Source organism: Pipistrellus kuhlii, unplaced genomic scaffold (genome assembly GCF_014108245.1).
Source record: "Pipistrellus kuhlii isolate mPipKuh1 unplaced genomic scaffold, mPipKuh1.p scaffold_m20_p_5, whole genome shotgun sequence".
Classification (NCBI taxonomy): domain Eukaryota; kingdom Metazoa; phylum Chordata; class Mammalia; order Chiroptera; family Vespertilionidae; genus Pipistrellus; species Pipistrellus kuhlii.
In genome coordinates this window covers 37289261-37433439 of record NW_023425551.1, presented here as the reverse complement: position 1 = coordinate 37433439, position 144179 = coordinate 37289261, and the positions used below count along the sequence as shown (strand labels likewise).

Genomic DNA, 144179 nt, shown 5'->3' with positions numbered 1-144179 from the left:
ACAGTGAGCAATAAATTTCTGCTGTTTAGAAGCCACCTGTAATAGGGTACTAGTACCCTGGTGCATGGATTCATGCACATTGAAAGGAAATTAATTAGAATATTTTAATATCGCTATTCACCCTTTCTCTATAATAGAAGTGTCAACCAAATTCACAATCAACAATGACAAAATCAAAACACACGCATGTGTTTGGCACCAGCAAGTGGTTTACATGTACTGAAAGTTAACTTAGCTTTTTTTATATATAGAATAAACTTGCTTAGTTAGACCTGTTTCTGATTTAGCTAAACTTTTTCCAGCCCAGTGAAGCACCCCAACTCCTCTTTCAGATAATTGTCAGCAACACAGCAGTAAATATCAACACAAAGTAGATTATTATTGTAAATCATGCAGGGAAAACAAAGGGTAAAATTAACTGCAACAGTGTTTGACTATATTCTGTGCAGTGAGAAAACCTCGAGTCATTTTCAAGTTTCACCATTTCTTACTTCTTTCAGTCAGATCAATTTTCTAAACATTTTAAATCACTGTTTTCCAGCTAATGAAAAGAAAACAGGATTCTACCACGTCTCCTTTCTACCTATTCCAAGATTTCTGTGAAGATCAAATGAGATGAGGCATGGGAAAACACTTCACAAACATTTGGTTAAAGTGTAAAATGTTTGCACCTGGCTATAAAGCAACTCATGTTCCTGAGCTGAAGAAACTGCAAGGAGGCTAGTCACTAGGGAGAGGAAGCCAGGCGTTGCTACGTGACATCATTACAGTGCCCACAGCCACTATTTCCGGGCTGGGCTGGGCTGTGGGCCGAATTTTGCACCATGGGGTCTTGGCACCATTGGCTGCAATTTGGTGAGCTGTCACTCCAGAGGCATGGCGGGGCCTGTGTCCCACTTAGGAAAAGCCCAGTGTTGGTTTGTCAGCACCAGGTCTATGGCGCCGTATACTTTTAAATGGCCAGTGCCCATCATGATAGCTCCTGCATTGAATGTCTGCCCCCTGGTGGTCAGTGTGCATCATAGCTACCTATCGTATGAACACAGCCATATATATATATATTTATTAGCCCAATAGTAGATAAAATTTTTGTAAAATAACTACGGTATTGTTAATGCAAGGGAGAAGGACCTAGAAAACATATATCAAGTTGGAGATTAGGTGATTTCCCTCTTTTACATTATAAATTTGTGTATTTTTAATTGAAATAATACTTATAAAAGGCCCTTCTGAAGAATGGGTGCTAAATAAACATCATTACATGTTAACTGTAAACAAATACATAAACTTTTATATTGTTTTAACTTTTTTCACCAACATATGTTACTTTGAGAGTCAGGTAAGTGAAAGTTTTTTTTTTTAAATTAGAGATTATCTCATTCAATTCCTTAATCATATCATTGAAGAAACTAGAGCCCAGAGAATTACACAATGGATAATTTTCATCTTCCGCATTTATCTGTTTGTCTGTCCTCCAACTTTTCCTTTGAGTAGCTTCCTTTCTCTATCTGGTAAACGTGCAGATACAGAAATGCACACATGATCCTGGCTGCCCATCAGGATACACAAACCCAGGACATAGGGCTTGGTCCAGGGGTAGATTTGTGATGCAAACAATTAGAATTATTGTCAGAAATTGGTCTGGATATAGAGCAAGAGGACTTTATGTCTATGACACCAGGTTGTTATTTATGAGGACTACCTAAGTTCAATGAACCTAAATAAACAAGATCTGAGAAAGGAGACAGCGTTCTAATGACAGCAACGGGTCCACCAGATCTAGTTGTGCCTGTGGCCTGGTCCATCCTCTTGGAATTCTTGTTTTAGCTAAATATTGTAACTTGATTTTTAAATTTTATATTTATTTATTTATGTATTTATTTACTTATTTACTTATTTATTTATTTATTTATTATTCAGAAAACAGCTATCAGAAGTAGCCATCAACATCACAGAGCTCAGAAGTTAACTCCCCAGGGTATCAGCTCTGCTCCATTCAGATGGCTGCCCCAGCACACTGACCCTCATCACAGCTGCCCAGGGGTCCAGCTGAGCATGTGTATAAACTTTCTGGAAACAGCTCTACAGTATGTACCGGGACAAGGATAGAATGTGTTGATGAGTGGCGTTTTTTATAATTATCCTTTTCATTGTGAATTAGTACATTCCCGTTCTGATTTTAATGTTCATACTCTCTAAGTCACTGTCTTCACTTAGGAAGCACATCCTGATGAAATTAATCTAAATTATGAACAAAGCTTTATGGGAGAAAGGGGTTCACATAAAATAGAAAAAAGTGAGTCGGCCGAAGTATGACCGTGGTGACAAAAAGTAAGAAGTAGCCATAGATCAAAATGTCAAACAATAATTTTGAAAAGCTGTTGTATGTTTATGATTTTTAAAGACAGGAAAAAATGCTTATAATTAAGCAGAAAGATAGGGTTTATTTTACCTATTCCATTTTATTATGTCTAATATATCTTAGAAATGTTCCACTAAAAATCATCTCTAATTTGGGAAGGAAACTGACACAAGATAGCCAAGAGTTGGATTTGTGAGCAAGAATTACAGTGGCAGATCATTATTATTATTTAGTTGAAATAATATCTGTACATACAATATACACTGCTGAGCACATTTCCAGTCATCTCAAATATCCCTCACATCCTAGCTACTGGCGTCCCTGTGAATTTGCTCACACAAAATCTTCCAACAAGCAGCCCTAGAATGATGCCCTTGAGGCAAACAGCTGAGCGAGATGACAAGAATGTACGGTAAGTTGAATTACGGGCAGCTACCCCACAGGCAATTTTGCTTCCTCCAGACCAGTTACCTGAAGTCAGGTACACTATCATCCCTATACAACTAACTGAAGGTATTTCCTCTTTAAAATGAATATTCAGTGTTTCCCCTAAAACTCACTCTTAAGGAAAAAGGAATATTTTTGTCCTACCTTTGCTTTCTGCATTGGTAACTAACGAACATCCCTCCACCTTACTATGTTTCTCTGTCGGGAATGACATGTGCCACTAGGCAAGCTTACTTTTAATTGTGTTCTTTTTTTTTTTTTTAACAGATTAAAGATGTTATTAATAGAGTAAATATTTAGGAAGCATTGTTTATTTGGCCAACTGTAGAAAATATCTGAGAACTTACTTAGAAACAGTTTGGTGTTGTGGGAAAAGGGTGAGTGTTAGAGTAATGGAGGCCAGGATACAAATCCTGGCTGAACCCTTTTGATATAGTTAGCCTGCCCAAGCCTCAATTTCCTCATAAAATAATGCTCAAATACCACTTGGCCAGGCAGTGATGAATTTAAGCTGTGCACAGAGCCCAGCACATTGCAGAGGGTAATAAATTGTTAATGACTGAAGGTCTCGAGAGACTTAGCAGAGCGTCCATTGGTGCTTCCAAAATTTTAAAGCACATCTGGAAGCATCTTGGAATCCTGAGAAAATGCAGATTCTGATTCAGTAAGTCTGGAATGGGGCCTAAGAGTCCCAACAAACTTGCAGTTGATACCAATATTGCTGGTACACTGACCAGCCTTGGAGTAGCAAGGCTTTCCAGCTCTGGTTCTCAAACCTGAGTGCACCTTGCCAAGGAACTTTACAAAATCCTGGTGACCAGATCTCACCCTGAGATGCTCATTTTGTTGATCTGGGGGTGTGGTCTGAGCAGTGGGGTTTTTTTTTTAATTACCTTAGGTAATTCTGAGGTGCACCCATTTGAAAGCTATTTTATATAATACTAGAGGCCCAGTGCACAGATTCATGCACTGGTAGGGTCCCTCAGCCTGGCCTGTGGGGATTGGACCAAAACTCGCCAACATCCCCTGAGGGATCCCAGATTGCAAGAGAGTGGTTCTCAGGTGATGTACCCTGGAATTGGGCTCCCAGGTGCAACACCAGAGAACTGCAACTGCCAATTTGGCAGCTTCTGCATTGAGTGTCTGCCTCCTGGTGGTCAGTGCGCATCATAGCTACCAGTTGGATGGTCAAACAGTTGGCTGGTTGGCCAATGAGTTAGGCTTATATATATATATATAGATGTGCTTAGTAAGCAGGACCTATTATAATATAAATTTGATGAGGGTCCAGATGATTATGATCATGCTTGAGTAACCTATAACAGACTGTAATACTATTCCATAATAAGTAATATATACCATGTTGTAATAAAGAGCAGAGGGATCCATATAATTTAGCAGGTAGGTCTTAACAATTTTCAAAAAAAAGCAGAAAATGAACCAACCAAAGTCTATGCAGACGTAGAATTTTCTGAACTTTAAATTTAATACTTTGAATGAATTATATGCAATACTTTTTAAAAAGTCCTTTTTTGTTGAAGGGTATCTGTACTCCAGTGCGAGGTGCGCCGAGCAAGGTTTCCGTCCTATCTTGTTAAATAAAATGTTTGGGTTTCTTTTAACTGTGTTCTCATTTCCAACAAAGATGGAAGCATAAGACATATGATACAATAGGGAAAATGTTGAGGCAGCGTTTTCAAACGATCATCCAAATGTGAAGGGACATGCAGTTCAGAAGAAACAGAGTAAGATGATATTGCAAGGAGACAAGAGAGCAGGTGACGCAATCCGATGTGACGCTGACACACCAGATCAAAGACTCTGGCGGGAGAGAAACATTTCATTTGGGAATCCAGTGGATTGTTATAGAGTTGAGAGGAGGAGGACTGTGGAGATAATAGGCCTGGCTTTCAGCCACCACATTTAAGGACTTTGCCCAGAGGAACTATTCAAGTGCTCGCTCAGAACACACTGTCTGGACGCTTAAATGAAAGTGTCCGGGATTCCAGTGGCATCCTCTTGTCTTTAAATGTCACCACCCGAATGCTGGGACTTCCGACCTCCCAGAGAGCAGCTCCCAGAGTCCAACAATCTTCCTCAGATGGACCAACCCCCAGTCCTGCGATGTTCATGCATTCTACCAGTTCACTGAGTTGAGCACTTAATTTGCAGTTAGCACTTGCTTTTGTAATAACTTTCTATAATATACTTGCCACTACTTTTTTTATTATTTAAATTCTTTATTGTTGAAAGTATTACATATGTCTCCTTTTTCCCCCATTGACCTCTCGCCTCCTGTCCCACCCCCCATACATACCACTAATTTTTAAGTAAAAAAAAAATTTTCTTTTACCATATTTTCAGATTATTCAATGCCTTTTAAATCAAATAATATTTTATGTTTTTTTAATTATTTCACTCTTTTCTACCATTTTACTGTTTTGCAGAACAATTGTTCTACTTCAAAGGAAATCATGTTAAACAATTATTTGCAAAGCAGAACAATAATCACCTATTGAGTTCTGAAGAGGGGGTATAAAAGGCTTTCTCTCTTGTCCGGTCACTCTCAGAGGTTGCCTATGTTGGCAAGACATTTTTTCTCTGCCACCATGACTTCTCCATTCATAAGTGTCTTAAAAATGTGAGGTTTTTTTTACAGCATGGTGCGAAAGTTCTCAGAAGAATACAACATTGAAATTTACCAAGACAAAAGCAGGAGTGGAATTACTATGAACTTAACTATACAACTTGGAAGGACTTTGAATATATTTGGAACAATAGAATCATGTTTGCACTGAGCAGATCCTGAGTCTCATAAACACTGTCCAAGGAATACCATGAAGTTAATAACTGAATTTAAAATGTTAAACTAATGGTGATCAGAGTCATAAAAGAAAAAATGAAAAAATTGAATTGAATATTCTCTTGCATGCAGGCAAATAAGAAATCTCAATAAAGTACAACTAGGTAGAGCAGCTAGAAGGACCTAACATCAGGAAAGAATGACCTGTGCCTGGATTCACTCTGTGGAGTTGAGTGATAGACATGGTTATAAGTGCTGGAAGGAAACACAACCTCCCAGGTGCAAAATGGTCTCTAAGGGTACAGTCACAGGAGACAATGCCTGGCACATATAGGTACTCAGTAACTCCTGGAAGGAAAGATGAATGGGTAGGTGGATGGGTGGATGGATGAATGGACAGACAGATAGACGGATGGACAGATGGATGTGTGAGTGGATGGATAGGTGAGTGGAGGGTGGATGAACAGCCATTTAGAGTCAGGATCTAAAAAGAGATAGCATGTTACTTCTAAAGGCAGCAAATCAGGGGACATGAGGACAGATGAGAAATTCAGCAGCCATTTGCATCAGAGATACCTATCAGTAGGTGGCAGGTATTCAGGGACAGAGAACATGGGAAATGTAAGTAGAGTAGAGCCTCCATCTGTGAGACACCAAAATAAAAGGAAGATGGTTGAAACAAGAATTTATAACAGGAAAATAGCACAAAAACTAAACTCACCAATGAGAAAACAATTGAGTCTTGAGAACTAGACAGAAGCTCAATTTTTCAGACTTACGACACGGAGTGAGATGGCTCAGGATTGGCACACAACTTCAACTGTCAGAACTGGGACATGAGGTCAAGACTGTTCTAGCACCAAAGGCCACTTGATGCTGCAGTTTGTAACTCCTTAAGCCCCTCCTACCTGGAAATGGGACTAGTCCTTGAGCCCAGGACAGAGCTAAGACTACAGCTGTGCAGGAAGGCTCAGCCCTGGGAAAGGAGACAACAATGGCTGGAAATGGGATAACTTGGGAAGCAAACAGGACCCTAATGACTCTGGTAAAGAGAGAAGACTTGGGATTCCAGAAAAAAACGCAAACATCAAATCCCATCAACCATTCCAACAGTAGTGAAAACACCTCCTCTATGCAGAACAATAGCTCCATGGTTAAGAAGCTTGAATCTCATGTGGCCCCACTTTGATGTGACCCAATTACACGAGGAACCTCATGGTACTAATAAGCTAGTAACACAAGGCCACCAGCCATCAGCATCCCCTTACATAATTCCCATGCAAAAAGTCCCATCCCAGTCTTCCATCAGGAAAGGGAATCCCTGTGATTTAGAACAAACTGCTGACAAGAATGTCAAGATTGAGCCTAGCCTGTTTGGCTTAATGGATAGCGTGTCGGCCTGAGGACTGAAGGGTCCCAGGTTTGATTCTGGCCAAGGGCACATGCCTGGGTTGTAGGCTTGATTCTCATTAGGGGGCATGCAAGAACCAGCTGATCAATGATTCTCTCTCATCATTGATGTTTCTATCTCTCTATCGCTCTCCTGTCCTCTCTGAAATCAATAAGAATATTTTTTTAAATAGATTGGCAAGGATGATGTAAAAAATATGCAAGGGTTTTCTTTTCCAAAATCAAAGCATAGACCATTCACTTGATTAGCAGAGCTTGTGCCATCCATTGAAAGGCATGGGCAGTGGTCCATCAGACTCACAGGAGTAAGGCTTCCCTTTCCAGCTCAGACCCATGTTGGCCTCAGCGGCTGAGTCTGTCTCTAACCAGAAAGACAAAGCAGGAGAGCCGAAGCCCTGACTCGGTGCCCCAGCATGTGAGCAGTTTGCTTCTGCTGCTCATCAGCCTGCTGGTTCCGAGGCGCCTGCCCCACATCAGTATTCTGAAGGGGCCTCCGCTGCCTGGCATTGAGGTTGAGCAGTTGTTTTGGTTTCAGTCCATTCAGTATTTTTAGCCCCCAGCATTGCCTCCAGCCACTTGCACTTGCTTAAGAGGATCATTTGCTACTGATGTTTGCTGGAAGCATCAGCAAGATGAGATGGTGCTGCCTTTGCTTAGCAAATAACCCCCGTTTCAAAGAACAGAGGCAGCTGCCTTGCAAACCCAGAGCCTCCATGGAGGATTCCGGAAGAAAGACTTGCCTCTCCAGAACCAGGGTCCGTGGTGCCCCATCCCACAGAGCTGTGAAGCCCCATCCTGAAAGGAGGCGCTTCTCCCAAAGGCTGACTCACTGTCCTGGGAAAAACACCTCTCTGAATTCTGATCCTTCATAGCACAGCAGCCCCTGGCCTGTCTTTAAAGAATAGAGCTGCTTCCCCCACACCAGGAAGGTTCCTGTACCTTCCACACCAGCGCACCCATGGTGCGGGCATGATGCCTGAAAGAGTACGTCCCAGAGAGCTTGTCTTCCGCCACACCCTCTACATTTTTCAAATAAGAATTTATCTGGACAGCTCTAGTCTCTTTCAATAAAAAATAAAAAAAAATAAAAAAAAATAAAACACCACCCATGTGTGTGAGGGCCGCACATGTGTCAAACACAAGGTCCGCGGGCCAAATCCGTCCCGCCAGGCCTTGCAATGTGGCCCGCACCGCGCTGTCATCACTGCACTCCGCTGCGTTTCCATCACAATGACAGTTTATGACTGTTCAGTAAACCATTCGGCCCGCGATTTAGGCTGGATTTTAGATTTTGGCCCCTTCTCTGATTGAGTTCGACACCCCTAGCCCAGAGGATCGAAACCGAGCACCCTTTTTCCATTCACCTGCACTTTCTGAGTCTGCACAGTCCTTTTCCTAATGTGAAGCTCTAATGTAGCCTTCTTTTTCTGTTCCTTCTCCTTCTTTCCCTCATATCCTTCCCATATACCCAAATGGGAAAAGCAGGGCTGGGGCTAGGAAAAAGAGGCTAAAGAGATGGGTGAGGCTGGAAGGAGAGACCAATCTGATGAACTCTCTGCCGCTATGAGAGCTAGCTGTGTCGGCAGGTCCTTCTATTGTCGTCCTGGCTGAACTTAGTAGGTGGTCTCTCCTCTGTAAGCTGTGGTTTCTCCGCTGGGAAACGGAAATGGTGCTGCCCATCTCGCAGGGCTGTGGAAGGAGTTAAACGATGCGATGTCCTCACAGAGCCCAAGCAGACAATAAACGCCATCAGTTATCGCTGTTTAGGCCCGACAAGTCAGGCACAGCATCCTGTACAGTACCCCACCGCTACCTTCTCTGTAACCGGCTGCCACACACAGTATCACACACAGCTCAGTGTCCTAAGACCAGGCAGACACAGCATCACCCCAACCTGGCGGCCTTTACCTGAGGCCCCTGGGGAGCAGGTAAACTGTTTCTATCAAGGCTGGTGAGGACCTACTAAGCTTTACCATGGGAGAAGACGAGCCTTTCAGCTAGCATGGAAATGAAACAAACATCCTTTTCGGGGTTCAAAACAACCAAGGACCTCTCCTTCCCATCTCATAACACCGCCCGGTTTTTGCAATTATGGGCGGGCTTCCAGGCGATGCTATAATTCTAAGGACAGACTGCATCAATATTTCTGATCCACCTAAAACCATGTAAGTGCCCAAGAAAATCCCTGCCCTTGTAAGATTTACAGACCAATTTTCTAAACCAAAGTGGTTTGCATAGGCTCTGGATAAGAATCTGAAATCATGTTTCCTTATCTACACTGGGCCACTTTAAAAGAAGGAGAAGATACAATATTAGCTTTCCAGGGAGTGGTTTGCAGCAATACAAGACCCAGGAAAACAATTATCTGGAAAATTAGTATTACAAATCAACAGTTCCTACACAAATAAAGACACGACACTGTTTCATAGAGTGTGGGAGTGTTCACCTGAAATAAGCGTTATGATACAAAAAGCATCAATGGAACTTGAGTGGTATCATTTATTTGGAACCTGACTGCAATTTCCCAGGTTAGGTCAGAAGGGATATGATAAAAGGAGATATTGTCTATCTGAACAGTGTCTGGGGTTGGCTGGGAGTCATAAATCTACAGAGGTGTTAACCTCCCATTACGGTCTGTATACAGTTCTCACCATGGAAGCAATGGTGGTCCTGGGTCCATCTATCTCAGATGAGATGGAGACATGGGCCTCCATACAGCTACATTGGTTTCTTGGGTATAATCTCCCCCTTAGTCAGCCAGGATCGAGTGCCCCTAGGATTAATAGGATTTTATTGGGATCAGAAGTAATTTCTCACTATGTAGGATGGTCACCATATTGAACAGAGAAAATAAAAGTCTTGCCATGTAAGAAAAAATGAGAATAAGTGAGAAATAGTCTTTAGATAATTTTTTCCAAGTATTTCTCAGTTTCATTGACCATCCAAAGTCTTCAAACATCACCTTGATCTTTGAATGAAAATTGGGCTATCATAGCACCTGTCCATAATCTCGAAGCAGTTTCAAAATTAACAAATTCCCTCTCCCATCCCCACCTTCCCCACTCCCCCCTCCCCACCCAAAGAATGAATCTCTGAGACCATTTTACAAGTCATGCTAGAAAAATAGAATTCCAATGCATGGGGAGAAGGGAAGTGTTGAACGGACAATATTTTAGAAAACATCTGAATTCATCTTGCCAAATTGCACCAAATAAACAGGCTAACTTGGGATATTTCCTTCCCACACAACTGCCTTCTGGAAGGGCATTACCTCACCACCCTCCGTAGACCTGCTAGAGAAATGTTGGTAGGGCCACTCAGAGAAAAGTGACTTATTTAATATTTGCATCACCTAAAAGCCTCACCTGTTTTTCTTCATCCTGAAAATTTGTCTTTTTGCTCCTTTTCATTTGATCTTCCTTGGACAGGCAGCATCAGCAACGCCTGGGGACTTGTTAGAATTGCAGACTTTCAGAGCCCACCCTACATTTCTAAATAGGAATCTGCATTTTATCGGGACCTCTATGTCATTTCCTTGCACATAAAGTTTGAGAAGCCTGTGCTACCTTATCCCCTCCATATGTCTAAACCTACTAGGCTCTATTGAGTCCTTCCTCTTTTTGTTACTATTCCTAAAGTTTTTCTTTGTGATCCTGATTCTGATTTTAGTCTCAATCTTTCCTCTGGTTCTATTCTGCATAGGTGTCAATGGGTGTTTGCAATGAAAAGGGTTGGATCTCCCAGAATCAAAAAGCCCCAGTAACTTTTTCCTGATCACCCAATGTGCTCACATCTCGGGTCATAAAATTCCACTCACTTCCCAAAGCTGAAGGAAAAGCAACACACTGCAGACTGATTTACTCTGCAACCATTGGCCATTAGGTCTCCGAGAGCAGCTGGGAGAGGCAGAGGAAAGGCCTGATTTGAGCCGATGGTTGGGAGATGATGGGTGATAAAACCAGCCAAGTGCAGCCAGTCAGCATCCCACCACCCACATAGCTCAACATAAAGCAGCGCAAAAAGAGAAAGCTCTACAAGAGGCCTGCCATGTCCCAGCATCTACTCCACATAAGACACATGGAGAATCAGTGGGGATAACTTAGCAGAATTATTGGCTGTAAAATACTCAGCACACAGTGTATGGTTGGCAATGCCCTGGGAAAAGTCACATATAAAAACCTACATCAAGATATAATCAACTAAAATTGGAGGAGTAATTAAAGCAATTAGAGTGTATTTATATGAAACTTAATGCTGCCATTAAAAATTATGTTTAGGAAGAATATTGATGGCACAGTAACTGCTCATAATGGCTCCTAGCTGAGTGATCTCGGACACATTACTTAAGCTTTCTTTGCTTCTGTTTCCTCGTCTGTAAGTGTAAATGACACCACTGTACTTTATTCATTTTAAGATGTATGGTTTCTTACATTTTAACATCTGGAGTGGGGATAGGGAAAAAAATCACAATTAGTTGGTAGTGATTTTTTTTCTTTATTTCTTAACATATGTAAAATGATGATGCATCGTAGAATCCATAGCCTCTTAGACTTGATGAAAACATAGCACCCACTGCATTAGATGGTTGTGAAGATAAAGAGTTCATATCGGTGAAAATTAAAACTACCCACAAAGGGAAAGCACTCAACAAATGTTAGTGATAACTGCTATCAAGTGGGAGCACCTTCTGCACAGAGGCACAGAGGTGCTCAGTGTGCCGGGAATGGTCAACTATCAGATGCTGGAGTGGGCGAGCAGCACTGACAGGTGATCCCACCCAAAGCCAGTGCACTCCTCTCTTCATTTTGGTGCTTGGACTTCACATCATGCATCCCTTCTCCTCCTCAACAGCAGGGACCCTCAGCTCTGGCTGCCCAGAGGAATCACCTGGAGGGCTTTCTAAAATGTCAATGCCCAGGACAGCACCATATCCCCAAACACACACACACACACACACACACACACACACACACACACATATTGCTTTAGCTGGCCTGGGGAAAAGCCCCTGGTGTGGGGTTTTGTAAAGCTCCCTATGTGATTCTGATGTGCACCCATGTTGGAAAACTACTGCAAGGTCTTTGAGACTAAAGGCCTTTTTGGAAGAAAACCAATGTAACAGCACAGTCCAGGTCCTAGAGTTAGCCAAGCCTGGTTTTCTCTTCCTGTTCCTCTCCCTTGACGGAGTGAAAAAATTACTTAACTTCTCCCAGCCTCGATTTCTTCATCTGCAAATTGGGAATCGTAGCTAATTCAAAGGGTCATTTACAGGACTCAGGAAATGAGCTGAGCATACACACTTAATTAATAAATTATTGTTATTAGTGCCATCTGATGGTCATTTGAGCATCTGCTTGCTAGTGGAGGTGTTTAATAAACATTTGATGATTTGAGTTGGAAGCCATAAAAATCCCCTCCCACAAGAGAAAGGGGCACAGAAAGGTGATCAGATGACCCCACATTAGGGCCAGCCTCACCGTGGAGCCGAGGCCTATGTGCGCCTCAATCCGTGGGAACACAGGAGTCATCCATTGCCTTCCTCACCAGCGAGAGAAAGTCTCTGCCCTGGAGGCACCCCAACCATGGTCAGTCTTCCGGGTCCGAAAATTGGCAACTGCACAGCATTTGCTGATTTGGTTAGAGGTGCAACCTGAAGAATCTTTCTGAACAGGGGAAGTTGAAACAAATATATATTTTCTTGAATTTTTATTTTTATAAAAGTAAAATGCAGGGCTGGGATGTTCCTCTCCTCAGAAACAAATCCTGACCCTGAAAGGAGAGAAGGCCTAATCCCTGCAGGCCTCCTCATCCCACAAGCCTGGGCCTCGGAGCCACCAGCCAAGACTTGCCACACTCCAGCGATAAGCAGTGCTAACAAGGATACCTGGGAATTGTGCACCAGAAAGCTGCACAGGGGAATGAAACCCAGATCCCATTCCTCCCATCCGCATCAAGTGTTTATTTCTTGCCTAAATAGAAGCTCTGTGGAAGAGAAACAAAGCTAGACTTGGAAGTCATTTGCTGCCCTCTTGTGGTGACTTGGTATCTTTCCCCACCAGATTCCAAGACAAGATGCTTTTAAGTGTGGGAAGTGGAGGGGTGTATACAAGGTGTCCAAAGCCCAGCTCACCTCAGCAAAGAACCTGGAAAATGTACACCTCTGCTTGCTCCTGACCATCCCATGTGTGTCCAGAAATTCACCTAGTTCTGCCGGGGGCTTGGTGTAGTCAAAGGAAGTCTGGGTAAGTCCTCAGCCTTGTAAGAAAAGGATGGAGAGAAAAAACAACAAAAAACAACAAATCCAGATTTGTTCCATTGGAAAGTTATAAGCACTATGACTTGTCATAGTGCTTATAACTTTCCAATGGAACAAATCTGAATTTGAACTGTTGGCTAACCCTGGGCCAGCCAAGGGTGGTGGGGGTGGGAAGCGCTAGTAAGATGGGTATTCAGGACTCCTCCTTGGGGTTATATCTTCTCTAGAGGAGCTAAACCCCTCATGAAATCCTGAACTAGATCAACTGGGAAAACAAGACAGACTTTAGGGGGCAGGGGAGTGGGGGTGAATCCACATGGAGTAGCAGATGCTTAGCCCCCAACCAGCAGCCCAAGTCTCACCCCCCCTCTCCCCCTGGCCAAACAAGATAGCCCTTTGCTAGCTAAAAGGACTACTTTTGTTTTTAGCAATGTTGGAAGATATCTTTCCTAGCTTGGAACATATCCAAGCTGTGTGTTGAAGTCAGTTTCTCTGGAGACCACCCTGTGCTAATGAAAGATTTACGATTTCCCTGTTAGCTGCCACATCATTTGCAACTTAGCTAGTGAAAGATAAATGAGCCAGGGTGGGGTTTTTTAATGATTGCATTCTTAATATATAGACAAAATTTCAGAAATCTTACAGAAACGCAGCAGAATAACCTAAGGAAAGAGGGGAGCCTTACTAAAACAGTGTCTTATTTGTGATCCTTTTGTTGTCATATCATAATACAAAAGCTGCTAATACTATTGCTAAAGTAGAGGTTTTAAAGCAGCATTCATTCTGATCCCATGAGTATCCATGCTAGGAAAGCCTGTGTGATGAGCACCCTCCACCCCCAGGATTACTGTTGTTTTATTTCTAAGGCTGGTCCATGCAGAAATTAATCAATAAATTTTTTTTCTTACTTGACTGATGGTCCTAGTATTGCAGAGATACTGCTCCATATTAATGATTCTTCCACTTGAGGAATCGTTAAACATACATCTAATTGCATCACTTACCTACCTAGAATCTCTTGTGGCCCCACGTATTCTAAAACTAAACTAGCCAATATTGAGAGAAACCAAGATGGCGGCATAGGTAAACACCTAACTGCAGCCTCACACAACAATTTCAATAAAATACAACTAAAATACAAAATGGACATTACCCAGAACTACAGGAAAGTCAACTGACTGGAAATTCTACACCAAGAAGTAAAGAGAAAACCAGAAGGAAAATCAGAGGAGCTGTAAAAGCCTAAGGTACAGAGACATGTTGTGCACACAAAGAGGATGGAGCCGGAGAGGAGGGGGAGGCTGAGTGCCTGGCTGGCGTTCCCTAGAGGGATGGAGATAAAAGCTCCGGACTGTGCTGAACCCCAGATCTGACAGCACTGAACCCCAGTTCTAGGCCAGACCTTGGGGACCCAGGCTCATACAGAGGGAGCCTGGGCTGTTAGGCGAAATCTCAGGGGAGCGGCAAAAGGCAGAGCCCCCGGAGGCACGCACATTACGCACAGAGGACGGACCGTTGACTCTGCTGCTAGATTGCCCTAGGGGGAAGGAGACAAAAGCTCCGGACTGTGCTGAGCCCCAGTTTCGACTGCACTGAACCTCAGTTCTAGGCCAGACCCTGGAGACCCAGGCTCATCCAGAGGGAGCCTGGGCTGTAAGGCAGAAACCCAGGGGAGAGGCGAAAGGAAGTCCTGGAGGCGGGCATATTGTGCACAGAGAACGGACAGTTGACTGTGCCACTGGATTGCCCTAGTGGGAAGGAGACAAAAGCTCCGGACTGTGCTGAGCCCCACTTCCAACCCCACTTCCAACTGAACTGAACCCCAGTTCTGGGCTCATTAGGGGAGAGCCTAGACTGTTTTGTAGCAGGCAAAACTTGAGGCCACCTTTCTCTCAGAGGTGCTTGCAGCGAGTACCAAAGGACACTGAGGAACACTGAGACTCAAGAGCCTCATAGGGTGGAGCTGATGGAAGCCAAGGCTGTAGGCTCCACCCTGAAACTCCACCCTATCCAAGCTGAACACAGAGACTTTTAAGGCTACCAATTCAGGGAAGCAGCGAAAATGCTGAGACAAGAAAACAGATCACAAACGAAAGAAATGGAGGACAAAAAGCGACTGGATATAGAGTTCAAAACCATGCTTATAAGGTTTTTCAAGGATTTCCTAGAAAAGGCTGATAAAACAAATGAGACCTATGAGGATGTAAAAAGGGATCAACTAGAAATAATAAGGGATCAACAAGAAATAAAGAATACATTGTCTGAAATAAAAAATATTATACAGAGTCCTAAAAGAATGGAAGATCACAAGAATCAAGTCAAAGATTTGGAACATAAAGAGCCAGAAGACACTCCTCCACAGAAGCAAGAAGACAAGAGAATCCAGAAAGTTGAAGATAATGTAAGAAACCTCTGGGACAATTTCAAGCGAACCAACATCAAAATTATGGGAGTCCCAGAAGATGAGAGAGAGCAAGATACTGAAAACATACTGAAAGAAATAGTGACAGAAAACTTCCCCCACCTGGTGAAAGAATTAGACTTACAAGTCCAGGAAGCGCACAGAACCCCAAACTAAAGGAATCCAAAGAGGGCCACACCAAGACACACCATAATTAAAATTCCAAGAGCAAAAGATAAAGAAAGAATATTAAAAGCAGCAAGAGAAAAGCAGATAGTTACCTATAAAAGAGTACCCATATGATTGTCAGCTGATTTCTCAACAAAAACCATGCAGGCCAGATGGGAATGGCAAGAAATATTCAAGGTGATGAATAGCAAGAACCTACAGCCAAAAATAATCTACCCAACAAAGCTATCACTCAGAATCGAAGGCCAGATAAAGAGCTTCACAAATAAAAAAAAGCTAAAGGAGTAAATCACTGCCAAACCAGAATTATATGAATTGCTGAAGGGGATTCTTTCGGAAGAGAAAGAAAATAAAGATAAAAAGTATGAACAACAAACAAGTAACTATCAATAAGTGAATCTAAAAACCAAGGAAATTAAAAAAAATCAGATGAACAAAATTAACTGGTGAATATAATAGAATCAGAGGTATGGAAGGGGAGTGAACTTATGATTTTCAGGGAAAAGGGCAATGGGGGGTGAGGGAAGAGACTGAACATAAACTGTGCACCTATGGATGAGGACAATGGGGGATGGGGAAAGGCCAGAGGGGGGGTGGGAACCTGGTGGAGGGGAGCAGTGAAGGGGTGGGGGGGAATGAGGAACATTTGTAATAATCTGAACAATAAAGATTTATTTTAAAAAAACAATAAAGCTAAACTAGCCAATATGGTCGCCACCAGCCATGTGTGTCTATTTAAAACTTACATTTTAATTCATTAAAATGAAAGTCCCTCCATTGTACTAGCCATGTTTCAAGTGTTCAGTAGCCAAATGGCACATTCACCATGGTTTCTCCAGCTTCTACGATAATGACTCGCACTTAGTAAACACATAAGTATTTGGTGACTAGTTAATGAGCAAATGAGGTCAGCCAAATTGTGGCAGAATCACTCCTACAATATAACTACGTCCTGCAGTGTCCTTAAACATCCCCCTAGTCCTGTGGCTACCCTTCAGCACTGTGTGGCTGAGACAATCCTGATCTTTCTTGCTCTCTTTGTGTAGCAATGAGGCTGCATTCTCACATGTTCCAGTAAACACACTCTCTTCGTTTGGCATCCTTTTTACACTTCACTATTCCCTTAGTCACTGAGGCTCACTAGCTTCTTCTTCGCTAGGAAGCCCAGGGCACAGGATCGTGGTGACTCTGTGTTTTATGTAACAAAACTTTGCATCACTGACTACATGACCCAGAGCAAAGTGATACATCTTGAGTGGGAAATTAGAACCAGGGGTCTCAGAGGCATCAGAGTTGAATTAATTAGATTTTTTCACCAAAAATTTTAAAAGCTGAGTGGCCTTCTCTGGGTTTATTTTTAAGGAGAGGAACATCACAGCCCTGCACTTAGTACATATATATATATAAATAGTTAGTTAGTTAGTTAGTTAGTTAGTTAGTTAGTTAGTTAGTTTTGAGTTCCCTTGTTCTGAAAGATCCTTCAACTTGTGCATCTGACCCTAAGACTGGGAGAAACAATCTCTGAAAACATCATGAACAGCTCCCATAGAATTGCCGTCCTGAGGTTTGCCTGTCCTGTTCTTTCTTTAGCTATGTGAGACACAAAAGTTCTTCCAATTAATTCCTATTGCTTGCAATCAAACAAATTGATATAAGCTGAGGTGTCCTCCATTCCACTCTATACCACGTGTCTCGTCCCCTAACATTCTACCTGGCAGAGATCACTGGAACAATGTGGGCCCTGAGTCACAGCCAAAATAAAGGTACACGTTGGTTTAAGTTGGCTGCTGACCAGCAGAAGCTGTCGGTGCATAAAGCCCAGGACCATGGGTGAATGTTACCACCTGGAAGAGCTAGATTGCTGGGGAGAAAATGCTCCAAAACCAAAATGATCAAATACTAATGGAACAGTGAGATTTAGACCTAAATAAATGTTATAATCATCTACATAATCAGATAAGAGCTGGGAATATCTGGATTCTTGGCTGTTCCATTGGGAAATGCATGAGGGTTTCAGCTGCATCTAATCTCAGGATAAACTAACATTATATGAGCACAAGGGGATGAGCACTAAAAAACTGACCAAGTTTCCAGATCATGATAGGTAATCATGACACTGCAGTCTGCGTGCATTAAATATTATGTGAAATGTTGTGGCTAAATCCATTGTCATCCTATAAGAATGGCTAGAGATCATGGAGAAGTGTCTAAGTGGTGAGAAAAGTGTAAACCATGTGACATGGAGAACCATGAGCAGAACTGGGGATGACTGGTATAGGGAACAAGAGGTTTAAGAGAGTCCAGTTGCCTTGTCACGAGTGTAAAATCAAGCACGTGAAAGAATGCCTTTCTTATAACTCCAGTGGAGAGAAGCAGGAACAGAGGCTGACAGTTACAGGGAGCAGGAGTCCATCTAAAGATGAGCTTCCTATAAGATTCTCCAATATAATAATGCACCTCACCAAGAAGTGGGCGATCCTCCCTGGGAGTGTTCTCCAACAGGCTAAATACTTTTGGATGTTTTAGAAAATGCTCTGTACTGGATGGGTGGCACCTCCATTCCTTTGAATACTTGGCTATGAGGTGTCTTGGGTGGACCCTATTCATCGCTGCCTGGTGCCTTGAGTGGGTAAGTTAATTTCCTTCAGTCTCACCTGTGAAAAGATGAGACTAAATGAGATGGTCTCCTGGTCTCGCACTGTAAGACTGTAACTTCCAGCAGAGCGGGAATATGACTCACTAAGAGTAGGGAAGACGATGGAGAGGAGAAAGGACTTCGAGTTAGAGAAAGAGGAAGTAAAAGTTTCCATGAGGAAATAAAAACCATAAACTGAGTCATGTAACAGGAGAGAAAAGAGGGAATCAAAAAAGAGGAAAGAGAATGGGAAAGTTGTTCCTTCCCACCCCTCAACCCCCACCGCTCTTCCTCCATCTATTTAATAGCTTCTTCTGCACCTTTTTTTATAGTTTAGCTATTCTGAGAGATTTTAACTGACATTGATGTAAAGCATTTGGCTAATAACATCGTTTTAACTCTCGAATCGATTTTATATCTAAAGGTGTCTTCACCCCCCGCCCTCCCAAACAAGGACTTCTCTGGAACCCACTGCGTTTTCCTTTTATAATCATCACATATTAAAGGTTTCCTGGAGCCTCCAAATTTTCTATTTATGCAGGTTTTCCCATTCCGGATGCTAAAGGGACTTCCTGGCCATTAGGTGAGAATGAGCTACAACAGTGTTGCAGCAGGCTCAGCAAACAGCTCTGACTTTCAGGTGTCGTTACATGCAAGTTAAACTAAATGGATGAATTTTTAACAGGAATAATGTAGTTCATATTGACATTATTCACAGCTTTCCCAAGAAGACAGGTATTAATCAGACAACACTCGTGTAGGTCTCAGTATATAAATATTTGGGCGTCTGGCTAAACAGTGCCCTAACCTTTAAAAGGCATATAGACCTTATGCTTTAAATAGGATCATTAGTATAAAGGGCAATTTAGGACAAATAAAAGGAAGAATTTGTTTACACAAGAGTATGGATGCATACAAAACCCATTATTTCAAGAGTTTGAATAGCATGCAAATAACAATAAATCCCCAAGAAGGATTTATTCTTTATTATTATTAGATAAGGCAGTAATAGCAAAGTCTGTGAATGCTTTCTCATACATATGTCTCCCCCCGCTCTATTTTCACTGTCCCCACCTGGGACAACACACGTTTATCCAAGCCTCAGAGAAAATTTTAAAAATATAGGAACTCAGGTGTTGTTTCTGAAAGTTTATCATCTAGAAAGTAAGACAGGACATGAACAGGAAAGCATATAAGCACATGCGTGGTGTTAAGAAACAGATGAGTAATGATTGCTTCAGAAATGAAGAAATGGGACCATTTCTCAGAGCAGGGAGACTTCCTGGAGAAGAATGAATTTGCTGTGGCCATAATGCACGGGATGGGCACATAAGCCAACAGGATGGAACCCCACAAACCAAGACATGAAAGTGACCAGGACATGACACAGTGCTGAGGAAGTCAGCTGTCTGGGGAGGGCACAGTTCTGCGAGGAAGCTCTACCAAGGATAGCAGAACAACGAGATGTTAAGGAACCAAATTTGAAAGCCCTTGACAAAGAGTTGAGACTATTCTGTAGAAGGTGAGGAGCCATCAGAGATATTTGAGCAAGTTCTAACAAGAAACAATAAGGACCCAAATTGAAATCAACAATGTGAATAGCAAAAGTAAATCAGGAGGGCAGCGTCAGGATTGAACATAATTCAGAAATTCTTATTACAATTGACTGCATGGAGTAATAATAGAACTGCAGCTGTTTTGAGGGGCTAAGGAGATATCCAACTTCTCTCTCGTTACGAGTAAGCAGATAAACAATGAGGCTTACCTAAAACTTCATCCAACACTAGGAAAAAACTGCTCCACCGAGTAATTTTTAAGGAGCAGTTATATAAAAGTAACAAATTTCTAATTGTACTCGACATTGTAGTGTCTGCTATTAAGGTACTAAGAATCCTATATAATAAAACCCTAATATGCAAGTTGACCAGACAGTAGAATGACCAGTTGCTATGACGCACACTGACCACCAGGGAGCAGACACTCAATGCAGGACCTGCCCCCTGGTGGTCAGTGTGTGCTCCCACAGGGGGAGCCCTGCTCAGCCAGAAGCCAGGCTCATGGCTGGCGGGCCCAGACTGGGCTAAGGGACCCCCACTCCCTCCTCCAGTGCACCAATGTATATATGTGACAAAATAGGAGAGAGGGCTAAAAACAATAACATATTACTATGGACTCAAACTCCTAATGTCAGGAAAGAGTTGAAGCAGGCAGTAGAAAAGGTGAAAGAAGAAGACTTATCTCCTAGCTGTCAAATTTTCCTCCTCTTTTTGTGTGCAGAGGTCACACTAACTCAGTACTGAAGAAATGCATCACTAACATCTCTTTGCTTCCTGTATGATGTGAAACTGATACTACAAGGAATAAACTTCCAAGACCCCAAAATAAAGTTACCCACAATGTTTTAAAGCACATAGTTTCATTAATAAGTTAAATATCCTGCAACACATAGAAACAATATAAGACGAAGAATAGGTAAATGTACCTAACATGAGAGGCTCAAACAAAAGAACTTATTGGGCAACATAAGAGCACAGGGTGGGAAAAACACAGTGCCAACGATTAGCAGGATTTGGGATTCAGATCCATGGGATATGTGCGTCAAAGAAACAAGAGCTATCTGAGCTACAGGGCTAAAATTCCATCAAGGGATCTGAGGACAGCATGAACCACGTGAGCCTCCAGAAATTACTACCCCATCCTTCAGCCACCTGTGGTTTGCTCCTTTGCATAGCCTATCCTGTCAAACTTTGGATATTTCTTTGCAATTTGACTTACATTTTACCTGAGAATCTGCCCATTCCTGTAACCAATCTTTATTGACCATTTACTACATGGACATGCCGTGATGTGGGGAGAAGTGGACAGAACAGTCCTGGCCTCCAGCTGCTGCAGGCTTTATCCCCTTAAAGTTGTCCAACACCAGAAAGCAGACATCCCACATGTGCCAGCTAGAATAAACACCCATCAAAAACAACAACAAAATACCATAGCCGGTTTAACTCAGTGGATAGAGCATTGGCCTGAGGACCAAAGGGCCCCGGGTTCGATTCCAGTCAAGGGCCTCCCTGGCCTGGGCTCTAGTTGGAGCTTGTGCAGGAGGCAACCAATCGATGTGTTTCTCTCACATTGGTGTATTTCTCTGTCTTTCCCTCTCTATTCCACTCTCCCTAAAAATCAATGGAAAAAAAATATTCTCGGGTGAGGACTAACAAAACAAAACAAAACAAACAAACAAACAAAAAAACACCTAAAACAAATATCTAATGGAGATACAACCAGGGGCTTTGTTGGGGGCATGCGGTTCCCATAGTGCCCCATCCTTGTTGTACTGACTATACAGTTTCCAGGGCTCCACTCACAGGGAAAAGCAACTGCACAGTGACTTGGAGAAGTTGCTTTTAAGGAGAAAAGGGGCCCTAACAGGTTTGGCTCAGTGGATAGAGCGCCGGCCTGCGGACTGAGGGTCCCAGGTTCGATTCCAGTCAAAAGCATATACCTTGGTTGCCGGCACATCCCCAGTAGCGGGTGTGCAGGAGGCAGCTGATCGATGTTTCTAACTCTCTATCCCTCTCCCTTCCTTTCTGTAAAAAATCAATAAAACATATATTTTTTTAAAAGGAGAAAAGGGTTGGCTTAGCTGATGCTAAGACATGAGGTAATACACCCAATCGACCCACACCTGCCTCCAAGCAGCTGATATAATGCCTCCCAGCAAAACCTTGCCCCTCCCTACCATAGATGCACTCCATGTCCACCTTAACCCTTTTATAACACGTCCTTGTGTTCTTTATCCCTTGAAAGGAGTACAGCCGGTGGTATACAGTAGAGAAAAGCTAGACTCTTAAACTCAGATCTCTGCATTTAAACCACAGCTCCTCGGTTCACTGAGCAGGGATCCCGGCAAGTGACTTCATCACCCTTTGCCTCAATTTCCCCATCTGTAAACTGAGAATGAGGATGAGGATGATGGTGATGAAGGTGGTGGTGGTGGTGGTGGTAAAGATGATGGTGACGATGACAGTACTAATCTCACAGGTCGTGATGAGGAATAAATGAGTTAATAAGTGCAGGTTGCTTAGAACAGTAGTTAATATGTAGATGTTAGAGATTACTGGTTAGATTGGTCAATAAACTCCTCTCTTCAGCACAATGAGAATCAACAAAGCAGGAGGTGGGTCTACAGGGAAGCAGTTTCAGCCTCAGGGCAAGAAGGAAGGACATCTGAGCTGGGAGGGATCTTAAAGATCAGCCTGCAAGGACTGCCGGTTTGCATATGGGGCTACAAGGCGCATGGCGCAGGCCTCACTGCCTCTAACAGCATCGTAGAGGCGAGAGATATACAAAAGCAAGGTACTCCTGAATTCTGTTCTCTCTCCAGCTTACTTCCTCAGTGGTGCCCTCGGGGCCCATGGCTTCACAAGTTCCAGTCCTGCATCTCCTACTGGGTCCTCAAATTCAGTGTAACCCCCTCCTCATTTCCTACCTCTGGCAGGCATAGGGCCATGTCCCCATCTCCCAGGGTTACCTTCTTCATCTCTCTCCCAGCCTCCTTGTGCTCCCACATCCAGGAGTCCCAGTGTTATCGTGTGCTCAATGGCTGCTCTTTCCCTCTCCCCATTCCCACCACCCCACTCCACCCCACCCCATGCCACCCTCACCCCCACCTCACCACCCAGCTTCCCCCTGAGACACTGAGGTCAGGTCTAGCGGCCGGGCTGCACCTCTCCTCTGACCAGCCCTGCATCCAGATTGCCGCCAGATGAGCCTCACTTACTCCCTCTTTCCTCCTGCTAGTCCGCTGCTCAAAAGCCCTCCTCACCCCAAAGGAATGACTTCCCAACGGTGTGTCAGGGCCTCCGCCTCCTTCTTCCCCCTGCCATGCTTATGCCGCAGCACAGCTGGACTGTTGGACATCCCTGAGCCGTCCTTAAATTTTCTGCTCTTTTTTTGTCGAATGCACGGCTAAAGTGGAGGCAGGCCTGCGAGGGTACAGACGGAAGCAGCTGGCTTCACGCAAGAAACACATGGGCCCAAGAAGGTTGGGACGGGCTGGGACTGCTCCCTTCCACGCGCAGCCCTTCCCCTACTCTCCTCCCTTTCAAGATGCCTGCAATGTGTTGTAACCGGGGCTTACCTGGCGGCATGGTGAGCACAGTGACCCAGGGTGCTGGCCCCGCCAGGTGGGCGAATCTCCAGCCCTAATGGCCCTCAACTGGAGAGGACCCTCAGTGCTCCCACAGGAGCAGTCACCGAACTGGACCGGGTGCCTACCTCTTAGGTGTGCAGAGCAACAGCACAGGAACTGTCTCTTCGTTCCCAGAGTCCCCGCTCCTGCAGAGGCTGGGCTGCTCCCTCTGGGCGGGTTTACAAGAAAGGCCTGTGCCGAGGAATAGCAGCCCAGCTGGTAAGGGTTCCATGGGTGCCCACAGCGCACCATGCCAGGCAGCCCCGGCAAGCAAGGAGATCCCCTGTTCTGCCGCTCCTTCAAGGACAGAAGGACAACAGCGTGGAAAATGAGGGCCTGGGGTACTCAGGACAACCGGCAGCAAATATTTCTCTTAACACCCCATGCCACCCCATGGTCAAGGTACAAATGGCCCCCTTCCCAGTGCCGCGCCTCCTTCCTACTCCCCCCTCCCCCAACCCCCAACCCCGAGACCTGGGAGAACAATGCTTCCTGAGGGCCAGAGGTGTGGCTGGAGAGTCTGGAGCCACTTCAGCTGAAGGAGACATCGCTTTGTCCCGGAGCACTTCCAGTCAGGACCTGTGTTAATAAGCTGGACTGAATGGTTTGGATTTATTAGGTCAAGAGAGAAAGGGGGTGTAAAAGGGATAAAAAACAAACAAACTTGTATCTCATTTTATACTTAATAGATATATTCCTATGGTTTGGGCAGCTGGTGATTCTGGATGTTACCTTATCGTAATTTGCTCTAAATGGTAAGAAGCTAATATTTGAATAATAGCTTGTCCAATTTGTAGCTAGGATTTCAAACATCCAGAATGCCTCAATCCCGACAGGCCCTATGCCCAGCTACCTTTGCAGAACACGCATATATGTATGATACCCTTAGTAATGAAATTCGTATTTCCCAAACCTCTCTGTAACTCTCTAAACCCGAGATATTACTTGAGCATATTTTAGCCACGTTACTCTAATTGACCTCCCCAAGCCTCTCTCCTCATCTATAAAATGGGAATCGTAATTACTTGATTGAAGAGATGAGAAAACTAAGTGAGATAATATTTTTTAGAAAGGGAATTTGGTCTACTATTGGGCCTAGCTACCAAGGGGAAGTCTTAATAACGTGGCCTGAACTCTCCTTCTCCTTCCCTCTGCCAGTACATATCTCTCCTCAGAGATCTCTGAGGGCAGCACGCTGGGCAGGGAGCAAGGGCAGGAGAGGGTAGGACAGCTTATTCAAAGTGCTTTTCCACTTTAAAAATATGCACTTGAAATTCTCTCAGAAAGCTATATGCCAAAAAAATTCATCACCTCTGTTCTACTTATACAAGAGTCTCACAACTAAAATATTCTCCCAATCATCTAAGAGACCATCATTTAACAGTATGTTTGATGCAGAAGTTTTATAGTTTCTTCCTGGGTGTAAAGTTTAAACATTCCAATTTGCAAAGAAGAAGTGAATTGGAATAAAAACACTCACAGAAAACTATTTCATATCCATTAGTTATCATCTACACATCAAACACATACAACATGAAGACCAAATATACAGCATTTCCACATCTATATACAGTAATCAAGGGAGTGCACAGTACAAATCTATCTTACAATCAAGTGTACAAGTTTAGGTATGGCTTTATAAATACTAACAGTAACTGTGCTAAAGGGACTCACAGGTCCAGAAGCAGACCCTGGGATGCCGCCTCCACGTGAGGCCTTCCTTCAGCAGATGCTAGTCATTGTGTTTGTGAAACAGATGGAGCAGGTCAATGGTTCTGGGCAGCATCCACCCACCCGCCCACAAGCCACTGAAATGTGGCTCCAGTACACCTGCAGTGGTCTTTCCGCCTCAGAGATCAGAAAATAAATCTGTCCATCTCCTACACATTCGAATACATGAGATTATAAGCAAATAGAAAACAGACATTATCAATGAGCTGATTGTGACCAGAGATTATCCAAATGTTTTTCACATTGGCGCTCAAATTCTCAGACAATACATCCTGCATTTGCATTACTTGTTTTTCCCCACTTCTTTCTTCTCTTGTTTTGCTTAAATCAGTGGATTGTGAAATCTTTCAGGAATTTTCAAGACATTCTAGAACAAGTGATCCCCAAAAACAGAATTAAAATGAAATCTTGTAAAGGCAACATCTAATTTTTCTGGCTTCTCTTCCCTGACCACAAATGCCTGTGTTAAGTAAAAATAATAAATGCCTTAACTGAAAGCATGCATCCACGTTTATTTTACATCCACTCTGCCACAAATGTTACATGCACACTCTTTATTCAGTTGCAGCCTTCCAGGTGCTACCTACATGCTTATCCTGCCTCTTTCTCTAAACTCTATGGCCGAGCACAGGAGAATATTCTTTGTAAATTTCTGTGTTTGCCATGGCTTTCAGTGTACACAATATGTCAGTACAGCAGTATGGGCAGCGTGTGTGCTTATGAGTAACTATGTGGAGGGACATGCTCAGGGAGTTTTACTGATGAGGTGAATGAGCACAAGGATTCAGAGACCACTGGCTGCCTAGGGATGACTTGGAGTATCTCCAAACATTTTGGAGGATTCTTATATAAAAATCTACATGGCTTTGTACGTTTTATATTTATAAAATGGCAACTATGCCACAAACATTTTTGAAGACTAGAAGGAAGTTCCACAGGAGCGAACCCTCTGGGGCAGACCACTCAGCTGCTCCTTTGGTTTCTGGGAGTTGTTTCAGGTGGAATGATCTGAATATAACAAGACAAAGATCAGGTTGCTTCAGTGCTCTTTGCACCAGCCACCTGTATATCCATAGGCCCTCCTTCCTAAAGATTGCATTTGTTTTTTTATTTAAAGCCTGCGCTTTAGTAAGATGTCTCCATCTGGAAAACTTCAGTGTGCCTGACACACCTCTAACCCAGCCATACCACCTGGTTGCATGAAGCCCCAGGATCTGTCATTTTCTTTGTCTCCTTCTACGCAGTGAATTTTGAATACAACCAAAGGAAAGACTGGAATCCTCACCTTCCCAACCAACACTATCAAGAAGCCATCACCTTCTTCATCAACATTTGAGCTGTCAGACACCCTGTGTGATGCTGATCACTGGGAAAAACATATGTTTACAATAAGCATAATCCCATGAGACTGATTACGTGAAGTAAAATCACTTTGACAAGAGTCATACAAACATGTCACCCATGAAGCAGAAATCCCTCAAAATTTTGAGCACTGTCTTTAGTTTTATTGCTGCAAAATAATTTCAGATATAACTTGTTAAAGACAAAAATCAACCATTTGGATATGGTGTATATTTTAATAAGCCAGATGTGAGATCTTGTTGAGGGACAGTGCAAGTATGAGAGAGTTCTTCCAATTCTGAATAAGTATGAGAGGGGAAAAGTCGATAGATTGGGTTTTTGTTTTTGTTTTTTAAGAGGAGGGAGGTAGTACTAATAAATATCCAAAGCATTTCTCTTCTCTAGCCCTCCAGTGGGCAATTATATTATGTTCCCCTTTGCTATCTGTTTAGTCAATGCTCATTAACATGGCAATTCAGGAGCTGTTTTCAAAGCCATGGGGTAATTTTTTAAAATACTAAAAAAAAAAAGGGGGGGGGGGGGTGTTAAGTAAGTAAAAGTTACTCAATTGCAAAGCCACAGAGAAAAAAAAAATGCTTGCCAATGGAGGGGGGGGGGGGTGAATCAGTCACAGTAACACTACTTTTCATAAATTAACTATTATCATAAATATATATTGCCCTACAATTATTAACTTGTTTCAAAAATATTTAAAGCTATAATTAGGGACAGCAGCAGTTTTTAAATATTCAAAAAGGACAGCAAGTTCATTGCTGAAATATTTAATCGTGTGCAGAACACCAAAGCACTGTATCCATCTTTCGCTCTGGAAAACTTGTTTCCTCACTGGAATGACAGGGAGGGTTGGTACTGGCTAGACCACATCCATGTTATTTGTTTTATTGTTGCAATGATCTCCTCTATTTGTGTACAAATTTACAATCTGAGGCAACAGTCAATCCTTTTGAAATTTGAGCGCCTTAATTTGTCATGGTCCAGCCAATAGCAGTTTCAGAGAGCATTGGTTTGGGGACAAGTTCTCTGCTTTGGCAAGAGCCAGGCTGATTGAAGTGGTCACAGTCAACCCCAAATCAGCTTTCCTTCCAGCTGCTTTTCCGTATTCTTTGTGACCACCTCTAAGGGGCATGGCCCATATGTGGCTGGCTCCTAAATTTCTGGTGAAGAATTCAAATGTCAAAAATCCTGGCACTGGCAGGAGTTCTGCAGGCAAGGGGCACCTCCTGCTCCTCTCACCAAGGACCCTTTTGAACTTTGAGTTTCACCCAGACCACTGGAAGCAACGGATTAAAAGTCAAACACTCCACAATCCCACACAATTGGCCCCTAGACCCGTTAAGCTGAGTGGCCAGAGCTCAGCATTTAGACTCAGATGTATTTGCCATTGAATGTATTACCATCAGTTCTTATTTAACTTAAACAGCACTGCATGTAAAGGAGGACAAGCTGGGTCATAGTCAGAAGCAAATAAATAACTTCACCCTGTAAAAAAGCAGAAAAAGAAGGAAGGAGGAAGAAGGAAAAAGAAAGAAGAAAAAGGAAGAGAAAAGAGAGGAGAGAGGAGAAGAGGGAGGAACCTAAGTCACCATCCTTTTATTGAAAATACACTCAACAATTGTCATATGAATGGATGAATGAATGAATGAATGAATGAACAAATGAATACAGGAAAGCCTGCGTGTGTAGACCTTTTTCCTATGAGGAAAAAATCCAGCCGCTTCCCTCCACCTCAGCCCCTGCCAGTCAGCCTGCCCATGCAGAAATGGTGGGTTTCAGGGTTCAAATGAAGCTCGCCTGGCCCTGAACTGATTTTGATAAGTAGATCTTTTAGATGATTAAAAGATACATGACAATGGTGACAACAAAATCCTGTCACTTTCAAAATGCCTAATCTGTCAAAACAAAGATATTCTCTCAATTAATGTAAGCCAACTCTTCCTCCTTCCTGCCTTACCACTCAGAACATAATCAATGGGAATAATAATAGAGATTACTTTTTTATTTTTTATTAATCCTCACCTGAGAATCCCCCCCCCCACTCCCCCAATGATATTTGAGAGTGGAACGGAGGGGTAGAGGAGAGAAACATTGATGCAAGAGAGACACATCAATTAGTTGCCTCCTGCATGCACCCTGACCAGGACCAAGGATCAAACCCACAATCCAGGTACGTGGCCTTGACCAGAGATCAAACCTCGACCCCTCAGTGAATGGGCCAACACTACCCACTGAGCACATGGGCCAGGGTGAGATTACTTTTGCTTGCATATCCCATTCCTATTTTTCTCCTCTCGGGATGTGTTTAAGGCAAGAAAGAACAAACACTAACAAGTTTTAAAAACTCTTTAGAAGAAAGCTTCTTCAGCTGGGGTCATTGAACCCCTTAAGAAATCCACAGATAATTTAAAAAGGTTTCTGGCCCTGACTGTTTTGTCTCAGTGGATAGAGTGTCAGCCTGCGGACTGAAGGGTCCAGGGTTTGATTCTGGTCAAGGGTATGTACCTTGGTTGTGGGCACATCCCCAGTGGGGGGTGTGCAGAAGGCAGCTGATTGATGTTTCTCTCTCACTGATGTTTCTGGTTCTCTATCCCTCTCCCTTCCTCTCTGTAAAAAAAATCAATAAAACATATATTTAAAAATAAATAAATAAAAATGTTTCTGAATCTCCTAAACTTATTATATAAATTACATATATTTACACATGTGTATTTTGGGTGGGAAAGGGTATAGGACTTTCATTAGGTTAGCGATGGAGTCCCTGACACAAACATTCACTTGAAAGTACTACCTCCTAGAGGGGCCCCTTTCTGAGCATACCTTCCCCCTGCAGCCTTCCGGGGAGGAAATGATGAATGTCCTGTTTCTAGATTGTGAGCTGAGATGCCTTTCTTGCAGAACCAAAAAAGCTGGGCCTTGACAAGTGGGTATGGGTTGGGCCAGTGGAGAGGAAGGGCAGGCATTTCATGGCTTATAGGAAGGAGCCCCAGGAGACAAAGTGAATAAAGACCAAGCCAGTTTGGCTCAGTGGATAGAGAGTCAACCTGCGGGCCAAAGGGTCCCTGGTTTGATTCAGGTCAAGGGCACATACCTTGGTTGCAGGCTCCTCCCCGCCCCTAGCCTTAGGCAGGGTGTGTGCAGGAGGCAGCCAATCCATGAGTTTCTCTTACATCAATGTTTCTCTCCCTTTTCCTCTCTCATCCACTCTCTCTAAAAGATCAATGGAAAAATATCCTCTGGTGAGGATTAACAACAACAAAAAAAGAGGTGAGCAGACCAAGCCCTAAGGAGTGACCCTCATACGGAAGCAGTATGGCACCCCACAAGGGCCAGAGCTTTTTACAAAGACTGAGCTAGTGGTGATAGGAGCACTGGAGCAGGGAAGTGGCCCAGCACGTGCAAGAGGCTACTGCAGAGGTCTAGCCGGAAGAGAATGCCCTGACATGAAGGTGCCATGACCGTCCTGTTCACTACTCTAAATCCAGTGTGCATCCCAGGGTCAGGACAGGGCAGGTGTTCAGTGGATAGTGAGCATATGGGTGTGGATGCTTTAAAAGATGTGTAACAAAGAATGAGGAGTACTGGTGACTTGGGTTCCATCTTGGTATCATTCAGAGCCTAGCGGTGCCTTGCACAGAGTGGATACTGAAGAAAGGTCTCCTGAATTGGCCTGGACCAGACTGAACAGACAGACCTGGGGAACAAGGGTGGGGGAGGAGTTCCGGCCCTCTCCAAGAGGCTGGGATGAGCTAGTTCTAGGGACATCTAGGAGAGACCTCTCAGAGAGGGTTATTTAAAAGAAAATCAAGTCAAAGTGGTTAATGCCAAGAACCATCAAAGGCAAGGTGAAAGACCTGTTTCTGGTCCTGCCCTGCAAGTAAGTATTTGTGACACTGAGCCAATAATGCCCTCAGGGCTCTCTTGGAAGGGGCTTTCTAGAGATAGTCCATGCCTAGCTATACATTTCTGTGACCCAACACTCACTCTCAAATAATCCAAGCAAGACAAAGAGGCTAATCCTCAACACTTCCTTTCTTGAACTCTAGCACATCCTATTACCCTGGTACCCATAGGAGGGGTTCACTGAGAACTAGACAGCTGCTGTGATTCACGACCCAGTTGCTCTAAGTCTGTGATCAGTCTTCTGGGTAGCCCGTGGCCTTGGTAATGTCACCATTCACAATTCATTATGTTACAACAAAATGTTAAACTCTAACAATATAGTTCAATTCTGCAATAAATTTATATTGTCCTTGTATCTACTCTGATTCGTACAAAACATACTACTGATGCTCATTAATCCTGATGAGTCGGAACAGGGAGGGTGGATAGACAGAATTTATGTTCACAATGAGAGGTGACACAGGACTGGTGGCCTCTGGGTCTTCTGTCCAACCAACACCACGTTAGCATAAAAGAGCCACTTCCTTAAGTTACCATCCAGTAAAAAGAAACACAGAAGTTTGCCAGATGACCAAAATGTCCCCTAATTTTTTATGTTAATTTTTGTAATAAATAGCACCTGTTCATCAAATTGGAAACACTTCAAATCTGGATAGTTTAAGAATGAACCACATAAAATTAAAGCCCTCCCAATAAAAACTAAGTCATTCCCCACCACAGTGATTTTGTCTTGGTTATTTCGTTGCCATAACATATACTGAGGGTAATGGGGGAGAGGGGGTTGGGGGGAGACCTTCTAGGATTCCAAATCAAATTACACCCACAAAATTGTTGATGCCCTAGTCATGAGCTGTCACGGCAGCACTCAAGCCTCCCAGTACAATGTCCATTCAAGCTCCTATGGGAGTTACCTGGATAGACTAACTGTGACATAACTTCACTCTGAATGTTGGCTCTCCATGTACTTGCCCTCCAAGTACAACACAATAAAGAACATATGTGCATCTACAGACTCGTAACTTAATCATTCTTGGAGTGAAGGTACATCCAACAATGCTATACAGAAAGGACAAATTATAGACAAATTTTCAAACACAAGTCTTTCCAGCTGAGGATGGAGAAAGGGCGACAGTCTTGGTGGAGCCAGGCCCACAGTCCACCTGTTCATCACATTCACATTTCCATAGCTTCCCTTGTCACACAGAACTTCCTCCAGCTGGCTTGAAGACATACTTGCTAGAGAAAAGAGAGGCAAACAGTCCTCCCAAATGATTCTGGAGACCGGAAAAAAAAAACACCAAACATAGGCTTATCCATTCTTATCTTCACCACATTCTAATTAGGCATCAGTCCTCTCAAAAATGAATCATTTTGATAAGATATGAACAACAAAGTTATCTGTAGACTAAGAATTTCTAACAGGCCGAAACCGGTTTGGCTCAGTGGTAGAGAGTCGGTCTGCGGACTGAAAGGTCCCAGGTTCGATTCCGGCCAAGGGCATGTACATTGGTTGCAGGCACATTCCCGGTAGGGGGTATGCAAGAGGCAGCTGGTCGATGTTTCTCTCTCATCAACGATGTTTCTAGCTCTCTATCTTTCTCCCTTCCTCTCTGTAAAAAAAAATAAAATAAAAAATAAAAAATCAATAAAAAATATTTTTTTAAAAAAGAATTTCTAACAGGTATTTCAACATTTCTTTCTTGTTCCATATCCCCTAAACCAAGCATGTCAAACTCAAAGGCCAACACGGGCCAAATAAATGAGGCCTGAGGGCTGAGACTGACATGCTTGCCCTACATAGTTGCTTAAATGGTAAACAGCTTCAAAACCTCGCCCTCTTTACCTCTCTGTGCATCCTCGGTATTTGAAGATTGTTTTTGCAAAAGCTATATTCAGAGAGTCCTTTTGAAGTAAAGTACATGAACTTCTCAGTTGAAATTGCTGTCTTTCAAGAAGTGCCTCTTCCACCCCATAATGAATAGTCCTTACCTCACCAGTTGGTTGTGATCAGAAGCCAAGCAGTTTAGTTTCCAGCTGCAAATCTTAACACTGACTCTATTCGCCCAAATCCATGGCTGCCGCCCCAGGATCTTCACCCCAGATATCACTGGAAATGTCTTAAGTCAACATAGACTGTGTCTTCCAAGATGGAGGGCCTCCATAAATACAGAATTCATGGGCTCTCTGGGGAGGGCGGGAGTAGGGGAGGGAATGAATGGAAGATCGCTAAGAAACATTAAAATTTGTCCTCAGCATTGCGTTCCTGTCACTGGACAACCACCAAGAACACCAGAAAGGGTGCATTAACAAAACTGCACAGAGTCTACACTGCACAAAGTGCTTGGACGCTTGTAACATGATCCTCTTTCTCCTTCCCCTTTTCAATACCTCTTGCAAGGTTTGTTTTCAAACAGACATCACAAGTTGGCTAGCTTCCGCTTACAAAAATCAATCAAATACGTTCCCCTTCTCCTCCATTAAGCCCATCGTATTCCTGAACTTTACCCCCGCCAAATCGATCAAACTCCTAATATTCAGGAATCAGCCAAGGGCACATCCCAGGGTGCGTTCAGGCAATGGAAGGAAGATGTTTCTGCAGGCAGACAGAATTAAAGACCACCTGTAGCTGTGGATGATTTGTAAAAATGTGTCCAAGTTTCTCCTTCAACAAAAAATTTCAATTTAAGCAACGTCACCAAGAGGCACGATGACAGGGGCCTGGCTGTGTCTTGGTGTGTGTGATCGGATCGGCTTTTTTGTAGGGACTGCAGTGGCTACTGCCTGGGTGGGGAATTCCTTTGCCCTCAAATCTTCAAATGTATGAAGAGCACAATAAAGAATAAAGTGTTGTGTTTATGCCACACCTCTTCCAAGAGGTTTAGAGAGCCACATGGAACCCCACGAGTCCTCACAACACCCCCGTGAGGTAGGTAGGTGGAGCGTATTGTTATCCCCACTTTACAGGTGGGGGGAAAGAGGCACACAAGAATGAGAGATTTGCCCCAAATCACACAGCTGGTCACTGGCAGGGCTTAGGATACAACGTATACTGATTAGCACCTGGCACAGTGCTTCGCACATAGTAGGTGTTCGCTGAATATCTGCGGATTTTATTTGACTTATACCTCAACACACAATATACACACATAGAATACCGCCACAGAACATTCATCTCCTACAGCTTTCTTCTGACGACATCTCTCATTCCTTCAAGCCCTGGTGGGATGGAGGATGTTCAAGAATTCATCTCACAACGAGGCCCTCAGGTTGGAGAGGATCGACCCACACTATCGGAAGGAAACCTGCCCTTGCACACCCGGTCCACCTCACAATATTAGTTTTCTAATGAAAACAAAAATGGATTTCAGGAGCCATGCTGACATTTTGTTTGCCTGTTAGTTTGCGAGGGAGCCATCTGAGCGGCTCTGTGTCCTGTGTGTACAAAAGAGAACTAGGCTGCCCTCGGCCTGTTGCTTGTGAGAAGGGTGCCAGGCACAGAGACCTCCTCCCAGCCCCGGTGGATCTCTCCCTGGGCACCCAGCCCGATCCAGGCAGCGGCGGCGGCAGCTCCAGCAGAACGGCCCGTGAAGCTGTGTCACTTGCAAGGTTCGTGCTCTATGTAGTCATCCATGTCCACGTCGGAATCAAAGAGCGAGTGTCCGGTGAAATCCGTGTCTGGGGTTCTGGAAAAACTGTTCTCTGCGCCCTCGTCCTCGAAGGTTTCTGTCCTTGAGTAAAGGCTGAAATCCAGCAGAGGCGTGTGGGTCTTGCTGCCCTCGCTGCTCTCCTCCGACTCGTAGATGGTGTTGTCGTCGTCGTGGTGCCACTCAGGCCAGAACTTCCTCCGGATCCTCTCGCAGTACATGGCCAGGTTGATGAGCTCACCTGCAGGGCGGCAAGGACAGCCGGGGTTAGCTCTCAGGGCCAGCAATCTGCCTGCGCTGGGCTTTCTGGGGAATGTGGGAGAATAGGGTGGGGTAGACATTAAAAATGTTTTCAAGCCCGGCCTGCATGGCTCAGTGGTTGAATGTTGACCTGTAGACCAGGAGATCACAGTTCAATCACAGATCAATTGCCAGTCTGAGCCCAAACTCTGGGTTTGGGGCTCAGATCCCCAGTAGGGGGCATGCAGGAAGCAGACGATCAAATGATTCTTTCTTATCAGTGATGTTTCCGTCTCCCTTTCCCCCCTCTTCCTCTTCCTCCCCCTCCTCTTTCTTCTCTCCCTCCCTCTTCCTCTCTCTCTCTAAAATCAATCAAATATACTTTAAAAAAATTTTCTCACAGAGGAACTGTCAAAATGTTTAGACTTTCTACACATAATAAGAAAGGTGAGTGGGGAAAGGTAAATTCAGCGAGGGGCTAGATGAAATTTAGGAGTGAGTTTAATGGTGATGAGAAATTGGGGATGGGTAGTTTATCTGAAATAGCAGCTAAACTACCATCATTTGGCTTTGTGAGGCATTTTATTATTTTATGTTTGCTTCCACTGGTTCATATGTAAATTAATTTATGGTCCATGAAAATATACCAACTGTCAATTGGATTAAACCAGCCAGAAGTAATCATTCATTCTATAAATATTTGTAGAGTTATTAAGGGCTGAGCACCATGCCAAGTGCCAAGTGGTTAACAAATGTTATGTTAGGAGGGAAACTTTGCTCTACATAACCATCAAATGGATAACTCAGAATTGTCCCTATGGATTTTTTTTTTCTTTCATTTTTTAAATTACATTTCACAGCTGCACCCACGATTGGGTTCTCATTCAGTGACTGGACTACTTCTTCTCCACGTGAATCAAAGGAACATGGTTAAACTGCTAAAATCATCCAGAGATTTGTCTGAAACACAAGATAATATTTGGCTTTCCTTTTCTAATTTCAAGTGAGGAAGGAAGAGGGTGAGTTTTTGCCTTCAATCCACCAGATGGCAACATTGCTTATAAACATGTAATTTGTCACTGACTTAAAGAACTTCATTGCCCTAAAAATATTCTTAGGATGTTTAGTTTTTAAAAGTTATATAATAAAGCCCAGCCAGCATGGCTCAGTGGTTGAGCGTTGACCTATGATCCCAGGAGGTCACGGTTCAATTCCTGGTCAGGGTACATGCCAGAATTGTGGGCTCAATCCCCAGTGGGGTGTGCAGGAAGCACCTGATCAATGATTCCCTTTCATTACTGTTTTTATCTAGCTCTCCCTCAATTTACACTAATAAAAGAGAAACATGCAAATTACCATCACTCCACTACACCCAACAGCCACTCAGAGTGAGTATGCATATTGACCTGAAAAGATGGCGGCAGTCCCGCCCCCCAGATACTCCAGGCCTGTGGGAGTCGGAGAAGTTGGGCGCCAGCGCCTGAGGCTGGCTTCAGCCAGAGAAACAAAGAATCCGCCCGACCCATGGTCCCAGGCCGCAGCCAGCTGGAGAAGTTGCCCACACTGCATCCCAGGGAAGACAGAGAAGCCGCCTGCCTGAGGTCCAGTGCCAGCATCTACGGCTGGCTACAGCCAGGTAGATGGAGCAGCCGCCCACCCTGCAGTCTGGGCACCAGTACCTGCAGCTGGCTGTGGCCCAGAAGATGGAGAAGCTGCCCACCCTGCAGTCCCAGGCACCAGCACTTGCGGCTGTAGCCCAGGTGAAGCCACCTACCCACCATCCCCTGTGGCTGCAGCTGGGCTAGGCACCTATGGCTGACCAGAGGGAGGGAAGCCCAAATCCTGGGTGCTTGTGGTCAGCTGGAGGAGGGAATCCTGGGTCCCGGATGCAGGGCCAAGGCAGAGGTGGTTAAGGCCAATCAAGCCAGCAGGGGAGCAGTTAGGGACAATCAGGCTGGCAGGTAGAAGCAGTTAAGGGCAATCAGGCAGACAGGTGAGCGGTTAGGAGCCAGCAGTTCTGGGTTGTGAGAGGGATGTCTGACAGGGTGCAGGCCAACCAAAGGACTTGTATGCATGCAAATGAGCATAACCAATAGACACAGACCAGGGGGTTGGGGGAGAGGGCTTGTGCAAGGGGGTGGGGGCAGCTGAGGAGAGGTCAATGGTGGGTGGGGGAGGAGACTTATGTAATACATTTGACAATAAAGAATTTAAATTTAAAATATATATATTTAAAAGTTATATAAATATTAACTTATTGTGTAGGTGGGTAATCCATATTTCATTGCAGAAAAATAGACAATATAAACAAAAATATAAAAGAATTATCAATAATCCCATTTTCATAATATTTTCATTTACATTCTTCCAGAATTATATATAGTATTTATATATATTTACATTTGCTGTATAACATTTACTACATATTTTGTTACCTAGCCTACTTTTTTCCTCTTAACAAAGTACAATTAAAATCTCTCAATTTCACACTATCACCACCTTGATAATTGCATAGTATTTCATTATACAGATGTACCATAGTTTCACTTTGCTATTACCAATCTCCAATCACAGGTCAATTAGGTTGTTTCTGTATAAATAGTCTATTAATTATAGTCTATAACAACTCTATTTTATTTTCTATCAAAAAATAGCATATTCCCATTTTGGAAAATTAAAACTCTGTATTGAGAAACTATAAATCATAAAAAGGAAAACACAAAAGATATATAATCTTATCAATCCAAAATAACCACAATTAACATTTTGGTGTCATTTCTCTCAGTATTTTTCCTATGTACTTATTGGCATTATTACTATGACTTAACTGTTACTTTCTGTTAGTATTAATCCAAACATTTTCCAATGTCATTAAAAATTTTCCAAAAAATTATATATATATATATATCTCGATTTCAGAGAAGAAGGTAAAGGAAGAAAGAAACATCAATGATGAGAGAGAATCATCTATCAGCTGCCTCCTGCATGCCTCACACTGGGGATCGAGCCTGAAACCTGGGTATGAGCCCTGACCGGGAATTAAACAGTGATCTCTTGGTTCATAGGTCAATGTTCAACCACTGAGCTGTGGCACCAACTGGGCAAAATTTTTCAAACCTTGATTGCTGTTCTGCTTAAATAAACACATATCCCCTACAAAACACAATACATCAAATCTCCCTGCTTCATGAAGCCTATAAACCAACTAGAGGCTCGATGCAAGAAATCTGTGCATGGGTAGGGCTCCCTGACCCCACTGGCATCCACTCTGGCTAACTGGGGCCTGTGGGCTGGGAGCAGCTCCTGCACTGAGCATCTGCCCCCTGGTGGTCAGTGCACATCATAGTGACCAGTCATTCCACCTCTTGTTCCACCGTTTGGTTGATTTGCATATTAGGCTTTTATTATATAGGATGTTCTTGTATTGGTTCCAGGGTACCATTTTCAGTCCTATCAGATCATAATAGCTCAATTCACACTATATGAGTCCCTTCAGATTGCTCCCTACTCAAAGAATGTTATGCACACACTAAGGAGCTAGAAGCAGAAAAGCCAATCTCACTGTCCCCTTTGAAAAGACATACAAAACCTTCACCTGTTTTCTCCCTCAAAGAAGCAGTCCTGAGACACACCTCACCAGGTACTGCTGCCAGTCACAGGTAACCAAGGTTTGGATAAAGATGGGGAAGTATCAGCAAGGAGGTGGTGGGGAGACATCACAAATGACTTACAGTCACTTCACAGCAGGCCCTGGGGACAGTCCTGTGTGCCTTAATCAAGAGCATTCCCTAGGAGCTGAGAGAAAGTCATAATCTGGTCACAAGAGCCACAGGATCTACACCATCCATGAGCATGTCCACTTCTTTGTGGCTATTCTTTCTACAGCCTGCTTCTTTACCTTCCTTCCCGAGACCTGCCCCTTCATGACTACAACATTAATAGCACTTCACAGTGCAATAATAAAAGTTATTAAGAATAGAAAATACAGCTGAAACCGGTTTGGCTCAGTGGATAGAGCATCAGCCTGCGCGGACTGAAGGGTCCCAGGTTCGATTCCGGTCAAGGGCATGTACCTTGGTTGCGGGCACCACCCCAGTAGGGGGCGTGCAAGAGGCAGCTGATCGATGACTCTCATCGATGTTTCTAACTCTCTATCTCTCTCCTTTCCTCTCTGCAAAAAATCAATAAAATATATATATTTTAAAGAATAGAAAATAAATATATAGTCCTTACTGTGTATCAGACACTGTTTGATGTGCTTTTTTCATTTGTTGAAGTCGTATTGACTCTCTTAGTCCTTGCAAAAAATGCTGTGTGAGGTAGGAAGCATTATTATCCCTATCTGTAATGGGAAAACTGCAACAGAGAGGTTAATTAACTTGACTAAGGTCAAGTTCTAGGTAGTGGCAGAGCCAGGATTCAAACTCAAGCATTCCCCAGGTTCTGAGCCCTTCACTCTGACTCTACTCTGCCCTTCTACTGGGGAGCTGACAGCCTGGCCTGGAAATTAACACCTTTGCACCATCTGTCACAGAATATTTTTCTGTAATTCTTTCTGAGGTCTCAAAGAATTACAAGATGCTGCCTTCAAAATGACTTGTCAAGAAGGAAGCGATTATTCTATCATGAAGTTAAGAAAGGGTTTATTTGATAAGCAAGGACTGGGAGCTCACACACCCATCCTGATAAAAAGAGTGAAAATCTGTAATTAAGTTCTACCTTTATCTCTCTTTGCCAATCCTTCCTGTGCCCAGATTTTCCATCAGTGGACCCACTCAACATGCCTACCAGCCAAAAGAATAGAAAAACTTGGCAGTATAAAAAGGTTGTGTATAGTGTGTGTGGAAGGAAAGGAAGAAAGGAGGGAAGGAGGGAGGAAGGGAGGGAGGGATGAAAATGTAAACTTTGTGAGACAATAGGAAAAGTACATTTTCAAAGTGTATGCAACAATCAAATAACAATTTCATCCACTGGTAAAAATTAAAGTCTGAACATCAATGTAGAGATCAGGCATTGTACTACAAGGCTGATGGAAGTCTAAACTGCCAAAACCTTTTTTGGAATGTAATCTGATGCTAATCTGTTGAAATTTTAAATGAACATAGCAGACCATCTTTAGTACTCTATTCTACTAAAACAAGAGCATCAGTATGTAATGCTACACGTATTTGGATATTGAATACAGAATTGTGTCAATAAAAAAAGAAAGATGAAAAGAGTTTGAGTGTCCATCAATAGGAATTGATTGATAAAGTATAGTGTATAAATTCTATGGAATAATGTACAAATGTTAAAGAGACATGATAGTGTATTAAATTAAAAAATCAAGTTATAAAGTAATATGTGCAATGTAATTTCATTGTTTTAAAATAGTAAAAAGCAAATCAAAACAAATATATACATGTATATAAGTTTGTAGATTAAAAAGGAAGAAAGGAAGAAAGAAAGAAAGGAAAGGAAGGAAGGAAGAAAGGAAGGAAGTAAGGAAGACACAGAGGATTGACTCCAAATCCTTAATGCTGGTTATCCTGGGGCAGGGGGAGGGGAGGGCGGTATTGGATATGAATGAGGGAAAGTCAAAAATCTTTGGAAATATACCTGTATTTTTTTCAATGTATTATGACAATCATGCATTACATTTTTAATTTAAAAATGAATAAAATAAATTCAGTAAACTACTAATGAGTGATCAGCGATACTCTCAAACACCAAGACAGGACATTCAGCAGAAAGCCAAATGGCCCCCTAACCAGAGCACACTCCCAGACAGGCAAAAAAGCTCTTCTCTGGGGGTTTCTCAAACAGAACTGTCCCCACCATTCTTTGAAAAAAGCGACTCCTTTTATTTTCCCGTGTCACTCCGATGTCTCTAATATTCAGAAACATTCTGTACAATCTGACACTGAAGAGACTGGCAACAGCATCCCGAGCCCAGGCCTCGGTTTCCCCGGGCTGCCAATCCTGCATGGCAGGAGGGCGAGTGAGGAGAAACCTGCCTGCATCTCCTAGCACCACCGGCCCAGCCCCTGGTCACTCACTAGCAAACAGCTGGAAAGCGTGAGCCAGTGCCCACACACACTCAGCTGGTCTCCAGATATCTGCTCAGCATTGCCCGGGGCCACACCTGTGCAAGGTGCTGGCTGTGCTCTGGGTTGCTCCCATTAGCATTCTGTCACACAGGCAGGAAGGGCACTGAGATATCCTCCCAGAAAAGCCCTTAGCAAACTCGGATGCCCCAATGAGGACGCTCCCAAATGAGGATAGCCCCTTGCCTCATCTCCTTGAAGCGAAAGGACACTGATTCATATATTTCAAAATCCAAAAAAGTCCACACATGTCCTCTGAGCCAGACCTTTGTTGGGACCTGAATGCCCCCACCTTTCCTGAACACTTCCTGATGGAGCACAGCGAGAGTGTGGACTCCTTTGTTTCTCAAGCATATCCATAATTTTTCCTACCTTTTAACCTGCCAGGGAATAAACAAAAAAATAATGTCCACGTGCAATAAATAACTGTTGGCAAAAGACTTGCTGATCAAGGCTTTTCTTAGAACTCAGAGTTGTATTTCTTACAGATTCAGAAAACCGGTGTTAGGTTGTGTGGTTTGGATATGGCTCTGCAGGGCGAGCAGAGGCATCGCAGAACCCATTCTCTTCTGTGGCTCCCCTTCCACTTTCCTGGGCGGCTCTCCAGTCTCTGTGTCTATTTAAACAGGGCCCAAGCCCACACGCAATTCCCTAGTAAGTATACTCTGATCAATATATCAAATGTGACTCCTCATTAAGAGGGTTGCTGATAATAAAACTGAGAATTCTTGCCGAAACTGGTTTGGCTCAGTGGATAGAGCATCGGCCTACGGACTCAAGGATCCCAGCATGTACCTTGGTTGTGGGCACATCCCCAGTAGGGGGTGTGCAGGAGGCAGCTGACTGATGTTTCTCTCTCATCGATGTTTCTAACTCTCTATCCCTCTCCCTTCCTCTCTGAAAAATCAATAAAATATATTTAAAAATAAATAAAACTGAGAATTCTTTTTTGACTATAAAAATGGCAAAAATTTAAAAATAAACTATATGCAACTCTAATTGAGGAACAAAATTTGAAGTGTTTTCAAACATTTGTGAGAATATAAACTCCTAAGGTCTTTCTAGAAAGCAATTTAGCCATATAGACCAAGAGCTTATACCCTTTGAAACAGTAATTCCCCAACTTAAAATGTAAGGAAATGGGCAGTGTAAGCAGGAGTATATATTTATATATTATTCACTATAAAATATTAGTAAAAATTATTTGAAATAAGCCACAAGTCAAAAAAAAAAGATTAATCATATACATTACAATGTAATCATAGGATAGGGTATTATACAACTACTAAATATATTGTTTTAAAGAATATGTAATAGCAACTTACATAGATAATTTAAAAACTGCAGGTTATAATTGTATCTTATGATCTCAATTGTAATTATGATCTCAATTTTTAAAACTATGGACATACATGTACTTGATGTAAGATGAGGACATATACCACAGCGTTATTAGCAGTTCTCTGTGAGTGATAGAGTCACAAGTCGTTTTTTATCTTTTTAACTTTCCTATCTTGTCTAAATTGTCTCCAGTAAAAAAAAAAAATAATATAATATTTCATATCTTTATATCTAAAGAGATCTAGCTATAAACAAATACATAAATATTTTAAGAATTGCTGAATATTCATAGTCTGTCCCTTTACTCACTTAAATTAAAAAACATTTCTCATTAATCTAGATGGTTCCAGAAGTAGCTTCTATAACTAGATATTGTCAATAATATCTAGAACCAAAAAGCTAACATGTATGCACTCTCACACATGGGTGTTTCAAAGCTAAGGCAGAACACTGTCTGACCCAAACCATTCACACTCCTGAGTGTGAGCCAGTTCTACATTATCCAGGCTCGACTGCTTCTACATCTCCCTTCTCTCGTTACTTCTTGGGAAAGTCTCCATCACGGAAGGAAAAAAAAAAGGCAGAGAAAGAAATTGAGACCAAATCAGCAGTGTGCCTGCATGTTAGTAGCTTGGGTCCAAAAGTTTTGAAGGGACCTAAATCTAATGACTAAAATGGGATTTGGAAACAAATTCTCTGCACTTGAATAATTCATGCTACACCCATCCCTGGGGAAAGCTGAAAGCTACTAACTTGTTTTAAGAATCGAAGTGCATCCAGAAGTCCCTTGCAGATGATGGTGTAAGGTTCCCCCAAATGTGTGTGTCACAGGGTAGGTGTCAAAATCAACCCTCTAGAAAAGGCTGATCAGTCCTCTAAAAAGAATACTAAATGCAGCAAGTCCTTCGAGAAAGGAATAGAGAGAGGAAAGGGCCAAGTCATAAATAAATTACAAAAGACGCTTCATTTCTGCCAGAAGGGACAGACACTACAGGATCTGAGAACTCCACTGATGATGGATTCCTGAGTGCTTCTGACTAAATAATAGGTCTCCGCAACAGATGTGCATGTGCGTATGCATAAGATGTGTGTCTGTGCATGCGCATGCGTGCATGTGTGCATGCGTGAATATGCTTGGCTAGAAGTATAAGTGTACTAGTACGTGTACAAGTGAGTGTGTACAGGGCGTGTGGCGTGTGTGTATAGAAGTAAGTAGATGTGGGGGCTGTGCTAGTGGGTGCGTAAGGATGGTGTGGTAGGGAATCAGAGGTAGGGAGTAGAAAGTAATAAGAAAGAAGAGTAAATGTTCTAATGAAACACACTCGTAAGTGAACTAAAAGGAATCAATACATTTTAGACCACTGTAGAAATTCTGATTAAAAAAGGGAAACTGATATTATAAAAGCTATAAATATCACCAATATGATAACATTCAAATGAGGTAAGTTCCAACACATCACAAAATAAGGACCATCTCTACGTTGATCATTTAGGAAATTCGATACCAATCCATACTCTCCCTAGCTCCACTCGGCTGAAGCCCAGAAGATCTTCAATCAAGGCCTGAACCATTCCAACCAATCCTGGTCACGTGCCTGGAGCCCAAACCTCACCAATAGCAGGATCTGGAGAGTGACTCCTATTACCAATAGCCTGGCCTGAACTTCTGCACATGCACATGAGTGCACATGAGTGTATCTGAGTACACACACGCACACACACACACACACACACACACACACACAGCGACAGCCTTCACCAGCCAGTCTCCCCATCCACCCACCCATGATCACCACACATGGCTGCACTCCTGCCTCATGTTCATGTACAGTTGTGCCTCGCTTGGTTCCTTCCATCCTTCCACCCACACATCCAAAAATAATTGAGAGCATTCTATATGCTACTCACTGGTGACCTCATCTACATGCCCAGCCTGCTCAGTTGGAGCATACACACCTGGATTAACTCTTATCTACCTCCTTCCCCAAACCTACATAGTGAACCTTGATCCCCACATCCCCAGCTTTCAGGTACTGCTTTAAACTAAACTGGAGATGTCTCTAAACAGTTCCCACTCAGCAATGCAAGGGAAGCCTCTCCCAGAGGCCCCCATTACCTTGTTTATCTCACCACCCCACTCCACCACACACAAGCCACATGCACAAACACACATACACACATGTGCCAAGATCTGGTTCCTTGACATCAACCCAAGTTAAGCTGATGTTCCCTGCCCCCTTGCCAACATGAAATTTACTCCTGGCACCAACCTCACCCCCACCTCCACCCCCACAATGTATGTTCATCTCTAGCTCAGGTCCCACTCATCTCCACTTCTACCAGTCCAGTCTAGAATTATAATTCTGACAGGTATTACAGCCAAGATCATACAACAAAAATACAAGACTGTTTCTTTGGTCAAAATGTACACATAATAGCCGAAACCAGTTTGGCTCAGTGGTAGAGCATCGGTCTGCAGACTGAAAGGTCCTGGGTTCGATTCCGGTCAGGGGCATGTACCTTGGTTGCGGGCATATCCCCGGTAGGGGGTGTGCAAGAGGCAGCTGGTCGGTGTTTCTCTCTCATCGACGTTTCTAGCTCTCTATCTCTCTCCCTTCCTCTCTGTAAAAAATCAATAAAATATATATTTTTTTAAAAATGTACACAAAATAATCTACATATATATATAAAAGCCTAAGCAACTGTTATGACCGAACAACCAGAATGACTGTCAACCAGTCACTATGACACACACTGACCACCAGGAGGCAGACGCTCAACACAGGAACTGCCCCCTGGTGGTCAGTGTGCTCCCACGGCCAACCTCCCATGGCCCCTCCCCCAGGCTGGCCGGCCCCCATAGAACCCTGGTGCTAAACCATGCCCAGAAACCATAGCCTCTTCTCCCAACCCTGTCAGAGCCTTCGGGCTGGGCTGGGGCAGGGAACCAGGGGTGGATGGCAACAAACACGGCCCCTTTCCCGGGGGTGGGGGGGGCAAGGGCCAGCTCCCTCCTCAGGGCCGGCAGCCAACCTCCCGAGGTCCCTCCTCACAAGCTGGCAAACCTCCCACAGTTTCCCCCCACCATGCACAAATTAGTGCACAGGGCCTCTAGTATTAATATAAAACTTTGCATAGCACCAGACTCACAAACATTTATTGACACTTTCCTCATTGTCTGTCTGGATCTACAGACACTACTAAAATAGAAGAAAGGAGCACTTTGAACTCAAACGACACGGAATAGTATACTTTCACCTACATGTGAAAAATCTAAGGTCAGGTGAGACAAAAGGAGCAGTGGGTCCATCAGCCCACTGTGCTCACGGCAGCAGTGGGCACACCAGAAAGGTAAACTACCACCGTCCCAAGGCAAATAATGAAGAGCAACAAGGCAAGGGCATGAGTCAGAAATCAAGCCCTATTTCAACAACACGTGTTAAGTCCCTTTGTAGGGAGCTGGGAGAAAAGCCCCAATGTAGACATGGCAAGATTGGTGCCAGCTTTGCCAGAACACAACATGAACAAGACAGCAGATGAGAAGCCCAGTGTCTCCTCCACCCGTACATTTCCTGATCACAGAAAACACCCTGGGCCTGGACAGCCCCGCCTGGTGTCTCCATCCAGCTCCCAGGCATCAGCCTAGAATTCGCCACTGCGTTACCCCTACCCTGCCCCCGCCCAGCAACTCCCAAAACCTGAAGAGGCTCGTAGTGCTTGCCTTTGATCAATCGCTCAGGCCTCGTCCCGGGTAAGGTCCACATTGCCTGTGCCAAGTGTCCGAAGACAGTGGCGTCGAGGGTGGAGAACTTGGGCCCCATGATGTACTTCTTATCACCTGCAGCAGACAGAACAGAGAGGTCACTGTTGGCCAGCACTGCCCCGCCCGGTCACACAGCACTCAGCACACTTGCATTATGTGCTCATTTAACTGTGAATCAAAAGCTCTGCAGAGTCCAAATGCATGCATCCCTCTTTCCTTCAAAAAATGAGAAACAAAAGTAAAACGAATTTGAACAATTCTGTGATATATCAACCCATACAATTGCAAAGCAGGGAAGTAACTGGCAAGATGTCAAGATAAACAGATAAGGGAGGAGGTTCATGGGGAAAAAGGACAACAGATCACTCTCCGACCTGGAGGTGCCTCTTCTCCAACTCTAGTGACTGGAGCTTGAGAAACACCTGGAAGCTTGCTTAAACCGCCTCAAAAGTAACCCAAGCCAAGCACACCTAGCTCATCACTTGCTTTATTAATTTAATACATTTTCTCGAGGACAATAAGAGGCCTAAGTTAAGAAGTTTGGAGGCAAGGTTTTCCATGATGCCTCCTTGGTGTTGGCAAGGTTCTCTCCACTAAGCACCAGCTCCATGGGAAACACCACAGAAGGAAAAGCTAGAAAACTACAGGCCCCGCCCAGAATCGGGACGTTTCACCCTGCTGCTCCCACCTCTCTTTTTCCGCCCCTCCTGACCTAGGTCAGCCCTTGTCACCTTGACTATCACATCTGGCCTAGTTTGTCTCCTGGGCCACCGTGAGGTGCTGTAACATATAGAGGCAGCACAGGTGAACGTGATCCACCTAGTTCACTGTGGGAGACTGGTCTTTAACCTCTTAAAGCCTCCGTTTTCCCATCTGGGAAATGGAGATGATATTGGTGGTGCCCATTTCTCAGAGCTGCTGTGAGGAGTAAATACATAATGCATGTAGAGCACATAGCACCATATCTGGGTGACTCAGTAAACATTAGCTCGGATCACCAGTCCATCCCATACTCCTGAATGTAACTCTCTAAGACACTCTTTCATCATATCCCTCCCTTTCACATATACCTTTAATGGTTTACAAAATGGGTTATAAAGTAAAAGTCCAAACTTAACTATGAATTCAAGCTCATTATACTCTGCCTTCAACCCATGTCTCAGTTTATTCCACATTCCTCCCTTTCTCTAGTAAATCTCAGGAGCACCCCGCAGTCCCCAGGACACTTTATGCTTCCTACTGCTCATGCTGCACTTTCCCCTTTTCTGCTCCCCTAAAACCTATGTGCTCCCCTCTTCCCTCCATATGATAAAGACTTTCATCTTATGAGGTTCAGCTTCAAAGCTTTCTGTGATCACGTGGCAACGGTAACTTTTAGTTCAGACAGCCCTGTGTTCAAATCTCACTTTTACACGTCATTTAATGCAAATTAACCTCAATTTCTTAAACCGTATATTGGTTGTTTTCATTTGTTCATTTTATCTTTTCAACTAAATGGTGAGCTCTTTGAAAGTAAGCTCTTATTTTTATTTAGCAAACTCTAGCACGGTGTTTCCTACCCGCCAGGCACGGTTCTGCATGCCGTACTCTACAAATACCTGCCTGTTTCTCTGATCCTGAGTGGCAAGCTGAGAAAATTAAATGATGACAACATACAGGCAAGCTAGGAAGGGAATGCAAGCTAACAGATCGATGCTATTATAAAGGTGTTGGTGAACCCTACGGTGGTAATCATATTGCAATATATACATATATCAAATCAACTAGGTGTATGGTCCAACTTACACAATATTATATATACATCAATTATATCTCAATTTCAAAAAACTAAAACAACAAGGAGCTGGAGGCTATTTTTAAAATTTTTATTTCTACTCTATTTTCCACAGGGACCAGGGAATAACCTACACTGGTACAACATGCTGAACCAACCTATTTGTCTTTTCTGGTGAGGACAAGCAAGTTGTCCGTGCTAGAGCCCTTTGCTCTGCCTAATATACCTCATGGGCCATCATCTCGGCAATAAAGACCCCATGGAGCAACAGGAGGGCTGAACTGTGGGTGTTTACAAAAAGATGCTTTTCCATGCGGAATACAGAATACAGAGGGAGCAGAAGTTTCAGGTTTCTAAAAGGTGCTAGCAAACAACCCAGCCAGAGTGGTTCAGTGGCTGAGCGTCGACCTATGAACCAAGAGGTCACAGTTCAATTCCTGATTAGGGCATATGCCTGGATTGCGGGCTCCATCCCCAGTGTGGGACATGCAGAAAGCAGCCAATCAGTGATTCTCTCTCATCGTTGATGTTTCTATCTCTCCCTCTCCATTCTTCTCTGAAATCAATAAAAAATATATTTTTAAACGTGCTAGCAAACAAAACCGATGAAATTTATCATTTGTGGGAATAGTGAATGGTAGATAGAAAATATGTGTATACACATACAACATTTATAAATTTAAAGACTATAAAAATATCCTGTTACTTAAAAAGTCCTTAGAGTACCCAATGGCAGGTAGCATTATAAAAACATTTTAGCCAAAGCCTGTTTGGCTCAGTGGTAGAGCATCAGTCTGAGGACTGAAAGGTCCCAGGTTTGATTCTGGTCAAGGGCATGTACCTTGGTTGCGGGCACATCCCTGGTAGGGGGTGCGCAAAAGGCAGCTGGTCGATGTTTCTCTCTCATCGACGTTTCTAGCTCTCTATCTCTCTCCCGTTCTCTCTGTTAAAAATCAATAAAATATATTTTAAAATAAAATAAAAAATAAATAAATAAAAACATTTTATTTTTAAATAATTTTAGACTCACAGAAAAGTTATAAAAATAGCCGATGTGATGCACACTTTTCAACCACCGTTTTCAAATATTAACATTTTATATAACCACAGTACATTTATCAAAACTAGGAAATTGACATTACTACAACACTATTAACTGCACTATAGACATCATTCAAATTTTATTAGTTTTTCAACTAATGTTCTTTTCCATTCTGGGATCCAGTCCATGGGCTCACATTGCATTTAGTTGTCATGCCTCCTTTCTCCTCGACCTGTGAAATTGCTCAGTCTTCCCTTCTTTTTCATAACCTTGAACTTTTAAAGAATACTGGTCAGTTCTTTTGTAAAAATGTTCATCAATCTGGGTTTGTCTAAGGCTTTTTATCATTAGACTAGAGGACCAGTGCATGAAAACTCATGCACTGGAGGGGGGTTCCCTCAGCCCAGCCTGCTGCCTCTCACGGTCTGGGAGCCCTCGGGGGCAGGAGGTGACCTGGTGATCAGGGAAAGGTGACACTCGCCGAAACCAGTTTGGCTCAGTGGATAGAGCGTCAGCCTGCGGACTGAAAGGTCCCGGGTTTGATTCCGGTCAAGGGCATGTACCTTGGTTGCGGGCACATCCCCAGTAGGGGGTGTGCAAGAAGCAGCTGATCGATAGTTCTCTCTCATTGATGTTTCTAACTCTCTATCCCTCTCATCCTCTCTGTAAAAAATCAATAAAATATATTTTAAAAAAAGAAAAGAAAAGAAAAAAGGTGACACTCAATCACACCTCTGCTGCTGCCACTGCTGGCAGCACAAGCCTCAACCAGTCCTAGTTGCCTGAGCCTCGGGTGGCCCTGGGCAGCTGGGCAGCCAGCATTTGAGGTTTGCCTGCACCTCAGGCCAGCCCTGGGTGGCTGGGCAGCTGAGGGGACTGGGGAACTCCAGAGGCAGGTATGCAGAGTGGCTGGGCCCGCTTGGGGGTGACTACCACCCCAGCAGGGCTGAGGGGACTGGGCACCACCATCTTGTGGCTGTGGGTGCCGCCATCTCTGAGGGCAGGGCAGTCAATTAGCATATTTCCTCCTTATTGGCTGTGGGTGCCACCATCTTTGAGGGCAGGCAGTCAATTAGCATATTCCCTCTTTATTGGCTGTGGGTGCCACCATCTTCGTGACAGTGTGAGGTCAATTAGCATATTCCCTCTTTATTAGATAGGACTAGGTCATGTATTTTTTTTTTTTATTGTTTAAAGTATTATAAATAGTTATACATATGTCTTCTTTTTTTCCCCATTGACCTTGCCCTGGCCTCCCCTATCCCCCCCTAGGTCATGTGTTTTTGGTCAGATATCAAAGAAGCTTTATTATACCCTTCTGTGGTGATTAATTTTTTTGTCAATTTGACTAGGCTATGAAGTGCTCAATTCTTTGGTCAAACATTATTCTGGGTGCTTTTGTGAGGATGTCTTGGATGAGATGAACATTTAAGTGGTAGACTGAGTAAAACTGATTTCCCTCTAATGTGGGTGGGCCTTGTCTGATGAGTTGAAGGTCTGACTAGAACAGAAAGGCTGACTCTCTTCCAAGCAAGAAAGAACCCGAACTGGGACATGGACTTTTTCCTGCCTTCAGACTCAAACCACACCATCAGCTATCCTGGGTCCATGCTTGCCAACTCACCCTGCAGACCTTTGGACTGTCAGCTTCCGTAATTGCATGAGCCAATTCCTATACTAAATCTTTATACTAAATTTATTTTCTTGAAATCTATTAGTCTGTTTCTCTGGGAACCCTGACTAATACACCTTCTCAGAGCATCAAATCAGAGAGTCCATAATGTCCATGTCTTGTCACTGAAGATGTTAACCTTGACCATGTCATAAAGATAGTGTATGTGAGGTTTCTTCACTGTCATGATACTATTTTTCCTTTTGCAATTAACAATCTTAGGAGAGATATTTTGAGACTGTATAAACCTCCTGTTTCTCCACAAACTTTAGCCCTTTGATGTTTTAACACCCATTGGTGGATGTTATCTGAAACAATTACTTTCGTAGTGTTTGCCTAATCAAGATTTTCTATTTATCTCTTTCCTTCTACAGGTATTGATTAAATGTCTACTGTTCACTTCATTCCTCATTTACTAATGTATTCAATTATTTATTTATGTTAAGTATGCACTTACAGATAATTATTTTATCCTGTGACTCATAATCCAGTACTCTTATTATTTATTTTGTTGCTCAAATTGTTCCAGCTTTGGCCTTCTGGACTTTGGCAGGAAGTGTTTTTAAGAGGGAACCTGCATTTAATTTGACTGTTTAGAGACAGCCAAGCCAAGCTAAAGTCTCAAGTCTGAGCACACCAGGTTTTCCCAGTAGTTGCAGATCTCACAATCTGAGGGTTTTAGCAAAACCAAAGCATTAAGGGCACTTCCAAAGGGTTCTGAAAAAGCAGGCATGTCAAAGAATGTATGGCCATATTTCCTTTTCCTAGGAGCAGTAGCTGAACCACCACCCACTGGCTTCTGGAAGGATGAGCAGAAGTAGCTGAGGAGAATCTGAGTACCTGTAACTCCCTGTCAGTCTCCAGGTTGGAAGTGTGGACTGGAACCTCTGGTGAGCGCAAATGAAGGCTGAATAAACCAGAAACACTGGTAGGTGAGGGACTCACGATACATCAGCGGGATACCCTGAGGGATGGCTGAAGATGCAAGCCCAACTGAGAACAAGCAAGGTACAGAGTTGATACACGCTGGGTTTGATAAGCAGGGGAACCAGGGGAAAAAGAGGAGAAAAGCAAAGAGTAATATGTGCCTTAAAAGTCCCACTAGAGCCCTGGCTGGTGTGGCTCATTGGTTGAGCAGCATCCCATGCACCAAAAGACTGCCCATTTGATTCCCAGACAAGGCACATACCTAGGTTGTGGATTCGATCCCTTTTGGGACTGGAGTGCATGTGGGGGGGAGGGGCAACCAATTGATGTTTATTGCTCACATCAATCTCTCTCTCTAAAATCAAGAAACATCCTTAGGTGAAGATTTAAATATCCCATATAAGAAAGAGCTAATATGCTAATTAGACCAAATAGCAGAACGACCGCCAGGATGACCTTCCGGACAAAGCCAGGGCTGCGAGGGCCAGCTGAGGCAGCCAGGACATTGAGGGCCAAGCCCCTGGCACAAACTTCATGCATCGGGCCTCTAGTATACATAATAATGTGAAAATGTGAAAGCATTTTGCAAGCTAGAAGGTGCTATTCTAACTTAGAGAATTCTTGCATACTCATCATCAATAATCAGAACAGGTACTGCCTGTGGACAAAAGCAGTCCAACATCTCTCACAGCGTAGAAATCCCTTTTCCCACTTCCCTACCCCACATTCCTCAACCCCAGCCCACCAGGAACATCTCCATCACTTCGTGGGCAGGGCAAATTATTCTATGGTTAGATAGCTCCTGATACTGAGACAAAACGTATCTTCTTAGAACTTTCACCATTGATCCCGGTTATTTCCTTTGGAATCACACAAAGAATGTATGGCCATATTTCCTATTCCTAGGAAAGTAAATCTCTACTAACATAGTTCTAAGTAAAATTTGATTACTTGTTTTCACATATGTCACTGTGGAATAGTGGGTAAAACGCTTCTTTCCAAACAATGAAAATTGCTATAGAAATGAACCTCTGCATCGCATCTGCTTCCTCCATTATGAATTCTGTTCCCAGAATTTGTCACCATCAACTAATGGTCACTATCAGCTTCACTTAACATCATTTAGCTAAATTTTCAAGTTCTGTACATATAAAAGATTTTTTTTTAAAAAAAACTGGCTTTGCTAGAAAATATAAGTTCAAGAGAGAAATTAAAGAGAATAGTCATATTTTCAAGCACTCATTTTCTGTTAGTCTAAGAAACAAAGAGTAATTGTGTCTTTCACCTATACAGAGTCCCCTATACTAGAGCATGGATACGATTTTTATACAGATAGTTTCAGTGAAGTTAATGTGGATACCATTCATATTTTTAATTGTTCCTCTAACCTTTAATTAACTGGGAATTTAAGAAAAATTGACAAACAAAGGTTTTAAGTATTTTCCCCAAGGACAGTACAGGGCACAGCAATCTTGCCAGCCAACCTTCAAAGAACACATTCATTAAGCTCTTATTCTGCATGTGACTCTCTCAAAGCTACAGAAAAAAATAAAACCTACTTTCTGTTCTCGCTTATACTCCTGATCAAACTCTTTTTGTCAGAAATAATATGACTGACCACTTCCTTTAAAGAGCTCCTGTTCATATTCCCAGCATAGTCTAAAATCATTAAGTATGTCATTCTTTCAGCTGGGTAGGGGGGAGGGGGGAGTAATGGGAGGTAGTATCTTATATGTGAGGTTATTCATGGTCCTATGAATAAATCTCAGAATTAAAATCATTAACTTTGACAACTTTCTGCCATCTACTAGTTGCACCAATTGGCTCACACTCTGGGAAAGATAAAAGTGGGTGAGGGGGACAACAGAAGAAGACCCTAAATTTAACCTCTCTTCGGAGTTCATTATGGATGCAATTAGATATTCCTACAATTTCCTATAAGATTCTCTAAAAGAACACACAAGAGAGAATTTTTTTTCAGCTTATATGAACTATCCTGACCCATTTCCCACTGACCACCAAAACCAATCATCTCACTTCTTCCTCCCAGTCTTCTCTTTGACATCCTGGTTCTTACAATTCCCCTCTGATGAAACTTAGAAATACGTACATTCCCCACTGCAAGGAACTGGTTGCCCTTGCTTCTCTGCACTTCAGTTCTCATGACCACCTCCTGAAGTCCACTCAAATCTTCCATGGGCATATATTATAATTCTAGAAAACTTTGCAACAAGTTGTGGAAAGATGCACACAGGAAATCTAGATTAGGAAAGTATTTCTCAGGAGGAGGCAAATGCCTGCTCAGACTCACTTATTAATATAATTTAATAACATTAAACAACAGTTCCTGGCAGACTTAGAGAACATGTCTAATGATGACGCAGTGTTATTGACCATTGACGATCAGCCTTCTTTTTTTATTTTTTAAAATTTTTATTGACTTTTAGAGAGAGAGGGAGAAAGAAACATCATACCCGCAGTGGGGATTGAGCATGCAACTCAGGCGTGTGTCCTGTCTAGGATTCAATTAAGCAACCTCTTGTTCTCAACCAACTGTGAGCTGGGAGAGCTATTTGTCGCTCTTCGTTAAGTTGATGCAATATTGTTATTTCTGTGTCTGACTACATATTTGACTGACATGGTGAGATTTAAGGATCTAAGTGTTATATGGGGGCTCATGGAATACAGCATCTGGTCCATGGACTGAAGGTTCATGGGTTCAATTCCAGTGAAGGGCATGTACCTCAGTTGCAGGCTTGATCCCTGGTGCCCTGAGCATGACAGAGGCAACTAATCTATATGTGTATCTCTCTCTGTCTTTCTCCCTCCCTTCCATGCTCTCTAAAAATCAATGGAAAAATATCCTCGGGTGAATATTTGCAATAGCAAAAGTTATAGAGAGCTCCCCTGTTTTATTTTCCCAAATACACCTCCTGAGAATAAAGAATGCAGAGCACTCAACTCAAACTACATGCCAGGAGAAGTTTTCCCCTTAATCTCATTTCTGCCTTGGCTGTCCTGTATTTGGGCAATAGGCTATTCTCTCTCTTTATCCAATAAAGACTATCTGGTAGTCCCCCAAAGTCTGGATAGTTCATAAAACAACACATCAGACAGAACTCAATGTCATGTTGAAATTTAAGTTCAAACCCTTTTATAAGAAACGTATCCTTCCTTTAAGAAAGCTGAATAGTAATATATTCTAATGGAAGGTGTGGGTTTTGGCCATCAGGGTCATGAGAACAGACTCCACATTTCCAAAGGATTTTTATTTTATGGATCCCAGGATCCTCATCCACTTTCAAACTTCTGAGAAGTTATCAAACCTGGTAAAGAACACTAGCTGGTTTGGCTTAGTGGATAGAGCATCAGCCTGTGGGTTCCAGGTTCGATTTCAGTTAAGGATCAGTTGAGGGCATGAAGAAGGCAATGATGCCTAGGTTGCAGGCTTGATCCTTAGTAGGGGGCGTGCAGGAAGCAATGATTCTTTCATCATTGATGTTCCTAACTCTCTTTTCCTCTCTGAAACCAATAAAAAATATATATATACATTTTAAAAAACAGGTAAAGATTTTTAATCATCAAAACTGTTTAGGACCTGCCCAGAGTGGTGAACCTTACTTATTTACTCAATAGACACAGGCCTCTTGGGAAGAAATCAAATTGCTATCGACCTCATTACTTAAAATGGAAGTCCTACACTTTCTCAAATGATATACCCATGAGTATGCTGGGCATCAAATCAAAATTCTGTATGATTCTTCAAGTGTAGAACTTTTTTATCACCTACTGTGGGAGGCCTTATTTCCCTACTGAAAGCTATTATCCAAGTATTGACTACTAAGTGGTTAAGAATGTTCTCTATAACTTTCCCCAGAGCAGGCTGCTTCCTCAAAGATTAGTGAATCCAGAAACAGAAAACTGAGTGCCACACTCCATAATCTTGAATAGATTCAGGTTTCTTCACAGCTAAGCTGAGAATAGTCCTGCTAGAATCAGAATAGGTAGTAATATTTGTCTCTTGAGAGATTGAATGATAATATTCTACTTCTAAGTGATGTAAAACCTTTCATCTAAATAACGTGAGGCAAATGAAATCTGGTGCCCACCACCCACCTTGGCAGAAAAAATTCTCTGCTGACAACATGGCTTTACTCTTCAAACACAACAGCTGCTCCAGGAGGTACCTACTGGGATTAATGGGATTGGAGCTATGTAGGTACATTAGTTATTGCTGGACTGTAAACTCCCTGAGAACAGGGACAACCTCTAGTTCATCTTTGTGTTCCCCAGTTCCTGGACATAGAGTTGTTCAAATCAATGATGTCAATTAAACTGAAACGTCAATATTTAATTTGTCCTGATGAATCAAACCTATCCATGAACAATTCCCCCAACTCTTTAATATATATATATATATATATATATATATATATATATATATATGTGTGTGTGTGTGTGTGTGTGTGTGTGTGTGTGTGTATAATTGATTTCAGAGATGAAGGAATAGAGGGATAGAAACATCAATGACAACAGAGAATCACTAATCAGCTACCTCCTACACCCCCCACACACTGGGGACTGAGCCCACAATCCAGGCATGTGCCCTGACCAGGAATTGAGCTGTGACCTCCTGGTTCATAGGTCAACATTCAACCACTGAGCTATGCCAGCTGGGCAATTTCCCCAACTCTTGAACAATCCCAACAAAAAGTCATTTTGCATTTTGAGTCTCTTAGGCATTGGGCATTAAAAGCAATCTCTGTTCCTGGTGTAGGGAGAAGTAGATGATTTTTGCCTCATTTAGTAAGAAAAGCCATGATGTTCAGCCAAAGAGCCTCTCCCTTCCCAATGCAGAAAAAAAGTGCTTCTTTGGGAGAGTTCAGTTGGACCCCATACAGCACCTGACTCCAGGTCACTCAGCTTCTGAGCAGCCAGTTTCTCTTTGAAGAAAATAATCTAGATTGGTGATATCGTCTTGAATACTTACCAGGTATTCAACCTAGCTATTAGCAATTCATTCACCTCCCATCTCCCCACAACTGGGGTGAGCATTTCCAAGTCATACAGGCCAGAGAAACATTGACAGTCATCACTATTACAGCTAGCACCCTGCCCCCTGGTTCTCCCAACCAGAAATGCTCCAGAAAGGTCATGACCATCCCTCTCTGGTTAAGGAACCTCACTGTTACAATGTGAGTGATGAGCAGCATGTCACTTGGATAATCTCAATCTTAACTTCAAGGCTCCATGCCTGGCTTGTGAGGAAGGGAGGAAGCCAGGAGTGGACAGAACCATTGCTGAGGAGGAAACGGCCCTCAGCACACCTGCTCTGTGAGGCGGGGCGTCCAGTCTACCATTCCAATGGAACTCCAAACTGAAGACTAATTCCACTCATATCTACATCAGGCAGGCCCACCTGGCTCAGGGAGGAAAAGCACCAAAAGATTTAGACAGTGTCAATCTTGAAGCCAGGTGGTGCTTTCGAATGCCTGTTTAGAGTAGGAGCCCAGCCAGGCCCACCCCCACCCCACACCACCATGTAACACAGCTGCCGAGAACCAGTGTGAGGGCTGAATGTGCCATTGGGATCTCCCCCTGCAAGCTGGGGCTCAGGGGAGGATTCCAGGTCCAATAAGCATCTGGAATGTGGAGCAGGAAAGAGCCAGAGTGGGTCACTCTGCAGGGATCAGATCACACCCAGCACAGCCCCCAGTTCCTAGGGCACCAGGAGGGGTTCAAGAAAACAAACCCAAACACCTCTTCCTAGAGATGAGGTCTCTAAGTTGCTCCAGAATGGAGATGAGGGTGCTGAGAGAAGGCCAGTGAACCCCATCCTCCCCAAACAAAACCAGTAGCCAGAAGGACCAGGTCCTACGACTAGTCACACAGAGAACTTGGCTCCCTGTGCATGAGCTGTCCCCAGGAGAGGCCAGCATTTCACATGTAGAAGCTCCCAAGTTGAAATCATATTTACAAATCTTTATAGCTAAGACTCAAGTCCTGCTCAGTACATAATCACATCCACCCAGCCACCTGCAGCCAACAGGTGAATGAGAGTGGGTCACTCTGCTCTCAGCATCCTCACCCGCCCCTGGACACACACCGCTCTACCCTTTTCCCAGAGGGACGTCCCCCGCACACTTAAGCCCGCGGTGGGACTGACACCTGCACGTGGAAGCAAAGGAACCAACCAACATCAAACTTTAAATCAGTAAACCAACAGTGCTTTACCAATCATGCAAAAAAGTAGGGATAGAAAATATGGAATAGAAGGTGTGGTACGTTACCCAAAAGCCCCGCTAAAGACCGCATGTCCTTCTCCATCAGCATGTAAATCTCTTCCTCTGAGAAGCGGCCAATGCCGTGGCCGTGCATCTCGCGCTTCACAATTCCTTTCGTTATGTGGCACACGACCCACCTCAGCAGGTTGCTGAAGGGACCACCACCACTAAGGGAGAGCATCTTCCGGGTCTCATTGAGATTGTCCACCCACTGGCAATAAGCTAACGTCCTGGAAGTGTGTGGAAACAAGTTACTACTGTGCATTAGATACATAGCAGCTCCACGGGTTTACTCCCCACGCGTGGGTCAGGGTTTGGCACACTCTGGAGGAACCGAATCATTGCAGCTTTTCTGAAAAAGCATGGCAGGTGTTACACAGTTGCCGGTGGATGCTTGGACTCAGGGGCACGTTGGGAGACAGTAACAAACTCAGATAACGATGCCATGCTGCCATTCCACTAAACTCTCCTGCCCCCCCCACCCCCCCGCCAGCAGACCGTCCCTCTTGCCCACCCCAAGGCCATGCTTCTGCTTTCTCTCAGGCAACCCCACAGAAAACAAATAGAAACCCACTTTACAAGGTTTCTAGGCAGCACAGAGCATATCTACGGGGGGCAATGGGAGGAGGTGGCAATGACTGGGGTGCTGGCTTCATTCTCTTTCTTGATCAAAGCAATGGTTACACCAGTTATGTTCGATTAATTAATCAAGCTGCACGTTTTTGTTTTGTATACTTTGTGTATGTACTTTATATTTCATGATAGCAAAGAATTATTATTTTAAAGAAACCTTTTGCCTTTGCAACAGGATTAGGGAGTAGGTAAACCCGTTCATGTATATAATAAACTATATAAATTATAAGTATTACATTAACAACTCGCTCTCCAAAAAGTTAACTCTGCTTCAGTTTGTTCTCTAGGACTCTGATGTGGATACAAATGCCAAAGGAACTTGGTGGAATCGTTTTCCACCTGCCCGTGTGTTCCTATGTAACAGGTGGCTATTCACGGTTCATGTGTTATGCTGACTGACACCCAGGCCTTGCTGATCTTGTTCTCTGTACTTGTGCAACTGCAGGAATGTCTTTATGGTTAACAGTGTTGGTAGACAGAAATTAAAGATTCCTACGAACCAGGAAATCGTGGTTCGATTCCTGGTCAAGGCACATGGCTGGGTTGTGGGCTCGATCCCCAGTGTGGGCTGTGCAGGAGGCAGCCAATCAATGATTCTCTCTCATAATTGATGTTTCTCTCTCTCCCTCTCCCTTCCTCTCTCTGAAATCAATATAAATATGTGTGTTGGGGGGGGAGGGGTTGTTAAAGAAATTAAAGGGTTTCCTACTGAAGACTGAGAAATATGTAGCTGTGGGCTACAGGCATAAGATATTTAGTTCTTCCTCAAAATGTGCAATAAAAGATGCATTAGCAGTCATCTCTACTCCTATGTTGGTTGATAATGCAGTAATTATTACTTAAAAATAATTAGAAGAGTAAAAAATATTTTTACAGAGAGAACACAAGGGATGATAGTAAATTGTAGCTACTTTCCACCTCAAGAAAAAAAATACATCTGAAAATAGGTCCTGAAATTCTGATCACTTTATATTGTTCTTCTTTATTTTTTTTATTTTAGGGTTTGCTCTTCTGCAAAATAAAGATTAGGGGGGGAAACAAAAGCAAAAGATTTTTCTAAAAATTTTTAAGCATTCCTGATCTTTATTGAAAGGTCCTACAACCAATTTCAACATATTCTCTGTACTGCAACCATTTATTAACTGTTCATTTGTTTGTTTAATCCTCACCCAAGGATATTTTTCCATTGACTTTTAGAAGAAGTGGAAGAGAGAGGGAAAGACAGAGAGAAATATCAATGTGAGAGAAACTCATCGATTGGTTGCCTCTGCAACACAGGTACATGCCCTTAACCAGAATCAAACCCGGGACCCTTCATTCTATAAGTCGACACTCTATCCACTGAGCCAAACTGGCTAGGGCTTTATTACCATTTTAAAGGAATGTTTAAAAATCTAGTTAGAAGGGTTTGTGTACCTCTTCTTTAAAAGTCTCTCAAAATAAACTATTGAGGAGTCAAGCAATGGACTTTGGTGAAAAAAGGAAAAAGTATATGGCAATGGTGACTAATCAATGAGTGCAGTCAGAAGAATCAATGGAGCTTCTATTATGAAAGAGCTCACATTTACTCAAGTAAATTCTTTAAAACATTCAAGCTAAATGCTTTTGCATTTGCTCTTCTTTGTACACCTGCAATTAAGTAATTAAGGTGTCAATGTTCACGTTCTCTTAGAATAATTCGGCATATTCATTCTAATTGTACTACATCTAAATAAACGGGATATATCATCCTTCATTATTTCGGAAGTCAGTGATCTGAGAATAAAATTAAATTATCCTTAATAAAAAAAAAATGAGAGAAAAAAAACCCACAAAACTAAATTATCCTAAATTAAGTTTGGCCAGATAATAATATTAATAGCAACCAGGAAGCACCTAAAGTGTCAAAATGAAGAATACTGTGGCTCTAAGCTGATAGGTTGACGTGGGGGGAATGCATTCTTTGTAGGCAAATTATATAAGTTTTTGTCACAAGCAGAACGATCCTGAAGGATGAGCAGAAGCTCCAAGCAGAGCAGAGGGAGAAGGTGGGTGCAGCAAGAGCTTGGCTGGTGGGTGAGGCGAGAACTTCAGGGTGGGTTTGGGACACAGGATGCCTGAGGAAGCGTGTAAGTGTTTGGGGGCTGGAAGGGTGGGCAGGGATCAGATCGGGATGGATCTGACGCGAAGGAGGCTAAGCTTGATGTTGAAAGCCAAGTTTAAACTTGTAAAAGGTTTTAAGCAGACAAGAAACATGGTCAGATTGATGGTGAAGGAAGGGGTGAAGGTAGAGAAATTGGCAGAGGAAGGCTGGCTAGAAGACCATGGCAAGACCAGACATGAAATGATGCACTGAACTAAGACAATGTCAAGGGGGAAGTGAACAGGGCACACATAGAAAAATGCTGAGATATGAAGAAAAGGCCAATGGATATACAGGATGAGGTATAAGGAGAAACTAGGCCTCTTCTCCCAGGCTGATGGTTTTAGTGGACGATATTGCTATTAGCCAATACTAGCAATACACAAGGTGGACATCATTGATGAAAGATAAGCTAACTTGTTGCATCTGAAGGTTCCATGGAACCCCATGAGTGAGGAGTCCAGCAGGTTGAGAACTCAGGAGACAGGTTTAGGTCCAGATAGAGAATTCGTGGGCAGGGGCATCGGTGGCAGTTTAAAGCTGTGAGAGGAAATGAGGTTGCCTAAGGAAGTTTCCAGAGTAAGAAGTGGGGAAACTGCAGTTCAAAGGCAAGTGAGAAGAGGAGACACCCGGGCTGGAAGGGCCAGCTGGAGAGAAGCAGGGGCACCGCTTTCTCTGATTTAAACAGAAGTAGGGACACTGCCTGCAAGAGTTGAGAAGCTGCAGAGAGGTTCAAGGCTCCTTACTAATGACTTCCATCTCCTTTGTTGAGCAGGAGAGGAGGGCAGGTGCAGAAGATGAGGATGCAGCAATGGGGAAAGAGTTTTTACAGACCAATAGGCAGAGCAGCTGGTGGGGGGTGGGACGGGCACCTGTCTGGGCCGCACAGCTGGGCAGGCAGGAGCTCCACCAATGCAAGAAAGACTGTAAGGTCAAATGCAGGAACACTAGGTTGATTCAGAATTTTATGGTTAAAAGTAACTTTAGAAACTGGTCTTTCCTGCCCTACTCTTGATTTCTTTCCTCTCTTTCATTCCCGGGGCCCCATATTATAGATGTGTGTTAGGGAAGAGAAGGCAATGAGGGCCAGGAAGGCTCTTTTAGGGTCAAGCCCTGTGATGTGTGTATGAACTTTAACTTCATGGATTCCTAAAGCAGTTACTACAGGTCCAAGACATCACTGACACATGCTTCCATACCACAACCACGACTCCACCTCCTCTTACAACCATACTTCCTGGAAACTCTGTCCACTTGGCAGGGCTCCCACTCCTTACACTCCACTGAAACCACCCTGCCCAAGTCCACAACACCTTCTTTTTTTTTCTTTTTTTAATATTTTATTGATTTTTTTACAGAGAGGAAGCGAGAGGGATAGAGAGTTAGAAACATCGATGAGAGAGAATCATCGATCAGCTGCTTTTTGCACACCCCCCACTGGAGATGTGCCCGCAACCAAGGTACATGCCTTGCCCGGAATCGAACCCGGGACTCTTCAGTCCGCAGGCCGACGCTCTATCCACTGAGCCAACCAGTTTCAGCCACAACCCCTTCTTGCAAAATCCAAATCAAAATTCCTCCATATTTATCTTTAATTCTCTATTGATCCAACAATATTGGCACATTTCTTAGAATTCTTCCTTAACCTAGTATGTCTCCATTCCTTTTCCTCCCACCTCCTACATGTTCCCGAGATTTTACCTTTAATCCTTCTATCTTTCTCACTCATGGAGCGATCTACTTCTCACCCACGATTTCAAACTGATGACTCCCAACTCCTGTCCTGAGATCCAGGGGCCCTCGGGAGGGATCCTCAGGAACCCAAAACCAACACTTCCACACTGGACTCATCATCTTCCTTCCTTTCTAATCTGCTTCTCCACACCTGAACCGGAAAGAAGCTCGGGAGCTATTCCACACTGCTCCCATCCCTCATTCCCGACAGCCAATCACCCTGGGAATTCGCCCTTTCCTCCAACTCAGTGACCACTGGAGTTCAGCCCTCCACATCATTCTCAACCCTGAGGACAGAACCCTCCTAGCAGGTCTCCTGACATCCCCTCCAGGCCCTCCAGAAATCCCTTTACCACAAAAAGCTTTCTAAAACAAACCCTATCATGTATTAGAATGACAATGCTTCTCAGAGTTATTCACTAACTCCTCATAGCCCTTTGCTTGACACACCAGCCCCCTCCCACAGTCTGACCCACCCCCTGCATTGCCTCCCATGGGCCACCATACAGAATTACATGTGCCTCCCAAACCCTACTTTTCTGCCTCTAAACTTTTTCAGAGGCTGTTCCCTCTACCCCGATATCCTAATCTTTCCCTATCACCCAGTTTTTCTCCTGCCACCCTGACTGTCCCTAGATTCTGTTGTGACACCAGCTCTTCTGGGGAGCCTTCCTCTCATCCCCCAGCAGGTGCTGGCTGCCTTTCCTTGCTTGGTTCTTCAAATTCTTCCCAGCATTGACCATCACAAAGGCTCCCAGTCACCTGCCAACCTGGGAGCCACTGGAGAACAGAGACACATCTCTTCACCTCACTCCCCCACCCCCGCCCACCCCCGCCCACCCCCGCCTCTGGCATGGTGCCTGCCCATTGGATGAAAAAAGGCTTCGCTCCTGAGCCAGCCACTGTTCCGCAGAGTTTCTAAGGGATGACAGTATTTAAGTAGAAAAATGGAGAGCTGCAGAGCTATGGAGGATGAAGAAGAGGCCTGTGTCACTCTCCACCGGAGAGAGGCCGCTGCACAAGGAGCCATGAATTCTTAACTGGAGAGGCCGAGGGCGGCCAATCTGGAAAGGAGACCAGGCTAAGCAATTAAAGTAATTTATCATTCTCAGTGCCTCTTTCAGGAAGCTGATACTCATGTTCTTTAGTGCAACTGATGAATCTGATCTGTTCTGCAAAATGGGGTCAAAGAGGTGTGTCCTTAAAAAAAAATGATTATCTTAGAAGAATAAACAAGACTCAGACATTTTTAAAGGAGAGCAAGAAGACAGGAAAGAAAATCTGACCCTGGCTGTTTGAATGAAGATTTCTCTTGTTATAACCAAACATGAGGCCTGGCCCACAGCAGAAACAAATTTCAGTATGTGGAAAACTACAATCCACTGTTTTGTGAGGAGTCCTTGCACGTGGCCTTCCTGACCATGAGGGAGTCTTTCTTCAGATTGTGCTCTCCTTGCTATAGTTTGCTTGTACCCTAAATGCTCATTGGTGCAGGAGCATATGATAAACTTCTGTATTTTCACCCAAGTTTCACAGGTATGAGATTAGCTCCTCCAAACAGGAGCACTCACAACATCTAAAACTGGGAAGGAAAGATATCAGATAACACATCGCTCGAGGTTTAATCAAGAGAGAGAATCTCTGGCTTTTAGAGAAGATCCTGGTAATAAATCATTTGATTAAAGCTTCCCACACACATACTCCCATTCATTTACAAATGCAAAATTGTAAAATTATGACCAACCTAGAGTTGAACTTGGATTCCCTGTTCTAATGCCTATATACCAGTATTTATAGTTGATAATGTTATGACTAGATAGTTTGACAACCCTACCCTACACATTTCCCTATGGAGTTGGAAGATTCTTAAGACACTAGCTGGTGTCCACAAGGGGGCAATATGTCACACAGAAGAAGCCATGGTGTCTGTTACCAAAAATCAATTTCATTCCTGTAATTGGACCCTGGGTCTCCCAGACTTCCCCTTATATGGAATTGGGTCTGACTTAAGCATTCTGTGGAACAAGGGAGATAAAAACCTGTCTTCATCTTCCTTTATAAAGCCAGTGGAACATGATATGGGTGTTTTTTTTTCAAGTGCAAGAAAAAAGCCACTTTCTAGCTGAACGTGCTTATTTGAGCAGACCTAAAACAGAGCTTCAGAATTATGTGATGTTACATAACAATAGCAGCTTTCCACTGTCCTTGCTCTTCAGAAAAACCATACCTAGAGCATTTTTAAAGCTCCAGACCAAAGTAAACATATCTGAAAACTCCAGATAATTGAATCACATTAGTCAAACAACTGGCTCCACCTCTTCCACCACTGTAAGTGCAGACACAGCCTGGGAGCTTATGGACTGCTAGAATTGAACAGGCTCTTGTGGAAAGCTCATACTTACACTGCTTTCCTACATACTGTAGTCCCCTATGCTGGCCCTAGTTTCTATGGGTGCACGTTTGGTGTTTTGCCTCTGAGACTACAAAATGGGAAGGAGGAGAGGAGCCCAACAGTGCAGAATCCATGGATTCTCTGTGTCACACATTTTCTCATCATGAGTTGGTCAGGGTCTTTTTCTCCACTGGATTTAGAGCTTTCGGGAAAGGCTGCTCAACATCTCCCAAATCAAGAAGTTGGCTACAGGTCTGGAAAGCTTATGAAACAGAGGAAGGTCTGTTTTTCCTTCTGCTACTAGGGACTTAAGGGAATTAGAGGAATTAGAATTTTCCTTTTTGAAAATTCACTGTATATTCGCATCTCAATCAAGACATGGCCTTCCACCTTAACTATTTCTTCCTCAAATTAACCCTTGAGGAGACACAAATGAGAAATATTGCCTAACCCAAAAAAAAGTATTTTTCTAATTAAAAAGAGAAAAGAGTCTATGTATGATTCAAGCATTTGGAAGTTTGTGGTCAGTAAAATTAAAATAGTTTCCTACCATGATAGTATCTCCCTACTCTCTCTCCCATCCCTTCCACAAGCACCCTTCCCTCCCCCACCTCGCTACCCCCAGCAAGTATTAGCAGGGGCCCTTGTAGAGAGGTGGGGGAGGGAAGAGCAGAAGATGAAGTTCTACCATGAAGTAAATATGTACAAAACATCCATACACACATAGCAAGAAGCAGTGGCAAGCTGGGACCGGTTTGGCTCAGTGGATAGAGCGTCGGCCTGTGGACTGAAAGGTCCCGGGTTCGATTCCGGTCAAGGGCATGTACCTTGGTTGCGGGCACAACCTCAGTGTAGGTTGTGCAAGAGGCAGCTGATCGATGTTTCTCTCTCATCGATGTTTCTAACTCTCTGTCCCTCTCAATTCCTCTCTGTGTAAAATAAATAAAATATATTAAAAATAAATAAATAAAATAATTCTCTCAAAATACAGTTCTTTAAAAAAAAAAAAAAAGAAGAAGCAGTGGCAAGTGGTACTTGGGAATCTTTCTGGATAAAAGCCTTTCTAACCCTCACCAGCGTGGCTCAGTGGACAGAGGGTCAGCCTGCACACCGAAGGGTCACAGGTCCAATGCCCAGTCAAGGGCACAAACATAACTGGGTTGCAGGTTAGCTCCTCCGCCCAGATGGGGCTGTGAAGAAGGCAACTGATGTATCTCTCTCATATCATGGTTTCTCTCTCTACCTTTCTCTTTCTCTTCCCTCTCTCTCCTCCCTCCTTTTCACTTAAAAAAAAAATCAATGGAAAAAAATATCCTCAGGTGAATATTAACAAAACAAAAATATATATATATATTTTCTAACCCAGATATAAATTTTATGAACCACTACAGAAATCAAAGAGTTGTAACAAAATTACCAACCAATGTAAGGCTTCCTGCTTCTTTTTAGGCAGCTAACAGTGCTAGCTCTCCTAGGGCCCATTGGTCAAATGCAGTAGGCTTGGGAGGGCCACATCAAAGGACCGCGGAGGGGCCAGGGTGGTCCTGTGCTGCTGCTTCATTTCCCTCAAAGTAGGGACTGGAACCTGGCAAGCAGGCAAGATAGGCTCTGTCTACAGGCTATTCCTTGGGGCTAAGCATGGCATGTGTTTTGGTCTTGACTGCAGAACCCTGCACTCTGAAGTGGGAAGTCCAGCTGTTCTGGACAGATAGGTGTTCCTCTAAGGAAAGGCCTGGGTTCATTCTGGAACTCAGCCTGTGCTTACTCCACGCCGACCTGCACAGCTGCTGCCTCCCTCCTTGCTCTCACCCCTTCTGACGTGGTGCTTCAGGTCAGCCCTGCAGGAACTGAGAGCAGAAAGAGGAAAAGGAAAATAGAAGGGCACTTCAAACCCAAGAGATAGGACAACAAGTTTTCTAGTTAGAAAGAGAGCTGAATGAATGAAATAGGAAGGTGATGAGGAAGAGCCTTCCAGAGTCAACTCCACACTGAGTGTATCTCCCAGTGCAGGAGGGAAAAGCTACTGGGTGAGCAACTGACCCAGAATAACAACTAATGCCAAAAAGTGGGCTTAACGATGCTTAATTAAATCTTTTGAATAGGATAACGTTTGCAGAAATCAGAGAGAAAACTTATCTACTGGGGTAGGGAAAGGTGCTCCGACTTCCAAAAAATGGACGAAAGAAAAAGAATTTTTTAAAAACCCAGATGACAATAAAGCAAGAGGAACTGGGTCTGTTTAATTGGCTCAGTGTCACAGCCAGCACAAGGCCATGTGCAGAACGAGCCAGCACACAGCACGGTGTGCATGATGCTCCCGACTCCGGAACACAAGCTAGCAGTCAGGCAGTCGGGCAGAGAGCGATAGCATGCTTTCCTACTGAGCACAGAGACACTCCTGTCCTCTGAGGAAAACGGACAACAATCCTACAACGCTTGTGTAATTTATTTCTCCTAAGACTTGTGCCCTGACTTCATTTTTCATTCCCTGCCCTGGGTATCTGATGAATGTTATTTTAATGCAGCGGTTTGTATTGGTGAACAGCCCAGTCTATTAAAATATCTCCCTCACCTTAGTGAGTTCCAGTCTAGATCAGAGGTCAGACAACGATAGCCCATAGGCTAAGAAATTTACATTTTAAAATAGTTGAGGCAAAATAATAATATTTTGCATTAAATGAAATTCAAATTTCAGTGCTTTTTCGGAGACAGAGTCATGCTTATCATTTTCATATCATCTATGGTCACTTTTCCATTCCAACATCAGGGCACAGTTCAGTACAGTTGATTCTTGAACAACATGGTTTTGAACTGCATGGATCCACTTATACGTGGATTTTTTTTCAATAAATATGTACAATATTATAAATATATTTTCTTTCCCTTATGATTTTCTTAATACAACTTCTTTTCTCTAGCTTACTTTATTGTAAAAATGCAGTATATAATACATATATCATATAAAATATGTGTTCACTGGTTGTTCATGGTATCGGTAAGGCTTCCATCAAGTAGTTGTAGTTTTTTAAGTTTTTTTTTTTAACATATTTTATTGACTTTTTACAGAGAGGAAGGGAGAGAGATAGAGAGCTAGAAACATCGATTGATGAAAGAGAAACATCTATCACCTGCCTCCTGCACACCCGCCACTGGGGATGTGCCAGAAACCAAGGTACATGCCCTTGACCGCAATCGAACCTGGGACCCTTCAGTCCGCAGGCCAATGCTCCATCCACTGAGCCAAACAGGCTTCAGCTGTAGATAAGTTTTGAGGGAGTCAACCGTTACATGCGGATTTGGAACTTTATAGGGCGTTGGTGCCTCTAATCCCCACGTTGTTCAAAGGTCATCTACAGAAAATGTTTTAGAAACTTCACTGTCATAAGTTTGTCCCCTAAGTCAGCCAGAAAGCAAAAAACTTTCACAAAGTTTTCTTTTCAAAAGGAAAGGCTTGGGGAGTATCTGAAAAGTAACCGAGTACTTGGCTTACTGGAAGGGTGGGGACGGGCTGAGCACTCACCAGTAGAAGTGCTCCTCCACCATCTTGGTCACCGCCCTGGAGATGGCTCTTTCCTGAGGCCCCAGGTTCTTGTTTAAATTCACTCCAAGCTTCTCCTCCAGAAAGTCAATGATGAATTCTGTGCCAGAAACTTTTTCATGATTATATTCAATCCAAGGCATTTTCCCTTGAGCAGAGAGTTTTCCACCAAAATAATTCTAAGCAGAGTAAAGTTTAAAAGGAGAAAAGCAATGTTTTATTTACATTTCACTGTGTGATTAACAAAAACAAATATCTCAACCATATATTTGATAGTGACTATACTACTCAAGTGAATGTACTCAGCGTATAAAATCTTAAAGAGAATAAGTGGTTACTCTTTGGAAAAAAAAAAACACAAGATTCACTGCACATGAAGATATTACTCTTCTCCAATTAATTTTATCACGGGCTCTAGCTAATTGTTTAGAGAGAGAGAGACAAAAGAAAATAAAGCATATATCCATGCAAAGGCATGTACACAAATGTTCATAGAGGCTTTATTCGCAACTGTCAAACACGGGGGTGGGGGGAGCACAGCTCATCAAGAGGTAAATGAATAAGCAAATTCTGGTATAACCTTGCAATAAAAAGGAATGAACTACTGATATACACATAAACACAGGTAAAGCTCAGTGAAAGAAGTCAGGTAAAAAAAAAAAAAAAGAGTACTTACTATAGGATTCCATTTGATAAAACTCTAAAGAATTTACACTGATCTAGAGTGACAGAAAGCTGATCAGTGTTTACTCAGGAGGATAGGGGACAGAAAGTGGCAGGACAATAGAATTATAAGAAGGCAAAAATAAATTTTTTGGGTAATGGATACAGCGCTATCTAGATTAGTTTTCATGAATATTTTCATATGCCAAAATTTGCCAAAGTATACATTTTAATACGTGCAATTTATAGCATGCCAATTATATCTCAACTAGAGACTTGGTGCACAAATTCATGCACCATTGGGGTCCCTTGGCCTAGCCTATAGGATCGGGCTGAAACAGGCTCTCCGACATCTCCTGAGGGTTTCCAGATTGTGAGAGGGTGCAGGCCAGGCCAAGGGACCCCATTGGTGCATGATCAGGGCTGGGAAGGGACATGGTAGGTTGCCCATTGGGGGAGGGAACACAGAAGGGTTCTAGGGCATGTTTGGCCTGTCTCACTCAATCCCAATTGGCTGGACCCCAGCAGCAAGCTTACCTACAATCAGAGCATCTTCCCCCTGGTGGTCAGTGCACCTCACAGCAAGTGGTTGAGCTGCCTTAGCATATCATTAGCATATTACGCTTTGATTGGTTGAATGACCAACCAGACACTTAGCATAGTAGGCTTTTATTATATAGGATAATGCTATTTATTTATTTTAAAATGTTGCATTTGATAAATTTTAAATATATTGGACTCTACATCTTTAAACTGTTTCTCTAAAGAAGGGGTCAGCAAACTTTTTTTTCTGTAAAGGGCTCAATAGTAAATTTTAGGCAGCCCATACTGTCTCTGTCACAACTCAACATTGCAGTTGTAGCTCGAAAGCAGCCATAGACAACACATAAATGAATATGAGTAGCAATAAAAAATTGTTCACTGAAATGTGCACGTAATGTAATACAAAATATTCTTCCTCCTTTGACTTTGGCCCACGGACCTGCATGCTGTCCACCTCTGCTTTAGGAGAAGCCGCTTAGCCTCATCACCTCCTAGAGAAACAGAGTTAAAACTCTGTCACCACACCCATCAAGCCTCACACAGGAAGATCCTTCCTTGTACAGGTACTTGATGATAGCAAACTCTGTGAGGGCCTCCTTCTAGGAGACCCCGGCCAAATCTCAGACTAGAAACAAAATTTTCCAAGAAAAAAAAAAATTACCATTTGAGGGGTTTTTTTGTGTGTGAGAAGTTATTGGAATTAACGAAGATGATTATTGCTCTAATTGTTCTTACCTGAATCGTACCAAGATTTGTGTGTGCCTTTCCCAAAAACCAAACAGCACATCTCACCACAAGGGATAAAAAATATAGAATGTTACAAGATGTTTAAGTCAAGTCTCTCCGTGTCTAAGAATGATGCTTGTATGTTGAATGTGGTATGTATGACCATTTACTTGGCCTCCAGTGAGATAACAGGGTTATGGCTAGAAATCATGATCCTCAAAGGCAGCTGTCCATTTGTGTCCATAAGGACTGGGTTTGGACTACGTTTGAGGGTCACAGGCTTCTCAGACCTCTGAGGAAATGTCACCTTTTTGGAAGGCTAAAAACCAGAGCAGGTGCTAGCTAATGGTGCTTCCTGCTAGCTTTAATGGAACGTATTGGAAACTAACTGGTCTCTGCCTTTTGGTATTAATACTTTATCCATTGCTTATTCTAAAGAACTTCATTCTGGGCCCAGCCTAGAAAAGGGGAGGTAATGGGACTGTTGATAGCCATATTGCTTTTGGGCAACTAGGAAAACAAAACCTCCTCTGGAGGATACTGACTATGCCAAGGTTCACAGCCTGGCAAGTCCTCCCTGCCCCCACTCCTTCGCCAGGCACTGCTGTGGATAGATGTGCAAGACTATGGATAGATTCAGGGTCTTTTCCATGTACTTCAAATTTCTAAATATGATTATATTACTTTTAAAATAATTTCCTTAATTTCCTTAAATATGTTAAAGAACACCTAGCCTAATCTTACTTAAGCAATTGGAGTCTGATTGACCCACTGAGGATAGTTTCTGAAAGCAATTTTGGGAAGTTGAAGAGGTAAACCCTCTATATTTTTCTCAAGCTGATGTTTCCCCTGTAAGTCTGTCCCTGGTGCGGTTAATATATCTACATTCACACTGCAGTGAAAGCTATAGGCTCCATCATCAATGTGTGACCTTGGACCTCACTAAGTCTCCCTAATCCTCCATGGGCCTCAATTTCCTCCTCTAAAAAATAAGGAAAATATTATAACAGTTGCTAGAACCAAATGCACATTAAGTGTCTGACAAAGTGCCTTCATCATAAGGACTAACATCACCATTACCATTCTGTGATGGAGAATCTGAAACCTTAAAAGAAATCCCCAAGTTTTGGCATTCTGATTTGCTACACAGTCATGATGCCCCAAATTTTCAGCTAAATTTGCAATCGGTTAGCACGCGGTACTTATACATCTATATATTTTAAAGCCTAATATGCAAAGTGTCCCCTTGGGAGTTCTATGAACCAGAAGTTGGATCAATTGCTATGATGTGTGCTGACCAGCAGGGGGTGGCATGGAATGAAGGGAGGCCCTGGCCAGCAGCCAGCAGCTGATAGGGATCCTACCTGTGCACAAATTTCATGCACTGGGCCTCTATTCTATTATATTCCCTGAAGCTTTGCAACTATCTTGAAAGGTCTTCCATCAACTAAACTTGAAGTAACTTGAGCAACTTTTGTGGGTTATAACTCACTGAAAAAAATCCATGCAGCTATTATTATATTATATATTATACAAAAATGTAATATTATAGTTTTATAGCATAATATCCTCATTTTTTGGATGTACACACTGAAATAGTGAGGGATTAGGCGTTTTGATTTCTGCTGCCTATTCTTAAATGTTGCATTAAAAAAATTGTCCATAGAGGTATGCTTTAACAGAATGGGGTTATGTTTGTTATAAGATATGTGTAGGCTAATGTTTGTTAGCTTTGTGGTCTAAAGTAGCAGTTGCCAACCTTTCGGACCTCACGGACCACCATTGGTGCTCGGACCACTGGTTGGCGACCGCTGGTCTAAAGTGTTTATCTCTCAAGTGGATTACTAAGTGGACCAAATCTTTTATTGCTAAAGTGTTCTGAGATAGATGCTTAAAACAACTTTCATTCCCTCGGATCTACTTTTTAAGCATAACATCCCCTGTAGTTACCAACTGCATGCACAGTCTCTAGAAATCAGTGTGCTAAGCTGACCAACTTGGTGAGAGTAACTATCCACAGGGTTTGTCTCCAAAGAAAAGTATTGTTTAGCATGGCAAAAGTATAGGCCATGCTAAGCAATACAATTATAGGGACGTTGTAAAGCCGTTTGAAAGTAACTCAGAGCAAGTTAGAAATGTAGTGTGTAAGTCTCGTTCTGTTTTAAAAGACTGGCAAATACAGACAAATTAAAAAGAAAAAAAGATTATCCATAAGGTATGTATAAAGAGAAATAAAGCAAAAAAGTCACCAACTGGTGAATCCAGATGAAGGGCATATGGGTGTTACTCTTTTAATTTGTCTGTAGCTTAGAAAAAAAATTTAAAGATTGGGATGCCACCCCAATAATTGCAATTTCAAAAAGTTAAAATAGATAGATAGATAGATGATAGATAGATAGATAGATAGATAATCGATAGATAGATAGATAGATAGATAGATAGATAGATAGATAGAAAAAAAGGCAAGAGCAGCAAATAAACAGAACATCAAAAGTTAAAACTGAGAGCCAGAGAAGTGAGTTCCAAAGAAGTCATTATTTCTTTTAAAAAGAATTACTGTGTGAAATACATGCTTCATATACAATCAGCTATGTCAAATGATGTAAGTGTTTTCATGTATGTCTAGAGAAATGAATGGAAGGATGGTCCAAAATATCAGTGACAGCAACCTCTAGCTAGTAGGATGGCAGATTTTCCTTTTCCACTTATAGTTTTTTGTGCTGTTTGAAATCCTTATGACTGTCCTATGTCAAATACATGTAATCAGAAAAAATACAAAAGCTGTTTTCTTTCTTTTATTACCCATATCTGTGGGATCTCCCTATACATGTTTTGCAGCTTCCCATGAATCTTTAATTATTGCAAAATGAACACTTTTTTTAAAATGACCTATTGATATTTATATCTTGATTTTAAAAAGATAATAACTATGACCAACACATCAAGTTTAAAAAAAAAAAAAAAAAAAAAAAAAAAAAGCTTTGTGAGTGCCTACTGATGGTCATCAAATATTTATTCCAGTCTCACTTAGGTTAAAAAATAGAAACGTTTCAAATATAAAGCCATGCTCTTAGGAACATGGTATCCTTATACATTTCAAAAAGGCATAGGGCAAAGAAGGGGCCGAGGGTGGAGCCCCCTGGGAATAGGACGAACCTCTCTGCTGATCCTCTGAGACATGGGCACCTCCCACCATCACTTTCCAGGCACCACATCATCACAAACCCTTGCTGAGGGCCCTTGGGCCTCGAGGCACTTGGGCAGGCACACCCTCTTCTAACCCACAGAACCACTTTCCTTCCACCCAGATCTCTGCCCCAGGCTGAACACCCCTCCATTTATTTCCCAGAGAGACCTCACAGAAGAAAAAACACTCATACTATATCATTCCTTTTAAAACATGTGTCTATACTGAACAAGGAACAATAATTTTGGAAGTGAGTAAGTGTGGCCCTTCTCAAAGGCCTCGGTAAGAGCTCCAGGCTTCACAGTGAGGCATGTGTCCTGCTGATTCCATTATATCATATGAACTGAAACTCAGCGGCTCCAAAAAACAAACCAAGGTAGGCAGGCACATAGGCTGCTGGTAAAGATGGGGCAGAGGCAGGAAAGAAAGGGCAGCCAGCCAAGCAGTGGCTGCCAACAGCAGGATCACTTCCTGGGGTGGAGGTACACATGATCTTGGAAGCAGCCAGAAACTTAGAGCACAAGATTCAGGCTCTGACCCTCACTGCCATGGCTTAAGGGGGGAGCTTGTCTAGAGTGATGATGGAGCGGAGACAGGCAGCTGCAGGATAGCGTTCTCCTCCAATCAGCACCCCTCGGTGACACACATCTTTAGTGCCAACTGCCAACACCACGCTGAACAGCGATCTTCAAACCTGATCTGCTGCATTTAGAGAATCCAAGCCTGGTCTGTTTCTATGGCTATTTTCTCCTCCATCGCTGGCTTAGAAAGTTCTGAGTACTTTTCTCCCTCCCTCTGTCTCCAGACTCACCCTTGCTTTCTGCCCCCAGTCATAAAGACCCCACACTTTCCCAGATCCCCCAGAGTCCAGATTCGGTGCCACTCCGCCATATTCCCAGGGAACCTCCAAAACAGCACTACCAAGCTGAGAGCATGACACTCCATCTCATCCCGGTGCAGCTGAGAAGGGTCCCCATCCCCTCCTCCGTAGAGAAACTGGCTCAGAAAGCACAGACCATGGGGAGTCAGGAGGCAGCCAACAGCTTGGCTGGGTGAGCTCTCTCTCCAACCTCCCTGCCGGTCTGTTTCCAGCCAAGGACACCACCTCCTCTCAATGCGGCTACCTAGTAAGAGCTTAAAGGTGAATCCTGACCTGTGGGAGCCATGTGGAGGAGTGGCAGCAAACCAGAGGGAGCACACTGGTCTGGAGAATGCCTGGGGCTCACCTCCTTCCCTTTCTTCAACCCCCTCCAAGGTGCACAGCCTGCAGCCTGAGCTTTAGCCCTTGCTCAGTATAAATTCCCAGGCAAGGAAGCCGACATCTCCAGTGAAAGGAGATCTCAAACCAAAATAACTAGGCACCAGAGGAGTACAACCAAGGTGCGAGAAGGGCAGCAGACTTGGTATCTACAAGGTGAGGCAGACTTATTGGGACAGACCAAACATTTTTAATTAGCATAATAAATGTCCTCTAAGAGATAATGAAAGAGATTAATAATACAAACCAAGGGGAACTAGTAAGAAGAAAAAATGTAAAAGTTGAACACAATAGATGAGAGGAATAGCACAATCGATTCATGGAGAGAATAGAGCAATGGGAGCCCAGAGAGGAATTATCCCAGAAGGAAGCAGAAGAGAATGAAGGGATACATTCTGAGATGCAGAAAATAAAAGCGGAGCCTTTAGTATTCAGAAAACATGAACAGAAAAGGAGAAAGGGAAAAAAAATAAAAAAGAAAAGAAATACTAGAAAACTAGTAATTCCCCAGAATTAAAAAGATTTAATACTTCAAATTAAATATTTGTAAAGGACCAAACAAGATACTAAAGTCCCACACCAAGGCACATTATAGTGAAATTTAAGAATGTCAAAATTAAACAAATACTCTAAAAGTTTCCAGAGGGGGGAAAAAAAAAATGAAAAAAAAGAGTCAGATTAACATCAGATTTTCCAATAGCAAACCGATGCAAAAAATAAAAGGCAACTGAGTTATATTGTCAAATTTTTATATAAAAAGGAAAATACAATTTTTAAACCACTGAAGGAAAAAAAAACTTTGATCACAGAATTATCCAATGCGGGGACATAATGAAGCTCTCAAGCATGCAAAGCCACAGACTGCCACTGAAAGGATCACTCTGAAAATACTCATCAAGGAAGTACTCCATTAAAACGATAAACAAATCCTGTAGGATCAGAGATAGGAAATTAGGCTAGTCAAATAACTTAGTAAGACCTGCTGTAAGGACCAAAACAAACAAACAAACAAAAGAGATAATATTTCAAAAATTCTGCAAGTAGCAACACAGATGGGATGAGGGCTGGGAAGGAAGAGACCCAAGGTTCATGTGAACATGCTAACACACCTGTACCACTAGAGGGCACATACAATGGGATACATTTAAGAAATAAATAGGGATAAATAGATAAAATTAGGATCTTAAGAGCAACCACTATAGCAACAAAAATAGAATTTAAGTGACAAGAAAAAAATTAACTATCCAATTGAAAGCAGGAAATGAGAAAAAGTAAAAACGAAGTAATAGTAAGGAGACAAGTATTAAATAAGATGTTAGAAATAAGTCTTAACAGCCCAACTGACGTGGCTCAGTGGTTGAGGGTGGACCTATGAACCAGGAGGTCACGATTCAATTCCAGGTCTGGGCACATGCCCTGGTTTCGGGCTCAATCCCCTGTCTGGGGCACATAGGAGGCAGCTGGCCAATGATTCTCTCTCATCACTGATGTTTATCTCTCTCTCTTTCTCTCTCTCTCTATCTCTTCATTTCAGAAATCAATAAAAATATATATATTTTTTAAAGTAGCCATACACTAGACTAAAGGGTCAGTAATGTCACTAAAACTACCTGCTCTGACCATAAAATTGAAAAACAGCAACAAAAAATCAAAACCTTAAAAAAGTTGTAATTGGCTAGACCTTAGGTGAAAAGGAAAAACATCAGGGAATTTTTTTTTTTAAATACACAGAATTGAATGACAATGAAAACACAACCTGTCAAATCTGTGAGACACAGCTCCAGCATTACTCAGAGAACAAAGTATGCCCTTAAACACAAGCCTATGTTCCCTCTCCAATACTGAAATGAGGCAGTGTTTCCCTGAAAGTCACCCAAACAAAACATGGAACCTGTGAAGAAATTCATTTCCCGGGTGCCTGCTGGGTGCTCTGCCCCCAGAATTCATGAGACAAAATGTAATGCTGTCAATAAATAGAAACCTGAAGGTTAAAACCACATCAGGCAATGAATGGTACACCCACCTGTATTAACAGCCTACCCAAACTATTAGCCAAATTATACTCTATTCAGGAAAAATATAACATGGCCCTGACCCCTACAAAAGTTCATGCTTGCCCCCTCTAGCAAAGAGTGCCAGCCTTTCCCACCACATGAGATTGGGGACCGCATCTAACAGATTTTGCTGTTATGAGATTAAAACGTATTTGCACACAAGTACCTGATAGGGTAAGTCAGCCATCCTTAAGTAAGTTTCCATCTTCAAACAGAAAGGAGACAAACTGGGGACACCATTGTTAGGTCTTGCAAACTGATGCAAAATGATAGCGTCTTTCGAGTCAATCTCTTGCTGTTTCCTGTTAAAACCAAAACAGAAATAAAGAACAATCCACGTGTTAAACACTCAGTTCTCTTCGTTCCTCAGAGACGCCCTGCTGGGCTGTTGCTCCTCAAGAACAAGCAGATGTTTGTCTTGGGGCTTCCCTCACCCGGAGGCATGGAGCAAGTGGAAGCTGGGTGAACCACAGAAGAACCTTACAAGCTCCGATTTTACTGCAACCTCCAGGGCCCAGAAAAGTAACTACATATCAACCTCCTTCTGGTCCCTGTAGCTTACTGACAGGAAGAGAACTTTCGGGGGCAGGTCCCCTTTTCCCCCTTACTGGCTATCTTTACCTGCCAGGGGACATGATGGATAGATTAAAGTTATATTCTGGGCTTATTATGTGCCAGGCATGGTTCTGAGGGCTTCACAGGCATCATCTCCTTTAACCTTCACAATAACCCTATGAAGTAGATGCTTTTGTGACCCATGTGTTATGGATGAGGAAACTGAGGCACAGAGGATGAACTTGCCCAAAGCCACATCACTATGGCAGACGATAGACTGACTCAGGAGTCAGAGCCTGTGTTCTTGAGGCTCTTCTTTGGCAAGGCCCTGGATAAACAAGCATATTTCCTCGGCCCTGACCCACGTCTGCAGGGAATCTGAGACACCAAGCACTCCGGTCCCTCTTCCCAACTACCTGCCCTTCTCCTGGCCCTTCACCTGCGGAGCAGAGGGACTGGCTTCTGGGCTCTCTCGTACTCTCCACCTTCCCAGCGTCCCTACTTTCACCACACAGCACGTATCTCAGTGCCCCTACCTTTGCCCCTTCTGTCTCAGCCACACATCACCTATGTTTTCTTTGGCTACTTTTTTGGGTGGGGATGACTTCCCTGGTACAGTTTTTCAATAGCCGCCATAAAGTAAAACAAATACTGGATTCCAAGTCTGGACACGTGGGGTCAAGTCCACGTTCTGCTTCCTACTGACCTCGCCTCATCTCCTCTCTCACAGAGATAGTGAGGAGAGTACCTATTCTGTATTGATTATCCTGAGAATTAAATAAGCTAATATCTATAAATATTTGGTGAGCTATCAAGCATATGTAGGAGGGATGGACATTACTCTTATTCAAAGAGATATGGTCCTATCCCCTTACACTACAAAACCTCATCATTCCACAGTTTCCCTCATACACCACAGGAACCTTCTGCAATTTCCAACTTTTACTCTACCTAACCACTTCCCACTCTTCCCCTTGGCCTTCCCTGAGCTCTGGTTCCCTCGCCTCATTCCTAGCTGGGTCCCTCAAGTACATTTATCCACCTGAGCAAGCAAGGACAAGCTCTTCATATCACACAGATGGTCACCTACTTCGGCATCTCCGCTCAATATCACAACTGTTTTGGAGAAGTTTACCACTGAAGTGCCCATTCCAGTTAGAGAGGTAAGAATGGCTTCTTTTTAAAACATTGGCCAAATGAATAAAAATGTTTGCTGCTTCCTGGCAATTTTTGCTATGAAACAAAGGTTTTCATTTAGATGAAACGTTTGGGAGGTCAGATATCAAAATTAAGGAGCCATTTAGACTATATTTCTAGAAACTGCAAACTATAGATTTGACAACTAACTGATTTTGCCCACTCAAATAATTCAAATCATTTATTTTTATGTAAATTAGCTGGGCAAAAATATAAGGACTGAAAAGTTAGGAGGTAAATATAAAATCCCCTGAGCCACTAGCCAGAACAATCTAATTGTAATGGTTAACTTGGGCCATGTCATACGAAGAATGGAAGTTAACTATGTGACAAGCATATATGCCAATGACTTTGTATACATGTATATCACATGATTTCAATAACACTTCAGAGGGGATATTGCTACAGTTTAAATTTAGTTTATTATACAATATTTATATTTTATAGTAGACAGGAAAACTGAAGCTCCGAGAGATTAATCACATGCCAAAGGACTACCAACTCGAGATCAAATTGTTAACAGATCCAGTTCCCAAGCTCTTAAGCACTTCAACCACACCAAAATGAACAATTCCTCACTTAGTAATATGAAACAGCCAGTTTAACTCAGACCACCCAGCCTAACTTTCTGATGAAAGTCTATAACGACTAATGTCCAACTTTTACTGTCCGCTCAACTATATGTCAAACACGATGCTAACTCACTTCATCAGCTCTAAGGAGAAGGCTACTATCATCATCTCTGTTTACAGATGAGAAAACCCAGCAGCCAAGAAGCCCACTCTCCAATCCAAGGTCACATGACTGATGAAAGCAGAGTAAATCTGAACCCAAGCAGGCCCCAGAGCCTGCTCTCCACACATCAGGAACCTCTCCCTAACAGGATCAGAGAAGCAGGTGGCCTGTTTCCCAGAAGCTATATTTTATAAAGTGCCCTTATGACGAGGGTTGTATCAGAGAAAATTTGTACAGCAGCAAGACTGGCCCCTACTCCCACAGTGAGCATGCCTCTGTGGACGACTGATGAGCTCCATAGGGAGATCAGATGACCCATGGGCTGCTGATTGCCTAAGTTTTCCAGAACAGGCTGAACAGTGGGCCTTACATGCAAATGAGCTACCAATAACAGTCATTATTTAGTCACTCAACTTACAAACAATACATTTCCAAATGCCACATTGAATTTAAGATAGCTGCTGGGCTGAAACCGGTTTGGCTCAGTGGACGGAAGGGTCCCAGGTTCAATTCCGGTCAGGGGCATGTGCCTTGATTGCGGGCACATCCCCAGTAGGAGGTGTGCAAGAGGCAGTTGATCAATGTTTCTCTCTCACTGATGTTTCTAACTTTCTCTATTCCTCTCTCTAAAAAATCAATAAAATATATTTAAAAAAAAAAAAAGGCTGCTGGGCTACCTCCACTGAGAGAAAGAAAAGCACACGGTTGGGACTATATTTGTTTAAAAATATTGTAGTGGGGAAAAATCCAAAACACCTACTTGGGTTATACTCATTAATGAAACTTTGTAAATAATTCTCACCCATCAACTTAACTTTCCACTTTGGAGACACAGCCATAGATTAAGGTTAAGTCTATGCAGCAGCAAATCCAAGCAGGTGGTGAAGACTATGATTGCCAGTGAACTCAGACAGTATAGCCATTTCAAGGTATATTGTCCACTCGCATATTTCATATTGTTTAATGTTTTCCCTATAATACACAGACAGCTAACGATTTCCCTGTAAGCAGAGGTCTCTATCATGTAACCTCTGAACCTCAGTTCCAGACCTCAGTTTTTCCCCCACTATCCCTCCATGCCCCAGAAGCTGTCAAAAATTCAGGTGCTTCCACAGGTCTGTCTTCCCTGAGCTATGCCCCAATTCTCTACATTTCTCTTCCTCTCCCCCATCAAAATCTACTTCACAATTGGTACTCTCTAAGGAGGCCATGGTAAAAAAAAATAATAAATAAATAAATAAATAAAAAAATAAAAAAATAAATAAATAAATCAGGTTCAACCCACACACATTCCCAGATTTGAATCTGGATCCTACTACTCTTATTGTGTGATCCTGGGCAAGCTGCTTACCCATCCTGGGCCACCATTTTGTTACCTATACAATGGGGATCAAACATCCAATGCTAGTTGTGAGGAGGAGTAAATCTAATCACACAAGGAAAGCACTGCTATGCAAAGCCCCTACTGAGGACTCAGAAATGGGCAGCCAGTTTTATTCCTGGCATTAGAACAGGATTTTCCATTTCAATTTAAGTACCTGTCAAGAAACAAAAGTGAGTCAACCGAGGATTAAACACGCCTCAACTAAAAAGTATCCAGGCAGTCTCCTAAGTAGGGGAAGGACACACTTCTGTCCAGAGGCCTCTTTTTTGTCCAGCGACCACACCCACTAGGGTGTGGCCTGCTCCCAGTGTGAGCTCCTCACTCCGCTATTTCTGCAAGGTCATTTAAGCGAAGGTTAGACTCCGTCCTGTGAAGTGAGCCTTCACTCCCTTCACAAAGTGGGCAACTGGTGAGAAACCACATGGTGTGGGGTCCTGAAAAGAGGGCTGGAGTATAATTGAGAAACAATGGGGCCACCATTTAAATTACTGCACAAATGTTTCCGTTTTTCATACAGCTTGAAATAGAGTTCTAAAAGTAGCACAAAAAAAAAAAAACACATAAAATAACCTAGAGAGATCATTTCACTTTACTTTTTTTTTTATTATTATTATTTCAACTAGACTAGATTCAAACACTGTGCTAAGTGAGAGCATTTAAGGTGCAAGATGGAAATAAAACTTCTCCATCATGACTAACTAATACGGACATACATTTCCCCAGACCTAAATGATTTCCCACCCTCTCGGAGACTAGAAGTATTCACAGTACCTGAGCTGGTCTGTCAGTGTCCTCCTGGAATGCCTGCAGGCCTATGAAAGGTCACTGCCGCTGTCTCTGTTTACAACCTACTGTGTAGGACTCCCCCACGGGAAAAAGGCAGTGAGGGCACATTTCTCAGTGTTTAAAAGATACTGGCCGAGAGAGAGATTTTGAGCTACTGAACATTGCTTGCTTCTGGTCATCTCCCGGTGATATGGGGTCCAGCACAGAGAAATGTTAAAGGTAAATTAATGTAGCAATTACCCAAGCGTCCCTCTCAGCAGTCTGTGGTTGTTATCCTACTCAAAGATCTCGTGTGGGGCTGGACGTGACAACGGCAGGGCCTCCATTTTCTGCTCATTCCAAGTGAATCCTGTCCACATTCTGCGGCAGGCAGCCGGGCAACCGTCTGTGGCACTGGCTGACCCTCCTGTTCTTGACAAACACGCCCATGTGCTAGTCCTCCGTCTCCTATGGCTCACACAACAATAGCGTGTACACCCGAAGACGGCGCTTCGCTTTAACTAACAGATTAGCAGAGAACCAGGTGAAGGTTGCATCAAAACTACACAGCACTAGGCCTGGCCCTGCAGCCTTCACAGGAGCCCAGAGGTCTCCGGACCCTTTGCAATTTCAGCCTTTTCGGGATGTTAACATTGGGGCGGAAGGGGGGGGGGGGGGGGCTTCAAGTTGTGGGGGGTAGAGGAGTGTAGCATGGAAAACTAACCTCTAAGTAAAACATAAGATTAGTGGTTAATGTTCCAGCATTATTATCTATAAATAAATAAGGTCTTTCATAAAAGTGTAACTTCGTATTTCCACAGGGCCTAATTCTGTTGCTGTAAAACATTGCACTTAGGATCTTGCCAAAGACTCTTTGCTTTCAAGCACCGGAAAATCGGGAGACGGATGTTTTTTCCCCTCCCAATACCAGTTCAATTCCATCAGCTCTGCACTGCCCCTCCAGGCCATGGTCACCTGAGCATCTGAGCGGCCAGACGGAAGGTCCCCCCTCACGCCAGCCCTGCCCAGGCCGGGGGCCCCTCTGCGCCCCGCGGGGGCCCTCTCTCCGGCTCACCTAATGACCAGCAGTTCGTGGAGCACATACGCAGCTGCGGCCAGCAAAGCGCCCCCGGTCAAGTAAAGTGTTTTCTTCCACCAGGGGTCGGAGCCCAGCCCCGCCATGATCCCACCGTAGTCCTGCAAAGGGAAAGCGACGATGTCCCCATCAAAAGAGAAGGGCTCCTCGGACCCGGCCCACCAGCCGAAGAAGGAGACGCTCTGGTTCCAGCTCAGATCCACCGCGCACGGCCGGGGCGAGGCAAAGCCCACCCCCCAGTGCATGCTGCGCGGCGGGCGGCGGGGCCCCTCCCGGGCGCATGGGAAGGGCCGCGCGGCCGGCGGGCTCAGCGGCGGGCTGCGGGCGGCGGCGACCCGGGCGGAGGCTGCAGAGGAGGAGGAGGTGGAGGAGGAGGAGTTGAGAGGGCTCCGGCCGCGCCAGGCGGTCCCGATCGGCGGCACCCCAAGGCCCAGGGCGGCCGCCGGGCTCCCCCGCGCCGGCCTCTCCGAGCCTCCCTTTGTGTCGGCGCCGGGAGAAGGCCGCGTGATGTCATTGCTCCCCGGGGCAGGGAAACGGGCGGGATACAGTCACCTACCCCGCGCCCTGCCCCCGCCCCGCATCCCCGCGGCCCGGCGGCCTCCGCCCCGGCCCGAGCTGCAGGGCTGGGGCGCACCGGACCGGCTCCGCGCCCGGCGCCCCGCGCCACGGCCCCGGGAAGGCTCCGCCCGGGCAGGGCTGCGGGGGTGGCCGCAAACGCGGCTCCGCCCGGAGGAAGCTGCAGTCCGAGCCCGATCTCAGTCCCCCTCCATCCGCGCCTCAGCCTCCGCCCAGCCCCTCCCACGGGCCGGAGCGCCGGGAGCGCACCGACTCACCTGGGGCCGCGGAAGCGGGAACGGCCCCCACCCTCCACCCCACCCCGCGGGGCCGGGCACCAAAGCCCGGAGCGAGGCGGGGAGTTAGATGGTGCTGGCGCTGTGCACTTGCACAGTTTGTAAAAACCCTCTCGTGGCGTTACACTGAGGTCTTGTCCGCGTGCGTGCTCCTGGAAAGGTGTCTGGTGTCACAAATTAGAAAAATGTGCCCCAGAGATGTTCCTTCTGTGAGACGCAGTTTAAGCCTTTCTCTTGGAAATCATTTTCAGGTAACTTGCTGGTGTGGGGTGTTTTCTCCTTTCCTTGGTACAATTGTCAAATTGCGTGTATGCTCAATTCTTTCCTTTGAACTTCATTTTTTTTTTAAGGCGTGTAAGTACAAATGATAGAATCGTGTTTCCTGGAAGTTTGTGATATACACGCAAATTTTAGCACGAGCATGGGTCATTTAAAATTGTTTAGAGGAACTGGAAAAACCCAGAAGGGAGTGGTTATCTCTCAAGTAAGGAGAAAGGAGGGATATTGCCTCCAGGCTTCTCATGAGAGCGGAGATTGTGGTAAAGGGAGTCCCTTTCCCTTCTAATGTGTATCCCCTACCACACCAGCCCTTAAAACGGGCAGTGAGAGGGCTCATACTGTTAAGAGTGGGCTTATTGCCAGCCCCAACGTGATAAAGGGAGGGGCTAGCCAGTCCGGTACCCAAGTGCCAGCACACGGGGGTCCCTAACACACTGTGTATGCATATATGATCTCTAGGGAACGAGCAGTACATGGCTGGAAACGAACCTTCCGTGGGCAGGTGGTAAGGAGTGGGACCCAAGAGCCTGCCAATGAGGCTGCGAGGCATGTCCATCAGAGGCAGAGTGGACAAGTTTGGGATGGGAGCAGAAGCGCTCTGTGCTGAGTGGGGACAGAGCTCGCAGGCACCAGTGTTTCTCCATGCTTCTTCTTCTCCCACATAGCACTCAGCCTTTGCTCTCGTTAAATGCTGAGCCAATATCTATAGATATCAGTTTGCTATTTGGTACCGAATCATTTGCCTGAGTGTCTAGGTCCAGTCCTGGGAATTGGGCATAAATCCCCTTGAGCCTCTAGACTCCATTCTGGACACCTTTCCTTCTTTACTCATTCTGAACTGTGCAAAATCCAATGGCTACAAAGCCTCAAATGCCTCCCAGTTATACTGTCACCTTTTGAGAAACATAGATTCAGACATTTCCTCAGACAGATATTGCTGTGCCCACACCACATGACTGTGCAGCCTGGTCATGACAATATGCGAATCAGCAACATGGAAAGCAAAGGGGAGAATTCATAGTGGTAAACCCTATGCCCAGGAAACAAGGTAGAAACCTATCAGAGGAAGGTTGATATTTTAATCCCAGAGAGCTACTGGATGCAGAGGCCGTGGCCCACTGCTGCATCCTGGGAGTATCAGATAGTCTTTGAGCAGTCCCTGGTCTTTGGTTCAAATATGGTTTCCATTTTCAGAGACACCCAAAAGTGAATGCCTGTAAGATACAAGTGTAGGTAAAAATAAACTCCCATAAGAGAAGCTAAACTATAGTCTTAAGCAATCCGATGCAGGTTAACAGTTAGCTTTTATATCATATCCATGGCATAGATTAGAGAAGATTATTAGAACTCGGGCTTGCAGAAAGGGGAAAGGAGGCAGAAGAGTCTGGGCAAAAGTTTGGTATGAGAATGTCAGGACAAAATTTAGAGAACAAAGAAAGCAGCTACCACTGTGAAGTCAAAGTAGTGATGCAAGGTCTAGCCAACTCTACGAAAGATCAGACTGAGCCCTGCATTGGAGCAGCTGCTCCAGAAAGAGGTACAATCCAGCCTCAGAAAGAAGGAAGAGGAGCTCCAGTGGCACAGTCGGTTAGCGGGTTAGCGTGGTACTTACAAGAAAGAAGGCAGGCTGTGGCTCCGGCGGGGACTCAGCAGCAGGCCAGTGCTAGTGGTGCAATTAATAGCCAGATGAAACTCAACAGAACTGGGTTAGCAGAGGATCTGAGGAGTCCAACTCTTCAAAGAATTGCTCCTTAGAACCCCATGTAGAGTCAGATCCCAGGCCCAATCCCCTGGGTTCCTGTAGAGCAGCTGTGCAGGACCATTAGCTCAGAGCTAGAGGCATCTTTTTATTTTTTATTTTTCAAGGACTTTGTTTCCCTAACTTTAATTGAGGTGTTACCAGACAAGAAAATGGAAGGCCTGTCTAGTGATTTTTCTTCAGTAACTTTTCAAAACAATCTGTATTAAATAAGTAGTATTGTCAACTCCACTTTACAAGTGAGGAAACTTAGGCTCAGAAGGTAAATTAGCAAATTTGCTTCCCAGAGCTACATAATGATAGAGCCAGCATTCAAACCCTGTGTGTCTCCTCCAACAGCCTTTGTAGCTAAGATAGTTCTCGCACCAAGTACTACAGTAGTGTTGGAGCGCTGTCCATGGTATTCTTTCTTTACACCATTCCTTCTTTACACATTCTGAACTGTGCAAAATCCAATGGCTATAAAGCCTCAAATGCCTACTGGTTATACTGTCACCTTTTGAGAAACATAGATTCAGACATTTCATCATACAGGTACATACTATGCCTGTACCATGTGACTATGCAGCCTGGTCATGACAATAGAACAAGAAACAACTAAATCAGTGCTTCCCAAACTCTAAAGAGCATAGGTATCAACTAGGGGTCTGCTATGATGCTCAAACAATGGACAATTAGATGGGCACTTCTCAAACATTACGGTGCATGTTAGCCACTGGGGATCGTTATAAGGTGCAAATTCTGACTCGATATTTCTGGGATGGGCTCTGAGATTCTGCATTTCTAACAAGCTTCCAGGTGAGATCAGACTACACTTTGATTAACAACAGTCTAGACCACTGGCTTATGAGGAGAATCAAAGACTCTACTCAAAGGGACCCCGCATGTTAGATAGTTTTTAAGACAAATTATGGTTCTTATAAGTTTAGAATACAGACAGACAGATGAAAACATTGACTTGGTAGTAGAATCAGACATGGAAAGAAAATTAATCAAGACTCAAGAAGAGCAATTATAATAGACAGTAATGCGTATCACTTCTGAGAGGTCCTATCCTAGTGATAGATAGGAGCTGAGAGAAGAAAAGGAGATGGTGTGTGTGTGTGTGTATATGTGTGTGTGTATGGTGTTGTTGTTGTTTTTTTTTGGGGGGGGGGCAGTGTAAAGGAGAGGAGAGAAGACATCGAATCCTGGGGAATTAGTAAAATCATGGCACCTTTTCCAGATGCCAACACAACATAAATAAATAACACTGCTTTATAAATTTAATTGATCTTGGGAAAACATCTTTCACAAAAATGTATTCATGTTTCAAAATATAGCTTACGAGTTTTAAATCCTTGGTGCCATGTTAATAAGTGGATGTGATGTTGGCACTTGCTTTACATAATGAAATTTAAGATGCTATTTTATTAAAATCTCTCAATATTTTCAAAATAAACAATGTACTTGGTAATGCTACCCTGAATTTCATTGTAGTTTCTGCTTTATTGACTTGACTTATGGAGAAGGGATCTAATATTTCCCTCTCCATGTATCTTGAATCCTAATTATGAATCCAGAGGTGACTTTGCCTATCTGCTTTCTGATTCACTGAACCTGGGCATTTTATAAATCATTATATAACCCTCAGTAAACATTTCCTACAAGACTGACTTCAGGCTAAGAAAAGGGATGCAAATAATAACCAGGCTGAGATGAGTGAGGGGCGATTGAAAAGGTGGGTAACAATTTGACATTTTGAGCTTCTGTAGTGTATTTGTTTGCTTGCACTGCCATAACAAAGTAGAACAGACTGGGTGGCGTAAACAACAGAGATTTCCTCACTGTTCTGGAGGTCAGAAATCTAAGATCAAGGTATTAGGAAGGGTGATTTCTTCTGGGCTTGTTGGTGGATATTTTTTTCTGTCTCTTCACATGGTTTTCGTCTGTGTCCTAATCGTCTCTTCTTATAAAGACACTACACTAATCATATTGGTTAAGGACCATCCTAATGACCTCATTGTACCTTCCTTAGCTTTTTGAAGACAGTATCTCCAAGTAAAGTAACATATTGAGGTACTGGGGATTAGGACTTCAAAATATGCATTTTAGGGAGACACAATTCAGCCCATAGCAGACAACCTATATAATGCCCAAGTGGAGATGCCCAGTGGCAACTGAGAATGTGAATTAGAAGAGATATGGGCCTGAGATTGAGATGGCTGGGGGTCATTAAAGCTATGGGACAGCCCTGCCAGCATGGCTCAGTGGTTGAGTGTCCACCATGAGCATGGAGGTCATGGTTCGATACCCAGTCAGGGCACATGCCAGAGTTGTGGGCTGGACCCCCATTGTTGGGTGTGCAGGAAGCAGCCAATCAATGATTCTCTCTCATCAATGATGTTTCTATCTCTCTCCCTTTCCATTCCCCTCTGAAATCAGTAAAAATATACGTGTTTTTAAAAGCTATGGGACATTCTCAGCAAAAAAATGTATTTTTTTATTTCGGGGGTAGGGGTCCTGGAACCTTGGAAGCCTTTCTGTGCACCCCAGCTACAGTCTGCTTTAGTTAGGAGACCAGTGGAGATCTTGTGTTGTGAGTTCTGTGTCCATTAGATCCTGCCCGTCTACAAGAAACAAGGATTCAAAGCTAGCAAAGTGGAAACACCTGCTGTCCATATTGACCTTGGAACTCCCCACCCCCACTCTCAGTTCTGCCCACATCATCTTGAGAACATATTCTTTTCTTGGGTCCAATTGATGCCTTTTAGCTTCTAGAATCTAGATAGTGGATCATTTATTATTAGCATTGCATCTTTTTCTTGCTAGAATACAAGAAGTTTCTTGATCTCACAGTAAATTCCTTTGCTTGAATTTCATGCAAACCATCAGTGTCAGGATGTTTTTGGTTTGTCTTGTGTGTTTTTTTGACACAGAGAAGGCTTGCATGCAATTTGCATCTTATTAATAATAGTCATATAAGAATTAACCAATGTCACCCCAATAGATTTAATAAAAGTATATAGTCAAATAAGAATTTCCTTCCTAATAAAGTCACACTGTAAGTTAAAAGCAATTGTGTGACTGTACTAACGCTTTCTTTTATTTAGTCTTGTTTCCTCATTATTTCCTATATCGACATTTACTTAGGAGTCTTAGATCTTCAGACCTACTTCTGTAAGCGTATAATGATGCAAGTATTTTTATGGAATTGCAGACACCTCACTAGTCCAGGTTTTAAAAACTTCCAGTGAAAAAAAATAAAGTAAAAAATAAAATAAAAAATAAAAACTTCCAGTGAGCATGGCTTGACCCTCGTTGCCCAGCAGTATCAGTATACCACCTCTACTTAATGCTCTCAGTGCTGTTTGTATTCCAGATCAGGTGGCTCAGAAGTCCTGTAGGTGCCCCTAGCACACAACAAAAAGACATTTCAAATACTGCCAATATTTTTTACTGTTTTGCTTGCCTGAGATATTTTTGATGTAGTATTTGAACTCAATACTTTTCTTCAATTTATCATTAATATGCAGGCAGGCAGGCAGGCGAGGAATTAGGAGCCAGTGGTCCTGGATTGCAAGATGCAGTCGGACATTCCCCGAGGAGACTTGGATTAGAGAGAGTGCAGGCTGGGCTGAGGAGAACACCCCCCCCCCCCCCCGCACCTGGGCTTTTAATATATATATATATATATATATATATATATATATATATATATATACACACACACACACACACACACACACATGCACAGGGCTTCTAGTATATATATAATCTGTAAGATGGAGTGATTTCCTATAAATATGCCTAACCTATTTAAGAAAGGCTGAGGAACTTAAACTCCTAAAGAATACAATACCAGGACAAAACTTTTTTATCCATAGAATAATTCCTTAAAAATAGCTGTTAGATAAAACAACAAAAACTGTTTTCCAAGGTTTTAGCTCTTTTTATTGATTTTCTTTTCTGCATAACCTCTCTCAAAAATTAAACGCTATATCTGTTGTTTTTGTAAACATCAGGCTTTCAGTCATGCTCCTAAGGTCCTTGAAAATATTCATTTCTTCAGCTCATCATCACCACACTGGGTTGGTGGCAGCATCAGCTCAGAGCTTTTTTTCATCCCCCTTTAAAACAAGCTCAGAGGGCACCGGGTGCTCCTGCTTCACAGCGTGAGCGGCATAGTTAAGGCTGGTATTTCCACTCCAATGCCAATGGCCTGAGAAGGGGTTGTAGATCATTCCTGCCACAGTTTGAACTGAGAGACCATCTGAAAAACATATCACAAAGAGTAGATTTAGTAAGTACTTACCTTTCAAGAGCAGAGTCTCATGCAACTCTCCATGTTAAACGAGGACGTCTAACCCAGCAGGCAAAAACAATGGTCACCACGTGCTGATCACTCCTTCCTGCAGCACAGAACGTAAACCCCAAAGCCGACTGCCTGGCCTCAGGCCAGCTCTGGCACCTAACAGATGATCCTGGGTAATTCATTTCACCTTTCTCAATGTCAGTTTTCTCACATGAACAGAACATATAACACAGAGTTGTCAGAATTAGATGAGATATGTGTATAAAGTAGCACAGCACTGGAATTTGGTAAGTACTCAAACATTAACTGTTTTTAGGAAATATATACCTGCCAACAAGGGATTGTTCCTATAAAGCATCTTTAAAATATTTTTTCTACTCTGTTTTCAACAAAGTTACTTGCAAAAATCTTTAGAACTTACTATATTGCATTGGACTGACAATATTCCAAGTAAAATCAAGTTTATTGATATATTGTTTATGAACAAAAAACATGAGATGAGTCTAATTACTTGACAGGAATATTAATTGCCAAATAAATGAACTAATAAACATTATTACTTAACAGCAATGTAACACATAAGTCTAATGTTCATTATGAGTAAAGCAGAGATAGGCATTGCAGGGAGTACAAAAAAGAGACAGAGTTAAAAAAAAAAAAAAAAAAAAAAAAAAAAAAAGGCCTAGTTTGACTTCAAGACCTTACAGGCCAGAAAGGATCATAAAAACACCAAAATAAGTATAATATAAGGCATGCTATAAAAAACATAAAATACAGAAAACTTCACAAGGAAGTTCAAAATATATCTGAGTGTGGCGCAGTGTTTGAACATTGACCTATGAGTTAAGAAGTCACTGGTTCAATTCCTGGTCAGGGCATATGCCCAGGTTGTAGGCTCGATTCCCAATGTAAGGGGCATGCAGGAGGCAGCCGATAGATGGTTCTCTCTCATCATTGATGTTTCTCTTTCCCTCTTCCTTCCTCTCTAAAATCAATAAAAATATTTTTTAAAATTATATATATTAAATACTTTATAAATATTAAATATATAAAAAAATTTAAATATATATTTAAATACACACACACACACACATACACACATAGAAATCAGGAAAAATAATATGTACGATAAGCTAATTCAAGGAGGGCCTCATCAGGACAAACTGAGGATGTGTAAATAACAGATATTTGTACCTCATTCTTAAACATGTGAGGACTAAACAGCCAAAAGGTATTCACTGATCAAGTATGATTTGCTTGGTTTTAGGTTAGGTGCCCCAGGTGAGAGAAAATGGTATCTAATACTTAATCCTAACTTCGAGGAGTTTATGATCTAGTTGAGGAAATGAAACCAACATCCAAAGAACTGTGGCCTATTGAAGTGCTAGGTTGTGTGATTATTAATTATAGGTACATTAAACATTTAGCTAGGCCTTGAAAATTCTTAACTGGAAAAATTCTTAATACTTACTTGGTTCCAGAATGCTCTCTAGCTTTTCAGGTGAAACAAACTTCTCCCACGTATGAGTACCTTTTGGTACAATACCTGCAATTTGCTCTGAAAAAACAATTCCCAAGGCATAGGATAGCTGTGTTTTGTTAATTGTAGTAATAAATAAAGAACCACCAGGCTAAAAAAGTAGAGAGAAAGAGAAGTAAAATTTTAAATGTCAGGAACATCAGTTAGGTAAAGGCTTCCCTTCCCCCACCCTCTTCCTTTCTTCCAAATAATAATTTGCTTCTGTTGTTGTTAATCCTCACTTGAGGTTATTTTTTCCTTTGCTTTTCAGAGAGAGTAGAAGGGAGGGAGGGAGGGAGAGAAACATCGATGTGAGAGAGACATATTGACTGGTTGATCCCCCATGTGGGGATCAAACCTGCAACCCAAGTATGTGCCCTTAATTGGTTCAGTGAGCAGGTCAACACTTTAACCACTGAGCCACGCTGGCCAGGGCCCTTCCAAATAATTTAAGTGCAGTTAAGATACATAAGCATGAATACAATATAATTTACTAAAATAGTATTTTTTCCCTTTGGAAATTCATTAATAAAGGCAGTCCACTGCCAATTCAGTCACTGAGTTTATGCAACAGTGCTTATAACTCTTAAAATCATATGATTTTATGTTTATATTATACTAGAGTCCAGATGCACAAAATTCACGCATGGGCAGGTATGTCCCTCAGCCCAGCCTGCACCTTCTCCAATCTGGGACCCCACAAGGGATATCCAACTGCCCGTTTAGGGATAGGGCCTAATCAGGCAGTTGGACATCCCTCTCACAATCCAGTACTGCTGGTCCCCAACTGTTTGCCTGCCTGCCTTCCTGATTGCCCCTAACTGCTTCTGCCTGCCAGCTTGATCATCCCCTAACCACTCCCCTGCCAACCTGATTGATGCCTAACTGCTCCCCTGCCAGCATGTTTGCCCCTAACTGCCCTCCCCTGCAGGCCTGCTCACCCCTAAATGCCCTCCCCTGCAGGCCTGGTCACTCCCAGCTGCTCTCCTGTATAGGCCTGGTCACCCCCAACTTCCCTCCTCTGCCAGCCTGGTCCCTCCTAACTGCCCTCCCCTGCTGGCCTGATTTCCCACAACTGCCCTCCCTTACAGACCTGGTCCCTCCCAACTGCCCTCCCCTGCTGGCTTGATTTCCCACAACTGCCCTCCTTTGCAGGCCTGGTCCCTCCAAACTGCCCTCTTTTGCGGGCCATCTTGTGTCCACATGGAGGCAGCCATCTTTGACCAAATGGGGCAGCCCATCTTTGACCACATGGGGGCAGCCAGCTTGTGTGTTGGAGTGATGGTCAACCTGCATATTACTCTTTTATTAGATAAGACAGAGGCCTGTGCATGGGTGAGGGCCAGCTGGTTTGCCCTGAAGGGTGTCCCAGATTAGGTTGGGGGTTCCCTTGGGGCATAGGGCAGCCAGGGCGAGGGGCCTGTGGTGGTTTGCAGACCAGCCACGCCCCCAGCGGCCCAAGAAGAGGCCCTGGTATCTAGGATTTATTTATCTTCTATAATTGAAACTTTGTAGCCTTGAACAGAGCTAAGCCTCCTGCTTGCTCCATGGCCACAGCTATTTTTGTTGGGATTTATCTTCTATAATTGAAACTTTGTAACCTTGAGCAAAGGCCTAGGCTGGCAAGGGTATACTGAAAGTTGGCTTCCACTACTACCAGGGAAATTCAAGCCTCGCTCTGTGGCCACAGCCATCTTAGTTGGGTTAATTTGTATTCCCACTCCTGATTGGCTGGTGGGCGTGACTTGTGGGTGTGGCAGAGACAGTCAATTTGCATATTACTCTTTTATTAGATAGGAGAATACATTGCTTTGTGTAAATCAACTACTTAATAATAAAAATATAGAAATGAGCCGAGACCGGTTTGGCTCAGTGGATAGAGCATCGGCCTTCGGACAGAAGGGTCCTGGATTCAATTCCGGTCAGGGGCATGTGCCTTGGTTACGGGATATGCCCCAGTGGGGAGTGTGCAAGAGGCAGTTGATTGGTGACTCTCTCTCATCGATGTTTCTAACAATCTCTCTCTCTTCCTCTCTGTAAAAAATCAATAAAATATATATTTTTTAAAAATTGCTGGTATAAAGAATATGAAGAGATCAAGATAAGCACTTAAGATAAATACAAGCCATTTATTAAACTGTTCAGTCTGCCATATTTTAGTGACTATATTGATAGTGTTTCCTATATTTATTCCCACAAATAGCAAGGAATTACCATCTCCTTCCTCTTTTATGCATTCTCATTAGACTAGTGAGGATAAAATGCCAAAGAGTCTCTCCAAAATAATCATATAACTATTTATGGGGTGGGGCAAAGGTAAGTTTACAGTTATTGATATGTGAAAAATAATCCCAATGATTAATAAATAATACAATAATAAACTGTGTTTTGAAAACTCACAACTGTAAATCCACTTTCCCCCTACCTCATATGTACATGTATAAGAGAAAGAAAATATATCTCAAATACCATCCCAAGCCAAAAATATAAAAAAGAAGGTCCTGAAATATTGCCCAGTCCATTTAAATGAAAAACTGAAATATCAAACACTATTTCATCACACATTGTAACTTTTCTCTGTAAAACTCCAGTATTGTAAAACATATTCTTAAGAAGCACTTATATGTCAATTATATCTTAATAAGAGCTAAAGGGGAAAACTGCTAAAAATAAGGGAAACTGGGTAAAATGTATATGGGAACACTTTACTATTCTTGCATCTCTTCTATAAATCTAAAATTATTCCAAAGAAAAACCATTTTTAAAAAGCTCTATTTAGGTAAGGGCTAAAACTAAGCATTGCATTCTTTTAGCTTTTGACCTCAGGGTGTTACCTCCTGAATATGTACATAACAGAGTCAATATAATAATAATAAAAATAAAAATATTTTAGGGAAATTTATTAAAAGAAAATTTGAAATCATTTTCAGAGGACTAAGGCTGTGGAGAATTATAGAACAATAATAATGTAAGGGGAAAAAACAGATTTGGAATCAAAATATGTAGCTTTAAACTGCACTTCAGTACCTAGTGACCTCCCAAATACTGATCTTCACTGGTCAAAGGAAATCATAACAATGCCTGCTTACCTTCCTAACTTAGTTGGTCAGATCAAGTGAGGCCATATGCATGAAGATTCTTTTAGAAGCTGAAAACTTAAACTTATCACATATAGAGTGCGTAACAAATGCTATGCCAATTTATGCTGATAATGATGTTAATTGATTTTTAAATGCTAATCTAAACAAATTTTTTAGTATTGTAATTGTCATTCAATGTCTATTAGGTATTTAACTAGACTATATCAATGGGAAAATATCACTATAAATCTATTGGTTGTATTACAATGTTCAGCACCAACATTGTTCAAGTTCCCTGGACATCAAGACGCTGGATCTGGAAAACCCTGGTACTGAGGGCAGGCTGAGAGGCAGAAGTAATCTCCAGCACAAACACTGCCCATAGTTCTGGTTTCCAGTATTATAAGCACTTATTGCTATGGCTATGTATACACACTGAAAAACAAAATCAAACAAGTAAACTCCAAAAGTCTTACTTTTAACACTTGATAGCAGCACTGTATAAATGTTTCTAGGTCAATCACATGCTCTACAACTTCAGAAGCTACGACAGCATCAAATGTTTCTGCAGTCTCTTCCACAATCTCCTCCAGGGAACACGCTCTGTATTCTACCCTCTGATCCAGAACTGGATCAAATGATTTATGGTGCTGTGCTGTCTTAATGTTCTCATCCACAGGATCAATTCCAAGAACGGAAGCCCCTAGCCGCCCTAGAGGCTAACGGTATAAAAAAAAGTTACCCTCAGGAAGAATACGAAATAATGTTACAATAAAAAGCTTATCAAAAAGGCAAAAAGATTAACTATGAGGGGATAAATATTAGATATTTTTTATGGGAACATGGAAATTCATTATACTATTTTCTCTAGTTTGTACACGTTTGAAAATTTCCATAATAAAAAGCTTAAACATGAGAACAGTAATCACAACATAAAACTCATGAAGAACTACTTTCAAATAGTGAAAAAATCATCTGTATTTTCTAGGTACATTTAATATGCAAACAGTACAGTACTGATATATTTAAAGTGCAATAAACGTAACATATAAAAACAGCAAATCTGTATGATATTCAAACTGCCTAAGAAACAATTTTTTCTTGATAGCTTTTTTCTGTGACTAGAAATGATTCTTCATAGCTAAGTCTTCTTTCAACTTTTATATTCAATCACTTCCCACAAAATGCTCACTTTTAAGCATACCCTTAATATTAATCAAAACTTGTATAGCTTTTACAACTCTTTAGTCAATAAGTCAAAAGTATAAATCAAATTATTTTAACTTTAGAGAATAAGACTTGCACTAACACACCGAGAAGATTGTAGAATACATATAGTAAAGTCTTACTCATTTATAACTTGAAATACCACCTATTCTTGAGTCTAAGGGATGTATTTTCACATATTTTACATTTCCTGAAATTTTATAATTTATGTCAGAGAGAGCAGCCCACTGCCACATGAAGAACATGTTCCGTGGAACTTAGCTATGCACCTAAGACCTGTCAGGCTCACTCCCAACTTGCTGTTAAGGACCTCGACAGACCACATCCCATTGATCCTTCTCTTAGATTTATATCCTATACTGTTGCTTAAAATATCTTTCAGAAATCAGATTATGATGCAGCATTAATAGGAGAATACAAAATAAAGCTTCAGTGCATAAATTTACTATAAGCTAAAGCAAGTCTTCACAGACAGAATGAGTATTCTTCCAAGTACTCTAAAGCAGCGTTTTTCAACAGCTGCTCCGCGGCACACTAGTGTGCCGCGAGATGTTGCCTGGTGTGCCGTAGGTGCAGACAAGACAAGAATTTTATAATTTTTCACTATTTTGTTTACTTAATATTTCATAATAAAGTAATTATAAAATACTTTCTTTGTGTTTATTTGATTCCTATTCAAGAGAATTACTTTATATATAGTCAATATAGGCACAGAGTTAAATTTTTTAACATTTTCTAATGGTGGTGTGCCTCGTGATTTTTTTCATGAAACAAGTGTGCCTTTGCCCAAAAAAGGTTGAAAAACACTGCTCTAAAGCACCGAGGAGGGAAGAGCCCTACCAGCAGGCAAAACTCTATTAATAGTTTTTAATATGGAAGCAAAGGCAACGGATGGCTTATCATAGCACCCAAACAGTGGAAACTGCCTAATATCTTGGGATAGAAGAGACACCAAAATTTCAAAGCTATTCTGAAAAAAAAAAAAAAAAAAAAATCCTCACTATATATAATTTTCTGAAATTTTTATATTTTTAAAGAAAACGTTGTGAATCACTTACTTCAGTTAACAATCCACCACCACAGCCAACATCAAGAATCTTCATCCCAGACAAAGGTTTTCCTGGCTGGTGATTAGCAATTGTTTTTAAAAGATTGTCTCTTTTTAAAAAAATTCAAAACATATAAAATTATTGATCTTTATCAATTAAATCTTAAAAGTGCACATTTTTTCAATGACATATTAAATTCTCATTTTAAAATGAATTATTCATTTTTTGGGTAAACAGGTCTTTTGTTTTCAGAATTAAATAACTGTTTAATTTACAAGATATTTTTGTTTTTGTTTTAATATGTCTTTATTGAATTTTTTTAAGAGAGAGTAAGGAAGAGGGATAGAGATAAAACCTTGATGAAAGACATTGATTGGTTGCCTTCTACACATACCCCTTCCCTACCCCACCCCTACCGAGGGCTAGAGCCTGCAATCCAGGCAAGTGCCCTGACCAGGAATCGATCTGGAGACCTCTTGGTTCATTGGTCGATGCCCAACCACTGAGCACTGCCACCTGAGTTAATTTATAAGATATTTTTAGTAATCAAAAGCCAGGGGTTTAAAGTAAAGTTCTTGAAATAGCGTAGTACGCAAATTGTCCCCTCGATTGGGAGTTGTCTGAGAGTTTGACCAGGGGGTGGGGCCAGCCCAGGGAAGGGAGAGAATACCCGGCTGGCAGCCACATATATTTCGTGCACTGGACCCCTAGTATAGCAATAATTATGACTTAATTGTTAGTTTAAACAGTCATGATCTAGCCAGGACTGGTTTGGCTCAATGGATAGAGCGTCGGCTTGGAAACAGAAGGGTCCCGGGTTCGATTCCGGTCAAGGGCATGTACCTTGGCTGCGGGCATATCCCCAGTAGGGGGTGTGCAAGAGGAAGCTGATCAATGACTCTCTCTCATCGATGTTTCTAATTCTCTATCTCTCTCCCATCCTCTCTGTATAAAAAAATCAATAAAATATATTCAAAAAAATACACACACAAAAAAAGTCATGATCTAAAGAAAAACTTTTAAAATAATCTAGTTTAGATTAACCTAATTTATTTGCTTGAGATATTATGTCACCTATTAACTACACTGTTAGTACTTGCTACATCCATTTCATGTCTGCAACAAATAGGTTATTTACAGGGCTTAGGAAAAGCAGATTTTCAGAATTGGCCTATATTACCTTCTAAATTGAGTCTCTTTTAATCTTCTAACTTAATGGTGTTTTCATGATCATGTAAATAGGCACCCAAATCAGATAAACTTAGAATTTAATACTTTTATCATACTTAATCATACTTTTATCATACTTAGTCATACTTTACCACATATGCAAACATAAGCCCATGCACACTCTCGCACACACACACTCACACACTGATAAATATATACTTAACAGTATTGAAAACTAAACTTTTAAGTTCTGTTATACATAATAAAGATACCTTAGGATATCTGTTATTGCTATTAAAATTAATTGACTCCTAAGAATAACCTTGATAGTGGTCAAATAGATAACTTCAGAATGTTATAACATATTAAAAGGACCCATTTCAAATGAAATTCAATCTACACACATCACCCAAAATGACTACCTTACACCATAATTTTGATCATATAATTCCCCTTTGATGGCTTCTAATTATGCTCAGAATAAAATCTAAACTTCTAACCATAACCTGCACTACTGTGGGCGATCTTTTTTAGAATGGTCTAAATATGGTGTCACGGTAGCCTGAATACAGTAGTTCTCAAGCTGAGAATATATGAGAATTATCTGACCCATCCCTGCAACCAAAGCAATAGGTCCAGGGTAAGACCTGGGAATTTTGCTTTTCTAACAAGTTCCCAGGTGATACTGATGTCGCTAGTCCAGGGCCTACACTTTTGAGAACCTCTGATCTAACCTAAAAACGACATTCTACTTCTCCCTGCATTAGTGTTTCCAAAAATTCAGTAATAATGAAAAGATGCCCACATTTCCCTTTGTGCTGCAATGATGAACCAGCAAAAACCAATCAAGTCCCTGAGGGCAGTATGAGTCCGACATTCTGTATCTATCACAGTGCCATGCCCATCTCAGCTGCTCAGAAATGTTTAATGAACAAATAAATGAATAAACATAAGAATGAATGAACAATTTCTTTATAAATGGAGTCTAATGAACCCTGGCCTTTACCTCTGACAGCAAACTAGAAGTTCCTGAAGTGCGTGGACTATGTTTCAGATGATGAATGTCTTAGTAGCTTTTATCGTGTCTAGCCCCCAAGCTCTACCCAAGGTAAGTTCTTAATAAATATTTGTTGAATTGAACTATCTCAGTAGTATTCCCTTTATCAGAACTGACTAATGGTCAAAGTTGTTATAAATGATCTTGATTCCATAGGACTCTAGTTTCTTTTCATGAGGATTTAATTCTAATAAACAAGATAATGTCCAAAAGCACCCTAAATCTTGGATGTTATTTAAAAATTAATGGTTTCAAACAATGGACATTGAAGAGAATCTCCCTAATTTCTAAATAATTTAAAATATAGCATTTTTGAATCTAGGTATAAACCAAGAGAAAAATGAACTGGGGGGAAAAAATGAACTGAAAAGAAGATGAATTATTAAAAAGACCTGCATGTTAAAAGACTTAGAATTTCTGTAACGTTACCTAATAAATGGCACCCTTAGGTCATTCATAGAATGAAGAGGTGCATATACTCCTTGCTCATCCCACCACTTGTGAGCCAGGGCCAGGAAGGTTTTCATCTCATTGCTGTCTACAGTAGTTCGAGAAGTACTGTACAGTCTTGTCCAAGGGTATCTAAGAGGTCAAAAAGAAGAGCCAGGCAAAAACTGCTGGTTTTAAAAATGTAACATGAGTATAGTATATACAAAGATATTCTAATTTATAATTTATTAGATTCTAAATACATGTATTACTCATTTTTTATACTTCGAAACCAAGTTTCCTTATAATCATACTGCTTAAAATACATTTTATTTACAGATGAAACAATTGATTTGCTTTTGAAGTAAGTTACACTGAAAATGAAACCACAAAACTTGGCCTTCTGGGTCACATCCTATGTATTAAAAGCCCAGAGATCGAACAGTGGAACAACCAGAACAGGTCGACCAGTTGCTATGATAAGCACTGACCACCAGGGGGCAGACGCTCAACACAGGAGCTGCCCCCTGGTGGTCAGTTGGCTCTCAGAGTGGGAGCAACGGTTGGCTGATTCCCCAACCAGTGCATGAATCCTGTGCATCTGGCCTCTAATTTAATAATAATAGTAGTAGTAGTAATGGTAGCAATAATCACTTATTGAGTACTTACTAAATGTTACTATTTAAGAATTCAACATATGTCAGATCATCTCACCTAATCTTCCCAGCAACTTTACAAATAGATACATACTACTATAATTATCTTACTAGTAGATATTCTGCACTTGCGGGGTCCCTCAGTCCAGCCTGTGCCCTCTCACAGTCTGGGAGCCCTCGGGGGATGTCCAACTGACGGCTTAGGCCTGCTCCAGCATCAGTCAGATATCTTTAACACTCCCACACTGCCACTGCGCTCACCAGCCATGAGCCTGGCTTCTGGCTGAGCAGTGTTCCCCCTGTGGGAGCACACTGACCACCAGGGGGCAACTCCTGCATTGAGCAACTGCCCCCTGGTGGTCAGTGCATGTCAAAACAACTGGTCATTCACCATCGGGCAGAAACTGTGCTGCTCTTTAAACTGGGAAATACAAGCTCCCGCTTGTTCTGAACTCCAGTTTCAGCTAAGACTTTGGGGGACTCAGGCACATATGAGGTGAAACTGGACTGCCTGGCATCGGGACAGGAATACGAGGGCAGCTTACTCTTAAGGGTGCTCACAGAGATCACTGTTCCTGCCTAGGGGCATGGGACGCAGAGAACCTGGGACTTCTCAATTCAGGGCAGCCATTGCTGTTTGCTCCACCCTGGTGATTGCCAGAGACCCAGCCCCACACAATTTACAACCCCACCCACGCTGTGAGCATTGGCTTTTGCATATGAATGGCCTGTCCTTTTTGCCTAAAACAAACTTCAGCTGTGTCAGAGATTCCAAAAGAAGGCCCAATAGATCTTGCTTCACAACTAGGTCTCATCTGGGCACTTCCAAACACAATACAAAGAGGAGAAATCTACAGATGTCTCTGTAGCTCCTGCTGGGCAGCCCCAGACAGTGGCTGACCTTGCACCTCCTTGGAGATCCAAGAGCCAGTGTACCCAGTGGTGAGAGTGAGACCATACCAGATTACAACTGTTCACATCCATAAGAGACACACTCAAGGGGCAGACTCAGTGAGCACCAAAGCCCTATTATAGCAAGTCCTGCCCCATAAGGGTGTCTCCTATGCAACAGATCTTTCAGTGTAGACATGTGTCAAACACAAGGCCCACGGGCCAAATCCGTCCCGCCAGGCCTTGCAATGTGGCCCGCACCGCGCTGTCATCACTGCACTCCGCTGCGTTTCCATCACAATGACAGTTTATGACTGTTCAGTAAACCATTCGGCCCGCGATTTAGGCTGGATTTTAGATTTTGGCCCCTTCTCTGATTGAGTTCGACACCCCTAGTGTAGACACTGCTGGTCATCACAGCCAATTGGCCTGGGGGTCAATTCCTCCCAGTGGTACCAACAGTAATTAAGGGTTAACTACAACAAGACTGTGCAAACAGCCCACAAAGGGGTGCACCAAGAGTGTTTACCTCGGGTGACTGGGGAGGCTGGGCCACTGGGCTCTATAGGACACCTACCACACAAGGCCACTCTATCAACTCAAGGAGACATAGCAACTACCCAGTACATAGAAACAAACACAGGGAATGCCAAAGGCAAAAGACAAAGAGAGAATATTTAAAGCAGCAAGAGAAAAACAGTTACCTACAAGGGAGTACCCATTCGACTGTCAGCTGATTTCTCAACAGAAACTATGCAGGCCAGGCGGGAACAGTAAGAAATGATGATGAATAGCAAGTGATGAAGAGCAAGAACCTACAACCAAGAATACTCTACCCAGCAAAGCTATCATTCAGAATTGAAGGTCAGGTAAAGAGCTTCACAGATAAGAAAAAACTAAAGGAGTTCATTACCACCACATCAGTATTATATGAAAGCTGAAGGGTATTCTCTAAGAAGAGGGGAAAAAAGATAAAGATAAAAATTATGAACAACAAAGTGACAACAAATACATATCTATCAACAAGTGAATCTAAAAATCAAATGAATAAAAAATCTGAAGAACAGAATAAATTGGTGAATATAATAGAATCAGGGGCATAAAAAGGGATTGGACTGACAATTCTTGGAGGGGGGGAGAAAGTGGGGGAGTAGGATAAGAGATTGGACAAAAATATTACACCTATGGATGAGGACAATGGGAGGGGTAAGGGCATGGGGTGGGGTGGGAACTGGGTGGAGGGGAGCTATGGGGGGGAAAAAGAGGAACAACTATAATACTCTGAACAATAAAGATTTATTTAAAAAACACAAGAATATGTAGATACATAAAAGTATCTTAATCAAATCATCTGAGCTATTAAACACTAATTGTGTTATTAAACACAACCAATATAAAACTAATATTTACATAATTATGTAAATATTTGCCACAGTAATGAATAAACTTACCTGTAACTTTTCATTGTATTCAAGCAGGCAAAAGTCATTCTATAGGATTTGAACCACATGATCCTGTATTTACTGAAAACCCATGGTTTAATTTGTAGAGTCCAACTGAGCTGATTATCTAGATTGGAAAAAAAAAAAAATTAAATGTTCAGAGAAAGCACAGTATGAATCCTTAATATACATGTACTTGAAGAAACTAAAAGGTTTTTTTAATTTTGGATTTTATTCTAAAATATAAAATAAAGGTCTTGCATTCCACCATCTAACTCTAATCAGACATTTCTGAAATGGTAGTATGCATATGTAAAAGTTTTTTCACACCATTAGTTGGTGCATCCACATTACATTGCACAAAATTATAAAAAAATGATATTCAAATTAAAACTATATTACATTTTAAGAGGAGACATGAGGACATCTGTATTTGTGTCAACTTTTAAAAAGGGTCAAAAAACTACATTACCTTTTAAATTAAGGTAATACTTATTCTGAGATTATATGTCAAAACTAATTCAAATTCTGTCACTTCCATGTTAGCTACAAAAAACGGACATATACATATGCTCAACACCCTTTACAGAAGATAAAACTGTTGTATAAAACATTTTAAAATAGCACTCATTGCCGAAAACAGTTTGGTTCAGTGGATAGAGCATTGGCCTATGGACTCAAGGGCCCCAGGTTTGATTCCGGTCAAAGGCATGTACATTGGTTGTGGGCACATCCCCAGTAGGGTGTGTGCAGGAGGCAGCTGATTGATGTTTCTCTCTCATAGATGTTTCTGACCCTCCCTTACTCTCTGTAAAAAAAATCAATAAAACGTATTTAAAATAAATAAATAAATAAATAAATAAACAAACAAACAAATGGACTTATTTGAAAATAACAACAACAACAAGCATTCCACCCAAACAAAAATAAAAGGTATACTCTTTCAAGTATGTATGGAGCATTCATAATGATAGACCATATCCTGGGATATAAAAGAAATCTTCACAACTTTAAGAGAAGTGAAATCATATAAACTATGTTCTCTGACTGTACTGGACTCAAACTAGAAATAAATAACAGAAAGATAACATGAAAAGAACAAAAACACTTAGGAATTAAACAACACAATTTTAAACAATCCATGTCAAGACAAAGTCTCAGGGAAACAAAAGTGAAATAAATTAAAAGACACAATATATAAAAATCTATAGACATAGTTAAAGCAGTATTTAAAGGGAAACTTATAGCACTAAATATGCATATTAGAAAAAAGGAAAGGTCTCAACAATCGAAATTACCACCTCAACAAACTAGAAAAAAGAAAGTAAAATAAACCCAAAGCAAGCAGACAAAAGAAAATAATGATAAAAGTAGATATTAATGCCCTAGCTGGTTTGGCTCAGTGGACAGACCATTGGCCTGTGGACTGAAGGGTCCCGGGTTGGATTCTGGTCAAGGGCACATGCTTGGGATTGTGGGCATGATCCCCATTAGGGGGTGTGCAGGAAGCAGCCAATCAATGATTCTCTCTCATCATTGATGTTTCCATCTTTCTGTCCCTTTCCCTTCCTCTCTGAAATCAATAAAAATGCATTTTTAAAAAAGGTACATACTGTACAATTCCATTTATATAACACTGTTGAAATGACAAAATTCTAGTAATAAAGAAGAGATCAGGGATTGCCAGGGTTAAGGTTAAGGTTGGGGTTAGGGTCTGACTGTAAAGGAGTGGTACCTCGAAATTTATTTGTGATTATGAAAGAGCTCTGTATCCTGATTATGATAGTTGATAGACAAATTTCTACATGTGGTTACACACAACCCCCCTTCCCCTGACACACACACAAATGTAAATGTGGCAAAATCCAAATTAGTTTTGTACTTTAGTTAATTGTTTTATATTAATGTCAATTGTCATTTTAACCTAACAATATATTATAGTTAGATTAAGATGTTATCACTAGGAAATTGGTATAAGGCATATGGAAATTCTACTATCTTTGCAACTTCTTGTCTTAAATTATTTCAAAATAAAAATTTTATTGATTGATTTTAGAGAGAGAGAGGGGAAGAGGGAGAGAGGAATGTTGGGGAGAAAGAGAGGAAGGAAGAAATCCATTTGCTGTTCCACAAATTTATGTATTCATTGGTTGAGTGTTTGTTGGTTGGTTGGTTGGTTTTTTAGTAATCCTCACCTGAGGATATTTTTCCATTGACTTTTAGAAAGAATGGAAAAGAGGGGGTTGGGGAAGGAAAGAAACATCTATGTGAGAGAGACACATTGGTTGCCTCCTGCACATGCCCAACTGGCACTAGGCAACAAGCCTGCAAACCAGCTATGTGCCCTTGACCAGAAATCAAACCCATGATCTTTGGATGCAGGTGGATGCTCTAACCACGGAGAAACAAGGGTCAGGGCCCATTGGTTGATTCTTGTATGTGCCCTGACAGGGGATTAAGCCCACAATCTTGGTGTGTAGGGATGATGCTCTAATCTGGCTGGGGACAAGGTCAAAATAAAAAGTTTTAAATTAAAAGTACAAAGAGGCGCCCTAGCTGGTTTGGCTCAGTGGATAGAGTGTTGGCCTGCAGACTGAAGGGTCCCGGTTAAAGGCCACATGCCCAGTTTACAGGCTCGATTCCCCAGTAAAGGGTGTGCAGACAGCAGCCAATCAATGATTCTTTCTCATCATTGATGTTTCTATATCTCTCTCCCTCTCCCTTCCTCTCTGAAATAAAAGTATATATTTAAAAGAAGTACAAAGACTCACTACAAAGCATCCTTCTTATCCCCCAACTCCAGTTATCCAGTCTCGATCTCTGGAAGCAACCTGTTACTAATTTGTATGTAGGCTTCCAGCGATATTTTACACATATATAATTTTTATCAGTTTCTCTATTTTAATACAAAATATAAAACAGTACACACATTCTTCTACACCTTACTTCTTTTAACCTAACAATGTATTTTAGGAGGTTTTTTTCATAACAAAGAACATCCTTTTTGTAGGGCTGCATGGTAACCCATTATATGCGTGTCTCATAATTTACTTGCACAGTCCCCAATTAATGTACATTTGTTTAGGTTATTTCTAATTTCTTGCTATTCCAAAAACATAAGACTGAATTACATAAGTAATTTCATATATGTATGCATGAGTACCCAGGAATCGTGTCAAATGGCATGTGCACTTACTCATTAGTAATTGCCACTGACAGATGTTTAAACCTAGATGAGAATTTCTAATGTTGGTTTCCCCGGTGATAACACATTGATAGTTCCCATGCACGGTATTATCAAACCTTTTTATCTTTGCTAATCTAATAGATAAAAATGGTGTCTCCAAGTAGTGCTAATTTATCATGAGTTTATGTCTTAAGTATAATGGTGTGATGGTCTGAATGTTTGTGTCTTAACCCCCCACCCCCAAATTCATATTGTAACCCCCAAGGTGATGGCATTTGATGGGGCCTTTGCAAGGGGATTAGCTCATGAGGGTGGGGCCCTCATAATTGGTTTGGTGGCCTTATAAAAGAGATCCAAGAGGACAGAGCAAAGAGGCTCCATCTCTGAACCAGGAAGTGGGCTCTCACCAGATACAAAATCCTAGATTTCCTAGTCTTCAGAACTATTAAAAAAAAATCTGTAATTGCTAAGTCAGCCAGCCTGTGGTATTTTATTACAGCATTTCTAAGACAAATGTTATTTGTATTTCATGTCTTGTCTTTATCTGCACTACCTACCTACCTGACCACCTTTTAAGACCCAGTTCAAATACAACCTCCTTTATGACTTTATGTAGATAAATGAGATATTAGATAATTATGTAAACTGTAACATATAGGTAAGGAATAAGGTATTATCATGAAACTGAGCCTTAGAGCCTTCCTGCTCTCTACTCAGTCATCACCCCAATTCTTTCTCTACCAGAATCTGTGATTATTCTTGTATTTGAGATTTTAAAGTAATGGAGGGAAATTTCATTTACTTCAAAAGTCATTTATCCAGCGCCTGTAAGGTATTGATAGTGAACAAAATCCATACTCTGCCAATACGTTAGGCCAGCAATCATCATTTATTATCTGGACTACTCTAAGGCCTCATGGAGCCTAGTCTTGCCTGTCTCTGTGCCACTACAACTGCCAAGGGTTAGTTCTTAATTTTAAAAAAAATATATATATATATTTTTTATTGATTCCAGAGAGGAAGAGAAAGGGAGAGATAGAAACATCAATAAGGGGAGAGAATCATCAACTGGCTGCCTCCTGCACAGTCCCCACTGGGGATCAAGCCTGCAACCGAGGCATGTGCCCTGAATGGGGATCGATCTGTGACCTTCTGTTTCATAAGTCAACACTCAACCACTGAGCCACACCAGCTAGGCCAAGTGTTATTTCTTAAAAACAAGCCTGATTATGTTGCTTCTTCTGTCATTTCCCACTGTCCTCAAAATACTCAACCGAGGAGGTACACCTGGCCTTGCAGGACTTGTCATGGCCTAAAAAGTCTCCTCTCTCATCCCTTATCACTCTCTGCACATTTGCAGTCCTCCATCTACACTACTTTTCAAGGAACACTTGGCCATTTCCCAGAAACCTCCTCACAGATATTCAAGCTGGTGCCTTTGGCCACTCTACCTGCTTCTAAAACTGGCCATCTCCTTCAAGACAACTCCCTACACACCTGTTTAAGAGGATTACCTGATCCCAAATATGTATTAGGTGCTCCTTCTATGTTCACTCCCAATATTTGGAAATAGTTATATTGTATTTTTTCTAAATTTCTGGTTATAAAAAATATTTTTACTGAAAAGAAAAAAAAAAAAACCCTCCAAAAAGTGTATGATTAAATGACAGGTCACCAGTCCACCAGATAGTCACTATTAACATTTTTATGTATCTCTATTCTCTATCTCCATCTACATAGCTCTAAGTTCATAAAACACACTGATTTATAACACTTTAATACTATATCCTAATAACTTTGCCAGGTGGATACACATTGATTTAAATCATTCCTTTTTATTTTTTAATCCTCACCCAAAAATATGGTTTTACTAGAGGTCTGGTGCACAAAATTAGTGCACTGGAGGCAGGGGCGGGGGTGGAGAATGGGGGTCCCTCAGCCCAGCCTTCACCTTCTCACAGTCTGGGACCTCTGGTTCCTTACCACCAACCTGCAGTAGAGGCGGGAGATTCCCGCCACCACTGCTACACTCGCCAGCCAGGCTCCGGCTGCACTCAACAGCCATGAGGCCCTGGTGCCCGGCTTCTAGCTGAGCGGTGCTCCCCCTGTGGGATCACACTGACCACCAGGGGGCAGCTCCTGTGTTGAGCTTCTGGCCTTGGTGGTCAGTGCACATCAGAGCCACAAGACATACAGATGGGTCAATTTGCATATTAGGGTTTTATTATATAGAATTGATTGGAGAGAGGAAGGGGGCGGGCAAAAGACAGAAATAGGGAGAGAGCTCCATTGGTTGTTTCCAATAGATGCCCCTACCAGGGATTGAGCCCAAAATCTAGGTATGTGCCCTGACCAGGAATCCAACCTGCAATCCTTTTGGGGTATGGGACTACACTTCAACCAAGCCACCCGGCCAGGGCTCAATCACCCTGTTTGTTGGCTAGACTAGTTTCCACTGTATGAGAGGACCAACGTTAACTCTATCGGTGGGCCTTTAAGTTTCCTTTTTTTGGTCATTATATCCTAATCTTAGTTGTATCCTAACATTTTTAGAGCCCCTTGAGCTATCATTCATTTTAAAATCCCCAGTGCCTGGCATACAGTATTTATTAAATGAGCTTCCTTAAAGAATGAACTTAGCTTTCTGGTTAACATTGGGAGCAAATAATCTGTTTCCTACAAACATCAAGTGCGGTGCATTATTTTCTTAATCTCTGCCAGTAGTCTGTTGAATTAACCTATTAATCAAAAAGTGGTACAGCTGCCTTAAATTATTCCTGACGAGTGTAAGATAAGTGCAAACAGGACACCATACAACGTTACTGTGTTCGAATCACTGGGACGGAGCTGGCGTCCCTTCCCGCCGGGGGAGGAAGACGCTCACCACGACCTTGGGGCTCCGCAGGGCAGCCCGGCTCCTAAGGAACTCCCACAACCAACGGAGACCAAAGCCGCCGGCCCGCGCGGGGGCCGCGGGCTGCGCTCCGCTCGGCAGGACGAGTCCCCGCTATTCCTCCCGGCCTCCGGGAAGGGGAGGGCGGCAGCCGGGCCGCCCACTCCGCGAACAGCGGGGCCGGCGCGGCGGGAAAGGGTCTCCCGGAGCCGCGCGGCCCAGCGCCCGCCGGCCGCCCCCCCGCGCCTGCGCACAACGGCGGGTCCGCGCGGTGGGCGAATGTTGGGGGGACCTCGGCCCCTACTCACCCGCTGACGGGGCTAAGCGAGAAGAGGCGGCCTGTGCACCCCGGAACCCAGACTTTAACACTCCGAAAGAACGGCTCCCGCTGGAGCTCAGCTTGCGGACTACCCACATCGCCAGAGGTACCACGTCCTTTCCGGTCCCTCCGGTACAAGATCCCCAATAGAAAGGTTCCGAGATCCACTCTCGCGCAGTCAGGAGTCCATCTAATCACGGTTGCACTTAGTGGATGTTTTATATATCGATAGCTATATTCACCTTCAACGGGTCAAATTGTGTATGCCATTAAACTATAGAATGTTTCTATTATCATAAACGAACTTAAAGACCTTTCTATTATACCTGTCCCTATATGACATCATAGCCAAAGTAGCCATCCATGTTACTATTGTACTTCCTGCTACGTCCTAACTTTTCTTTTATTCCCTGGTAGCTCTACTTCATATTTAACAAATGTCTCCTAGAGGATTTTTATACCCATTAGACATCTTAGAATCATGAAAGCATGGGAACACTTCTCTAAAGAAATAATTGTCAAAGTCAATGTCAGAGGGCCTCAAGTCTAAATTGAGTATTTCCTACAAGTGACCTGATAATATTCTAGACAAGGGCATACATTATATAGCAGAAGACTGTTAATTACCCAGGCTAGGCAAGCTTCATTTAGAGCAAGAACGGTGATTTGTAACATTATACCTCTAACTACATAAAAGCCTTTCCTTGGATAAGAAAAATTTCCAGCATTGAAGGTAAAAAAAAAAAAAAATCATTGTATATTTTCAAAGGGCTTTTTGAATTAGTGGAATTTACATAACTCAGTAATGGCCTTTCACTTATGGCTTCTTAGTAAAATATTGACCTCATTCTAAGAGTGGTTACGGACCTCAGCCATCTCTTCACAACTCCTCTCTCAAGATGGCAGAAAGCTCTGCATAAAAGATCCTTTAGCATGTGTTATTTGCTGGAGTAATAGACCCAAGGAAAAAAAAGCAAAGTGCATGATTAAGTTCTGGCTTTATTTAAATGTACTTGCTTTTAATAACCACCTCACCGAATTTCAGAACCTTCCCATATTTTCAGTTCAAAAAAAGCAATCAGTAATTTGTCAATCAAAAGCTTATTGAATACTCACTAGTTTGACTTAGATAAGCAAAACTAGCTCATGTGGTTTTTCTCTACAAATGCAAAAGGCTTTCCCAGACACTTAAACCTGAGTTATTCTGAAAGGATTTGCAGTTGTTATATGGTACATAGCGATTGTTGGAGCTATGGTATCGCCCATAAATGTGTTGTCAACTAGTCTACAATTTTACTATAAAACTAAAAATCCTTAATAAATTTGAAATTCAATTTTATATAAACTCCTTTCATTCATGTTAAGGGTAATGTGCTCCCTTACAGCTAAGTTTTATTCCTTTAAAATTATATATTCCTTTAAAATGATATTTACCAGAGTTTAACTGGTATTGTAAATTTTAACATTTATAAAACTTCACCTAAATTGGTTAACTAGAAAAATTTTTACTTACCATAATCAGAATGTGGCAGATTTAACCTGTGCGTTTAGAGAACTCTATACCTGGTAAACCTTTATGGTATAAATGTAACTCAGACATGCCATGTTAGTCCTGGCTGTATATTTCAGTGGATAGAGCTCCAGCCTACATATGGGTCTGAGAAGGGTCTTGAGGCATGCCCCTGGTCAAAAGCATGTACCTTGGTTGTGGGTTCCATCGCAGTTGGGCCCAATCAGACAAGCAATCGATGTTGATTTTTCTCTCTCTGTCCTCCTCTCTTCCCCCTCCCTCCCACTCTGTCTGAAAATCAATGGGGAAAGTATCCTTTGGTGAGGATTTTAAAAAATTAAAAATAAAACTGATACAAACCTGCATAATACAGCATGAGTTACTTTAGGACTAATAAAAAGCCCATTTTTTTTTTCATTTTGGTTTAGACTTTGCAACCAAATTCTACTTAATATTGAAAAACTTAAGGGCTTTAAGTGTTAAAGATCTTGTAAATAATCTAATTCCACTCTTATATAGTTGAAGAAATTAAGGCCCATATTAAGTGATTTGCTCAAAATACATCAAGTATTAGAGCTAGGATAATCCAATATATTGCTATTTCCATTAACCATGTTTAGTAGACCATTTTAGAAACTTTGGTAAATTAAAATAGATTTTAATATATGTAACAGAAGAAAAACTCAGTTTAAATGAAAAAAATTCCAGAAGACATTATAGGAACTTTAGATTTTACATAATTCCTATGTAAAAAGAAACTATATTTGTGAAATTCATCTATTGTATAATAGAAAGATGCTAAAAAAGACATTTTACAATGGCAAAAAACATACACTGAGATTCCACACCAATTTTTATTTATATTTTGGGGCCTAAAACAAATCTTATAATTATTTCTTCCAAATTACATTTTATGCTCTTAATGGTGTGGTTCAACCCCATTCCACAATAACAAATATGATGAATACACTAGAAATGTGTTTGTTTGTTTTTAATTCTTATGACAGTTTTTATTAACTAATCCAGACCAATGATTGTCTCAAAAGCTGTATCTATTAATTTTCTGGTGGTGTTATTTTGAAGATTTCATAATTAAATTATACATTTAATGAACTTATGTGTAAGTTTTAGCATTCACATCCCAAATCATGGAAGACCTATTTTATAAAATCTTACCATTCAAGGTAAACATACTTCATTACATGTCAATGAAATGATGAATTCTCTAAATTATCCATTAAAAAAACCAAATATCTATAACACTAACGTGTCTACTAATAATCACACACATCATGACTGTGTTTTTAAAAATAGCTACAGATTTAATAAGAGGCTTGCATATTATGGCAGAGTAAATAAAGCTTTCAAATACTGCTTTTGGCTCTAGTTCATATCTTGCCCAAAAATGTGCATATCATAGCCAGCAGAACTTTTCCGTAGAATTTTATTTTGAAAATATTATTTCACTTGAAGATTGATCTAAAAAACATTTTAAGATATGAAAATGTTATACAACTTATCTATTACAAATTAATTGAGTAATTCTACAATTAGGTATACCATGTTAGCTCACCTACATAAAAAATATTGCACACTTTCCTTTATTTTGTCTCCAGATGTGACTGATGTCTAAACTATATAGAATTCTAAACTATTTAAAAGTTATCCTGTGAAATGTCAACTTTATAAATATCAGAACTGAATGCACTGTAAAACAACCATTTTGGTAAACATGCATTTATTCACAGTTGATTTATTTCCTCTAGATAAACGCATAACTGCTCAAAATTATTTAAGAACTATGTAGAGGTACAAGAGCACACTATACAAATCTATTTCTATCTTTGTTTTGAGGAAATACTGATCTTGGCAAAATTCTGGCTTATTTTAAAATTAACTATTGCTGGTAAAAAGGCATACTTTAAAACATTTCTGTGACCTGCACCTGCTCTTTTAAAATTAAAATTTAAAAGCATTTGTTTTTAGAGACTTCTCTGATTTTTGTGGCATAAGTGAATAATCACATAAAAATGAACCCTGAAAGCAGCTGAGCATTAAAATACCTATAGAGCCTTCATTTTACTCATAAGATATAACTGCCTTAAATTTCTAGACTACTCACCGAGCCTAATTTTAAGAAACAAAACAAAATCATTTTAAATTATGAGACTGACACAGCCTGCATAATATAACGTTTCTCCACAGAGCTGGTCATATACTTTAAAAAATATAAATATATTGAATTGTGAGTTTTATTTCTGTAATAACCCCAAAGTGTTTCAAATACACTTCTAAAACAGAAGTGGGTAATTGCAGAATATAGTTCCAGACTTGACTAATAGAGTCAAACATAATCATTCCTTATAATAACCCTAATAGGTACACTGGCTTGATTGAATCCAGCAATTTCATTTTACAGGAGTGAACCATACTTTATACACAAAGAGAATATATTACTTGAAAATCCCCTAAATAGGAAAAGTTTAGAAAGCTGTCTAATGATTCCAAATAAAAAGTTAATGTCTATTTCTGGCCCTCTTCCACACCCTTAAAGTTGGAATTTGACAAAAATCCATGGGTACAAATTTACAAACTTTGACAGACTATTGAGATAAAACCATTTTCTTTGGGGATATGGAAGGAAGTACCTTTAAAACTTGTTATACAAAGTTCCAGCTGCCTTTTTATAAAAGTACGTTCCTTAGATTAAAATCATAAAATTAAGGTGCAAGAGGTTAACAAAAATGAACTAAAGAGCTTTATTGACATCACAGTACATTCAAGAATAATTTTAAGAATATTACAGCTGAAAGAGAATGGCATGTTTATAGTCTTATTGTGCACTATTTTTTGGAAAAGAAAAAAAAAGTAATACAAAGAAATCCTATTAACGGAGCAGCATTTGGAAAAAGTATACCTATTTACAGATTAAAAAAAAAAAAAATTCTGGTTTCACCTACACAGCCACAATGTGCCTCTATAATGAGACAAGCCCTTAAAACTCATGGAATTTTTTAAACATCATGGCATTCTTGCCACATCATTCCTCAGCGTTTGCGACGAAGAGGGGTTGTTGATCTGAAAAGAAAAAAAAAAGGGAAAGACAAAATTTAAAAATAAAAATGTATTTTAAACTAAAGAATCTAATTTTTAAATAACTAATATTATATTTCTAAAATTATTTAAGACTATGATCATTTATCAAGTACCAATCTGAGTTTATTAAAGAGAGAGAGAAAGGACACTTTCAACTTTGAATAAATTCAGTCAAATTTTTAAAAAAATCAGACAAAATACTTTAAAAAGTATACTACCTTGATCGGGACTTAGACTTGTGTTTGCGGCTTGCCTTCTTACCAGACCTTTGAGATTTCTCCATGGATCGCGATCGACTATGTTTAGGCTTCTTAGCCTTCTTTTCTTTGCTACTTCCTGGAGATTCAGAACTGCTCCTTCCACTAGAATCAGAGCCTGAATGTTTTTTACTATCTTTGGTAGTACTTTTCTTACTATCCTGTCTAGAATCATGTCTGATGATTTTAACAGATATAGAACCACTTCTAGAGAATGTTCTTTCACTTTCTCGTTTCCTTTTTAACCTATCATCCTGACCACTGAACTTAAAATCTTTTTCTTCCCTTTTTTGTTTCTCTTTTCTTTTATCCTGTTCACGCTCTCTTTCTTTGTCTTTCTTTTTCCTATCTTTATCTATACTTCGACTTCTCTCTTTTTTCCTCTCTTGTTCTTTAGCCTCACCTTTATGTTTATGACTGCTCCCACTAAGATTTCCACGTTGGTCATCAATTTTACGTCTATCTCGACTCCTACTGCGACTGGACCGATTGGTTCGCCTATCCCTTGAGCGACTTCTACTTCTACGTCTCTCTCGGGAAGGACTCCGATTTCTTCGTCTTTCTCTTTCAATGCTATTTCTATTAGATCTTCTCCTATCTCTAATCTTTATCCTAGCCCTATTGCTGTCTATTTTAATTCTGCGAGGGTAACTTCTACTCCTACTACGTCTAGCTTTAACTGTTGGAGATCTACTCCTACTGTGTCTCTTTTTCCTTTTAGGAGAAGAAGATCGAGAAGATGTGCGACTACTACCTGAGCTAGAACTGTATGAAGAACTAGAGACAGTACTACTAGTACTACTAGTCCTGCTATTGCTACTAGAACTACCACTACTAGAACTTTCTGATCGGCTCCTTCCTTGTTTCTCTTTTTCTTTATGATCTTTTTTTGGTTCTAAAACTGATGTAGTTTCATTTGGAGTTCTTTTCTTTTCATTAACCACGTCACCGTCTGTTTCTCTTGCTTCTAGTAATGATAAACTATTTTGCTCTTTGTGTATAAATTCATTCATCTCTTTTGTAACCCTTTCAGCTTGTTGCTTTTCTTCTGAAATAGAAAAAAGACAAAAATATTAAGTCAAATGTACAATGAAAAACTCCCATGTTACCAGAATATAACAACAGAGCAAGCCATAGAAGCAATGTCAAATGTTCTAGTACTACATTAAAAAAGTGAAAATAAAGTTAAAATTTTGTTTTATAAACCCAATACCATAAAAAATATTATTATTTTGACATGTAATCAATTAAAATAAATATGGAAAAATTTTTTTTCATTAAAAGTCTTTGTAACTTAGTGCATATTTAATACCTACAGCACATCTCAACTTAGGTTAGTTAACCTCCTGAACAGTATAGCCACAGAGCACCAAGGTACAGAGGCACATATGAAGCAAGAAAAAAATTTCCCTTTTGTCCAATAAAGGTGCTAAGGTAATAAGTTATTGACATGGAATTTTTGGCTGCAAACACTTAAGGATTACCTTTCAAATTGTCCAAATAAGAATATTCCAAAAATAAATTCTCTATTATCCCTAGCATCATTATGTAAACTATTAATAATGGTACTCATTACAGTAATTTATATAAAAACTTTTTAAGAAGTCCCCTATTATCTTTAATTATCCTAGCTATAAATTATTTTTTAATAGTTTTACAAATGTATTACCTCCATTTCAAAACTTTTTTTAAAGAACTTTAACAAGAAATAAAAATACACTGAAATAGCTTAACTTATACCCCATGATAAAAGTTTATCTTTCCTAACCTATATATTTTCAATACTACAATTAACTTTGAGTTTATATTTGATAAAAATTACAAATAAGCCAAAATCCTTAGTTTCAGTTACGACTCATTTATTATTTATAATGTAGCCTCAATTCCATCCTTTGATACTTTAAGTTGTTTGAAAAATGTAAAGAAACACAAACAAAACTGAACAAAATTAGGGGAATGTAAAAGTTGTACCTTCCATCTGTTTATCATGTAATAGCTGCTGTTCTTTTTCTTTTCTCCAAAAAGCTTCCTGTTTTTGCCGGATTCGGTGCCGTAATTCCTCATCGTCAGTGTCAGATGACTCAGAGCCTCTGTCACTCCTTTCATCTTCACTGTCTCCTGATCCATAACCTCCCAGTCCACCTGTGTGCATAAAGCCCAGTCCATCATATGGAAAAATTATTCTGTGCACTAAAAACGTTTTAAGGTCCAAGAAGAAAGCTCATTTCTTTTTTACATTGCATTTTGTTGGAAGAATCTACTTATTCCGGGTGGGGAGAAGTATAAAATCCAATGCTTAAGAAGTTCATAAGAACCGTCATGAAAATTGACACTTAGTATCTTACTCTTTCTGGAATATTTCATATATTTGTCACCATAAGTGAATCGTGATAATGGTTTTGTTTTTACTGTCCATGCTAACCAATAAAACCATTTAATAGGGTAGTAACAAAGTCTCACTAAAGCATAATCAATTCAACTACCTTAAAATTTATGATGATCCTAAAAATAATTCTACAATTAACTTTTTCATTGTTCAAAGCTTAGAAATCCCCAGGTAGTATGCTAAGTATTTTTCCCCTTAAAAAAATTAGAATACTGTAATTCTGACTGTGCAGAAATGGTATGATGCTAAAACTACTCCCCACCCTGAAGTGATCTCAATAGTAATAACAAAATCACATGGGCATTTGGTTCTAGCCATTTTTGTTGATCCTCAGAAAGATTCATTTTTGAAATAATGTGGAAAAGGCAAATTCAAGCTTTTATATACTTGATAATATAGCATGCAAATAGAAAACTATGAACACATCACTATTATGGTAATATAAGCTAAACCCTTTCCTCTATAGTAAACCTAACTTGCTGTAACACAACCTAAATAAAGGTCCTTAAAACCATTAGTGGATAGGTTCCTCTCTAAGGCAACAATTTTGAAAGTGAGTTTAAATACTAGCATCGCTAAATTATAACTATTACAACTTGCCTCGCCTCATTAACTGTGAATTAGTCACCACATTTACAATAATTCCACTGTGAATGCTTTAGAAAAAAAAGGCAAACCTTTTAGAGACTGATATAACCCTAAGATCTCAGGTTTTATAAACTGAGTTGGAACAGTAGTTTCAAATAGAACATGTAGAGAGACAAGGTAAGTGTGATTTTTCCCTTTAAGGCCCTCTTACAAATAAGGACACTTACCGAGTCCAGTGAGGGAAGCCAGTGCACTGGACTGTGCCAGCTGTTTTGCAGGAGCTTTGTATCACATCAACAACAGGAACAACATGTTAACACAAATAGCCACGATTTCATAGTCATGAGAGTCTATGGTATTGTTAAATCTACTACTATTGCTGCTTCTTGGGGAGAGAAGAAACATTAAAAACATAACATTCATTTTAAACCAGTAACAAGTCTGGCCTTGAAAGTATAATTCTGATGTGAGTTGAAATTTATTTGTAATGAGGAAAAATGTTGACAACATAACGGTATTTTTCTTTTTGAGATATGGCCCATAATTTAAATTTGCTTTCAGTCTATTTTTTTTAAGTACTACTAAATATATGGGGGCTAGGTGGGAAAATCACTAACTAGCTCTGTAAGAATTATAGGAGGTAAACTGTGAAAACTCTGAAGGTTCATAATTCAATTCATTAGTAAAACTAAACTGCATTAGAAATTATACGCCAATACCATGGTATCTATAAAAAAAAAATCAGGTGAAATAAATTGAACATCATCAAGAATTTTCCAAAATATATTTTATAGAACAACAGTGTAATTATGAATTTGTGCTCACAGAAGTTGGACAAAACAAAAATATCTGTATAGTTGCAATATGGTATCTATAAATCTGAACTTTCCAAAAGAGTAAAACATGCAAGAAGAGAATATTTGAATATCTGCTACTATTTCAACAAGGACAACAAAAAAAGTCCAAAAGAGCCACCAAAACCATAACACCCCCAGAAAAACAAAGCCAAAACACCCACAATATACCTTTTGTTGCTTTCCGGTGTGCATCTTTGGCTACATAATAAATTTCTTCATCTGTGACATCCAGTAGAATTTCAGTCAAAAGCATTTTTGTCAGTAACATCTAAGGAATATATAATGTTTCTAATTAAATTATTATAGTTACTAATAATACAGTCTGACATTTTATTTATTTATTTATTTTTAAATATATTTTTTATTGATTTTACACAGAGAGGAATTGAGAGGGATAGAGTTAGAAACGTCGATGAGAGAGAAACATTGACCAGCTGCCAAGGTATGGGCCCTTGACCGGAATTGAACCCGGGACCCTTCAGTCCGCAGGCAGGCGCTCTATCCATTGAGCCAAACCGATTTCAGCAGTCTGGCATTTTAAAAAAATATGTAAAACCTTAATAAAGAAAAAACAAAACAAAAAACTAGCCTGTACTAGTGAAAAAAAAAAAAAAAAAGGCAAAGCTTTATTTTCTAAAGCATTTCAGATCAGTCATTCCAACAAACAGAATATCGTGAAAATAGTTCTAAATTACAAGAATTTTGCCGAGACCGGTTTGGCTCAATGGATAGAGCGTCAGCTTGGAGACTGAAGGGACCCGGGTTCAGGTCAAAGGCATGTACCTTGGTTGCGGGCATATCCCCAGTAGGGGGTGTGCAAGAGGCAGCTGATCAATGACTCTCTCTCATCAATGTTTCTAGCTTTCTATCTCTCTCCCTTCCTCTCTGTACAAAATCAATAAAATATATTAAAAAATTAAAAAATAAATACTCTAAAAAAAAAAAGAATTTTAACAAATTTCAAAATCATATGGATTAATAAATAAATGAGTTTATTTCTATAGAGACACTAAATTATAACTCTAGGGACAAAACATTAAAAAAATCCCTATTAATAAAAATTTCCATTGGTGTTTTAAGTGGATAGACATATCCTTTCATTTAATACTATTAGTAAGCAACACAACACTTGCTTCTTAGTCACTTAGGAACTTAACCCTCAGCTCAAGGTAAAATTTGAGGAGAAAATAAGAAAAAGGCAGTTATTTCATTTTGTCAAATGAAGTTCTTTTTTTCTTGAGTGCTGCAATATAGGATACAATAGACTTGAAACAGAGCTGGATTCTAACAATGGTTTGGCTATCAACAGCTCCTTCAAATGTAGACTATTGTTCCTTTGCTTCTCTGGGCTCCAGATCATAGTACTAATCTCTGGAAATGAGAGTGCAGTGAAGCCAAATCTTCTAAACACATTCCAAAGATTACAGGTCTTTCAATATGAAAAACACAGCAGTTTAATATTCCTAATCTCAGAAAAGGAATAAACAGATATTAAAAGCTTTGAGAGAAGTCTTACAATGAAGAAATACATTTACCTGTGTTTCCACCCCAGTGCTTTGTAAACTTATTCTATGAAGTCTTTTAATTTTTCCCATTATTCAAAAAACACACTTTAGCCCAGCCAGCATACTCAATGGTTGAGCATCGACCTGTGAACCAGAAGGTCACAGTTCCATTCCCAGCCAGGGCATATGCCCGGGTTGCAGGCTTGATCCCCAGTGGAGGGTATGCAGGAGGCAGCCAATTGATAATATCATTGATATCTCTCTCTCTCCCTCCCTCTCTAAAATCAATAAAAATATACATATATTAAAAAATACACTTTAGAAAATAACAGACATATTGTCCCTTATAGTAAAACATTATTTAATTACAACATTGGTATAAGGAAATGTGCTTAGGAATTGCTTTAAAGTTGTGATTTCGTTTTAGATGTTATTGGATATTGTAGACATTATCGCCCAGGAAATATATAAATCAATACATATTTCATACTTGTTTCATGAGTTCTTAGTATTATATAAAAGCTTAAGATACCAACCAATAGTTTTTAAAAATTATACCAGGTGTAGCAGTTAATAATGTGGATTTTGTAATCCAAGAAAACATGATAATTTCAAGAGAAACTTCACAAGTACTTTATTCAAAGTAATGTTCATCACTAGCTACACATTTTCCCATCTTTCAGGTAATTTGTGGATACCATCCCAATAGAACTTTTGTTTTGAGGCAAATCATTCAAAGACCCAGTTTTCTATTTCTTTGTGGTTTTGAAGTGCTGCTCAAAAAGTGCATGTACCATCAATTGGAACAAGTGGTGATCTGAAGGAGAAAGTTCTGGTGAATACAGCGGGTGAGTTAATACTTTCCAGGCAAGATCTTTTAACGTGTCTTTAACTGGTATTGAAGTGTGTGATGGTGCATCATCATGGAGCAAAATTACTTTGCCATGTCTTCTGGCACATACTGGATGTTTCATGAACAAAGTGTGGTTCAAATTGATTACTTATTGTTGGGAGTGATCAGTAGTAACCGTTAATACTGATCGCTACAGACAACAAATAATCAATTTGAACCACACCTTTTTGATCCCACCAAACGCAGAGCATTGTCTTCTTTCCGAAGCGATTTCGCCTTTCAGTCGAAGTTGATGATTGACCTGGATCAATCCATGATTTTGTGAATTTGGGATTCTCAGAATAAATCCACTTTTCATCACCAATCACAATTTGATGCAAAAAAGACTTTCTTTCCTGCTATTGAAAGCAACATTTTACTGATGACTGCAGTTTTCCATTTGTCTTTCATTCAGCTGATGTGGCACCCATTTTCCTTCCTTTAAAATCTTTCCCATTGCTTGCAAATGATCGGAAATTGTTTGCTGAGCATTTAATCTTTCTGTAATTTGTTTTTGAGTTTGACGCGCATCTTCATCCAATAATGCCTGTAATTGTTGGTCTTCAAATTTTTTCACTTAACCTGGGCGATCTTTGTCTTTCACATCGAAATCATCACTTTTAAAATGTTTAAGCCAGCGTTCACAAGTATCCAAGTATCTTGAGATGGAGCATGTTCACCATATGCTTCCCAAAGTATAACCTTTTCTCCAAAATAATGAACTAAAACTTCCCTAAAATGCTCTTTTTTTTGGCACAGAATTTGACATTTTTAAGCATAAAAATATCTATGATGTTAACACCTTCAGCAAATTTGACATGAAGTTTTGAAGCTTGCTGTCAATACAACAAAATAGCATACATATCAAATCGCATATATATCAACATATGTGTAACTTCATCTATTGAAAAAAATCCAATTAACCGGTACACCTGGTAAACAAAATAAATCCTATAATATGTTCACATCAATTATACATCAAAACAATTTTAATAAAATAAATTTACATTTTTTACCATTTGATACTCTTTCTCTTCTTCAGTCATCTCTGGTTCACTTTGCTCTTCTTGAGGAACTGGAGATGGACTTCTGGTGACTTTTCCACTGCTTGCAGCCTCAACATTTTCAGTATCTTCATCTTCCTCATCACTATCCTAAAAAAAGTAATACTATGGGTAGCCCAAATTCATGCTTATAATCAATCATCATCTTGAACATTCTATTTTAAAACCCTAAGTTAAAAAGTGTATGAGACAGCCCTGGCCAGTTTCCTCGATGGTTAGAGCATCAGTCTCTGTACCAAAGGGTCTCAGGTTCTATTCCCACTCAAGGGCATGTACCTCATTTGCAGGCTCAATCCCCTGGGTCGGGCCATGTGCAGGAGGCAACCAGTAGATGTGTCTCTCTCACTATGCCCCCTCCTCTCTCTCTAAAAATTAGTGGAAAAAATATCCCCAGGCCACAATTTTTTTTAAAAAAAGTAATCGGTTTGGCTCAGTGGATAGAGTATCAACCTGCGGAATGAAGTGTCCTGGGTTCGATTCTGGTCAGGGACATGTGCCTTGGTTGCGGGCACATCCCCAGTGGGAGGTGTGCAGAAGGCAGCTGATCGATGTTTCTCTCTCATCAATGTTTCTGATTCTCAATACCTCTCTGGAAAAAATCAATAAAATATATATTTTTTTAAAAAACAAGCATATGAGCCCGAGTTAAGTTTGGCTCAGTGGATAGAGCATCAGCCCATGGAATGAAGGGTCCCAGGTTTGATTCTGATCAAGGGCATATTCCTTGGTTGTAGGTTTGATCCCCAGCCTGACCAGGGCACAGTAGGCAACCATTTGATGTGTCTCTCACATGGATGTTTCTCTGTCTCTCCCCCGCCCTTCCACTCTCCCCACCACACACACACACAAACACAAACACACACACACACACACACACACACACACACACACACAATCCTCTGGTGAAGATTAATCCAAAAAAAAGTGTATGAGAGAGATATATGAAAATGAAATTTCTAAGTTATGTTTTTGCATGATAAATTTCATATGGTAATTTAATATTATCTGAGAGGAAATGTGATTATAAGATGGTTTAAAATTATTTTAATTATTTTATTAAATTTGCTTTTTTTTTTAAATATATATTTTATTGATTTTTCACAGAGAGGAAGAAAGAGGGATAGAGTGTTAGAAATGTCGATGAGAGAGAATCATTGATCAGCTGCCTCTTGCACACCCCCTACTGGAGATGTGCCCACAACCAAGGCACATGCCCTTGACTGGAATCGAACCCGGGACCTTTCAGTCCGCAGGCCAACGCTCTATCCACTGAGCCAAACCGGTGCTGGCTGCTTCTTTTTCTTAGTCAAATTTTTATTGATTTTACAAAGACAGGAAAAGGAAGGATAGAGAGAAACATCGATGAGAGAGAAACATCAATCAGTTGCCTCCTGCACACTCCCTATTAGTGATTGAGCCAGCAACCCTGGCATATGCCTTTACCAGTAATGGATGTGTTGATGTTCAACCACTGAACCACACAAGTTGGACAAGCCTTTTTTTTAATCCTCACCTGAGGATATGATTTTAGAGAGAGAGGGAGAGAGAAAGAGAAATATCAATGTGAGAGATAAAAACATAAATCAGTTGCCTCCTGTATGCACCCCAAAAGGGGATCGAACCCACAATCTTTTGGTTCATGGGATGATGCTCCAACAACTTAGCCACTCAGCCTTAGTCCATTTTGACCTTTCTTTATAAATAACCAAAGCATATCATGCCCAGAGACTGAATTAATATCCAATATATCTGATGGCTGGAATGAGTGGCTTGTAGAACTACTGGTAAATGAACCACAATCAGATTATTCAGTGTTAATTTTACAGCTATAAATATAAGCTATTAAACGTAAGACAGGAAACCATAAAAATACTAGAGGAATCCACAGGCAGCAAAATCTCAGACATATGCCGAAAGAACTTCTCCACTGATAATGCCCCTAGGGCAATGGAAGCTAAAGAGAAAATAAACAAATGGGACTACATCAAAATAAAAAGCTTTTTTACAGCAAAAGAAACTATCAACAAAACAACTAGAAAGCCCACTGTATGAGAGAAAATATTTGCAAACGTTATCACTGATAAAGGTTTAACTCCAACATCAATAGGCAGCTTACTTATACAACTTAATAAAGGAAGATAAATGATCCAATAAAAAAATGGGCAACAGACCTAAATATCTTTTCTAAAGAAGACAGAAGGAAGACCAAGAGACACATGAAAACATGCTCAAAGTCACTAATTATCTGAGAGATGCAAATCAAAATGACAATGCGGCACCATCTCACACCTGTCAGAATGGCTATCATCAACAAAGGACAAGTGTGGATGTGGAGAAAAAGGCGAGGATGTGGAGAAAAAGGAACCCTCGTGCACTGCTGGTGCGAATACAGACTGGTGCAGCCACTGTGGAGAACAGTATGGAGTTTCCTCAAAAAACTGAAAATGGAACTCCCATTTGACCCAGTAATCCCACTAATAGGAATATATCCTAAGAAACTAGAAACACCAATCAGAAAGGATATATGCACCCCTATGTTCATAGCAGAACAATTTTCAATAGCTAGGATTTAAAAACAACCTAGGTGCCCGTCAGCAGATGATTGGATCAAAAAACTGTGGTACATCTACACAATGGAATACTATGCTGCCATAAAAAAAGAAGGAATTCTTACCATTTGCAGCAACCTGGATGGAATTGGAGGACATTATGCTAAGTGAAATAAGCCAGTCAATGAAAGAAAAATATATGTTCTCACTCATTTATGGATAATAAAGAACATTATAGAACATTATAAAGCGATGAACAAAAAGATAGATACAGACAGTAAAGCATCAAACAGACTGTCAAATTACAGCGGGAAGGTTAGGGAGAGGTGGGGAGATAAGAGATCAACCGAAGGACTTGTATGCATGCATATGTGCAAAACCAATGGATGCAAAACTCTGGGGGATGAGGGCATGTATGGGAGTGGGGGCAATGGTAAGATACATACACATATATCTTAATAAAAAAAATGAAAAAATATATATATAAGCTATTTACCTAAAATCATGTGACTTAAAATGAAAAATCTGTAGTCAGTTTCCATATCTTGGCTTGCCCTAAAATGTAGAGAAATTTGCTTCTATCTAGCTATTTAATGGACAGATAGATGAGAAATAAGGTCTACTTCTGATGGAAGAAATGCCAGCAGTTGTTTCTGTCACTGTGTAGGTGTTGCTTTCAATATCTAAATAGAGTATCTTGCCCTAGCTAATTTGGCTCAGTGGATAGAGAGTCGGCCTACGAACTGAAAGGTCCCAGGTTTGATTCCAGTCAAGGGCACATGCCTGGGTTGTGGACTCAATCCCCAATGGGGGGGCGGGGAGGCCTTGCAGGAGGCAGCTAATGATTCTCTCTCATCATTGATGTTTCTATCTTCCTCTTCCTTCCTCTCTGAAATCAATAAAAAAAATATATAAAACAACAACAAAAAACCCCAGTGTATCTTAAAAAGGGGACTCTACTTTAGGCAAAGAAATGTTCCATAGTCACACTCAGCAATCCTACTAAGTAGAAGACAAGATGATCGGCTAAATACTACTATGGATCAGCCGCCATTTGAACCAGAGAAGAATTCAAGTAACACAAGCCCAAAGGCATCATCTGTAAGAAGGATAATCTCCAAATCCAAACAATGTTTTGACACTTAAGAAAACCACCAAGCCTGGCCTGTGTGGCTTAGTGGTTGAGCTTTGACTTATGAACCAGGCAGTCAGGTTCAACCAGTCAGGGCACACACGCCTGGGTAGTGTGGGACGTACAGGAGGCAGTGAATCAATGATTCTCTGTCATCACGGATGTTTCTGTTTCTTCCTCTCCCTCTCTCTAATCAATAAAAATAAATTTTTAAAACAACAAAAATATACCACCAAGCCTGCAAATCCACTATTTCATGCAAAAATTTAAAGAACAAAATTTAAGGTCAACTCTTAGTAGTGGTAGTCTGTAGTTTCTTTATAACATCAAGAACAAAAACACATCTTTGGCATGGCTCTTTTGTAAAAATAAAAAATAATTTATGGCTTTTTATTGAATTTAAGCATAATCAATGTCTTCTTAAATCTGTAACCTTGCTGTTTTTAAGATTTATCTTTGAAGCAGAAAATAGCCTTCAGAGGAGGACCCTTTTCCTAAGTGGCATATCAGCCAGTGCTATAACTGTCCTACCAGCTAGGAGCACATTACTGCTAAATAAATAATTCCTATGCCACCTACGTGAAGATTTAAGTATTTAAAACAATGTTTCCTTCAGAGCTCATGTCAAAAAACTATAGACGGTAATATATCCTCTATTACAAGTATATATTTAAATGTTCAAAAAAAGGCAGATTTCTTTCTCTAGTGCTATTATATAAGTTTTGATTTATAAGCCACGACATGGGAGTTAGTTATACCACAACAAAAGAATACAAATGTTTGTCAATGTAAGACCTATCTCATGTCCCACTGAATAATTTCTCTCTAGAATAAAATGTTTTATAAACTCCCTGTACACTTTCTCCTTATCCTGCCCTCAAAAACACATCTATAATATAAAAAAAATAATACCAAATATACTTAATGAAGGTAATCTTGGGGAAAATTATTTTAATACTTTTCCACAGGCTAAAATACTTATTTCAATAACCTTTTCACATAGATACCAAATGGAATTTCAGGTGAAGTGATTCTACTCACAAATTTACTTCTCTGAGGTAAACGAGGGCCATCACCTCCTTCGGCATCTTCTGTAGTCTTCTTTTCTTTTTTGGACAACTGTGAACGCTGTTGTTCCATTCTTTCTTTCTCCAACTTCTTTTGCTTTTCACGTTCCATTTTTTCAAGACCTTCCCGAATCCAAGCTGGAAGAGTCCTGCGTTTTACTGCATCTGTTTCACACGGGAAAAAGAATATTTATAAGTCAGTTAAGTAAAAATCTAACACATGAGTTCTTTATTCCTGAATTTCTAACTTGTGAAATTTTTGGAAAAAGAATATTGGTGCCATTTGAGCATTTATAATAAATACTATCAGTCTCGAGCAAGACAGTGCTAATAAAAACAACCCATTAAACATCACACTTTAAAAAAAAATCACCACTTTTAATAGCAGCATAAGCATTGATTAATGTTTGTAATGTGCCAAGGCACTATGAAAGCACATTAAACTATCATCATCTAAATCCTAAAAAAGGCCCTAAATGATGACTATTACTTGGTCTCTTTTGCAAATGAGAAAACTGAAACTCAGATATTAAGAAATGTGCTCAAGGTTACAAAGCCAGTAAGCAGTGATATGGGCTACTTTAGAGCCAAACTTACATTACATTGCTTCTTAAAATATGAAGACAGAAGGGAGTCAAACAGAAGTCCATTTCACAAGTATACCATCTGGGATATTTTTTAATTTATTCCTTAAGTTATAAAAGAAGCAATAATCATCCTAAAATATCTACTTTGTGATAAAAGACTTAAATGTTCTGGTCCATTAAGTGCTGGATTTGGATTTCCAAATATATAACAAATACAAAATTTTTCATTGGGAATACGTTAGTCCTATTACTTAACAATTGAAATGTTCTGCAAAACACTTACGGAAAGTGAAATAATGAAAGGAAAATTAATCTTACAGCAGTGTACCAGATGAACTGAGAGTGGAAAGAATACAGAAAAAAAACTAGAGGCTTTTTTAAAAAGCAAAAATGCTCATATATCAGTATAATGTATCAAATTGTCAACATTGAAAAAAATCAAAATTCTATAGCCATGTTAACTTTATCTCATCACAAAAATTTATGTTTAAGGTAAAGTTTTATTTTAAATAAAATTATTCAACGATTTTAATATTTTAGACAAAATCTCCTCTTTGAAATTTTAAAGTTTTCTGACTCTAAAATAATAGAGTTTTAAAGGGTCAATTCCTAATATATCAGAGGTAGCAGAACAATTTAAAAAATTAAAACATCCTTTTAAAATGATCAAGAAACCATGCTAATGTAGTTCACTAAACTTAAATAACTACCAATTTGTGGAGGCTCCTGCTTCACAGGAAGTGTAATAGGTGAACGCTGCCGATCCCTGAATGATGATGGCCTTTCTCTTCGATTCTGGGGAGGTGCTGGAGGTCCTGGAGGTCCTGGTTGCCAATAAGGAGGATGAAATCCACCTTGCGGTGGACCAAAAGCAGCCCCATGCTGAAAGAGTATTGCAGTTTATTTTTCTTCACATTAATACAATATACACTCTGGGATACACGTGTGTTATGAACTGGGACAGTAGAAATCCATGTGTGCAGCAAATCCAAAAACTCCATAGTTCTAATATCCACCAATATTTCTGTAGCCCCAAGAACCTAAGCTCACTTTTCTTAAGTAAAAGACTTTCTGCCTAAATAAATTTGAGAGCCATCTAAAATCCTTCTAATACACTATTTTCAAATACAGAAAATAATATATATGAACTTTTTCATTCTGAATCCATTTATAAATTAATCCTTTCACTACCAAGACACCAAATAAATGTCAATTTTTCTGTAACCAAAAAGTTCAAGAAAATTTTTTTTTATCAATTCCAACTATAATTGTGAATGTAAGCTGTTTCTAAAACCTTGCAAGAAAGAAATATCTATTTTAAGTAAAGATAAAAGTTACTGAATCATTAAACTTCTTTTTTGTAATTTTGCCATTTTCGGAGGCATTTCTAAGCCATTTGCCGACCTCTTTGCCTTGTTAGCAAGGGGATCTCCCAGGAATGTGGTAGAAGCTCCCTGTCACAAAAAACTATCATATCTGCATACCAAGTATGCGTATGCAACAAGTAACTGAATATATGAATAAGATTACTACCTCAAGGTGAATATTGTTTACATTTATGTCTATTACTTATATAATTAGTGATATAATGTATTTTCAAAATTTTAAATTATGATAGCTTAGTTTATAAGGTAACCACTGCAATCAGTTATTTCAAAATGACAACTAGTACTATAATTTAAGAGTGGACCTTTGGCAAGTGGTAAGAAAAAAACAATGACACTATTCGCCATAGAGTTCTATGTCCCTAGGAATGAGTTAGATGCTACAAAAGAAATTATGTACAATCCTATTGACAAACATGTCATGTCAGAATGGAATAAAAAAGACAACACTACAAAAAGTCCTAACTTTACAGAGAAGGAATTGCATTTAGAAGATCTATATGCTTTAATTCTTAACCATAATCTATTATTGATAAATAATGTGTTCAACTACAGTGCATTTCCTAGACTTTATTGAACATTTAAATATTCCATTCTGAAATTATAAATTAGAAAATAAAACATCATATAACTATTTCACTTACACGTTTTTCATTTTATATAAATTTCCCCTAACAATGCTTTATGCCATTTTCCTAAGCAAATCAGAAAATAAAACTCTTAATGTTTTAATTCTCAAAAGTTGATAACTTTTCTGAGACATAATATGCACTTATCTGTATAAAACTGAAAAGTAAAACACATATCTCAGGTACTCTTGATGAGACAAACTTCCAAAGAATGGATTATGTGCACATCTACAGTATTAAAGCAACAAAATATCTTTCACCTGATAGTCAAACTGGTTCACTGGGCCCACTGCAAAATTATCGGGTGGTCCACCAAAGTTGTGATTGTTCTGGTTAAATATATGCCTGTTGTCAGGGGCAAATTCCCCACTGTCCTGACTGTTGCTGTCTTCGGAAGGAGGAACAATGTCCATTGGGCCTGGTGTTGGTGGCATCCATGGCTGATCTGGAGGGGGATGTGGGGGTTGCTGATGCATTCCCCATTCTATTTAGAATTTAGGCATAAAAACATTCAATAGGGAATTATAACAAAATCAACACAAATTTTTAAGCTCTCAAGAAAGCTAAATTTTTCAGTAAAGAAATAAATATAAAATTTATGACTTCTTGGTCAAATTACTTTTGTATATCTTAAAAATAAGCAATGAATTAATAAATCATTCAAATGAGGTAACACCACTCAATTCATATCCTAAATAAAAGCAAATGCCCCAAATTATATTTAATAGATGTAACACAACTCAAAACAATTTTGTTGTTGTTGAAGTTTTCTATTTCTGTTCAGTAACACCACCATAAAAATAATGCCTAGGGATTTATATATAATTTCTTTCTTCCATGAACACATTTATCCTCACAACACCCCTGTGAGGTAGGGGGAAATCAGGTATTATTTTTTGCCAATTTCAGGAAAGGAAATTGGGCACACAGAAATCAATCACTTGCCAGGGTCACAAAGAAAACCAGTAGATTTTAGAGCATAGTTGGGGAAGTGGATAATGCTAGGGTGAGTCATTTATAAACTTAGACTTGGGAACTAAAACATTTTCAAACTTGAGAAAGTTTAGTTTAGTATAGCTTCAAGAAAATTAGAAATGAACTACATCACAGTATAAAATATTAGAATATTCATATCCTTTTAAAAATGTTAGAGGATTACTTTCTGAGTTTTCCATTCTTATATTGAAAAGCAAAAATAACTACTAATAGGGAAAGGAGAGATGAGTTTACCATCAGCACATTTAAACGTAAGATTCCTCTATAAATAAAGTGACTATTAAAAATAATTAATAGCACAAGTTTTGGAAAACTGAAATAGCATCAAGGAATCTAATCATACTGTGAAGTAAAAAAACAAGCAAGCAAACAAACAAAACAGATAAAAACTTATGGAAGATCTTCACTATCTGAAAAACAGGGAAGTAAATATGGGTGGATGGTAGGGGCAGAGTATATTTGACAGACTAATCTGTCACATAGTGACACAATTTTTCTTTAGGAACTAGACATGTTTTGCTCTGCCAGTCCTGCTTCTGAAAGGCCAGAGGTTGCAAGAGAGAGATCATAGAATGCTCTCTTCCCTAGATGCCAAGTGAGGTTTCCAGTGTTCCCAGCCCCTGTCAGCCTAGGAATGAAGAACCAAGAAAAGAATCAAACTGAGTGCCACAGTGCTAGCAGACTGAGTACAGAATAATTTTAACCACAAAATTTCAAGGTCAAATCTAATTTAAACTGCCTATTCTTCAAGCATTGATTTCAAGCAGTCGTAAGACTAAGCAATTTAAACAATTTACTTTTAATCCTTGTATTTTAAAAATAATCCTAAAATTTTGAAAACATAAACAACAAACCTGGTTGCCACATCCTGTTGAAGTTTGAATCCCCTTGAAAATTCCCATGATTGTTTGGACCAGATTCCATTGTCGACATATCTTGTCCATTTGGCATCATTCCTGGTGGTTGTTCTACCATGCTTTGCTGTCCTGAAGCTTCTCTTTGGGCAATCCAAGCTTGAGCCAATGCAGCCCAATCAATCTGGCCTAATATAATATAGCAGAAGTGAACATTCAGAATGTAGAAGCTAAAAGAATAGTGCCTCTATGTAAACTAAGCATCTCAGTAATTTTCTCCTGGAGATTTTAAGTATTACCAAGTGTTATGGCTGAAAGGATGCTCAGATAACCTATATTCAGGCTACAAAATAAAACAAACCACTTAAGACTTTCTGAAAAGGATTCCATAAAAACACTCTTAACCAATAAATTTCTAATATTAACTCATAAGAAATTTATCCTCTGCACTTTGTTTACTGATATATATATATATATATAAATGTTTTTATTTGATTTTAGAGAGGGAGGAAGGGAGAGAAACATGAATCGGCTGCCTCCTACAGACCCCCTCACCAGGATTGAGCCCGAAACCCAGGCAGTGTCTTGACCCGGACCATCGACCTTTTGGTTGGTGCATGGGGTGATGCTCAACTAAGTGAGCCTCACCAGCCAGGGCATTTACTGAGTTTTTTAAAGTCTTATTCCTTTTCTTTCTTTCTTTTTTTTTTTTTTAAACAAATAATCAAACTCACTCATTTCTTCCTCAAATAGGTCCTCTTCAGGCCTACACTGGATTCTACAGATCTCAGATGAGTATAACTACCCCTATTCCTCCTCATAGTCACCCTTTTTTAGTTTTTGGCTCCATTCCTAGTCAAAATACCTCTATTAACAACGTTATCAGTCATTCTTTACTCAAATTTAGTTCCCACTAATTTAAGGGCCTCCTTTATTTCTCAAATATCTGTATTTAACATTTTAAGATCTAATATTATTAATAAAGGAAACAAAGTAAAATAAGATAATTTTCACATCTATTTAGTCAAGATTAAAACTATTCTTATACATTTTTAAAAAATATTTTTTTTATTGATCTCAGAGAGGGAGAGGGAGAGATAGAAACAATGATGAGAGAGAATCATTGATTGGCTGACCCTTCTGGGGATTGAGCCCACATGAGCATGAGCCCTGTCTGGGAATCTAACTGTGACCTCCTGGTTCATAGGTCGATACTCAACCACTGAACCACATTGCTGGGCTTATTCTCATACATTTTGATGGAAACATAAATTGCCATAATTCTCATGCAGTTAAACTTGGCAGTATCTACCTAAAACTTTCCAAATATGCAACTGTGATCTTGAAAATAAAAATAATTGAACACATGAATAATGATATATATATAAAGTTATAATTATTTTCAAAAGTAAAAAACTAGCCGAAACCGGTTTGGCTCAGTGGATAGAGCGTTGGTCTGTGGACTGAAGATTCCAGGTTTGATTCCGGTCAAGGGCATGTACATTGGTTGTTGGCACATCCCCAGTAGGGGTTATGCAGGAGGCAGCTGGTCAATGTTTCTCTCTCATAGATGTTTCTAGTTCTCTATACCTCTCCCTTCCTCTCTGTAAAAAAATCAATAAAATATATATATATTTTTTAAATAGTAAAAAACTATAGCCCAGCCTGCGTGGCTTAATGGTTGAGCATTGACTCATGAACCAGGAAGTTACAGTTCAATTCCCGGTCAGGGCACATACATGGGTTGTAGGGTCAATCCCCAGTAGGGGCTGTGCAAGAGGCAGCCAATTGATGATTCTCTCTCATCACTGATGTTTCTATTTCTCTCTGAAATCAATAAAAATATATTTTAAATAATAAAAATGACAATCAACCAATCATCCAAAAGTGGACCAATTAAATTACAGTATATTCCTATAATATATAGCTATGCAGCTACTGAAAAAATAAGTTCAGATTAACCTAATAAAGGCAGGGCATTGGAAGGGATCATATCAATGAAACAAAACTGGCCATAAGTCAGTAACTATTAAAGCTAAGTAACAAATGGGGGTTCCCTATACTCTTTTTCTATATCTGTATATGCTTGAAATGTTCCATAATAAAGAGAAATGATTTAGCATACCATTGGTTGACTATACTCTACACTGAATTATAACATTCAGAATTAAGAGAAGTATACTTTACTTAAATTACACGTTTAAGAAAGATTTTCTACTTTCTTAGAAAAAAAGAACTAAATCAGTTTTAAAGATTAAATACCACAAAATGATCCAATAAACCAATTCCATCCAATTCCATCTTTCTTAATCCCATTGAATTATTTCCCACTCTTCCACATCTCTCTCCTCGCCCACCCCAATTTCAGTTTATTTCCTTACTTGGATCCTGCTGGTGCTGGAATGACTGCATCCACTGCTGCTGGTTCAATGGCCATTGCTGCCAAGGCTGTCCTCCTTGATCCCACATCCTGACTTTAAAAATATATTTGATTTTCTATCTTCAACAAGATGAACATAGTTTAAAAATGAGAATAAGAGTTCTTTAATTTTAAAAACTCACACAGAAATTATTATACGACAATATATGTGATCAGAGCTCTAAAATTCTGGTCAATAGGTTGCCAGAGGCAACTGGAATTTTTAGGTTGGCAAGCAAAAGTAGAAAATTTCATGTTAATACTGGTGTCAGAATTTGGTGGTAGGCAGAGCTCAAATCAATTTAACTCAAAAAGAAAATACTAATTTTTCCCAATAGAAATCTCTTGAAATATAATTATTTTGAATAGAAAAAAAATGTGATTTCATCTCCCCCAACCAAGATTCCTTGAAGAGAGTAACCAAATAACTCTAATAATGAAGGAGAACTCTCCCTTATAAATAACCATGGCTAGTGAATGCTTAAGGTAAAATCAATTAGAAAACTGCTATATTGCCAAACCTAATAGAACTGATTCAGACAATCTTAGAAGCATTGGAAAAATCACAAATGGGAAAGTTGTCAAAATATCACCCTAAAGATTTAATAATCTGTAATAGTGCCTCCTCATAAGATACGATATTATATCCTCAGAATCATTTAAATAAATACTTTCACCAAAAATGTTTAATTTAATCCAACTGAGCTTTTCTATCTTACTTCTAGTGTGAAGGAACTATAAGGGGATAAGGGAATGAGATAAACAGTATCAAAGAAACAATCAGATAAATTCAGAGGGTGAGGTAATTTACTGGACCAGGTTTCTTAACATGAAAACAGCATGAAAAAGACTGGGGAAGAGAACATATATTAACAACTATTAAATCCAGATAATGGATATGGGGGAGAGGGTAATCACATTAGTTCACCTTTCTGTAAACTAGTTTGAGAACTTTCATAACACAAATTTTAAATTTCTAAAAGTCTACATCTTTTACTTTATCCAACACTGACATAAAACCATCTTCAAGAACCAATGACACACGATAGGCAGCATATATTTCTTCAGTTTGTACCATAGGGCTTAGATAAAATAGGGATTAAATAAATGTTTACTAAACAAATCCTCCTAGACTGACCCTTTCCTCCATAAACAACCTAAAAGCTTTGATATTGCAGGATTACAAAAAATAGAGAAGCCAGATAAGGAAGCAAGTCACACCAACTCAAGTGAGACAGTTGGCTATTATAACTCAGGCTCTTAAGAGTTTGCAACACTAGACTTTGTAGCATTTTTATAATTCTATCAATGGCAGATGCTGACTTCTCAATTGAAGAGCACTGTGAATTAGGGAAGATGATTTCATTTGTTATCTTGACTTACTTAAAAATTAAGTGCACTTTTCTTTTGGTTGTATGAATATAGTCTACAATAAAGGCATTATTAGCGTATGGCTAAAGAGACACTACACAGCAACCCAGTTGAAGCCAACTGAATTGGTTAAATATACTTATCTAATCTCTCTTGAGATTTTCATTCTTCTCCCTATTACCCACCCCCTCTTCTTTTCCAACTACTATACCTTTAAAGCCCTTTAAAAACTAAATAACTCATTACAGCCCCTGAAAAGTAACTTCACTTATAACTTGAATTAAAAGGTAACAAATAAAAAAGGAAACACCCCAAAGAATTATCAACTGATATTTTGACTGACCTTAGAGATTCACCTTCTGTTTAAAATTTAGACAGATTCAGACTACAGCTTGGAAGCATAGCAGCAAAATTACTTATGCCCTGAAAAAAAAAGAAAAGAATATAAGTTTGCTCTTAGATTATGAAAAATTAGAAAAGATACTTTAGAGATGTAACATGAAAATGTGATCATCTCCAAATTATTTTGGAACTTTTTCTTTTATTAACTATAATGAGAGGTATTTATTATTATAAGGTTAAGGGAAACGGGTACATCAGAAATGGAAAGGCAACATTTTTTTTTAACATTTTTTTCTTTCAAAATATCTTTTTTATTTACAATAAAATATCTCAATTTACTAACAATAAAAAAACATTATCAAACTATTTAGGGATTGTCAAATATGCTGAGAAAAAAGGAACAAATATTTGAAAAGAAGGTCTCATCCACCTGGTATTAGCTTAAGTGGTACAAGTAAAGCAATAGAATGCATTAATTCAGATTTTCCTATGGAATTTTAAGTTTAAAATTAACAGTTGTAAGGTGACAACAATCTGTCCCTCAAACAGATTCTTCCCGTTAGGATCACAGCTTTTCATAAGTTGATAGAAAGACAAATCTATTCATCTTTTATCTTCCATAAAGTACAGGACAGCTTTCTCCACATAGCAATCACTAAACACCAAACAAATAAATGATCTATAGCTCCATCTTCCTGTCTACTTTCAATAGATTAAAGAGAAAAAGAAAAAAATATACAGATTTTCTAAGATATGAAGAATTAAAGAAAGTTGATCAGCACAGTCCATAATGACTGGTATAAGCAATAACAATTATACAAATCATGTAAATGTGAGAATTTGGGCAAATTACCTCTGTGTCATTTTCTTATGAGGATCTGGAATAATCTTCTGTTATCTAGTTCAAAAAAGGTACCTCTGATTATGAAAACAAAATTTAGAGTTATGCTGAATTTTGTAAAGTGACAGGTTTTAAGGAAAGATTTGGTATACTTGAATGTTTAATATAAACTTGAATTTATGTTTCAGCATTTGAACAATGCTTGATAGAGTTTCATTAATTATCCTTAACTCAAGAAGAAAATTGTGATTTGATGGAAAGGATTTAAAGGCCCCACCCTGCCAGCGTGTCTCAGTCGTTGAGCATCGACCTATGAACCAACAGGTCATGGTTCCATTCCCGGTCAGGGCACATGCCTGGGTTGCAGGCTGTCCACAGGGTGGGACATTCGGGAGGCAGCCTATCAGTGATTCTCTCTCATCATTGATGTTTCTATCTCTCCTCCTCCCTTACACTCTGAATTCAATAAAAAAATATATTTAAAAATAAAATTCCTTCATTTTCACCATAAAATCTACAACAAATGCAAAATCTGGAAAACAAAAGGAATATGAAGGCACACCTGGCAATAATAAAATATATATTTATCTTTTAATTTAATTATGGTTTAGAGAAATAACATAGCCTTGTTATTGGCTAAAAATGACATTTACATATTGGCTTAATAATGATTTGGGAAATAACTGTTAAAGATGGGTAAAAAGTACATTAGGGTTTGTACTCTCTGAAAATTCCCACAATAAGTTAAAGATAATAAAACATACTTGTTATAGAGAAACTTATATTGAATTTTCATGTGTTTTTGGTTTGTTTTTTGTCTTGGTTCACATAAGAATCTTCTGGAGGAATAGAGGAAATCTTATAATTATTTAAAAATTCCAGTGTTTTACCCATAGTATCATTTTCCTTTAGCCTTAATATAAAGATCCTTAGTCTCAACTTCTCAAGTTTGTAAAAATTTGTTTATTGTGGAGCCAGACTGTAAGTTTCCCCCTTTATGAGGCTTAATTAACTGCTATTTCCTTGGAAATAACTGGGATTTGGAAAGAAAAGAAAGATCATTAACCACTGTTTGCATCAGATCATCTTCAGGCGTCTTCAAACTACGGCCCGTGGGCCACATGCGGCCCGCAGAGGAGTCTGATCCGGCCCGCCAGGTTTTTTGGGCAGTGAGCGCAGCCGAGGTGTTACAGTAGGAATTAGTAGTTCATATAGTCCGGCCCTCCAGCTCTCTGAGGGACCGTGATCTGGCCCCCACTTTAAAAAGTTTGAGGACCCCTGAAAGTTATCACACTAGGCTATAAAAATCTAGTTAATAGCTACTGTGTTTCCCCAAAAATAAGACATCCTCCGAAAATAAGACCTACTTACAGGTTTCCTTCTGAGTGAAATATAAGGCATCCCCCGAAAATAAGGCCCCCCCCAGGCTAAACATGAGAGATTTGGTCCACTGATTCTGAAAGAAATGGAGTCACAAGAAAATCACCAGGAAATTCAGGAATTGGATTGTTACGATGATGTTCCAGAAAGTGATGACATGATTGTCATTGAATAAATGACTAAATTCTTGATACTGTAGAATTCAGTTTGTCTGGTTTGTGTTGACAACTACCGTACTACCGTATACAGGTAATTTCCTTTATTTTTATTTAACAATAAATGTGTACCGTATTCTTCTTCATGGAAAAATAAGACATCCCCTGAAAATAAGACCTAGCGCATCTTTGGGAGCAAAAATTAATATAAGACACTGTCTTATTTTCGGGGAAACAGGGTATGTCTAGTGTTATAGATTGAACAGTGCCCCCTGGGAAATATGCTTAAGTCCCTACCCTCACTCCCATAAACTATAAATGTAATCTTATTTGGAAATAGGGTCTTTGCAGATGTGTTCACGTTAAAATGAGGTCATACTGGATTAAGGTGGGTCCTAATCCAATATGGCTGGAGTCCCTATAAGAACACACACCACCACCACCAACACCACCACCACCACCATGTAACTAACCAAAGGAGCAGAGACTGGACAGACATATTTACAGCCAAGGATTGCTGGGAACCACCTGAAGAAGCTAGGAAGGATCCTCCCATACAGAGAGGAGAAGAGAGTGAGAAAGGGACAGAGACAGAGACAGAACAAGCAAGCCAGAATGGACAGACTTCTAGCCTGGAGAACTGTGAAATAATACATTTCTGCTGTTTTAGGCCCCTGAGTTTGTGGTAATTTGTTACAGCATCCCTAAGAAACTAATACAACCAAGAAACAACCATCATTCATCATACCCATTTCTTAGATGACAATATATTAGAACACTGTGTTTTGAGGTTCTTAAAAATAGCTGTTTAAATGACAATCACCGATTCTGTGATAAAATGAACATGTAATTTTTGTTGTTGTTGTTAATCCTCACTGGAGGATATTTCTTGCATTGTTTTTTAGAGTGGAAAAGAGGGAGGGAGGGAGGAAGACAAAAGAGAGAGAAACATGGGTGTGAGATACATCAATTGGTTGCCTCCCATACAAGGATTGAACCTGCAACCCAGTTACTTGCCCTTGACCCAGAATCAAACCTGAAACCCTCCTATGCACCAAACCTGAAACTCTCTTGTACACAGGCCAACACTAACTGGCCAGGGTGAAAATGTAGTTTTAAAGCCATTAAACATCAATTGCAAAACCAAAGCTATATAGAAGCACATCTATCCTTTGATACACATGGTCAAATGTTTCTCACATCAAATATAAAGTTTAGAAACTCCCAGTAATACAGACATAGGGGGAGGCATTCATTCTGAGGTCTATATCTTTGGTTTGTAGATGAATGCCTCCTCCCTATGTCCACATTACTGGGGAGATGACAAAACCTCGGTTCTTGTCTTCTTGATAGAAAGGTTTCAATCAAGAGACAAAGTATAGGAAAGCAAGCAATAATTTATTGACCACAGCAAAAACATACTTAGGACAGTGAAACAAGGACCATTTAGAGGCTAGGGGATATGTGCCTGTGGGGGATGTAAGGGGGAGGGAATGAATGAGGGTGCTCCTTGGAGGGAGAATGCACTCATCACCTTCATTTTCAGGAGTTTTTAAAGGATGGACATTTAGGGGAGAATCAACAGAATATTCGTCAGCTTTATGCTGATGTACCAAAATGAGATTTATTCCCTTAGTCTATCCTTGGGTGTGGTTGGAAAACTGCACTAATTGGATTTCTGTTACCTGTCTCCCAGAGTAGGATGATTTAAGCTATTTATCCTCTGGCTGGAGAGAAGTACAATTACTCTTAGGTGTCCACGATTTAGAGAAGATAGGATTTACTAGGGGCTGCAAACCTACCTGTTTCTCTTAGTTTCCCTATTCCAGAATGTTCTTGCTTCTTACTATTTTACATCTTTACATGCTCTTCCCTCTTAATCTTTTCTTGTAAGGACACCAGTCTTAATGGTTCGGGCCTACTCTAATGATCTCATTTTATTTCTTTATAGACACTATCTCTCTGCATTGCTTTTCAGAGTGGAAAGGAAGGAGTGAAGCAAAGGAGAAAGAAGCATGAGTGTGAGACAGCGTCACATTCTGAGGTTCCAAAGTTAGAATTCCAACATGAATTTTGGAGAAATACAATTCTGCCTGTAACAGTCACTAAAAACAAGAAAAGACTGAGAAACAGTCACAACCAAGAAAAGACTAAAGACATGTAATAACTAAATGTAATATGGTATTCTAAATGGGGGTCTTGGGACACAAGAAAAGAACGCTGGATTAAAATTTAGGAAACATGAATAAACTTGGGCTTTAGTTAATAATGTGTCAATACTGTGTCCATTAATAATAACGTATCCACTAATTGTACAACAAATGTATCATGCTAACATATAATGTTAATAATAAGAGAAACGCGCGCGCGCGCGCGCGCGCGTGTGTGTGTGTGTGTGTGTGTGTGTGTGTGAGTGAGAGATTGGGGGTTTGGATTATTTAAATCAAAAACCGATCTAAAAAAAAAGCCTATTAGTAGAAATAATAATTAATTATAGTTTCATGAACATCTTAAAAGAACTGACTTACTGTTGTTCCTTTCCCTGTAGCCCCAGGATGCTTTACAAAGCAGTCACACGAGTGAGGACTTATATAGTGTCCTGGTTTGTTATTATTGCTTTTGCCTTGCTGCACTCCAATCAGAAGAGTTATTTTGCTCTTTCATGAACTAACCGCCGAGATTCCAAATTTGCCAAGTGCCCAAGATGTTCAGGTGACAACACCCACCACGGGATAATGCAGCTAAAATCCTGGACACTGCCTCCTTCCCTCGTGAAACTTAATACACACAATGCCCATCACTGGATAAAACAGGAATACAAACTAAGGAAGCTAATTATAGTTAACAGGACGCGTTAGCCCGTGGCTGCGCCTGCGTAGTCGGGGCTGCACAGCGCAAAAGGTCCAGGTCCGGGTCCTCCGCCCCCTCCGCCCCCCTCGCCGCCCGCTCCCCACGGAGGGCGCCCGGCGCGCACGCGCAGTGCTCAACGGCAGGTCTGGAGCCCGAGAATTAGTCCCTTCTCATCCGAGAAGAAGACTCTCCTGGTTAAAAGGAAGGGGTGGAGAGCGCTCTCTTTCCTGGCAACATCTCCTTTCTATCGAGAGGGCCGGTTTGATCCACCAAGTCCGGCAGGCGCCGCGGCTTTAAGAGGGGATGGGGTTCCAGCGGTAGCGCCGTAAGCAGCCTACGTGTTTTAAGTTATGCTGCCTTCGCCGCAGAAACCAAGAAGTTTGTTAACGGCCCGGCGAGTCCCCCTGCGTAATCGTTTTCCCATCACTTACTCACTGTGATTCCGGAATACGGCTGCCGCCACCGTTCCTGTTAATACCTCCAACCCTTTCGCTGCTTCTACTTCTTCCCGAACAAGACAAGATGGCGCCCGAGTGGTCTCACCCGGAAGTGGTCATAACAACATCCGCCTGTCATCTGAAGCCGAACGGTTCCCGCCTCCAGGTCTCTGAGCACTGGACGGTGCCCGGTGTACGCGCTTCCGCGCCATGTTTGTTATGGGCAGTTACCACCTGGCCTCTGGCACACGCCGCGGAAGTGTCTGAACGTTCCTGTACATTCCCCTTAACGTCGCCAGCGCATACCCGGCCAGGAACTTAAGTATCTTCTACAGGGCGCCCTGCAATTTTTTTTTTTTACTTTAGCAACGCGATCCTCCTCCAAGAGGAGGTGTGTGCTTCCCTAGGAACACTTGAGCTTCGGACAAGGGGGGCGAGTTTGCGGCACTGGTGTCAGACTACGGAAGGGCCGAAGGGTCAAACTGGAGAGCTGGCCGGTTGCTAGGTGCGCCTGGAGCGGCGGGCCGGCCTCGGGCGGGTGCGAATTCCTGGAGGACTGCGGCCTGGGGTCTCCCCGAGCGCTGCCGAGGGCTCCGCCTCCGGGGCCGGACCTTAGCGAAGTGGCCAGTCGGGATGGTAGCGATGGCGGCGACCTCAGCTGACCCCGCCGCGGTCATACTTCGAAACATGGCGCCCCCTTCCGGAGACGCTGGCCCAGCGCAACCTCACCCAGCAAGTCCCGAGGTCTCGCTCCTTCCCCGCGACCTTTAAGGAAAAGTGTCGGGGAAGTCCGGTTTGCATCTCTCAGCTGCAAGATGGCCCCCAGGAAGGGTTCATGCAAGGCAACTCTTCGGATGGGATACCGGATTCCATGTTGTTTTCATTTGAAACAGTGTCCAAGTATAAAAAGTAACGATTTCCAGGCTAGGGTCTACAAGTTACAAGGAAAACAAAAATGTTCCAGAAATGCAGTATTCATTTCTCAACTAAATCTTGGAAAAACACTTGTTGGGGAGAAGCATGAATGGAACTTTTGTGTTACTGAAGAAAGTGCACCAAGTGCCTAAATTGTTTCATTGAGGATTGTGCAAAAGAACTAGCAAATTGTAGTAGGAATAATGTAGCAAGAGTGCAAGAAGGTAAATATAAATGGCATTTACATAAAATTTAGGCTTCCTTAATAAAGCACATGAAACCAAGATACTCCTGGGTAAGATTTAGAATAAAGTCCTCAATAGCTAACTTCTGCTGGATCAAATCCAAGTGGCTCTCCAAATAAAACTTCATCTTGGGAGAAAAGGATCACTAATTACACCTGGCAACGCAATGCTGTGAAGGCCTGAAGATGCTACTGGAAATTCCATTCCTTGAACCCTTCCCCTAATTTACACTTAGCGCATGCACACACACAGACTACACAACAGACTAATACAACTTTAAAAATCACTTCATTAATCTCTGATTTTGCTCTGTGATTTTCTTCATTTTCCAAGTTTTTTGGATAGACCCTGATTTGCAAGTTTACTTTTCTCAGAAACATCCTAATAAGAAAGATGTTCTTTCTCTGAAGACTGATTGCCAGTAAAACTTTCCTTCCTATAATCATCATGCAATTGTTTTCTTGTTTCCCTAGTAAAGTTGAAGCAATTTTCTGAAAGACTTATTTTTCATCTGTGCTTCCCAACTGGACAGCATACCGCATAACCACATTTTTTTTCCATTTGTCAAATGATGAAATTAGTATTTTAAACAATAACCCCAATATGGGCCAGTCATTTTGGACACTTATTGTTAAATTTTGTGCCCTGTGCCAGTTTCATGAGACACTCAGCAATCACTGTTTGCCAGACCAGGAAATGGTTTTATACTCCCATTTCCCCACTGTCATCTAGGATTTCCCTGTAATGGTAAGATCTGAAGGAGAGACATCAGGCACGTATATGCATTTCAACACCAAACTTTCTCAGGATGTTTTTTTCAAGTGTGAGAACAGCTGTCATGTATACGATCTGCTGCAGGCTGGTCACTGTGCACTTTGACCAGAAAGTGCTTAGCAGCCTCATCTTGCCAGTCTTGACTGGCACTCTCTTTTATGACCAACAATCATCAGGCTTTACAAATTAAATTTCTTATCTTCTCCTGTTTGCAAAGTGTTTGAAGGAGAAAATTCAAGGGGAGGATATGTTCAAGTTAATACTTTGCATTATAAAAACATGTTATCCTCAAGGTAAAATGAAAAAAAAAAAATAAGGTGAGATATTGAAGATAAAGAATTAGGACATATTCCTGCTTCTCCAGAGTTAAACCTTTATAGTGTTAAGATCCATATCACATCCCTTATAAAATTTAAGAATAAATATTATTTAAAGCTGTGGTATATACATGCACTAGAATATTATTCAGCCTTAAAAGGAATGAAATTCTCATACATGCTATGACATGGATGAACCTTGAAAAGGTTATGCTAAGTGAAACAAGGCAGACAAAAGGACATATGCTGTATAATTTCACTTATATGTGGTACCTAGGAAAGGCAACTTCACAGAGAGAGAAAGTAGAATAACGGTTGCTGGGAGTTGAAGGAAAAGGGCAATAGGGAGTTATTTAATGGGTACAGAGTTTCTGTATGGAATAAGGAAAGGATTGGTGATATTTACATAACATTGTGAATGTATTATACTTAATGCCACTGAAGCATATACTTAAAATGCTTAAAATAGTAAATTTCATTATATATTTTTACCACAATAAAGCATATAATGGAGGATAAGAACTATTTCAAATTACAACTCTTGTAATTCTTAAGTACTGTTGTTATGTAAGCATCTCCTAGAAAGTAGTATCTAGCAGTATGATGAGGATATAAAATAATAATTACTTCAGTTATTTAACAATGAACCAAACTGGTAATGGGCATTTGGCCCAGACTGGACAAAGTAAGGTAAGCCTACTGTATGTTCACTGACATATTCTTACCTTAGATCTTTTGTGATTCAAGCTTCTGTACTACTTTTGTACTTAATTCGCTTTTATAATGTCATAAGACATTGTTAGTGTTCACTCATATCTGATTCTCATAGCATTTTTCTAAGCCCCTTAAAGTGAGGGAGGAATTGGTGAGTTAGCTCTGACCAATAAGCTGTGGTTTAAGTGACGACTGTCATTTCTGGACCCGAGGCACTGCAACATCAACCAAGAAGGCTGTTTCATATAATGCAGCTCCGGGTTGGAATATTCTCTCTCAGTCTGGATCACTGAGTTATTTCATGGAAAATATTGGCCAGAAAGAGCCCCAAATCAGCAAAAAGGCTGCAATGATCACAAAATAAGTGCTAAGATCCCGAAATAATTTGGTAATACAGCCTAAGCTGAGGCTCCCCTGACAAATACACATGTTGGTAATGGGAGTTGGGTGCTGCTCAAAGAACCGAAGCTACGTGGCATTAGCTTAGAGATGGGTTGGTATACATAGCTACTAACGGAGGCTAGAAACATGGCGCTTCACATTATGCAGTGGATTTGATGTAACTCTAACCCACGACAACCTGGGAGGGAGAAAATGTACCTAGTGAGTTTCGAACTAAAGGGAAAAGTTGAATAATAAGAGTGGTGTGTGTGGTGTTATTTGGCACATTTATTATAAAACTGGAGCTCAGAAAGAATGATTTGTGAAACCTGAAACTAAGGAAGAGGTGACCAGAAATTCTGAGCTTCATATGGTTGTGATTTTTACCTCCAAGCAGTGAAAATTCATAACTATGGGTGTAGACTTCATATTTATTTTAGAAAAAAACTTCAATGGATTAATTAAGGGTGTGGAACCTTAACTTTTTTCTTCACTTGGAAAAAAAGTGCCTGAAGATGAAAATGTGGTTAAGAGGATGGCTCTCCCTTTAAAACTTACAGACAGAATATACCTGCCCAAAAGTCAGGAGAGATGGAGGTAGGAAATCAGAAAAATATAGCCAACCAAAGAACTACTTGTCTTAAAAAGAAAAAAAAAATGGTATGGTTATTGGCATGTAAATCTGACTGAAAGCAGAAAAAGGCCTACTTTAAGAGTTGTACTGAAAAATAAATTATAAACCTTGGCTAAAAGAACTTGTGACTGTTTTGAACTTAAAAAACAAAAAACAAACAAAAAACAAACATGAGCAGAAACCGGTTTGGCTCAGTGGGTAGAGCATCAGCCTGTGGACAGAAGAGTCCCAGGTTCGATTCCAGTCAAGTGCATGTGCCTTGCTTGTGGGCACATCCCTAGTGGTGGATGTGCAGGAGGCAGCTGGTCAATGTTTCTTTCTCATCGATGTTTCTGGATTTCTATCCCTCTCCCTTCCTCTCTGTAAAAAAATCAATAAAATATATATTTTTTTTAAAAAACATGAAAAAACAGCCGAAACTGGTTTGGCTCAGTGGTAAAGCATTGGTCTGTGGACTGAAAGGTCCCAGGTTCGATTCCGGTCAAGGGCATGTACATTGGTTGCGGGCACATCCCCAGTAGGGGGTGTGCAAGAGGCAGCTGATCGATAATTCTCTCTCATCGATGTTTCTAACTCTCTGTCCCTCTCTCTTCCTCTCTGTAAAAAAATCAATAAAATATATATTAAAAAAAACATGAAAAAACAACTTCCCCAATTATCTAGTAGGGGTGTCGAACTCAATCAGAGAAGGGGCCAAAATCTAAAATCCAGCCTAAATCGCGGGCCGAATGGTTTACTGAACAGTCATAAACTGTCATTGTGATGGAAACGCAGCGGAGTGCAGTGATGACACTGCGGTGCGGGCCACATTGCAAGGCCTGGCGGGACGGATTTGGCCTGTGGGCCTTGTGTTTGACACATGTGATCTAGGGAATAGACTGAAATACTAGTAAAGCTATGTATTTCCCAAGGACG

The 144179-nt window shown here is 40.9% G+C and overlaps 3 protein-coding genes across 26 annotated transcripts; all 3 read right to left on the bottom strand.

Moving 5' to 3' along the window:
* Positions 1 to 33511: 33511 nt before the first annotated feature.
* FAXC (failed axon connections homolog, metaxin like GST domain containing) lies at positions 33512 to 82885 on the bottom strand. 3 transcript variants are annotated; one of them, XM_045572929.1, is made up of 7 exons: positions 82867 to 82885; positions 82013 to 82134; positions 76468 to 76603; positions 67853 to 68049; positions 57458 to 57681; positions 45711 to 45827; positions 33512 to 34563 (listed from the first exon to the last, which is right to left on the bottom strand). In XM_045572929.1, the coding sequence occupies exons 2-7, from the start codon at positions 82117 to 82119 to the stop codon at positions 34274 to 34276; spliced, it is 1071 nt and encodes a 356-aa protein (XP_045428885.1). In that variant the 5' UTR covers positions 82120 to 82134; positions 82867 to 82885; the 3' UTR covers positions 33512 to 34273. The 3 variants fall into 3 exon arrangements, with proteins under 3 accessions (XP_045428885.1, XP_045428883.1, XP_036270850.1); XM_045572927.1 differs by lacking the exon at positions 82867 to 82885 and adding an exon at positions 82590 to 82782; XM_036414957.2 differs by lacking the exon at positions 82867 to 82885 and having other exon boundaries at positions 82013 to 82785.
* Positions 82886 to 88832: 5947 nt separating this feature from the next.
* COQ3 (coenzyme Q3, methyltransferase) lies at positions 88833 to 108267 on the bottom strand. 2 transcript variants are annotated; one of them, XM_036413521.2, is made up of 7 exons: positions 108125 to 108267; positions 101746 to 101863; positions 98748 to 98900; positions 96101 to 96200; positions 94292 to 94534; positions 90688 to 90847; positions 88833 to 89174 (listed from the first exon to the last, which is right to left on the bottom strand). In XM_036413521.2, exons 1-7 carry the CDS (start codon positions 108231 to 108233, stop codon positions 89011 to 89013), a joined length of 1047 nt encoding a protein of 348 aa, XP_036269414.1. In that variant the 5' UTR covers positions 108234 to 108267; the 3' UTR covers positions 88833 to 89010. The 2 variants fall into 2 exon arrangements, with proteins under 2 accessions (XP_036269414.1, XP_036269415.1); XM_036413522.2 differs by lacking the exon at positions 98748 to 98900.
* Positions 108268 to 112380: 4113 nt separating this feature from the next.
* Positions 112381 to 139436, bottom strand: PNISR (PNN interacting serine and arginine rich protein). Of its 21 annotated transcripts, none has more exons than XM_045573219.1 (14): positions 139279 to 139386; positions 134475 to 134519; positions 133623 to 133702; positions 131871 to 131989; positions 129490 to 129678; positions 127900 to 128123; positions 126336 to 126507; positions 125013 to 125203; positions 120243 to 120380; positions 116998 to 117097; positions 116200 to 116253; positions 114970 to 115140; positions 112960 to 114046; positions 112381 to 112723 (listed from the first exon to the last, which is right to left on the bottom strand). In XM_045573219.1, exons 4-14 carry the CDS (start codon positions 131956 to 131958, stop codon positions 112693 to 112695), a joined length of 2445 nt encoding a protein of 814 aa, XP_045429175.1. In that variant the 5' UTR covers positions 131959 to 131989; positions 133623 to 133702; positions 134475 to 134519; positions 139279 to 139386; the 3' UTR covers positions 112381 to 112692. The 21 variants fall into 21 exon arrangements, with proteins under 21 accessions (XP_045429175.1, XP_045429172.1, XP_045429176.1 ...); XM_045573216.1 differs by having other exon boundaries at positions 131871 to 131985; positions 139279 to 139385; XM_045573220.1 differs by having other exon boundaries at positions 139283 to 139384.
* Positions 139437 to 144179: the final 4743 nt, after the last annotated feature.

What these genes read in the sequence shown, in the direction of transcription:
- FAXC (XM_036414957.2), bottom strand. Translation starts at nt 82,278, where the DNA reads ATGCACTGGGGGGTGGGCTTTGCCTCGCCCCGGCCGTGCGCGGTGGAT. An exon ending in CACGAACTGCTGGTCATTAG is followed by an intron (nt 76,604 to 82,012) that starts GTGAGCCGGAGA and finishes TGGTTTTAACAG; the next exon opens with GAAACAGCAAGAGATTGACT. An exon ending in GTCTTTAGCGGGGCTTTTGG is followed by an intron (nt 45,828 to 57,457) that starts GTAACGTACCAC and finishes TGTCTGCTGCAG; the next exon opens with GTGATAAGAAGTACATCATG.
- COQ3 (XM_036413521.2), bottom strand. Translation starts at nt 108,233, where the DNA reads ATGTGGGTAGTCCGCAAGCTGAGCTCCAGCGGGAGCCGTTCTTTCGGA. An exon ending in CTAAGGGTGCCATTTATTAG is followed by an intron (nt 96,201 to 98,747) that starts GTAACGTTACAG and finishes TTTTTTAAAAAG; the next exon opens with AGACAATCTTTTAAAAACAA. An exon ending in GTGGTGGATTGTTAACTGAA is followed by an intron (nt 94,535 to 96,100) that starts GTAAGTGATTCA and finishes TTATACCGTTAG; the next exon opens with CCTCTAGGGCGGCTAGGGGC.
- PNISR (XM_036413508.2), bottom strand. Translation starts at nt 131,958, where the DNA reads ATGTGGGATCAAGGAGGACAGCCTTGGCAGCAATGGCCATTGAACCAG. An exon ending in CAACAGGATGTGGCAACCAG is followed by an intron (nt 128,124 to 129,489) that starts GTTTGTTGTTTA and finishes AATTCTAAATAG; the next exon opens with AATGGGGAATGCATCAGCAA. An exon ending in GCAGGAGCCTCCACAAATTG is followed by an intron (nt 125,204 to 126,335) that starts GTAGTTATTTAA and finishes CGTGTGAAACAG; the next exon opens with ATGCAGTAAAACGCAGGACT.